This window comes from Rhinoraja longicauda, chromosome 4, assembly GCF_053455715.1.
Source record: "Rhinoraja longicauda isolate Sanriku21f chromosome 4, sRhiLon1.1, whole genome shotgun sequence".
Taxonomy (NCBI): Eukaryota; Metazoa; Chordata; class Chondrichthyes; order Rajiformes; family Arhynchobatidae; genus Rhinoraja; species Rhinoraja longicauda.
In genome coordinates, this window is record NC_135956.1 from 1,428,473 (window position 1) to 1,569,698 (window position 141,226).

The 141,226-nt window shown below is 42.6% G+C and overlaps 1 protein-coding gene across 1 annotated transcript; it reads left to right on the top strand.

The window, feature by feature from the left end:
• The first annotated feature begins 1,903 nt into the window (after positions 1-1,903).
• Positions 1,904-108,145, top strand: LOC144592549 (exostosin-1-like). The gene is made up of 11 exons (XM_078397128.1): positions 1,904-3,727; positions 51,821-51,914; positions 56,828-56,935; positions 63,379-63,498; positions 77,525-77,657; positions 78,235-78,353; positions 81,521-81,616; positions 90,643-90,732; positions 94,655-94,815; positions 98,042-98,213; positions 104,855-108,145. Exons 1-11 carry the CDS (start codon positions 2,751-2,753, stop codon positions 105,038-105,040), a joined length of 2,256 nt encoding a protein of 751 aa, XP_078253254.1. The 5' UTR covers positions 1,904-2,750; the 3' UTR covers positions 105,041-108,145.
• Positions 108,146-141,226: the final 33,081 nt, after the last annotated feature.

The following is a 141,226-nucleotide window of genomic DNA, read 5'->3' on the forward strand; positions in this document are numbered from 1 at the left end:
TCGTAACTTTTTTGCATATCTGTCATTCATTGTTCTTTATCTTTCCACATCACTGTCTATATCTCTTGTTTTTCTTATCCCTAACCAGACTGAAGAAGGGTCTGGACCCGAAACATCACCCATTCCTTCTGTCCAGAGATGCTGCCTGACCCGCTGAGTTACTCCAGCTCTTTGTGTCTATCTTCGGTTTAAACCAGCATCTGCAGTTCCTTCTTACACTTTACTTTCAATAGATTGTATAAGGAACTGTAAACATATGCATGTGTTACAATAGGATTTTTGGCATAAAGTATTAACAAATGGTTTAGGTTGCAGCGCTGGTGAGACCTGTGTGAGAGTCCTGTGTGTGTAAGTGCAGTGTGTGTGGGTCCTGTGTGTGTGAGTCCTGTATGTGGGTCCTGTGTGTGAGACATGTTTGTGAGGCCTGTGTGCTGTGTGTCCTGTGTGTGTGTGTCCTGTGTGTGTGAGACTTGTGTGTGTGTGGGTCCTGTGTGTGTGAGTCCTGCTTGTGTGAGTCCTGTGTGTGGGTTGTGTGTGTAAGACATGTTTGTGAGACCTGTGTGGTGTGTGAGTCCTGTGTGTGGGTCCTGTGTGAGACCTGTGTGTGTGAATCCTGTGTGTGTGGGTCATGTGTGTGAGACCTGTGTGTGAGTCCTGTGTGTGGGTCCCGTGTGTGTGAGTTCTGTGTGTGGGGGTCCTGTGTGTGAGTCCTATGTGTGAGCCCTGTGTGTGTGGGTCCTGTGTGTGAGTCCTGTGTGTGGGTCCTGTGTGTGAGACATGTTTGTGAGACCTGTGTGTGTGTCCTGTGTGTGAGATCTGTGTGTGTGAGACCTGTGTGTGTGGGTCCCGTGCGTGCGAGTCCTGTGTGTGTGGGCCCTATGTGTGTGAGTCCTGTGTGTGAGACATGTTTGTGAGACCTGTGTGTGTGAGACCTGTGTGTGGGGGTCCTGTGTGTGAGTCCCGTGTGTGTGAGACCTGTGGGTGTGAGTCCTGTGTGTGTGGGTCCTGTGTGTGAGTCCTGTGTGTGTGTCCTGTGTGCGAGACCTGTGTTTGTGGGTCCTGTGTGTGTGTTCTGGGTGTGGGTCCTGTGTGTGAGACGTGTGTGGGTCCTGTGTGTGTCCTTGGTGTGGGTCCTGTGTGTGAGACCTGTGTGCTGTGTGGGTCCTGTGTGTGAGACGTGTGTGGGTCCTGTGTGTGTCCTTGGTGTGGGTCCTGTGTGTGAGACCTGTGTGCCGTGTGGGTCCTGTGTGTGAGACCTGTGTGCTGTGTGGGTCCTGTGTGTGAGACGTGTGTGGGTCCTGTGTGTGAGACCTGTGTGCTGTGTGGGTCCTGTGTGTGAGACGTGTGTGGGTCCTGTGTGTGAGACCTGTGTGCTGTGTGGGTCCTGTGTGTGAGACCTGTGTGCTGTGTGGGTCCTGTGTGTGAGACCTGTGTGGGTCCTGGGTGTGTGTCCTTGGTGTGGGTCCTGTGTGTGAGACCTGTGTGCTGTGTGGGTCCTGTGTGTGAGACGTGTGTGGGTCCTGTGTGTGAGACCTGTGTGCTGTGTGGGTCCTGTGTGTGAGACCTGTGTGCTGTGTGGGTCCTGTGTGTGAGACCTGTGTGGGTCCTGGGTGTGTGTCCTTGGTGTGAGACCTGTGTGCTGTGTGGGTCCTGTGTGTGAGACCTGTGTGCTGTGTGGGTCCTATGTGTGAGACGTGTGTGAGAGTCCTGTGTGTGAGAGTCCTGTGTGTGTGAGGCGTGTGAGTCAGGCATGGGTGTCGCGACTTCCTCTCCCCGCACCAGTGCAAGCAGCGAGCCGGCGCTCGCCATGAATGGGCTTTCCCAGGGCTGCTGTGGTTGGAGTGGGCGGCCGAGGAAGTGACGCGGCGAGGGGCACGGCGATGAGTGAGGCGGTATATGTGGGGCTGAAGGTGAGGATGGGAGCGGGGGTGAGGCGCTGCAGCCGCCGCTACTCCAACTATTACTGCTGCTGTTCGTGCAGCTCACACGCAGCTTTCCGCGCCGTCGAAGGGAAGCAACCTTTGCAATAATCCCGGGGAGGAGGAAGAGGAGGAGGAGGAGGAGCGTTTGCATTATTTCCTCTGCTCTCTCTTTCCCTCCCGGTGCATCTGCAGCTCACGCCGGGACTGCGCGAGGTGCAAGAGAGGGAGGCGCGAGCGCCGGGACCGCGAGCGCCGGGACACTGAGGGAGGCGCGAGCGCCGGGACCGCGAGCGCCGGGACCGCGAGCGCCGGGACCGCGAGCGCCGGGACCGCGAGCGCCGGGACCGCGAGCGCCGGGACCGCGAGCGCCGGGACCGCGAGCGCCGGGACCGCGAGCGCCGGGCGGGCGGTTGGCGGTTGGCGGGAGAGCGAGCGGCTTCCATGGGCTGCGAGAAGGTGATGCCGGCCCCTCGTCGCTGAGAGCGCCGCCGGTGTCGGGCCGCTGCCCCCCTCCTCTCTCTCTCCCCCCTCTCTCTCTCTCTCTCTGTTAATGCCGCACAGGAGGGGTTAGCGGCGGCGGAGGTGCTGGAGAAAGCCGTTGCTGAGAGAGTCGCCCACATGCTCTGGCACAACAGGGTGTGGGGAAAGCCGAGAGTGCGGGTTTTCCCAGTCAGTGTGCGGCTGCTGTGTGGCGGGAGGAAGATGGCGGACTGGAGGTGATCACAGAGGGAGCCAGGGCACCGCACGTCTCCTCCTCTCCTCCTCCTCCTCCTCCTCCTCTTCTCCCGGTGGGTGCCGCTGGGCGACGAGCCTGCTGCCGTCGGACACATGCAGGCCAAGAAGCGCTACCTCCTGCTTGCGGCCGGCGCCTGTGTGCTGTTGCTCGGCTACCTGGCTGGGAGGCGATTCGGGCAGCTGCCCCCGAGTAGGACGCAGAGCCGGCGTGGGGCGACGGAGGGGTCGGGGTCGGAGTCGCCGGCGGCCCGGGGCGGCTGGCGGGAGAGGAGGGCCGACCCGTTACTGCAGACCTTCTGGGTGGGCGGCGAGCAGCAGGAGAACAGGGAGTTCGCACAGCGCGGCTCCCCCCCGCAGCACAAGAGGGAGATCAGCAGAAGCGTGTACAAGGGCAACAAATGCCGCATGCTCTCCTGCTTCGACTTCTCCCAGTGCCACAGGAACGGCTTCAAGGTCTACATCTACCCGCAGCAGAAAGGAGAGAAGATGTCCGAAAGTTATCAGAACATATTGGCAGCCATCGAGAGCTCCAAGTTTTACACCTCGGACCCGAGGCAGGCTTGTCTATTCGTTCTCAGTTTGGACACCTTAGACCGGGACCAGCTTTCGCCTCAGTACGTGCACAACCTGAAAAGCAAAGTTCAGAGTCAGCACTTGTGGAGCAATGGCAGGAACCATTTGATTTTTAATCTTTATTCCGGAACCTGGCCCGATTACACCGAGGACTTGGGCTTTGATATCGGCCAGGCGATGTTAGCCAAAGCCAGCATCAGTACTGACAATTTCAGGAGTAATTTTGATGTTTCTATACCGCTGTTTTCGAAAGATCACCCAAGGACCGGAGGAGAGAAGGGTTCCATGCTTTTCAAGAATATCCCTCCCCTGACAAAGTACCTGCTAGTATTTAAAGGGAAAAGGTATTTGACTGGGATAGGCTCTGATACCAGGAATGCCTTGCATCATGTCCATAATGCGGAAGACATTATCCTCTTAACCACTTGTAAGCATGGAAAAGACTGGCAGAAACATAAGGACGCCCGCTGTGACAAGGACAACGATGAGTATGAAAGGTAAATGTTGGCTTTGGACAATTATCATTTTGCCCGTGAGGGAGGTAAGCGTGGGAACTGAAACTGAGTAATGTGGAACAGTGACGAATCATTCAAAATGCGCTCTTTGGATATATGAATACTTTATTGCCACATGTGAGTAGTTACAGTGAGATTATTTGCTTGCATGCACAATGCATACAAATATGCATCACCTTTCTTTGGTTAGGGGAGGTGTTCCAATGTGATACTTTGGCAGTGAAAAGTACGAATCTAGACAAAAGTAGATTTAGATATAAACTGAAAACTTTTTTTTCTCAGCTGGGCAGCAAATTTAATGACGTAACGTGACTTTTATGTGCAGTTTGTAGTAGAGCATGTTGCTTTAACACTACATTGCCCAGCTTATTGCATGTCTGGATGAGAAGTCTTGGCATTTATTGGATGTTTCGTGGTATAAAACCTGAGATATGACAATATACTTCCATTTGGACAACATTATGTCAAATGGGACTTCAAACACTCAATGTATTTTACAATTCCAATTTATACCTTGTTTCATTTCTGCTTCGATCTAATTACTCCATCCGAAACATTTTTTTCCTTCCTCTTGGGGAATGAAAACAATTTTTCTATTTGAGTTGTGGATTGTCAGTTAAATATTAAATTGCACAATATTGCTACTTTTATAAATTACAATTGGGCAGGTTTTAATATTTCATTTAAAAGCTTTTAATTAAAAAAAATGCAAAGCTTTGATGTGCTACTGGCAAGTGATAACCCTGGTTTTTTTTCGTGACTCCAGTTGCTTCATATTTCCTGTAGTTGGAGTCCTTCTGTTGATTATAACATGAGACTAGTATTATGAATACCTCGATTTGCATTCTCGCTGGCATTGCAAATGGTGACCTTGATTCTCAGCATTTCTTTGACCATTTTTTTGTTCTAAATTTGAATGTCTCAACTAATTGCTCAAAAGATGTATTTTTGGCATGTCTGTCCAACATTTAAAATAGCTTTGTTATACCAGGCGGATTACCTTTTGGTATAAAGAGTTCCTAAATGATTTCTATAATTAGTAAGGGATGGGAGAAGAAATGCTTGATGTAACTTGGTGTAGGTCTAGTTTTAGTTATCTCTTGTGCAAAGTCTTGTTGCCATGGAAATGCTAACTCTTCCCACCCTAACCTCGAGCAATATGGCTTTCGATACTATAGTACTCTTTCAAATTAATAGTAGTTGATGAATGGCAAGGATCGAAAGGTTAAACATTTGGGTACTTGTACAATCAATGGTTAATGGGATGGGTCTACATTCCTTTTGACCGTTATATCCTTGTTTTAATTTTACATTTGAAGATGTTTGACTCCCATTACATAATTAGTGTGCAGCAATATATACACAGTCTGCTGAATTGCAAAAATGTAAAAGGGGTTTTGCTGACTCAGTTAAAATTTTGAATAGATGTCCATATGCTGACAAGTGAACAGCAGTGCATGCTGTCTCTTTATGTGATCCCTTTATAGGCTCGCGGGCCCATTAACAGATTAGATTCTGCTACAAATATTTCAGTGTGGCACTTTTTAAAATTAACCTGAGTGGTTAATGAATTTGCGTAGAAGCAAAGCTTTAGTAGTTTGACATCTCATTGTTCCAACTAGATTTATATGTAATTATTGGCTCTCCAGTAACCCCACTACCTAAGCCCTACTGTCTCAGCAGCTGAGGAAGAATGTTTTGCGTATTGAAATTAACAGAGCATTGTGTAGTGTGGTGTTCTGAACCTGATGTGCTATTATATCAACATTTTTAAACTTGCCCGTTGTGATTTTTTAAAGAATTGTTTTGGTCTTTGGGAGCAGACTCTAAGTCGGAATCACATTGTACTTTGTCTTAGCTCCCTTTGAATCAATCTTAACCTTGCAGACCATATCCAAATTGCCACTTCCTTGCAAAATGACTTATTGTGAAAATGGATATGCAATCCTACATTGCATGAAATAGCATTAGCTCTAGGGGAATCAACATGTAGTAGAACAAGCATTTGTTTTGCATTCATCGTTGTTAAATGTTCTAAGTTAACAAAATTGCCTAACTAAAATTTTAAGAAATCTTGTGCAGCCAACAGATGCATTAATTTAAAAACACAATTTAATTATTCTTCCTTATCTTGGCTTTGATTGCATATGATCAGGAAAACTACATCATCTTTATGCTGTAGTCAATATGGTAATGTTTGATCAGAATGGTACTAAACTGACATCACATTGTGAGGACAATTGAATTGAGTTAACCCCCAAAGGGGAAGAATTCACTTTTCATTTACTTAGCTAATATGACATTTTACTTGCATCATTTGTAATTGTTATGGATGACCACGACAATGACAGAATCCATATTTCTGACATTACTTCATTTGAAGTTGGAGTCAAGTTAGTGTTGTTAGATGTTATAGTGGTAGTAATTATGTTTCCAGCAGCACATCTGGCAGGCACTCACGCATTTATTTGCATGTAGATTACTGCGTAATTTGCACTTCAATTTCTCTATTTGCTTAGAGTAGCTGAGGCCCACATGTTAGCATAGTTCCAAATTTGGTCCATAGCACAGACCACACCAAGGAATAAGGGGGCTGGTGTCAGTCATATCTGATTGTCATCAATGGCCTGGACATGCTGGTTTGGGTTTTAATTACTGATTTGCTGCTTCAATGGTTAATGGATAAGCAACATATCTTTGAGAATGTTTAAAGAAGACAATATTGACCAAAGTGATTTTTTTAACAATGTTTTTCCACATTGCTGCTGTCACTTTGTTCACTGTTGAGCTCTTTTGTCTGTGCAGGTAACAGGTGCCTGTTACCTGTGCATTTCCTACCATGCCAGGGAGGAGAAATGAGGAATGTGTAGGAAGAAACTTCAAATGCTGGTTTAAACTGAAGACAGACACAAAAATGGACTCAGCGAGTCACACGGCATTTTTGGAGAAACGGAATACATGATGTTTCGGGTTCTACCGACCGACTCTGTCTGAGTTACTCCAGTTTTTTGTCTATCTTCAGAAGTTTTGTACTAGGATTAAAATTATTCAAATATCACTTTTTTTTTTAGGGTCTGTGGTGCATTCAGATCTGAAGATTGAGGTCAGGCCCCACTGCAGTGAAATAAATGCATAAGATGTTTAATACTGATGTGGTGTTTGGGGGGCATTTCTGATGTTAAAAGATGTAATCTTTCACAAGAAACAATAAACCTCAAGGCCTGGTTCCTTTATCATTGTTACTATTTTGCATACCTTTTATTCATTGTTCTTTATCTCTCTACATCATTGTCTATATCTCTCATTTCCCTTTCCCCTGACGTGTCTGAAGAAGGGTATGGACCCGAAACGTCAACCATTCCTACTCTCCAGAGATGCTGCCTGTCCCGCTGAGTTACTCCAGCAATTGTCTCTTTGGTTTAAGCCAGCATCTGCAGTTCCTTCCGACACAAGCTTAAGGATCAAGTCTCTTCTGCCAGATGGCCAATGAGGAGCTGTAAAATTATTTCAACATTGTTAGAAGTAGATAACTTGTCAATTTTATATTTTTTGTTTGTATAGCCTTGTGCATAATTAATTCCCTCCTTTGTAGAATTATTGTATATCAACTGCACTTTGGTATATATTCAGAACAAGGTGAGTCATTACGAGATACTGCAACCTGCAAGACTCTTGCTTATTTAATGTGCAGAAGTTTAGCAGGTGTCAACAATTTTGGAATCTGCTAGATGTAACATTTTGGAGATAAGAAACAGAAATTCAGATATGAATTAGTTGGTGTATGCCAAATAGCAAATTGGAGGAACAGCATCCCGTATTTCACTTGGGTAGCTTACAGCCCAGTGGTATGAATCTTGATTTCTCTCGCTTCAAGTAACCCCTGCACTCCCTCTCTCTCTCTATCCCTCCCCCACCCAAGTCACAGGTTCCCGTTATCTTTTTTTTTGCACATTTTTCATTCATTTGATCTATATCTCTCTACATCACTGACTGTATCTGTCATTACCCTTCTCCCCAGACTAGTCTGAAGAAGGGTTTTGACTCGAAACGTCACCCGTTCCTTCTCTCCATGCTGCCTGTTGTGCTGAGTTACTCCAGCATTTTGTGTCCATCTGCAAGTTCATATTGTTTGCCTTTTAATCACTTTCTGTACAACACGTTAACTTTGGATTTGTGTTCAAGGGTCTCCAGGTCCCTCCTTCAGTGGGATATGGACCAAACACAGGCAAGTGGGACTAATGCAGATGGGGCATGTTGCTCGGCGTGGGGTAGTTGGGCCGAAGGGCCTGTTTCTATGCTGTACGGCTCCATGACTCTTGCATATTTTCCATCTGTCAGGTACTCGTCTGTCTATATTCCCTGTTGATGGGAAAATGCAGAGGCACTTCGAACTTGTACTGCTATCGGTTGTGTACCATAATTATAGTTGCTGGGGTCCTCGCACCGACCCTGATGATTTCCTACTATTTGGACCTCCTTATCCATAAGATACTATTTTTTTGCATCTTTCTGTTAACCAATCCTTAATCCAGTAAATCTTCTTGCCTTCCCCAATGCACATCTCATTTCTGTAGTTGTTTAATTCTTGTATGACATCTGATTGTAAGCCTTAAAAAAAAATTAAAAAAATTAAAACAGATCTTTCCCTTCATCTACTATTTTTAGTTCCGATCTCAATAAAACCTGAAATTTGTCAAACATACCCATCATGAGTCCTTGCTGACTGCCCAATCCTTCGAGAAGATATAGAATATTTAATTTCTGTTAATTTTTCATTTTCCAATATAATTTCTCCAAATGTAGTGTCTAAAGAACCCACATTAACCTAGTCTTTTCCTTCTGTCTTTATCGTCTTTATATTACTCTTATATTTTGCTTTCCCCGACGATTTCTTATTCCGCCTTTTCTAAATTCTGAACTTTTTCTATCCAGAGCATACTGCTGTTTTGGCATGATTATAAATCCTTTCATTGACTTAATTACTAAAAGATAGAAACTTTTGCCACGCATGCGTGGAGCAAATCACTTTTTTGCCTTAAATGCAAACAGGAATGGCATCCAAGTCAGGAATATATTATGGCTTCTGCTTAAATTATTTTATGTTCTGAAGGTTAATTTATTGCAACTTGAAGTATTATTACATTTACAATCATTTTTAAAAATGAATATTTTCTTTCTGCATTTATAATGGAATCTGCTGATGTAGACTTGTCATGGAAAGATACAATATGGAATAAGGCCTATTGCCCAGTAATACCACAGGCTGTTGGTGTCTTCAGTTACTGGAGAGTATAAATACAAGCAGTAAATTTACACACAGCATCTACTGTTTTTTATGGTAGTAAATTCAGATGTAGTAAATGGACTTGAAAATAGTGGTAGAATTATGATTTTTGTCTTCATCCATTATTTCCTGTTCTTCAGTTGTGCTTCATTGGAGGAATGCACTTGGTACAATGTGTACATCAAATAATTTGGATTAATGCAATTTATATATACCAACACAGTTAAGTTTGGTTTCATGTTTTACTCAAAATTGAGCACTGTAATTTCATAAGTTTTATTTATACAGAAATTGTAATCCAGTATGGAATAGAGTCCTTTATTCTCAAAATAAAAGACAAATACTGTTTATTAGTGGTTTTCCCTGTCAAAAATGGGAAGCATTGAGGTTTTGCATACCATAATATATTTTGACTTCAGTTATATTTTGACATCAATCATTGTTTAATTGTCAGGTTTTACCTAATTTGCTGCTCTTATTTCCACTTACTACATTGAATTTTTGTACATGAGCAGCAGCTGGAATTTTTTTTAATTCTGAGCTTGTAGAGATTACTTTAATCATAATTTTAGAACTAACAATTTGTAGAATGGTAATGCTTCTAGTATTGTCTTTATAACTAAATATTAGTACTTTCTCATTACTATTGATCTTGCATTTGGGTTTTGAACCAGGAGAGATTTCAAAAGCTCGGGAACATCGGGAAAAACACAGCTTGACAATGAGAAAGTGGGTAGCTCCAAAGGCAACAGTTGTAGTACTATAGCAATTATTAAAATTATTTGCCCTTTGTTTAGCAGATTGAATAGTAACAGCTGCCTTAATTGAAAGTAATTGGCTGAATGTAATTAAATCCACTTAATGTAAATTTGACGTTTTATAAATCTGTGATGGATTGTAATGAAACGTGATTCAGTTCTGCTGGGTAAAGTTCAAATTATTCGCATGTTTTGGTGTCTTAATTCCTGTACATGTGTAGACTTGTTTTAATTAATGGCCCCTCTGATATTCCCCTACTTCCTCTTGCAATCCTAAGAATTGTGTTAAAAGACAATGAACTTATCTTGCTCTTCCTATGTTGCTGGCAGATCCTGTTTACTTGAAATTACTTTAAATGACGTATGTTTGTGTCAAAATTAAATTCTCGCCTTAATTCCTGGCTTCATTTATTATACTGGAATTCTTAAAGATCATCAATCCATTTTTGTTTGTACCATATACTGTTTTTACTCTGATTTGACAGTGGATTGCTCAGATGTGATTATTGAATGCTTAGATATTTTGAAATAGAAATCTCTGCTCTAACTTAACCATCTACACAATTCATAGCCAGGTTCACATGAACACAAATGCAACTGAGCCTTCTTTCCCTTGTGGGAGGGTTGCAATAACCTATTGCTACTGGAAGTACGCCTTTAGCTTCTATGGGTTAGAATGAACTATTACCATCCAAACAAATGCACATACTGGGAATATTTTTTTTACACTTTGCCACTGTTCAATGATTACATTGTTTCAGTTACCTCTTTCTGTTGACTGAAACAGCTGTGTAATATAAATAGAATATCAACCAATGCCGGTAAGCAGACAAAACACTTGACCATTTTAGAGAATGAAGGTGTTTGGCATAACGAAATCTTTCAATTGTGCTTGACAGATTGAAAATCAAAAGTCAGAAGTAGTTGTAGGTTCTATGCTTTTAATGATTACTCTGAGCTTGCCCAGATCTGAGGTTGCATTTAAGTTGTTTTCCCCACTATGTAGCGGAAGTGGCGGCGCCTAACGGCTGCGGCTCGCTAGCAGTCTGTTCGTCTTTTTTCCTTTTTTTTGTTGTTGTGTGTATCGGTGTTGGGATGGTTTTTGTATTTTTTTTGGTTGTGTATGTGTGGGGGGGTGGTGGGGGAAACTTTTCTCTTCCTCACGGCGCGGGGTGCGGCTCGGCTGCGGGCCCTAACATCGCCCGGCGCGGCTCGGCCGCTGGACTTTACATCGCCCGGTGCGTCTTGGCCGCTGGACTTAACAGTGCCCGGTGCGACTCGGCCGCGGGACTTTTCATTGCCCGGTGCGGCTTGGCCGCGGGACTTTACATCGTTGGTGCGGCTCGGCCGCTGGACTTAACAGTGCCCGGTGCAGCTCGGCTGCGGGGCCTAACATCGCCCGGTGCGGCTCGGCCGCGGGACTTTACATCGCCCGGTGCAGCTCGGCCGCGGGACTTTTCATCGCTGGTGTGGCTCGGCCGCGGGACTTAACATCGCCCGGTGCGGCTCAGCCACAGGACTTAGCTGCGCAAGGCTTGGTCGCGGGGCCTTTCATCGCCCGGTTCGGCCGCGAGACGTTTCAGCACCCGATGCGATTCGGCCGCGGGGACTGTGCTGGTCGGTCGGGGACGAGCTGTCTGTCCGTGGGCGTGGGGAAGAGAGTGGAAGTTTTGTTGCCTCCATCACAGTGAGGGGGTGTTTGGAGTCACTGTGATGGACGTTTGTGTTGGGGTTATGTGTCTTGTGTTCTTTTTTTGTATGACTGCTACGTAGTTTCGTTCGGTACCTTGGTACCGAATGACAAATAAAGCTCTGTTATACTGTTATACTGTTATATAGGGATATGGATCATGTGCAGGCAGAGGCGAGTTTAAATTGGCATATTCGGCATGGGCATTGGGGGCCCCCAAGGGTCTGTTCTTGTGCTGTGCTATTTTGTAATATGTTCCAAGTTTTCTTGATCTTGGGGACCTACGTAAAGTTATCTTTTACATAGCTTTCAAAATTTCAGTCATCAGCTGAACAGATTCCAAGCTTGAAAATCTCCTGTTGCAGTTGGTGCATAATCTTGAGTCAACTGAGATATCAGCTCTAAAAACCGTACTTCACTATCTGCGGAGCTGGCTGCCTTCGGAGGCTGTGGTGGCTCGGCGAGTGCGGCTGCGACTCGCCTTGGGAGGCTTCTTCGGCCGTAGGCCGTGTGGATATCGGAAGCTCGCAGGCCCCTGGGTGGGGCCGACATCGGGAGCTCCGGCAGCTTTCTTGCCCGCCCCGAAACGCGGGGCTTGGGTCGGCCCGTCGCGGACCTTTCACCGTCCGTTGCTGCCTGAAATAGGCCGCTGGATTTTCTCTGCCCGGCCGGGGCTTCAATGTCGTGAGCCACGACTGCCCCGATGTGCAGCGGCAGCGTCTTCGCCCGCCTCGAATCGCGGGGCTTGAGTTGGCCCGCTGCGGACCTTTCACCGTCCGGCGCGGCCTGGAACATGGCCACTTCAACAGCCTGACTGCGGGGGAAGACGGCAGGGGAAGAGAAAAGACATTCTGGCCTTCCATCACAGTGAGGAGGTGACTGGAGCAGACTCACTGTGATGGATGGTTCTTTTTTGATTGGTGTTGGTTTATGATTGTGGGTGTTATTGCTTATTTTTATTGCTCTTATTGTTGGACTGTGGGTAATCTTTCATTTCACTGCACATTTATGTATATGTGACAAATAAAATTGACTATATTGACTATTTTTGGGCTTCTACAAGAAGGGAAGTACATAGATCTATTTTCCTCCATGAAGGCATTGTTGAAGTGGAATATGTTTTAATATGGGAGAAGGTTGTCTATACTTGATTAAGTGGCACAATAAGGAGAATGTCCAGATGGAGTTTAAAATCCTCATTTGGAATTACACTGCCAAAAGAATCGGGATACATTATTTAAAAAAGGGTTAATTTATGTTTAAATTCGCAGTACAGATTTAACATGCTGCATTGAGTGAAGTTGGCATCCATAGTGGTCCATTTTTATGTGATGTATGCTATTGGGCTCTGTGAAACAAGTGGTATTTGCAATTCTTTTTGATCAAATCTTTGTCTATAGACATATCATTATCAATTTCATTAATTTATGATGCAGTTTGTGACTTTATACTATTGTGTTAAGAAAATTAGTGATTTTTGTGTGAATTTGTAGAATTTTTGAAAGCATGGTGGTAAATATATGTGCAAATGTCTCTATCAAACTTTATTAATTGGATATTTAGTAGGTTGCCCATTATACTTTGGAGGAATTTGTTGGACAGCACCTTTCAAGCATTCTAGCAGCAATGAAGAACAAGTGCAGCAGGTGTGAACCTTTGCAGATTCCCTCAAGTCCTACAATATCTACCAGGTTCCATTCCTCTATTTTGCACGCTATGTTTTTGAACTTCCTGAATTTCCTGTAAGCTTCCCATTCTTCTGCCAAGTTGGTTTAATCCCTGCTGAAATGTAATGTAAGTGTGCAGTATCTGCCTGACTCTGAAACTTAATGAAGTTCTGAATGTAAAACGCTCTTTCTTGCAACCGTCGGATATGCATCCCTCCTACTTTTGATACTTGTTAGCATGTGGGACTGGGCGTCATTCTTGGATGATGACCTATGTTATCTGACTTCTAATCTTTCAAAGCTCCCTAAAGTCTACTTGCAAAATCTTTTTCTACCAGTCATTGGCACTGATGTGAGCCACAGCCTCTGGTTCTACATCCTCCCCTATGCTGGGTGTTCTGAAATGGTTTGGTGGTTTCCTTGATCCTGGTAGGTACAATCTTTTCAAAAATGAATATTCCTTCTTCCCCCATTCTCTTTCTCTCCCCCCCCCCCCCCCCCAACATCAATACCTATTCCCTAAGCTGTAGCGTCCAAAACGTGCGTCCACAATGCTGATGCTTTTCCATTACTCGCAGTGCAGCTACTTCATCTGCAATCAGCAGCATTTTTGAATCCATATTGTAGTTAAGGAAGGATATGAAGGCAAGTGTGAGTGATTTTCTGCTTAAAGTATTTGTTAATGGTGGTTTTGTTAATTTATTCACAAAATGCTGGAGTAACTCAGCAGGTCAGGCAGCATCTCGGGAGAGAAAGAATGGGTGACGTTTCGGGTCGAGACCCTTCTTCAGATTAATGGTGGTTTGTAAGCAGTATTTACGTTTCATGAGTTTTTAAACCCTACTTTCACTGGTAGAGTATTGGGAATGGGTGAGCTTAAGAAAGGCTAAGGCATTGCATGGTTAGATTTGCTTATTCAAATTTACTTTTCTGTTCCCTTAAAACAATTTTTAATTGTTAAAAATAATTCAAAAATGTTAACGGTTGAACAATAATTAGTTTAACATTACTTGTTGGGGATCAAATTTGCTTTTTTTAAAAACACTATTTATGGAACATGGACAGTCAGGTACCAGATTTTCTCCTCCTCTTGGCCTGCTTGAGTCAACAGCGGCTGCTTGCTATGAATTTTTCATGTGCGCTCCCCTTATTTTTGTCTGTCACTGCTTGCCGTGTTGAATGTGAATAAGATACAAATGGTATCTTGTAGGGAGGAGAGGAGGAGGAATAGCTCTTCTGAATAGCCTGACCCTCCAATTCAATACTGATTTTCCCAAGTAGCAGTTTTGCTGTGAGAACATTTGTTAAAATGCCACTGTAGTTCTCAAGCTATGGTTTGGCTCAGTCCCGAGCTTTTTCAGTGGAACTTGTCTGGAACAGTCACTGTCAGAGCTTGCTTTTGAACTTCTCAAGCATATAAAGCCCATCCAGTTACTTTACTGGGCCTCATTTAGATGAATTCATGATACTTCATGGGTCATTGATGTTACTTTTAGAAAGTGAAATTTGAATATCTGGCTAAGAAAATGGCTCCTTTTGTGAATATTTAGGCACCACTTGGAATTCTTGGCCTTTAGTAACTTATGAACCGGCTGGCTGTGCAGTTTATCAGAAAAGTTTGTTTCGTTTTGACTTTTTTCCATTTATAAGCAGTGGATTTATGAAGTTGATTTGCCTTCTTAAATATTTTCTGCCCCGTGGAATGCTTTGCAATTAGTTTTTAAATGTGCCGGAGTACATGCAAAAATGTAAACTTGTTTCAGCTTGCAGCCTGTCGCTGACCCATCTGTTAAATACTTTTTTTTACTGCTAGGAAATAGTGTGCCAACCTTAGTTACAGCTAAAGTGAAGATTTCACAAACTGTTGGAGGTTAAAAATAAATGCTGTATTTATGTGAGCAATGAAAACATTTACCTTGTAATTCATATTTTCTTTATAGTTGAAGGTAGTGAATTGTTAAACTTTAATTGCTTTTCTATTTGCTTCCGATTTCTGTCCTTAATGTTTCCGAAATGGTGCCTAGGTGTATGCTAATCATTTGTGTTAGAATTGGGTATTTATTTTGAAACATTCAAATATTGCTGCCATTAAGATTCCATTGGGTGATTGATACAGAATCTGACATGTGCATTATATCCATTGAAAATATTGTAGTTCGTTGTATGAGTTGTAAATTAAAGCACAATGACAAATTGACCAGCTCCTTTGCCTCTAAGCTTAACTATTTTTGTAGATCTGTGTTCTTCAAAAGTTCAGTTTCTGTGGATTTCAAAATATTCACTTTTTAAAGTTTGTACAAATCTGTTCATATGATGCACTTATTGATTGGTTCAATGTAAAATATTTTAAATGGCAGCTTTTCCTGGTTTGCTGTCAAAGACTTCCTCCAGTCAGCTTGGTATCACTGCTGCTGATGTCACGGACCCTCTACGGAAGGTATCTGACAGTAGCTCGCATCAGGAATTGGAAATCCATACCATAAGGCCCACTGAACCTTGTGGGCAGGCTTCCTCGAACCAGCAATGATCGCTGTTCCTTTAACTGTCCAGAAAATTTGGCCATTGTCTGAATAACTGGATGACCAAAGGGCCTGCCACTGCTTTTGAGTATTTTATCCAGTCTGTGAAATTGTAATTTCTATGGTTCACTGCCCTCTATGTAAGAGCAATTAAGTAGGCCTTGCATCCTGCAATTAGATCAGGCCAGGATGCTGGGATTTTACGAGCTTGTTCATGCAAATTATATTGCTGCCGCACAGAATAAAGTTAAACCAACAAAAAGGAACATTCTATGTTTACGATTCTGCTGTATTTGGACTTCAGCGAATAGTCCATTTTGCATTTTGTGACATTTAATGTGAGATTTGAGCTGCTGAATTTTTAAAAATAAACAAAATACAGATCAAAATTATTCTTTGGTTCCCTTCCTGTTTATTGACTTGGTTTCTGTTTTAATTACCTGTACATTTACTCTTAAATGTTGGGGTGGGGGAGGACATTTGCATTCAATACCATTTCTCTACATTGATTCCTATATAAAAAGTTTCACTGGATTCCGTGGAATAATGTGAACTGTCGAGTAGTCAATACAGGTCAAATGTATTTTGACCAAATGGTAATAAAAAATCAAGAAGGGAAAAGCATTTGAGTGTACAGTAAATTGAAAATATCTTTATACTGAGCCAAAGCTCTGCACCCTGTAACTTATCAAACATCTTGCACCTCATTGGCATGCATTTTCTTTTGGTACCCACGTGAGGCAACTTTAAAATTCATGCACAATCCATAGCTGTTCAATGGTATTGAAACATCATTGTCAGCCTCCTAACCTTGATCCCTCACATTGGACAGTTTGTAGTTGATTGCATTAGGTATGCCATCCAGACTCTAACTGGAGAGAGGTAATGGCTTTTCCTTTGAAAGAGTGGGTCTGGGAATTTGCTTGCCAACATACACATAGTGCAGGCAATAGACACAACACTACCTGGGAGACCTTGCCAGATGCACTGATTAAAAGGATTCTCAAGGCCTCCTTGCGCAAAGATAGTGTCATCATTGGAATGTGCCAAACCTTCTGCCATCCATTCATTCAGTAACACACTCCAGTAGCAGGAGGTATGTTATTTCCATTGCAACATATCCCTTTTAAGAGTGGGCTGCAGAAAATGCAACTGGGCTAAATGGCAATGGGTGTTAGAACTTCCAACAAATAGACATTTAGTTTCATTGTAAAGTAATGTATACATCTCTGATCTCTAGTAGTAAGACAATTGGGTACAATGGGACAATTGAAGCTTTTAGATTAAATATGAGGGCATATAGTCAAATAATGTTAGTTAAAAAGTTATGGTTCATTTGTAATCTACTTATGGTGGGGCAGTCTCAGGAGCTAATTGGCCATTTGTGTTCCCATGCTCCCTAATAGTCTTATTGAAGAATCTTCTAAATATCCTAAATATCAGGCTCTAAGTATCAAAATCCCATACTCTGTATCTGCATTTTAGCTTTTATGTCTTGAGGGTAGAGAGCTTGGAAGAAAGATGCATTCCATTTTTTGAAATTATTTCAAGAATTAACACTAGTGCAGCAGTCTCAACTTTTGTTTCTTGAATTTGTACATGGCATATTTTGGGCTTGAATAGAATTCTGTTGAGATACATTTTTAATGCAAAATCAGTTTTGCATCACCCAAGCCCCTCTGCCATGGAGTTTGTCAGCGCTGAGATGAGTACTGGAGCTTTATTTTCCATTACAGATATGATAAAAAGAAGAAAATGAAAATGCAGCTTTTTAGTGTTAGGTTTATTTGGCAACAGCTTCAATGTTCCAGGCTAGTCATGTTTAGCAGCTGTATGCGGGAATCCTTTTAATTTTTCATGGGTTTGTTAATTATCAAGGCAACTTGGTCACCTTACTAAAGAACTGTACTCCAAGAGCAGAGAACTTTAGAACTGCAATCACCTTCAAAAAAACCTCATGGATTTTTCATTTATGTAAAAACAGTAAACTTAAGCACGAGGAGAATCCTACTTATCACTAGTAATATTATCTGAAGAAAAAAATGTATTCCCCCCCCTTGCTGTTGCAGATTGAGCCTTCTCCTGGAACTCCCCTGTTTCCCACAGTTCTGTTCTCACATCAGACGAGTGATCTCCCTCCGAAACTTTACCCATTCCTTGTTACCCATAAATTGACCAAAAATTGTGTCATCGGCAAATCTAGACATAAAGTTGGAACTGTGTCTGATGGTTATTGAGAAGGACATTTTTGTTCATACTGATTGTGTTCTGTTGATGAGCAAGTTGAGGATCTAGTTCTCTGAGCTTGGTAACAAGTTTGGACTGGATGATGGTGTTGAATGTTAAGCTGTAGTCTATGAACAATGGCCTGACACATGTGCTTTGATTGTCCACGTGGTCCATAGAGAGGCAGTGAGATATCGCCTCCCGTTGATCTATCTTGGCAGTAAGCAAATTGTGGTGGGTCGAGGTTATCACTGAGGTAAGAGTTGATGTGGCTACAACAAACCCCTCAAAACACTTAATCACTATGGATGTTAATGCCATTGGTCAGTTGTGATTAAGGCATGTCACCTTGCTCTTGTGCATGGCTGCTATTGATGCACTTTTAAAATGGGTGGGAACGTCAGACCACAGTAATGAGTGGTATCTGCAAACTATATCTGCAAAATCTCCAGCCAGTTGGTCCACATGGGTCTTGAGACCACGACCAGGTACACTATATTATGTCCAGATGCTTTGAGGGTTCACCCTCCCGAAGAATCTTCTGACGTCAGCCTTGGTGACTGAGATTACAATTCCATCGTGGACTATGGGAGTCCGAGAAGGCACACCCGTGTTCCCCCTATTGAAGCGCATGTAGAATACATTGAGGTCGCCCGGAAGTGATGCCTTGATGTTGCTTGAGTTACCACTTGGTTTCGCCTTGTAGGGAATGAGGACGTGCAAGCCGTCATAGCCGCCGAACATGTTTTGTTCTCTAGTTTAGAGCAAAAATCCCTTTTAACCTTTTTGATGGACCTGGCCCAAAATGTTGTTTGTCCATTTCACTCCACAGATTCAGCCTGACCTGCTCCATGTGTCTTTATTCATTGAAGCACAGTGAAGTTAGTGGACTTTCGCTGTCTTGAAACTCCAGCAACCCTTTTGTAATCCTGACCTCTAGTCCCTTATGTGCAGTTTACACATTTGCCCTGTGACTGGGTTTTCCTTGGGTCAGTTTCCAGTCACAAAATTATTCAAGTTGGTTAGTAATTAACTACTGTAAATTGTTAATTTGAAATCGGATGCATTGATCCGAATGGGGCGAGAATAAAATGGGATTAATCTATGGATAGACACAAAGCTGGAGTAACAGTGGGTCAGACAGCATCTGGAGAAAAGGAATAGATGATGTTTTGGTTGAGACCATCCTTCAGACATAAGAGGATATACATTATGGAACATGTATATGGGAGCATTTGACATAGATTCAGCCACAGACCTTTGGATGGGCTAGTGTAAAAGCATTGACCAGAAAAATATATTTTAAATATTGTAATTGTAAACACCTAACTTCTGCCAGTTCATTCCATATACTGTCCACCCTTAGCATGGAAAAAGCTGCCTTTCGGGTCCCCTTTTTAAAGTTTTTCCTTCTCGTGTTTAATCTATACCCAAGAGCTTTTGACTCCCCTACTCTGGGGGGATAAAGACTGTCCATTATCTATACCCCTCGTGATTTTGCATGCACTGTAAGGTTACTCCTTGGCCTCCCATAGATCCAGCCTCTCTTTATAATGGGAGGCATCTAGTAACAGCTTTAAGAATCTTTTCTGCACCTTTTTTAGCCTAATGACATCCTTCTTGTAGCTTGGCAGCCAAAACACTGCACAATACTTCAATTGTGGTCTTACTGGTATTTTGTATAGTTGTAACACAATGTCCCACTCTCTTATTAATTGCCCTCTCTGATGAAGGTGATTCTAATTGTCACTTGACATGCATGTTCTCAATAATATAACTTCAGGTTTTCATGCAGTCCCAAATACTACCTCCACTCCTTCCTCTATTTTGAATAATCTAAGGTTAATGCTTCAGATGAATTGGTGTATGTTTTTGTTTTATCCAAGGAAGCTTTGTAAATTAAGCCTAACTATGTCAGCTGTTCATGAGAGCCAGCTTAGTGTAATTAGAGCCTCTGTTATTTGTGCAGGGTGCTAGCGGCAGTTTGCTCATTTTTGCCAGTGGATTTGGATAATTTTTAGGAATGCATGTGATACTTTGCCAGTGTTGAAGTGCCTGTTGATGATTCTTTATATCTTCATATTCATTATATTCTTAATATTCATCAGGGGCAGAGCTCCATTTTGCATAGCAGCCAAAAAGCATTGTGCCATTTTTGAGATCAGGACTTATTGAAGGTAGATCTGTAGTCTATGCCTGTTCGAAGTAATGCTTTGAAGAACTCAATTGTGAACCTGTCCTTGGATCCAGCCCACAACAATCTAATAGGGCTAATTTGCTGCTGCTCTGATCAAGAAGGCCATACCCCAACTTAAATTAACAAGGCCTCGGAAGCAGATAGTGTCCCCTTATTCTTAGAACCAGTGGAAGAGCTCCAGTCACAAATCTGCAGTCTTAACATCTGTATCTTGGAAGAGAAAGATATATCAGTGATGCTGTAATCGAGATTATCTTTTTAAAAAGGCTAATCCATCCAGGGTAAAGCCAGTAGGGTAGAGGGGAGAGTCTTGTTATCTGCTACAGGGAAATTCTTCATCCGGGTGGGTCCTAAGTTGCCTCGCAGTGGCTGAATAGTAGTTCCCTGAATCTGTATTCCATCCATCACAAGATGCAGTGGACAAATACGTGTTCTGTCCATCAAAGTGTGCTGAGCTCCTATTGGTTGCTAACCATTTTAGCGCCCTTTCCCAATCCCATACTTGGCTATTTTGTCCTTGGCCACCTCCATTGTCAGAATGAAACCACAGGCAAACTAGAAGAACAGCACTTAATATTCTTCTTGGGTAGCATATAGCCCAACAGTATTAAAGTTGAATTTTCCAATTTCGAGTAGTGCCTCCCCCCACCACTCCCTATCGCCCTGCTTCTTTATACACACTCTTTATACACACCCTCTCCCCCACACTCCTCCTCTCACATACTCTGTTCCCATTATTTCCTTTTGTCCCCCTTTCCCTTCTCCAATGTCCCCTTCCACTTGTATTCCTGCCTTCGACCACATTTCACTCCTTCTTTACTTATCTGACAGTCTTTTGTCTTTTCACCTCTATCCTTTGTTGCTATCTCCACCCATCTGGCAATCACACCTCCTCCTTTCTTTCCCAACTTTCTCCCCTCCAATCCTTTAGTCTGAAGAAGGATCCGGACCCAAATAGTTGCCTGTCCATCAAAGTGTGCTGAGCTCTTGACCCGAAACGTCACCCATTCCTTCTCTCCCGAGATGCTGCCTGACCTGCTGAGTTACTCCAGCATTTTGTGAATAAATCGATTTGTACCAGCATCTGCAGTTATTTTCTTATACTACTAGTTGCCTGTCCATTCCATCACAGATGCCTTCCAGCACCTTGTGTTTTGCTCACGATCCAGCATCTGCAGTTTCTTGTGTCTCTCTGATTATGAATTAGCTGGGTATGGGGTCAATTTAGCATGGGGAACTTGCAGTTTGATTACATATTTACAAAAGGAAGATAGATACAAAATGCTGGTATAGTGGCCAGCTTCTCGTCTATCAATTAGCTCCCAAGCTGCCGCTTACATAGATCGGGTGAAACGATAAGCTTAATGACGCAAGCAATAACAATAGCAGAGACCTTCTCGACGTTTGAATTAGTTAGTTGTCTTTTATTTGAAGTCGCAATATAACATATTGGCATATCTCTTGTTATTGTTATTGATTCGATTGGTAAAATTCCATATCTTACCACAATCTATGCAGTTGATGCGAACTGCCAGGTCTATCTTCGGCGGAGATCTGTACTAACCTTGTCAGTAAGATCTACAACCGATTACATCTTGGCTGATGAATCTTTTGGCTGAACCTGTGTCAGCACCTTCTCGGCTCCCGCTGCCCACGTCCAAAAAGCGCCGTAACTCTAGCTCTGCCCAGCCCACACGCAAGCATAGCATTAACCCTATAGTGTCCAAACAAAAAAATATGCAAAAATAACTAATAAATGCAAAATGGCTCCTACAGTTGGAATAACTCAGTGGGAGAGGCAACATCTCTGGAGAGAAGGTATGGGTGGGGCTGAGACCCTTCTTCAAACTCAAGGGGAAAGGGAAACGAGAGATATAGAACAAATTAATGAATGATATGCAAAAAAGTAACAATGACAAAAGAAACATGCTATTGTTAACTGCTAGGTGAAAACGGGAACCTGGTGCGACTTGGGTGGGGGATGGAGAGAGAGAGAGAGGGAGTGCAGGGGTTACTTGAAGTTAGAGAAATCAATATTCATACCACTGGGTTTTAAGCTGCCCGTGAAATATAAGATGCTGTTCCTCCAATTTGTGATTGGCCTCACTCTGACAATGGAGGAGGCTTAGGTCAAAGGTCAGTGTGGGAAGGGGAATTAAAGTGTTTGGCAACTGGGAGATCTGGTAGGTCCAGGCAGACTGAGCGAAGGTGTTCAGTGATGCGATCGCTCAGTCTAGTTTGGTATAGCCGATGTATAAGAGGCCACATCTTGAACACGGATACAGTAGATGAGGTTGGAGGAGGGGCAAGTGAACCTTTGACTAAACTGAAGGGACTATGGGTCCCTGGACAGAGTTGAGGGAGGAGATATTGGGACAGGTGTTGCATCACCTGCAGTTGCAGGGGAAGGTACTTGGGGAGGGGGTGGTTTGGGTGGGAAAGGATGAGTTAATCAAGGAGTTGCGGTGGGAATGGTCTCGCCAGAAAGGGGTGGAGATTGGAAGATGGGACTCGTGGTGGGTTCCCGTTGGAGTTGGCGAACATGTGTTGTATGGGATGGCTGATGGGGTGAAAGGTAAGGGCTGGGGGCTTCGGTCCCCGTTGCGAAAAAGATGGAGTAGGTGCAAGGGTAGAGCTACAGGGTACCAAGGAGGCACATGTAAAGGCCTCATCTATAATGGAAGAGGGCGCAGATGCGGTGTAGACGGAGGAATTGGGAGTAGCAAAAGGAAGGCTGCTTTGTCAGAATTAATTGGTAATTATGCTAAATCCATAAATTGTTCAACTTTTCCTTGAACTTGCATTTCTGTTTACCATAACTCACTTGTGGAGGAATTGGAAGCAGTCCTGATTTTTAAAAAAATCTTGGGTGCGCAGACTGATATTCAGATTTACTGCAGGTTTTTTATTCAGTTATTCTTTTAAAAGATTCTCAAGATATATTTAGATTTGAATGTACTGCGGGTTTGTAAATCATCTATAAATCATTTGCCACGTTTTGAGTTGCATGCGCTTTCCGACCAAAAGACTGAAATTTGATATTCTAATTTAAAACGGACAGAGAACCAATGGAAATGCTTTTGTCTCTGAAAATTCATTCAGAAAAATGAGAATTATGGATGAATCCTCAGTTTAGTAAACACACTCTTGGAAGATGTGATAACACCTTTGACTGTTTCATCTTTATCATATCATATCATATATATACAGCCGGAAACAGGCCTTTTCGGCCCACCAAGTCCGTGCCGCCCAGTGATCCCCGTACATTAACACTATCCTACACCCACTAGGGACAATTTTTACATTTACCCAGCCAATTAACCTACATACCTGTACGTCTTTGGAGTGTGGGAGGAAACCGAAGATCTCGGAGAAAACCCACGCAGGTCACGGGGAGAACGTACAAACTCCTTACAGTGCAGCACCCGTAGTCAGGATCGCACCTGCGTCTCCGGCGCTGCATTCGCTGTAAAGCAGCAACTCTACCGCTGCGCTACCGTGCCGCCCTTTGTATTGGTTTGAGGTTATTTTCATACTAATTTACGCAGATCAATTAACAAAATAAGGGTAAAATACAGTGCTGGAGTAACTGAGGATGTGGATAGGTGACTTTCCAGTTCAGGACCCTAATTTGGGCTAATTGTAGTGGGGGGGGGGGGATTTTAGAAAGGATATGGGGGAGGGGCAGAACTAGTGATATGTAGCTTCTGGTAACGAAGGTTTGAGTGGCAGACAGGTGGGCAAAAGCTAGAAATGAAAAGGAGACAAAAAGGTGTCTGGTATGGAGAGTGGAGTGAGATGTTAAGTCGGGGAGGAATATATGTGGGGGAGTGGAAGTAAGGGGGTGGAACGGAAGAAATAGTTGTTAGGCATGTGAATTTTCCACTTTACTGCGGATTTCCATGTTTTTAAAATCCATTTTCCACGCTTTTTGCATGATTTCCACGTTTTACACTGTGCTAAAATCGTGTTTACCAATGGAGAAATCGGATTGGGGAAAAAAAGGAAAATAAACTATGTATAGACTTGTAATGAACACTAGGGTTCCGCTAGAGGTCGCTAGGGGTTCCGCAAGAAATCCCCCCCCCCCCCCCCGCGCGCCCTGGAAGTCTCCTCGAAAATATGGCACCTAGGCTGGGCAAGGCAGCCAATCTCGACCTCATCGGGACTTCCATGGCCAATTTGTTAATTCGGTCGCTAGGGGTTCCGTGGGAAATCCCCCGGCGCCCTGGAAGTCTCCCTGAAATTGTGGCATCTAGGCTGGGCAAGGCAGCCAATCTCGACCTCATCGGGGCTTCCATGGCCGATTGGTGGGTTGAATTTGCAACCTGTGGCCGGGGCTCGGGAACTCCAGCCCAGCTGGAGCCAGCACATCTATCCCCATAGCCGACTTCCTTGGCCGGCTGGATAAACCAGCAAAGACCTGGAACCAAGAGTGCCAGAAAATCAGTGGTGGAACTGTAATGAGTAAATATTAAAATTAAGTGCAAGATTATATAACTAAATTAATTAAGATGGGGTTAAAATATAAAACACAGCAGAAAAGCCAATTACTACCTTTTTGGGCTGATTATCAGTTAATGTGCAAATTTACTTCAATGTTATTAGTATACAGTGACATATTTACATTATTTCGTAATGTCTGTTTTTACTTTGAAATGCATGAAAAGAGACTTGAAACTGGTAGTTTTGTGTACATTTTCAAAAATATTCCTATTTTTTGACCCCCAGTGTATGTCTCGTGTAAGTGCTCGGCTCTTTTCCTTTTTCTCTTTACCTCACATGCCTGAGTTGTGTACTGGGGCGTGGAACTGGACATAGGAAATGGGAGGGGGGTCTCATTTTGGATGTGACCGTAAACCGCCTTGGAGGAAGCCCAGGCCAGAAAAAACTGAATGGGAAGGGAAGTTAAAATGATTTAAAAATCGATGGCACGGTCAAATTGGGCTGAAGGCCTTGTTTCCACGCTGTATCACTCTGACTCTAAATGGGAAATCCAGCACACCTTGGTGCACTGACCGCAAGTGTTTGGTGAAACAGCTGCCTGTTTGATGTTGATGTCTGTTTTCTCATTGATGTAAATCAGGCCACATTGGGAGGACTAAACACAGTGGATGATGTTGAAGGAAGTACATTTGAATCCATTTCATCTGGGGGCTGTTGGGATCCCTGGATGGAGGCGATGGTACATTATAACAATTTGTGTGGAGTGTTCGATAGGCAGATTTAGAAAAACCCTTGCTATGCTCACCTATTACTGACCATGCTCAATCCTGCCCCTCCTCTCTTCGTTTTCTTCCCTCCCCTTTTACAATCAATCTGAAGACGGGTCCTGACCCAAAACGTCACCTATCCACATTCTCCAGAGATGTGAGATGCTTCCTGACCTGCTGAGTTCCTCCAGCATTTTGTCAACATGCAACAACAGCAATTCAATAGGTTGTGAAACACCAACTAATTTAAAGTGAACACATGCGGCATACACATCAGGTGGCAAACTGGAACCAGAGCTGCTTGTCACACATTCAGTAAACAGGAATTGGAAAGAAAGATGGATTGATTTAATGAGAATCCTCTCATTTTCATGATTCGTTCTGAAGCTTTGCGTGTTATTCTTTAGTTTGCAGATAATACATAGGAGGACAATACAGTGAAAAGAAGCAGCCCAAAATCTATACAATGAGCTAAATTAAATATTTCAGTCCCATTTATGAACTATACATGTTTTCCTATTTTCTTTTCTACCCATAATAATACTTAATACCATCAGTTTAGATGCAATACACTGGTGGTATAAAGTATTGTGGATAGAAAACATGCATGAATGGGGAACCTTGGAATCTTTGTCGTATCATTCTCAACATGAACAGCAGCACACTTTTGACTACTGTCCCAATTGGAATGTTGACAAACCAAGGGAAACAGTTGTGATTATTCACAAAATGCTGGAGAAGGGTCTCGACCCGAAACGTCACCCATTCCTTCTCTCCCGAGATGCTGCCTGACCTGCTGAGTTACTCCAGCATTTTGTGAATAAATACCTTCGATTTGTACCAGCATCTGCAGTTATCTTCTTATGGAAACAGTTGTGAGCTGGGTGTGGTATAGAGAAGAGCTACAATCCAAAGCCATAGTGTCGGAGAGGCGGCAAGATAAGAATAGGAATTCACCATGTGCTTTTCAGGTTGAGAAAAATGATGGAGTAGTGAGTTTACAGTTGCAAATATATTGAATTAAAACATGGGTGTCGATCCCAGAGTGGGAGAATTGCTTAAATCAGTAAAAGCTAACTGGTGTCCTTATTCGCTGAATGATCTTTTGTGTGAACAGAGCAGTGGATTAACTTTGGGAAATAGGTCAGATGAACAGGTGGGAAGATGTGCACTGTGGCGGGTGGAATTTGAGAAGTGAAGGGAATGTTCGGAATAAATAATTTTAAGTTTGGGTTTGTATTTAAAATGAGAGCTTATTAGCAACAAGGAATTGGTTTTTTTTAACTGCTGGTGTTAGCAGAAGAAAGTGTTTAGTTCTAGAAGTATGAATGAATTCTAGAAGTGGATGCATTTAAAAATAAATTGATTTACTTGATAGTGACCTAAGCATTCGCCTGATCGGCGAAACCAAACGCAGGCTCAGCGATCGCTTCGCTCAACACCTGCGCTCAGTCCGCCTTAACCAATCTGACTGGTGATACCAAACGCAGGCTCGGCGATCGCTTCGCTCAACACCTGCGCTCAGTCCGCCTTAACCAATCTGACCGGCGAAACCAAACGCAGGCTCGGCGATCGCTTCGCTCAACACCTGCGCTCAGTCCGCCTTAACCAATCTGACCGGCGAAACCAAACGCAGGCTCGGCGATCGCTTCGCTCAACACCTGCGCTCAGTCCGCCTTAACCAATCTGATCTCCCGGTAGCTGAGCACTTCAACTCCCCCTCCCATTCCCAGTCTGACCTTTCTGTCATGGGCCTCCTCCAGTGCCATAGTGAGGCCCACCGGAAATTGGAGGACAGCACCTCATATTTCGCTTGGGCCGCTTGCAGCCCAGTGGTATGAACATTGACTTCTCCAACTTTAGATTGTTCCTCTGTCCCTCTCTTCCCCTCCCCCTTCCCAGGTCTCCCACTGTCTTCCTGTCTCCACCTATATCCTTCCTTTGTCCCGCCCCCCCTGACATCAGTCTGAAGAAGGGTCTCGACCCGAAAAGTCACCCATTCCTTCTCTCCTGAGATGCTGCCTGACCTGCTGAGTTACTCCAGCATTTTGTGAATAAATACCTTCGATTTGTACCAGCATCTACAGTTATTTTATTACACTAAGCATTCTAAAAGGTGTAGGAAGGAACTGCAAATACTGGTTTACACCTTGTTTTCATACCCTCTGGCATTTTGATAAGGTTGGTGATTCATTGTAAACTAATGATATCAAAACCTGTTTTAACACTGAAGCAATGTGAGCTATATTGACTTAAAACGTTTCTCTAGTACTCAAAAATACAGAGTCAGTGACTTAAGTCTGAACTGCCAAAAGTCTGAACTGAGGATATTTGCTCATGCTTGCATAAAAATCAGTTTCTCAGATGAATCTGTCCATTCTATGTGCAGCAAGACTGAGGCATGTCTTGTATGGTGAATGGTAATAGTCACACAAGATGCCAGGTCATGACTATCACCCATGAGGAAATCTGGTTACCTAAAAATTACTGTGGGCACAAGCAGGTCAGTGGCTACTCATCCAGCCTCAAGTCCCTCAGTTCGAAGAATGCCAAGAATGTGATGAAATGCTTTCCACTGCCTTTGAGTCCAACACCAACAACACTTAAATTGAACACCACCGCGGCAAAAAGGTGTGCATCAATTGACACCCTCTTAACCAACCTAAAGATGGATAATCTTCTATAGCGGCCACTTGTGTACTACATTTACTTAACTCCTTCAAAAGCACCTCCCAAATGCATGATCTCCAAGATGTAAGGGAATAGCAATACTTGCAGGTTTGCCTCCAAGTTGTAGGTCGTCCTGATTGGAAGTACTTTATTTTTGCTAGACCTTTGTCCAATGAGAAGGTATTGATTAAAGGCTCTCAGATTAAAATTTCTCTTTATCAACTTGTTCAACAGCAAACCTTTGTAAAGGTGGTTGTGGTCTAGATTTATCTGCCCTTGTTTTCTGGGTTTTCCCTTATCTGCAGCACAGGTTACACTTCTTAATCTATTCCCTTCCCAGGGGCAGTGAATGGGAATTTCAATGTCCACAATCCACTGTTCCATTTTACATGAGCAACAGCAGAATCTATTTATATTAAATCTGGTATCTTTATTATATTTCATTCATAATGTTAGAAGGCATTCAAAACTACTTGATTGTTTATTAAATTTTGTTTAAGTTCTTGTGATACAGATATTGGAGTGATACTTCATTTCATCAATCTATACTTTATGGAATATAAAGTGAAGGAAACGTCTACGTTTTTTTTTTTAAATGCTCACCCTTAAATAGACACTGCTATTTATCAAAAAATGAATTCAGAAGATTGATTTTCATTCTGATCTGGACTATTTCACAGCATAAAACTTCTCGTCCAAATAAATAGCACCCGTGAGAGTATTTATTTAATGCTCATCATTGTAAAATAATTATCACCTTCTTACTTCATCCCCATCCCACCCATATGTGAATCTGCCTTGGAAGGACTATTTGGATTCCTCGATGGTGATGATGGAGGTGGTGGAGGAACAAGTGCAGGGCAAATGCTAGGGGTCAAAGAGTTGTGGAGAGGAATGAGCAGAACAGGAGTCACTGAGACAGGTGGGGAAGGGAAGATATGACAAGTAGTGGGAGCCCATTGCAACTGGCAGAAATTAAGGTTGATGTGCTGAATGGAGAGGCTAGTAGGATGAAAGTTGAGGATGGGGAATTTTTTTTATTTTTCCTTTGGGGAGGTGAAAGTAGAAATCTGGGGAAGAGGAAATGTGAGAGGGGGCTTCATCAAACACAGCAGAAGGGAAGCCACATTTCGTGAAAAAGGAGAAATTTCCTGGAATGTAAAACCTCTTTGAAAGCAGATGCACGAGAGATGAAGGAACTGGTAGAAAAGAAAGATATAGCTCCATGTGAAGAAAGGAGGGAATTGCAAGTTTTTGGCATGACTTTGTAATGGAGCATAGAAACATGGAAAATAGGAGCAAGAGGAGGTCATTCGGCCCTTCGAGCCAGCACCGCCATTCATTGTGATCATGGCTGATCATCTACAATCAGTAAACTGCCCAACTTCTCCCCATATCCCTTGATTCCACTAGGCCCCAGAGCTCTATCTAACTCTCTCTTAAATTCATCCAGTGCCCTCTGTGGCAGAGAATTCCACAACTTCACAACTCTCTGGGTGAAAAAGTTCCTTCACATCAGTTTTAAATTGCCTCCCCTTTATTCGAAAGCTGTGGCCCCTGGTTCTGGACTTGCCCAACATTGGGAACATTTTTCCTGCATTTAGCTTGTCCAGTCCTTTTATAATTTTATATGTCTATAAGATCCCCTCTCATCCTTTTAAACTTCAGTGAATCCAAGCCTAGTCTTTTCAATCTTTCCTCATATGATAGTCCCGCCATCCCAGGGATCAATCTCGTGAACCTACGCTGCACTGCCTCAATTACAAGGATGTCCTTCCTCGAATTAGGAGACCAAAACTGTACACAATACTCCAGATGTGGTCTTACCAGGGCCCTATACAACTGCAGAAGAACCTCTTTACTCCTATACTGAAATCCTCTCGTTATGAAAGCCAACATGCCATTTCTTCGCTGCCTGCTGTATCTGCACGCCAACCTTTAGTGACTGGTGTACAAGAACACCCAGGTCTGGCTGCACTTCCCCCTTACCTACCCTGACACAATTGAGATAATAATCTGCCTCCTTGTTTTTGCCGCCAAAGTGGATAATGTCACATTTATCTATATTATACTACATCTGCCCACTCACTCAACCTGTCCAGGTCACCCTGCAACCTCCTAACATCCTCTTCGCAGTTCACACTGCCACCCAGCTTTGTGTCATCCGCAAACTTGCTAGTGTTACTTCTAATTCCTTCGCCCAAATCATTAATATTTATGGTAAACAGTTGCGGTCCCAACCCCGAGCCTTGCGGCACTCCATTCGCCACTGCCTCCCATTCTGAAAAGGACCCATTTACTCCTACTATTTTGCTTCCTGTCTGCCAACCAATTCTCTATCCATGTCAACACCCTGCCACGAAAGGCACTGGAGGCCAATTCACAGGATGGTTTCAAGAGAGAGTTAGATTCAGCTCTTTAGATTTGGCTAAAGGAAACCAGGGATATGGGGGAAAAAGCAGGAACGGGGGTACTGATTTTAGATGATCAACCATGATCATATTGAATGGCGGAGTTGGCTCGAATGGCCGACTCCTGCACCTATTTTTCTATGTTTCTAATGCAGTTGTCAATGGAGCTTGAAATGAAATTAGTTTTGTAAGAGGAATAGTAGCTAGTTTGCACGCTAAAGAAGCTAACGGTGATCAATGTGAAATGCATAAATCATATATTTCACGTATAGTGATTATGATATTGCTAATTGGTTGGGATGCATAGCAGAACATGCTGCTTTTCTTTAAAATAGACATACATATTAAAATGGATTTATTTTTGAATAATTCTGGATTATTTTCTAGTTGAATGCTAAGGACTTAAAATTGCCCATCTGATGTCCACTTGTTACTGTTGCAATTGGCCATATTTGCTTTAGCCTATCATATTCTCAAATTACTTTTGATTTTTATATTGTGCCAACTTGTACTGCTTAATGTTCATTGCAGGATCATATATGCAGTGCTCAAGATGCAGTTGACTAAGATTTTCATGTCAGTTGGATAATTTCTAACCAAGTGTGCCTTTTACAGTTGAAACATCTTGGCTTCCGACAAAATCTCCACCATTATGTTAATTCACTGTAAGACAGTGTTTCTCAACCGTTTTACCCTTGCGGAACCTTTGAAATAAAGGGGGGGTGGGTGCAGGGCGGGGCGGCGGGGGCGCTGGTGGGGGGGGTGGCGGCGGTCAAGGATGTTGGCTATGGGGATAGATGTGCTGGCCACAGGTTGCAAATTCAACCCACTGATTGGCCTTGGAAGTCCCGATGAGGTCGAGATTGGCTGCATTGCCTAGGTGCCACATTTTCGGGGAGACTTCCAGGGCGGGGGGATTTCTCATGGAACCCCTAGCGGCCGAATTGACAAATTGGCCATGGAAGTCCCAATGAAGTCGAGATTGGCTGCCTTGCCCAGCCTCGGTACCACATTTTTGGGGAGACTTCCAGGGCGTGGGGGATTTCTCGCAACATCAGAAGTGTACTGCAGAAAACTTTGCTTGTACAATTAGGTATGCCTCCAGCTGTCCATACTATCCCAGAACAGGTACAGCACGAATGCTTCACAATTTAGAAAATTGCCCAGTTATGTCTTGTTTACAAAAGGGTATATGCAATCTAGATAGTTACAACTCAAGCAGCCTACACTGAGTCATTGACAAAGTGTTTGGTATTGTTAACAGTGTCATCAAGCTGTTTTCAGTAATCTGCACATCGATGCCTGATTTGGATGTTGGCATGACCAGTCATTTTCAACATGCACACTTTCATCGGGACTTTGATGGATCTTAATTCAAATATGGACTAAAGTACTGATTTGCAGAGGTATACTGACAGTGACTGTCACTGGTATGTTACTGACCCCCATCCCTTATGTCCTAATTTTGTTTAATAATTGCCTGTGTAGCACATCAAGGTGTTCTGAATATCCAATGCACCACATCACTTTTTTTACACTTGTCTTTTCTGCTAATTGCACCATCAAACATGGTTTCCCTTTTATATCTCCATATTGATTCTGCCCATTCCTCTATATTATTGTTTGATTACTGTTTCCTTAATCATGGATTCCAGCACTTCCCCATTGCTAAAGTCAGGCTGAAAGGTGTAATTTTAATTATTACATTCCCTCCTCAAGCAGTCGGCTGTATGCTGCCCTACAATCAGTGGAAAACTTTCCAGAACTGATCAAATTATGCACAATGCCATTAGTGCATTCCCTATCTCCAGAGACTGCATTCTAAACCTTGGGTGAGAGATCATGTGGATACAATCCATCCCCAAAGTATCTAGAAGTAATCATCAGTTGCAAAGGCTTCCACTCCAAATTTGCAACCATTAAAATGACCTTACTGCAGGTGTGCAGCATGCACTGGGCTGTTATGTCTTCAGCAGAAGACCAGGTTTATTGACTGGTAGCTTGGAACACTCTTTAAAAGTCATTGATTATATCCATGAGGTTCACATTTCAGGTAGACACAATGCTGGAGTAACTTAGTTGGACAGGCAGCATCTCTGGGTGACGTTTCAGGTCGAGACCCTTCTTCAGGTTCACATTTCAGTTCAAGCTATCTGACAACGACATACATTATTGAGCAAGTTATTAATTTATACATCAATTATTGACTTGCTGTAATTGCAATGCAGGTGTTCAAGTCCTAAAACTACCTTTGTGGGTGAATCAGCTACGATCTCCAGAGAATACGATGCTTGTCAAGCTTCTTGTTCTGAGGCATGGTGTTGATGTTTATTGATGATTTATGCGAGGATGGGGACCTCCCATACATCCACTGCAAGTGTGCCATTTTCATGTTGAATCAGGGAAGCGTTCATGGAAATACCTCATTTACATTATGAAAATATACTTCATCCATTTCCAAAGTAAATATCGTAAACACCCAATGAGTCTTCAGATTTGTTTGTGCTCTGCTTGGGTGAAAGGTTGAGTTTTAGTTACACTTGTAGATCCCCATGTACTTCTAATCTTACTGTTAACCTAATTGTAAAGTCAATGGATTAAATCAAGTAAATGTGACCTGTAGGTTTTCAATACTCGGGTTTATGGAGTGTCTTTAATAAGAGAGAACAGTATGCACAATATAACAGAAATAATCTTTAAAAGTTGAAACTTTTCAATGGCTTTTAATGAAATATTAAACAAAATTGTGCTTTTAATGATAAGCGAATTGAGTAACTAAAAAAGTGTAAAATGGTAAAGCCTTGTTATAGCAGAGCATAGCAGGAGGAATAGTGTCTGTTATTACCGATTGTACGTTATAACTAAGTAAGGTATTATCATTGTAAGTAATTCAAACAAAGAACTGCAAACGATGTTTAATACACAGAGGCACAAATGTGCTGGAATAACGCAGTGGGTCAGACAGCATCGCTGGAAAACATGGATAGGTGATGTCGGGACCCTTCTTCAGACTGATTCTTTCTGCTGAGTTACTCCAGCACTTGTGTCATTTCACCTTAAAACTAGGTGCCAATGCCACTAATTTGCACCAGCAAGCTCTTCGTCACTGGTTGTTGTAATTCACGCTGTATCCCTGGGGAACGCGCTTCCTTCAGGCTGCTGCCAACGACAGAATGTGGGGCTCCCTCCCCTCACAAAGAGGGAAAGTGCCGATAGGAGGCAGCAGCAGGGGAGGGATTTCCACGGTGACCAAGCATGTCCTGTTGGTTGCAAAGGGCTGAAGAAAGCATTGATCCCAAGGACTACAATGTGAGCCGTAACAACGGCCGTGTAACCGAAACATGTGGTGGCTGAATAAGGGCTCGCTGGAGCACCTTGTGAGACGGGTGGGGTTGGAAGCCATGGCTCTAAATGGCCTGGGGTGCATCGGCAGGTTCATCCGCTATACCCAAAATCCATTGTAAAGGGGGCCATTAAAACGAGGTTTACTGTATCAAGCTTATCACAAAATGCTGGAGTAACTCAGCAGGCCAGGCAGCATCTAGGAGAGAGGGAATGGGTAGGAGAAAGTCTTCAAAGTAGACGTATCTTGAGGAGAAATCGCAGTGGAGCGCAAGTTGTGTAGGAAAAAACTGCAGATGCTGGTACAAGTCGAAGGTATCACAAAATGCTGGAGTAACTCAGCAGGTCAGGCAACATCTAGGAGAGAGGGAATGGGTAGGACCTCTCTCCTAGATGCTGCCTGACCTGCTGAGTTACTCCAGCATTTTGTGATACCTTCGATTTTTACTGTATCAAGCTGTAGTGAAGGAGGGAAATTTGCATTGCATTAATAAGTAAAGCTAAACTTGCAAAACGTTGTTTTCTCAATTGAAAAGCAAAATGTTCTTGAGCCTTCGGGACATAAATAGTAAGCAAACTTTAGCTTTTATGCTGTCAAATTCACAAACCACGAGAACATTCCCTGCATTTTAAATAAAGAAACTATTATTAGTTTGGTAGAAATATGAGCAGAAACTAGGCTGTTAATAAATGTTAACATTTATCTTTGTATACAAATATTGGTATTTGTCTATGCGTGGCTGAACTGAGATGTTTTATGCAAGTAGTCTGCAAACGATTTAGTGTGTAGGAAGGAACTGCAGATGCTGGTTTAAACCAAAGATAGACTCAAAAAGCTGGAATAACTCAGTGGGACAGGCAGCATCTCTGGAGAGAAGGAATGGGCGACGTTTCGGGTCAAGACCCTTCTGACTGGTTAGGGATAAGGGAAACGAGAGATATAGACGATGATGTGGAGAGATAAAGAACAATGAATAAAAGATATGCAAGTGATTTAGATTGTGAATCTGGACTTTTATCTAAAAAGCTGTGCGCCACTGATTTAGATTCCAATAATCCAGCCATCTGAATGCTAAATCACCCCATCCCCTCAAACATCTTGTCTCAAAGGACACCAGCCTGCAATAGCCTCAAATGCCTTTCACAGCTGCTCATTGCTCAAGCAGCAGTTCAAGTTTTCTTTTTCCATGCAAGTTAAAGCATCATTTTCCGACCAAATTTCTGAACTTATAAAAGCAGATCAATGCAAAAGTGTAACTGTCATTCAGTTGGCATTCAATACAGAATAAACCTTGATGTTAATTTTCAGTTTAGATTCTTCATTGAGAAGATTGTACCATAATTGATTAGACCCAATATTGGAACTTTAATAAAATGTATTTTAGTAGTTAGAAGTCATGACGACTGGAACCTGAACCATTGTTTTTTTTCTTTAGTATCTAAAGCTATCTTTGTGAAAGGCTGAAACTGATGTAGAATCTCACTTGCTTTAATTTTAGGAGCACACCATGGACTTATAATATCAGTAATTATTTAAGTTGAATTTAAAGTCTATTTGGTAAAACATTTTAAGAGTATTCTGCTTGTCTAATATGGGTTTCTTAATACTTGTGGCCTCACCAGTGTATTGTACAACTGTAATGTAACCTCCCAACTTCTGTACTCAACACTCTGACTGATGAAAGCCAATGTGCTCAAAACCTTCTTGACCACCCTGTCTATCTAAATATATTATGTACCTGCACTCCAAGATCCCCTGCTCTACAACACTCTCCAGAGCCCTGCTTTTCAATGTGTAGGTCCTGCCCTGGATAGACTTTCCAAAATGTAACCCCTCACATTTATATGCATTAAACTCCATTAACCATTCGTCAGCCCACCTGTCCAACCAATCAAGATCCTACTGTAATTTTGATAATCATCTTCGCTATCTACAATACCACCCACTTTAGTATCATATGCAAACTTACTAAACCTGCCTTGTACATTTTCATCCAAATCATTGATATAGATGGGTCCAGCACCAAACCTTGAAGCACACCACTAGTCACAGGCTTCCAGTCCAAAAAACAAACTCCACCATCACCCTCTCCTTCCTTCCATGAAGCCAATTTTCTATCCAGTCGGTTAGCTCTCCTTGGATCCCATGCGCTCTAACCTGCCTACCATGCAGTACCTTGTCAATGCCTTGCTGAAATCCACGTAGACTTCGTCTGCAGCTCTGTCATCATCGTCCTTTTTGGTTACATCTTCAAAAAAAACTTGTCCTCACCTTCCACGCCATCAGCCGTCGCATACAATATATACTCCAACATTTCCGCCACCTCCAGCGGGATCTCACTACTGGCCACATCTTACCATCTCCACCCCTTTCTGCTTTCCGCAGAGACCGTTCCCTCTGAAACTCCCTGGTCCACTCGTCCCTTCCCACCCAAACCACCCCCTCCTCAGGTACTTTCCCCAGCAACTGCAGGAGATGCAACACCTGTCTCTTTACCTCCCCCTCGACTCCATCTAAGGACCCAGACAGTCTTTCCAGGTGAGGCAGAGGTTCACCTGCACCTCCTCCAACCTCATCTAATGTATCCGCTATTCCAGGTGTCAAATTCTCTACATCGGCGAGACCAAGCGCAGGCTCGGTGAACGTTTCGTTGAACACCTCCGCTCAGTCCGTCTTAACCAACCTGATCTCCCGGTGGCTGAGCACTTCAACTCCCCCTCCCATTCCAAATCTGACCTCATATTTCGCTTGGGCCGCTTGCAGCCCAGTGGTATGAACATTGACTTCTCCAACTTTAGATAGTTCCTCTGTCCCTCTCTTCCCCTCCCCCTTCCCAGGTCTCCCACTGTCTTCCTGTCTCCACCTATATCCTTCCTTTGTCCCGCCCCCCCTGACATCAGTCTGAAGAAGGGTCTCGACCCGAAACATCACCCGTTCCTTCTCTCCAGAGATGCGGCCTGACCCGCTGAGTTACTCCAGCATTTTATGTCTACCTGGGATGAATATTGACTTCTCTAACTTCACGTAACCCTTGCTTTCCCTCTCGCTCCATAGTTCCCATCCTAGTTCTTTAACCAGTTTTACTGTCTTCCTGATTAAACTTTACTGATATGTGCCTCGGCACTTTCCCTTCAGCTAAAAATGATCCATTCTACATTTTCCCTGATAGCATCCCCTTTGATCTCTTAATTTCACACCTTGCCTTTCCTTATCTCTGTCTTCCTTAACTCTCAGTCTGGTCTCGACCCAAACTGTCACCCATTCCTTCTATCCAGAGATACTGCATGGCCTGCTGAGTTACACCAGCATTTAGCGCCTATATTTTGTGTAAACCGGCATCTGCAGTTCCTACATATGCTAAATTATTACTTTTAAAGAAGATTTTTGCCTTACTTGCTTGCTGACACCAACCAAAGAGGTCAAGGAATATGGTGAAACTGATGGACTGACATGTGTATATTTCAACACGAAGTATCGTGGGTAAAACATGTGAACTTAGAGACAGGATCAATGCTTGGAACTATGTTTTGACCGCACCAAGACTTGGTGTCCTTTTGGTGGGTGAAGAAGGGCTCTCTGGTGCACCATGCAAGTGGGGAGTGGAGTAGGAAACCAAGTATCTAAATGCCCGTGAAGATACCTCGAGCCAGGGACAGGTCAGCAGGTCATTCAATTCACATTCAATTTACTTTTTATAGTTGTTCCTAGCACTCCATGTTGCTTTAGGGACACTGGAGGGGTGTCATTAGTGGGCATTAGTGTAATGTTGTTTCATTATCACGTGTCCTCTTGGTCCAGAAAAAAAGATAATCCAGAAAGGCTCTGGAACCAAAGGTGGTGGAAAATCAGTGTTCAACCTGTATATAAAATTGAGACATGGATAGGATTGACAGTCAGAACTTTTTTCCCCAGCGTGGAAATGTCAAAGATTAGAGGGCATGGCTTTAAGGTGAGAGAGACAAATTTTAATGTTGAGGTGCGGGGCAAATTATTTTTTAGACAGTGTGGTGGGTGTCTGGAATGCACTGCAAGAGGTGGTAGTGGAGGTAGATATGATGGTGGCATTTTAGAGGCTTTTGCATAGGCACATGTCTATGGATGGATGTGGATCACATTTAGACACAGGAGATTAGTTTAACTGGCATGTTTATCACAGACATTGTGGGCTGAAGCTGTTCCTGTGCTGTACTATGCTATGTTGTTCTATGTAAACCTGTAGTCTTAAAATGTCATGTTCTTGTGCTAATTAGAAACCATTTATCTCCATGGAAAGTTTTTCTATGCTCCTCACTCAATTCCACTGAAAATGTAGTTGGCACATAGGGGATTGCAGGTTTTCTTAAGAACTGAAAAAGAAAGCACACTGGTATCTCCATGGAAAGTTTTTCTATGCTCCTCACTCAATTCCACTGAAAATGTAGTTGGCACATAGGGGATTGCAGGTTTTCTTAGGAACTGAAAAAGAAAGCACACTGGTTCTGGATGGAGTGTTGGAGGTTTTGGTGAAAGAGAGATCCTGTACCTGCAGTGTCCACATGTCCCCTTGCTTTAAGAACCTGCTGCTATCTTGCTTGCTCACTTCCATTTCAGATCTAGCAAGATTCTCACAACCAAGCAACTTTTCATTTACTAGCTCATAAAGTGGAGCAAAACAGTTCATCCTGAAAGAATTGCAGATTCAAATATCAAATATTGAAATGTTTCAACAATATTCTAGCAAATAATCATAAAAAGGTGGCTATCCTTTAAAATGTAAGTTAAAAATCATAATAACACTGCTCTCAATGAGTGAATGCTATCTGGAGTAGGTATTAGGACACACATATATATATATAGATATATGTGTATATGTACACACCTATCTATATCTATATATATATAATATACACACACCTATCTATATCTATATATAGATATATATATATATATACACCTTTCTATCTCTCTATATATTATATATATATACATACACGTCTATCTATCTGTATATATATATATGTGTAATTTTTAACTTTGCCCTCAATTGTAGATGGCTTTTCCTAATCGCAGACATCATGCGATGTGTTGTGTTAACACAGGTTAAGATTCAAGATATCTTTATTTGTCATCCAAAAAACAAGTTTTTTAGACGTAATTTAGTCACCCACAGTCCAACAATAAAAGCAATAAAATAAGCAAATTACACAACCCCAACCAACACACAAAAAAAAAAAGAAACATCCATCACAGTGAGTCTCCTCCAGTCCCCTCCTCACTGTGATGGAAGGCCAGAATGTCTTTTCCCTTCCACTGCTGTCCTCTCCCGCGGTCAGGCTGGTGTCGTTGCCACGTTCCAGGCCACGCCGGACGGTGAAAGGTCCGCGGCGGGCCGACCCAAGCCCCGCGATCCGGGGCGGACGAACACGCTGCCACTGCCGGAGCTCCTGATGTCGGCATCCATGCGGCCCGAGCCTAAGGGGAGTCGCAGCCGCTTCCGCAGCCTCCGAGGACGGCCGGCTCCGCTGATGGTGAGTCCGGTCCGTGGGCTCTGCGAACCGGAGCCCTGGAGGCTGCCAGCTCCAGGAGTTTGGCCGGTGGTAGGCCGCAGCAGGAACGGAGACCCGACCCAGAAAACAAAGGTCGGGTCTCCGTTCAGATCATCTGTTTCTCTTATTTTTACCAATGTTAGACCTATCTTTTCTTTAGTTGTCCTTTATTATTCCCTGATTAACCCATCCTTGTTATAGATGTTATTCTTGCTGATTTCCACTTCCCCTCCCCTCTGTACTTAAAACGATTATCAGGCTTTTTTTTAATGAATTTGGCCTAAAATTTTAACTTTTCTCTCTTCACAATGCTGCCAAAACTGCTGCACCTATTCAGCATTTCTATTTTGATATCTGAAGTACACCATTTATTGCATTTTGTTTAATTTCAAAGAAAATGAGCCAACCCTGATCTTACTGACTAGCAAGGTGGGTGTATGGGTTCTAATTCTCTTAGCTATTGCATTCTAAATGGAAATAAGGGAATTAATTTTGTTCAGAAGACATGGAATAACTATTAGCAAAATGAATAGTTTTTAAGATTGACCTTTGAGATTTAAATTTTAAGTCTTCTCAACCATTTGGCTGCTGTGTAAATAATATAGTAGTCTTTCAGATCCAGGCATACGTGCAGATCACCCTTTTCAACATCGGAATGAATTCAGCTAATACCAAGCTTTCCTGTTACTATCCTAGTCTGTTTTATTGTTTTACTGTGGCACTCGCACATCCTTTGAACTCGTGAAAACATAACGAACATTCAAGTGCTTCCATTTTAACATCTGCTAAAACTTAATATAATAACGAGAAGCAAACCATTGGCATTGCTTTTCTTCGGTGCCAGGATTACTGAATGCAATTGCTACCATTTTGAAAAATGTTGCTTAGTTACTGCAGACTACCATGACCTTTTGCATAGCTGAGATGCCTTCCATTCTGATACATTTAATTCCATGTGAAGTGAGAATTGAGATTTGCTCTTTGTGGCAAGGTTTTCCATTCACTGCCCAAAATGGTGATTTGTATTTTTATTTTTAAGTCTTGCGTGCACCAATGTTTTAAAAGCAAAGGAGACGGACAACATGGGGCCTTTTATAGCAAGATTAACAATGTATTACCTCAGCAATCTGGATTATTGCTCTCATTTGTTGAGTGGTAATGATGAACAGATTCTGCAAATAAAGTTTATACAGTAAATCCTTATTATAATGGAACCTTTTATAATGGATTTCGGATATAGTGGATGGACCTGCCGATGAACCCATGGTTAGCACCATCTCTCTGGCCAGTTAGAGCCCTGGGTTAAAACCCTACCGCTGACTTGCAAGGTGCACCAGCGAGCCTTTCAGGGTCCGGTGACAAATTGTTGTTGAAGCTCATAATGTAGCCTCTGCGGACAATGCTTTCTTCAGGCCGCTGCCATCGACATGGCACCTTGGGACCCCCTCCCCTCACCTGTGCTTCAAACTGAAGAAGGGTCTCAATCCAAAACATCACCTATCCATTTCTCCAAAGATGCTGCCTGGCCCGCTGAGTTACTCCAGCACTTTGTGTCTATCTTTGGTATAAACCAGCATCTGCAGTAGCTTCCTACACTCCTCGGGTCCTACCCTGATTTGACCTTTCAAAGTGCAACACCTCACACTTATCTGAATTTAACGCGATCTGTCATTCCTCAGCCCACTTATCCAGCTGATCAAGATCCCCTTGTAAATCAATCTGTCTCCGCTTTTATTCCCCCCTCCAATTCCCATACTGACCTTTCTGTCCTGGGCTGCTTCCACAAACTGGAGGAACATCCTTGTGTTCTGCTTGGGCAGCTTACAATCTAACAGTATGAACATTGAATTTTCCAATTTTGGGTTAGTGATAAATAAGAACAGAGGAGAGAGTGGGGGAATAAAATAAAACTGAAACTGAGAAACACAGCACCCTGCTTGCTGGATATTTGGAATTTCATCAGACCAAGCTGCAGCTGTGGACCATAGGAATGGAGTCACTTGCAAGTTTCCTTGCACATCACCCTATTTTGAATTTTTTTAAATCATTGGTAAGAATCGTGGAATGTCATCCCTATAAGTACAATAGTGATAATTCTGCAGCCATACAAAAGGGAGCTCTCAACCACCTTCTTAGGTGCCTTTATAAACAGCTAATTAATTCCGACTTTGTAATTTAATTAAAATCAAAATAATTGAAATTAAAACAAACCAAAAAATGCTGGAAAAACTCAGCAGTTCAGACAGCATCTGTGAAAATGAAATAGTTTTGACATTTCAGACTGGAGACCCTTTACCAGAACCTTTCTCTCTTAACTCTCTTTTCACAGATCCTGCCTGAGGCTTTTTGCCTTTTTAGTTTTTATTTCAGATTTCCAGCATCTGCAGTCTTTTGTTTTTGAGCCTTATCTCCCAGTACAACTAAAATCTTGCTTTCTTCAATAGTGTTGGAGCGATGTTTAATGTAGTTCAGTATAGAATATGTACAGTGTAAGAAATTAGCGGCACTTGGAATTGGTGGAAGATTATTTTGGAAGCGAAGATTTATTAACTTTGTTTCTGTCTGCATTATAAGGCTATTCCCATCTGTGCTGCTGTGAGGCTGCTGACACTGTTGGTAATATTTTGTTGAAGAGCTAATAGTATTTTTCCAAAGAGATGTGAATGGCTCAATCATGATGTTGAGATATATCTATTCAAAGTTGTGAAAGCTTTTCTCTAGTAAACTGATTTGATGGTCTGCTATGTTGAATAGCGTACTGCGTTGGGAATTTATAGTATGTGTTTAAGCAAAAATACAGCTTATTCATAATATTTGCTAATGGTGTGCACTTATTTGTCACCATTCATTGTACAAGTCAAATCTCATTTATCTGTAGGATTGAAATTCTGCATGTAGCGTTAAACCGTGGCCTTTCCTCATTTAGGCAAAAGCTGCATAGAAACATCATTATGTAGTTCTAAAGTGTATCAGTTGCAAAATTTGGGATTGCTCTTTACATTTGAAGACCAGGTTATAGGCAGGCCAAAGTGCATCTATCACCTGGTTGATAATTTTCCAGAGTAGTTGATGTTGCTTTGGTGTGTGTCCATGTGAGCATTTTGTAGAGTCCTATTTGTGTGAATTTTGACACAGGCTACTGCATCCTAAAGCCTTTCCAGGCATCATTACAGATATGGTGAAAGACTCTCTTGGTTCATTCCTCACTCCAGACACCTTAGGGGCATTGTAGCGTGGCACTGATACTCCATCTGGTTTTTGAAGGATTTGACAGAAAAGGCATTCTTCAGCTACAGCCGGGCAAAAATCTTGGAAAAATAGTTGGAACTTCTGGTGATGAGGCATTCTGGCAAATGTCATTAGTAGTCTGTCAGGGGAACTACCTGACAGAATCCACAATGATTCACAATGCCTTGAAGATGTTCCTGCAGATTGCTACATGATTTACAGCATATAATCTGTCCAGTAATTACTATAATTTTCCAAAAATACTACTGTTGACTGTTTTCCTGTTTGTATTACCTTGAATAATATGGTGGATGGCAGTAGAGAAAAATGATTAAGAACATCTTGTTTGTAAGATTGCTCTAGAAGCTTGCCACTTGATTTTTATCTTTTAGTGAAGTAACTGACTGTATTACATGTTAAGATCAACACAAAATGCTGGAGTAACTCAGCAGGACAGGCAGCATCTCTGGAGAGGAATGGGTGAGATTTCAGGTCGAGACCCTTCTCGACCCAAAACATTGGTGCAAACCAACATCTGCAGTTCTTTCCTACACATTACATGTTAACTTCTGAGTGGTGAGAGCTATTTCCTTTGTGCTGTATAAATCCGTTTGAAATATCTGAGAGAGATCAATATATAAATGCTTTATATAAATATTTTACTTGAAAGTTATCATAGAAGATCTTTCTTTGAAAGTCTAAATGCATATACAGTCGAACCCGAGTTTTGCTCTTTCCAATAGCTGATAATCACCCACACTGAATTCACAAATCGCCAGCCAAGAACTTAAAATATGGAATAAATGTGGCTCTTACAGAAGTCCCTCCTTTTCCATATAATGTCTGTTCATGTCGGAAAACATGCAGTACCACTGTTCTCATCATCTACAAGGCATTCTCTATGACATTGCATTTTGGGGAGCCTCAGTAGCCATGGTCAGCTCTTGCACCAGCTCCTTAAAGTAATTCCTCTGCTTTCACTTCTGCTAAATCACTGCATTTTAATCCATTATCCATCTTTCTTCCATAATCTCCGATCTTCGAATCCCATCCCTGTCTCTGATGTCCCCACTTTCTAAATCGTTTCCTAATCCAAAAGCCGTGCACGTCAGAGAAAATGTGCAGATGAAGAGCTCTGCTCTCTGAGAGATCTGTTCATGTGCCCCCTGGAGAGTGCGTGCCAAGGGAGGGACTCATCTGTGAGTACAGACCCAATCGACATGATGACTCGTATACAAATCTTGCTGCCCCACAGTATTGAATGACTAAACAATTTCCTTCTTTCGCACGAGTCTTATTGATCCCTGGAATCTAATGTTAGCCCCAGCTGTTAAATGTTGGCAGTGGGTCACTTTGTCATCGTCAATAAAATGGCTTGGAGAGAAAAAGCAGCTGTAGGAACACCGACACTTATAATATAGAATTTAATAGGAAAAGAGGTTTCATGTTGCCAAGAATCGTGATACAGACCATTTGATAAGACCGCAACTCCTCCATAATGTGCAAGTCACCTGTCACTTCATATTTAATATAGTAAGAAACACAAGGAACTCCAGATGCTGGTTTACAAAAATGGACACAAAGTGATGACCCGCAGAGTTACTCTAGCGACTTGTCTTTTTTAAATACAGGTAAATGGTTTCTCGTCTGATTCCACCAGCTGTGCTTCAATTAAGAATAAATTATTTAAATTCACTATTCTGCACATAACAAATGATTATCCATGAAGAACAGGTGAATAATATTTGCAAGAAAGAACTGCAGATGCTGGTTTAAATCGAAGGTAGACACAAAATGCTGGAGTAACTCAGCGAGACAGGCAACTGAAACTTTCTAACCTGGGCGACATTGTACAATAACTATTAAATAATTGCTCTGCAACATCCATGTCTGGTTTTTAAGGTAAAAATATTTTGTCTGCCTTCACACTGCGTAACAAAAATAACCTACACAACTGCAAACATTGAGTCTGACCCTTCTTCAGACTGATATCGGGTCGAGACCTTCAGACTGATGTCAGGGGAGTGGGTGGGACAGAGATAGATGTCGTCGGACAGTAAGACTGGTGGGAGAACTGGGAAGGGGGAGGGGATGGAGAGGGAAAACAAGGGCTATTTGCTTCCCAGTTCTCCCACCAGTCTTACTGTCCCCGACTACATTCTATCTCTGTCCCATCCATTCCCCTGAGGGTCTCGACCCAAAACGTCGCCCATTGCATCTCTCCAGAGATGCTGCCTGTCCGCTGAGTTACTCCAACATTTTGTGTCTACCTATGTGAATAATATTGACAGCAATACCCTCATCTTGAATATGACTCCAATATTCAACAAAGTTTGTTATATTTGACTCAATGTTTGCATAGGGTTGTGTAGGTTATTTTTGTTACGCAGTGTGAAGGCAAACAAAATACTTTTACCTTAAAAGCCTGACATGGATGTTGCAGAGCAATTATTTAATAGTTATCGTAAAATGTCGCCCAGGTTAGAAAGTTTTAGTTATTGGCACAAGACAACTCAGTTTAAATTCACAAAGGCTAGTGCTATATTACCTGATTGACCACCTCCCTCGACGTAATTTAAGTTAAATAATGTTGCATTTCTGGGGGTTTTTACATGATGGTATCTAGGTTCTATTTCTTGGCATTGCATGGTTCTTGTTGAATTTTGAATGCTTTTGGACCTTGTTTGATTTTTTTCCCTCATGAATCAAAAGGGTTATGGCATCTGTGAGCTAATTGGATTTTATGAAGTGATTAAAACAAACTTGGCTGTTAATTTTGGAGAGGAATGCATGCCATTGCAGATTACTAACTTCACTTGCAATGTAGGCTGCCTTCGCTAAAACCTTTCTCAGCGTAACGGAATGCTGAGAATGAATTCAACCAATGGTTGGGAATGGGGGAGGGTAGAGGGTGACTGAAGGAACCATGAATCTGCTTGGAACAGTTAATGGCATTACAGCCAGAATATATGTTGGGAAGCACTCCTGATTGTTGGTAGATGATTCTGACTTGTGACTGTTTTTTAAAAAACCACAACTTTAAAGATACCAGATCCTGAATTAAGTAGTGTCTAATTTTATTTTGTGTACCAGGTAATGTAAGTTTAAAGGCTTCTTGTTCTCACTTTTTAAAATTGGTCATAAATCAAATGGCCAGAGTTGTGGATGAATCCAAGTGTTCATTTTCTCAACACATTCCCTTCCCTTCCCCGGCAACACCACCTGACATATGATTGAGGTGGGAAGTTCATATGAGATTGTGTAGGAAGGAGTTGCAGATGCTGGTTTACAACAAAGATAGATACAAAATGCTGGAGTAACTCAGCGGGTCTGGGAGCATTTCTGGAGAAAAGGAATAGATGACGTTTCAGGTCTAAACTCTCTGAAGGGTGCCGACTCGAGACGTCATCTATTCCTTCTCTCCATAGATCTGTCTGACCCACTGAGTTACTCCAGCATTTTGTATCTATCATATGAGTGTTGGTTGGTTGACCTAAGGTGTTTTACATTTATTTGCAATTTTTTTATATTTTCTGTGTTTGGTGATTTACCTTAAAACAGGTATATATAGTGGTGAATAGGAAACATTTTTTATACTATTACGTTGATTTCAGCATTATATGTTTCTACGGAAGACACAAAATGCTGGAGTAACTCAGCGGGTCAGGCAGCATCTCAGGAGAGAAGGAATGGGTGACGTTTGGGTCGAGACCCTTCTTCAGACTGATGTCAGGGGAGGGGGCGGGACAAAGATAGGATGTAGTAGGACAGGAAGACAGTAGGAGAACTGGGAAGGGGAGGGGAAAGAGAAGGACAGAGGAACTATCTGATAGTGTAAGAAAATAACTGCAGATGCTGGTACAAATCGATGGTATTTATTTCACAAAATGGAGTAACTCAGCAGGTCAGGCAGCATCTCAGGAGAGAAGGAATGGGTGACGTTTCGGATTGAAACCCTTCAGACTGAACTATCTGAAGTTAGAGAAGTCATTGTTGGGGTGTAAACTGCCCGAGCGAAATATGAGATGCTGTTCCTCCAATTTGCGCTGGGCCTCACTATGACAATGGAGGAGGCCCATGACAGAAAGGGCAGACTGGGAGGGGGAGTTAAAGTGGTGAGCCACTGGGAAACGAGGTTGGTTAAGGCGGACTGAGCGAAGGTGTTGAGCGAAATGATCACCAGGCCTGCGTTTGGTCTCGGCGATGTAGAGAAGTTGACATCTGGAACAGTGGATACAATAGATGAGGTTGGAGGAGGTACAGGGGAACCTCTGCCTCACCTGGAAAGACTGTTTGGGTCCTTGGATGGAGTCGAGGGGGGAGGTAAAGGGACAGGTGTGCATCCCCTGCGGTTGCAGGGGAAAGTACCTGGGGATGGGGTGGTTTAGGTGGGAAGGGATGAGTGGACCAGGGAGTTACGGAGGGAACGGTCTCTGCAGAAAGCGGAAAGGATGAAGATGGGAAGATGTGGCCAGCAATGGGATCACATTGGAGGTGACGGAAATTTTGGGGGATAATTTGTTGTATACGACTGCTGAAGGGGTGGAAGGTGAGGACAAGGGGGACTCTATCCGTATTACAAATGGGGAGAGGGGGAGCAAGAGCGGAGCTGTGGGATATAGAGGAGACCCTAGTGAGAGCCTCATCTATAATGGAAGAGGGGAACCCCCGTTTCCTAAAGAATGAGGACATCTCTGATGCCCGAGTATGAAACACCTCTTCCTGGGCGTGGATGCGGCGTAGACGGAGGAATTGGGAGTAGGGAATAAGGTTTTTACAGGAGACAGGGTGGGAAGAAGTGTAGTCAGGATAGCTATGGGAGTCTGTAGGTTTGTAGTAGATGTCGGTCACTAGTCTGTCTCCTGTGATGGAGATGGTGAGATCCAGAAACAGTAGGGAGATGTCGGAGATAGTCCAAGTATATTTAAGAGCAGGATGGAAATTAGTGGTGAAATTTATGAAGTCAGTGAGTTCTGCATGGGTACAAGAGGCAGTCGTCAGTGTAGCGGAGGTAGAGTTCGGGGATGGGGCCAGTATACGCCTGGAACAGGGATTGTATGACGTACCCTACAAAGAGGCAGGCATAGCTAGGGCCCATGCGAGTGCCCATAGCTATGCCTTGGATTTGGAGGAAGTGGGAGGAGTCAAAGGAGAAGGAGTGGTTCATCTTGCTCCTCTAGTATCTTTAGTTTCCATTGACCACAAAGACTTTTCAAGTAAAGAGCAGAGCATTTTTAACAGGCTCCTATTAGTTTATACATCTCAACTTGCTAATGTTAACATTGATGTTACCTTCTCATGCACACAGCACTATAAAATGCTTTCCTGCCACTCAATACAATGAAATTCCCTTTGATTTCCTTTTCTTCAAACTGTCTTCAATTTGCATGTGTCTCACTTTTGGCTAAATGAAGAAACCATTTTCAAGTCAAGTCAAATTTAGTTGTCACATACACATACACGATGTGCAGTGAAATGAAAGTGGCAATGCCTGCGGATTGTGCACAAAAAAGAATTACAGTTACAGCATATAAATAAAGTTAATAAGTTACTATATACTATATATAGTATATATACTAAAATTTAGTCTCTGGGGTTATAAAAGTTGACAGTCCTGATGGCCTGTGGGAAGAAACTCCGTCTCATCCTCTCCGTTTTCACAGCGTGACAGCGGAGGCGTTTGCCTGATCGTAGCATCTGGAACAGTCCGTTACTGGGTGGCAGGGGTCCCTCATGATCTTGCTTGCTTTGGATCTGCTCCTCCTGATGTATAGGTCCTGCAGGGGGACGAGTGTAGTTCCCATGGTGCGTTCTGCCGAACGCACTACTCTCTGCAGGGCCATCCTGTCCTGGGCAGAGCTGTTCCCAAACCAGACTGTAATGTTGCCGGACAGGATGCTCTCTACAGCCCCAGAGTAGAAGCAATGAAGGATCCTCCGAGACACTCTGAATTTCCTCAGTTGTCTAAGGTGGTAAAGGCGCTGCTTTGCCTTACCCACCAGTGCGGCAATGTGCGTTGCCCACGTCAGATCCTCTGTGATGCGGACTCCCAAGTATTTAAAACTGTTCACCCTATCCACAGTAGACCCATTTATCTCCAGTGGCGTGTACGTCCTTGGATGTTTAGCCCTTCTGAAGTCCACAATCAGCTCCTTCGTTTTAGTGACATTCAAGAGGAGGCTATTGTCCTGACACCAGAGTGCCAGATCAGCCACCTCCTCTCGGTAGGCCTTCTCATCGTTGTTGGAGATCCGGCCCACCACCACGGTGTCATCAGCAAACTTGATGATGGAGTTTGAGCTGAACCTGGCCCCACAGTCATGTGTGTACATGGAGTACAGTAGGGGGCTAAGGACGCAGCCCTGGGGGATCCTATGTTCAGGGTGAGGGAGCTGGATGTGTGTTCCCCCATCCTGACCACTTGGGGCCTGGCGGTGAGAAAGTCCAGGACCCAGGCACACAGAGGGGTGCTAAGCCCCAGTTCCAGCAGCTTCTCAACCAGTCTGCTGGGGACTATTGTATTGAATGCTGAACTAAAGTCAATGAACAGCATCATCACATAGCCCCCCTGGTTGTCCAGATGAGAGAGAGCGGTGTATAGAACCTGGGAGCCCGCATCATCCGTGGACCTGTTCGGACAGTATGCGAACTGTAGTGGGTCCATGTTGCGAGGAAGGAGGGCGCAGATGTGCTTCTTGACTAGCCTCTCACATTTCAAAGCATTTTATAGCTGTTAAGAACGTACATAGCACACTATCTTTCCACCTCAATTTACCTTAGTTAATACAATCACCCATGTCGAGTAGTATGTGTGATTTCCTGAAGCATCAGTGTATTTATCCTTGCCAACAAGAGTGAATCATTACGACTTTGCCCTTGTTTGCCCTCCTTCCACCACAAAGTTCTCGATTCCCTTCTTTCTGCTCCCCCTCGTTCTTTTTCTGCTCCCCTCGTTCTTTCTGCTTCCCCCCCAGTTCTTTCTGCTCCCCCCCACCAGTTCTTTTTGCTCCCCCCCCCACCACCAGTTCTTTCTGCTCCCCCCCACCAGTTCTTTCTGCTCCCCCCCCACCAGTTCTTTCTGCTCCCCCCCCCACCAGTTCTTTCTGTCCCCCCCCCCACACCAGTTCTTTCTGCTCCCCACCCCCCCAGTTCTTTCTGCCCCCCTTATTCTGTCTAGTTTTATGGAACTCCACCTGTCACGTCCTCTACAATGGATATTTATGGATGACAATGACAGATGATATTATCTGAATGGTGGCCGATTAGGAGAAGGGGATATGCAACGAGACCTGGGTGTCGTGGTACACCAGTCATTGAAAGTAGGCATGCAGGTGCAGCAGGCAGTGAAGAAAGCGAATGGTATGTTGGCATTCATAGCGAGGGGATTTGAGTATAGGAGCAGGGAGGTTCTGCTGCAGTTGTACAGGGCATTGGTGAGACCACACCTGGAGTATTGCGTACAGTTTTGGTCTCCTAATCTGAGGAAAGACATTCTTGCCATAGAGGGAGTACAGAGAAGGTTCACCAGATTGATTCCTGGGATGGCAGGACTTTCATATGAAGAAAGACTGGATAGACTCGGCTTGTACTCGCTGGAATTTAGAAGATTGAGGGGGGATCTTATAGAAACTTACAAAATTCTTAAGGTGTTGGAATGCAGGAAAATTGTTCCCGATGTTGGGGAAGTCCAGAACAAGGGGTCACAGTTTAAGGATAAGGGGGAAGTCTTTTAGGACCGAGATGAGAACGTTTTTTTTCACACAGAGAGTGGTGAATCTGTGGAATTCTCTGCCACAGAAGGTAGTTGAGGCCAGTTCATTGGCTATATTTAAGAGGGAGTTAGATGTGGCCCTTGTGGCTAAAGGGATCAGGGGGTATGGAGAGAAGGCAGGTACGGGATACTGAGTTGGATGATCAGCCATGATCATATTGAATGGCGGTGCAGGCTCGAAGGGCCGAATGGCCTACTCCTGCACCTATTTTCTATGTTTCTATGTTACAAGACTGATTATCTTGGTTCTATTCTCCTGTTACAAAACGTAAAAATGTTGCCTCTTTTTACTGCGCAAAATACCAGAACATGAACAGTTTACTGATCCTTTACCTTGATGAAGTGCTACATAACTGGTAGTTGAGCTCGATTTTGAAATATATCTGTTAGTCTGTGAAATGCCTGCTTCTACATGTAAGTCTCATGTACTTGTACTTCAAGAATTGTACTTTTAATTCTTAGATCCATTTCTTCAAGGCACTCTTTCTACTTTGAGGTCTCCGGTTGCATTAATAATGTGTGGTTTCATTTATATTTATCTCTGCAGAGGTGCCCTTGTCAGTGATATTTTCTTGTGTAATTTAGTTGTGTGATTGCTTCAATATTTTTTTTTGTACAGTACAATCACACTAACGATGGAATATTCCAAGTCAAAATTTGGCTTACTCTAATTTTCATGTGTGTACCCATAACATACTATAGATTGTTTTTCCTCCCTTTTGGTTAGAATTGGCTTGGTGCTGGGAAGATTAGAACTGCTAGAGACAGACAGAAAATGCTGGAATAAATCAGCGAGTCAGGCAGCATCTCTGGAGAGAAGGGATGGGTGACGTTTTGGGTAGGGAAGAGAACATAAAGGAAAGTTGACCCAAACGTTGTGAGAGGAACTCAGAAATTTGCAGCATTTCAACATGCATTTGAGGATCGTGCAGTTCATGCGCCATGATTTATCTTAATGAAAGGCAAATCTGACTTAATTATCCAACTAAATATCACAACCCTACCACTCCTTTAGCTCTCGGTTAACTTAACACTGATCAAAGATTGTACTGGCAACTTCCTGTTCAGTTTTCTGTGATTATTCATTGGGTAGGCTCACTGACCAAATTCTGGAGGCTCTAGCATTGCCCAATTCAAGGATCCATTATTAAGGATCCGAAGTTTAGTGATTATTAGTGACCTGGAGCCTGAAGTAATTTGAGAAAATGAATTTCCAATTTCACCATGGCAGTTTTTGCATTTGAATTCATTTTTATCGACAAAATCTGGCAATAAACTGATGCTAGTAAGTGAATAAGAAGCTGCTATAATGTCACTTTAAAAACTTAACTGATTTGATCATTTTTGGTGGAAAATATTCCTATACATGCTTGCAGATATTCAGTCAGTCTCGGACCTAAATAATTGACACTTTACATGCTGGAATTACCTAGCAAAGAAAGATACTTGGGGAAGCTGGCCTTGAATCCTGGCCTTGAAACGCCCAAAAAATGAATTTTGAAAAGGTTGAAACTTGTTTGAGTTGAGTTCAAATGGATGAGTTTCTATAAACCTCTTAATTATTCCTTCCTAGGTATGATTATCGTGAACTATTGCACAATTCCACCTTCTGTTTGGTTCCCAGGGGTCGTAGACTGGGATCTTTCCGATTTCTGGAGGCTTTGCAGGTAATTGATGTGTAATGAATACAGCTGCTGCTGTGCTTTCTAAAAATAAAATTGAAAATCCGGAGCATGCTTAGCATCTATTTTGTATATATTTATATTGTTTCTACCAAGTAGAGTTGCTGATACATATTTAGTGCACACAAAAGAATAATATCATTGATTATAATTCAAGCATTTTTAAATTGTGCCCCTTCCTCTCAGCAATCTAGACATTAAATCCCAGTAGTTCACATCCCATCATTGACCCTATTATTAACACTACTTTTTCTTGCACAGAGACTGATCTGCAGAGAATCTCCAGTATTTTTTATAATATAGGTTTCAACCATGTAACCTTTAAAATTTCATTAAACGCATGAACCTCTGAAATCTTGGTGTTCTTTGTATTTTCATCCCCGTTTTTTATTCTCTAGATTATTGTCAACATTTTATGGAGCAAAAGGAAAATTGCTGGTAATGTTTTGTCACTAATGGATTGATTGTATACTTAACACACCTAATTTTTACATAAAGTAATAGAAGAATAGCTGGATGGATTTAAGCATTCTGTGGCCTCCAACTTTGCATTACTCACAAACCACAGGCTAAAAAAATGAACATTTTCCATAATGCAAATTGACGCGTCTGGGTATCAATTTAAGAGATCAAGTGTTTATTTGTCATACGCCCCAGATATCAATCAGACAAAAAAAAAACTTACTTGCTGCAGCTTAACAGGCATATTAGACACAACTAAAACAAATCTACAATAAATTGTTATTTTAAGTAAATCAGACCATGGCAGTGCAAAATTCAAAGGACGTTAAGCGGACATAGTAGTGCAAAGTTTGTAGTAGTTTGGGGCTAGGGTACAGTTATGGTTAGGATTGTGCAAGGTAGTTCAACAACCTGATGGTTGATGGGATGAAGCTGTTCTTGAATTTGGAAGTAAGTTTTCAGGTTCCAGCACCACCTTGCCAATCGTAGCAGTGCAAAGGGAGTGTGGCCAGGCTAATGTATAGATTCAACAACTGAGCCTCCGTAACCCACTTAATGAGTGGATTCCAAATCCTATTCAAATCCTCTTGCAAAAAGTCCTTCTTAATTACTTAACCTGCATATTAGGCAATTTATATGCAAGGACACTTTGGTCTAATTGGATACTCCTTGATCTCTCCATTTTAAAATGTACTCCATGGTTTATTTTCATGTCAAAGTAGATGATCTCACATTTCTTTTACATTATATTCCATTTTGCCTATTCATCTAATCTTTCTAAATTCCCCAGAAGCCCATGTCTCCAATTTCACAGTCACCTGTCTTTGAATCATCAACAAACTTGGATGTATTGCACTTGATCCCCTCCTCCAAATCACTGATATAGATTGTGAAGACTTGTTTGCTGATTGCTGCTGCATCCCACTCATCAAAATCAACAACCTGAAAATGACTTGCTTCCTGTTGTCTATTTCTGTTTATTAACTAAACTGCAATCCAAACCATTATATTACTTGATACTATACACTCTTTGTTTAATAATTTCCTGTGTGGCATCTTTTTGAAAGTAGTTGAAATACACCACATCATTTGGTTTACCTATATCTATTCTTTCAAAAAGTACTAAAGATTTTTCAGACTTGATTTTCCTTTCAAAAGGTACCAATTACCAATGTGTCAATCCTATCTTGTTTAGTAAAAACTCCTTGCCTCATTTCCCTGCTTCTTAAGCATGGATAGCTGATTTATAGTGTTTGATTTCTCTCTCTGCCCCCTTTCTTAAATATTTAATTCTTTAATATTATATTTTCAACCTTGCAACCTGCAGAAAACATTCTGCAATCTGATGTTTTGAAAGATGACATCTGATGTGTCCACTATCTCCATCAATGAAACTCAAAGCCTTGACATCTAATGCATCCACCATCTCCTTAATACAATACAAAACAATACAATATATCTTTATTGTCATTGTACCCAGGGGTACAATGAGATTGGGAATGCGCCTCCCATACGATGCAATAATTTAAGTAATTAACAGCAACCCAACGAAACGAAACAATTGTAACAGTTTTTAGACAGGGTAAAGTGCAAATGAGACTCTGCTTCAAATTTTAGGTTGTGGAACATCAGTTTCTTGGTATCCATTAGCTTTGAGTCTTATTAATTGCGCAAGTATTAGTTTTTGCTAACATTAAGTGGTTCAAGCTCATTTATTTCAGAGTTGTCCTCCACTATTTCTAGGTAATGTCCTTTCTCTTGTAAGGCAAAAATAAATTGGTTAATATTTCTTTAAATTAGTAGTATCATGGAAATTCTGCCTGACATATTAAAATGAATATTAGAGGCAAATACAGCCCAAAAAAAGCAACTTTAACTTTAGATCATTTTAAACCTCATTATTTTCTCATCGTGCACTCCTATCTCCTGTCTATCTAATCACCTCTTTCTATATCTATATCTCTTTCTATATCTAATAAATGGAAAGAGCAATCCTACATATGGCATTGTTACAGGTTTTAGTTTTGGAGATACAGAGCGGAAACAGGCCCTTTGGCCCACCAAGTACGTGCCAACCAGTGAACCTCGCACATTAACATTACCATACACACACTAGGGACAATTTACATTTCTACCATGCCAATTAACCTACAAACCTGTACGTCTTTGGAACGTGGAAGGAAACTGAAGATCTCAGAGAAAACCCAAGTGGTCACGGGAGAATGTACAAACTCCATACAGACAGCACCCGTAGTTGGGATCGAACTTGGGTCTCTGGTGCTGTAAGGCTGCAACTCCGTGCTGCCTCAAGGTATATGGTACCAAGTAATAGAATTTTAAAAAAATTCAGGTATGTCTCAGAATTAGTGGGAAATGATAGACACATCTATCAGAAGGCAGATATTCAAAGAATCAGTCTTTACTTCTTTCACCTGCACCTATATTGGTCACTGATCTAAAATTGTTTAACCGCTTTATTGTTGCATTTACTATCATTAGGTCTTAATTCTGCTGAATTATTCCATTAAACAAGGAATTATACTTTAAAATCAAGTCTTTGTGAGAAGTTGCAATGTTTTTCTTAAACATTGCTAAATATTTTCAGCACAATAAGTGCAATAAATGATAACAATGAAAAGCATACTCAGCAAATGATGCTAAGTCTGCAGTTTGAAAGTAGGATGTCCTATGTCACTGCAGAAATGTATATCTGGTGAAGCAGGAACCCAAATACTTTTCCTGGATATGTGTTTCAAAGCAGAAGGCTGATGCAAGAGTCCATTGGATAATGCATGAGACTAATTATATTTACTTCATCTTTTCCTTAATCATAGTGTTCAGTTAGGTGTATAATAAAGTATAGTTTAAGCTGAGCTATATTCCAAATAATGAGATGCTGATAGCAACAATAATAGCAGGTTTTATAATTGTGTGCAATTTAGGATCAGAATGTGTAAGGTGCAATGTTGAATTGAGTATGGAATTTAAATTACTGACTTGTTTTGGTGGCTTTTTGTACCACATCAGCTGTTACCAAATTATTAAAAATGTTCACATTTTCTACATTGTGTGTCAGATTTCTTTCTCTTTTGCTATTAAGTCCTGGAATTAAATTCTAGTTTTTTTCAATAAAGTCAAGGTTGATTAATTAAATATCTTAACTGTAACTGGGTGTTGGTTTGTCTTACATTGCACTTTCATTAAATAAAATAACACAAGTAATTCCATTCTGAGGTAAGTTTAGCACTGGGGTTGACCAACTGAGTTAGAAGTAAAACACTATATTAAAGAATACTTCAAGTTGGCAAATTTTTTTAAATAGTTGTTTTTTTTTAGTTATACTGGAAGACCTATATAAAATTCAAGAGCGAATAAGATAATGCATAATATGAATAAGACTACACTATGTTCCACAAAGAAGAATTTGGTTTTGAAAGGGTACAAGACAGGTTCATAAGAAATTGAGAATTGATTTGTTGAATGTGTTTACATTTCTGAAAGATAACTTTAGATAAGCTTGTTTACAGTATTTAGGATTTTAAGTGAGGTGCCTTTGCATGAAGAGGGCAGAAGCTTTCTCCTTGCTTATGGTTAGCATTTCGGAAAGTATGAAAGAATTCTAAATCAGACTGCATAAGTGAATAAACAAACATGATTAAAAAAAATGTCGAACAAGTTTATTGACTGGTTCAGAAAAAACAATTCAATGATATTATTGCTGGTTATTATTATTGCTGGTTACTATTATTGCTGGTTGGACTAATTAATCTGTTTCCAAATTGTCATTGTGATGTGTTTGTTTCTAAGTAGTGTAGTGGTCATGTTAGTAACTTAACCATCCAGATCTCCAGACTGATAACATGTAGAACTTAAGTCCCACAACAGCTTGGTTAATGCAAAACCATTGGGCAGTGTGCCTAACAAGTTTTTCTAAACTGCTGGAGTTTAATGGACTGGTCCAGCACCAACTGAGGAGAGTTGACAATGTGAAAAGTAGATGGGATTAATACAAGCTGATGCTGTCAGAGGGAGTGGAAAATCCTGTTTCTGGGCGATATGCCTCAGGAAAATCTAATAGTATGCAATGAATGTGGTGGTTGGAGCCTGAGAATATTAAAATAAACAGTAGTGTATTTTAATAATTTAACATAAATCTTTCTCTGCTGAGGGATATGGAAAAGAAAGGTGGAGGGGGGAAAGTGACAGTTGCAACAGTATTATGTAAAGAAAATCACAGTTCTAAACCAAAGGTAGACACAAAAATGCTGGAGTAACTCAGCGGGTCAGGCAGCATCTTGGGCGAGAAGGAATGGGTGACGTTTAAAAGCATGTCACTCTTACTAAAGAATATAATTTTAATTCTTCTATCATTTTTAACTTTGAAACATCTACATTTTTCATTTTAACTATTAATAGTTTTCATATTTATTTTGCAGGCTGCATGTATTCCAGTGATGTTAAGTAATGGCTGGGAACTACCATTTTCAGAAGTTATTGACTGGAACCAAGCTGTTGTCATTGGAGATGAAAGGTTGCTGCTGCAGGTAGGGTGGGGCTGGAGGGTAGGGTGGTGTTGCAATTCTTTCTCACCATTCCTAATCTATTAGAAAGTTGCACTCAGTTTCAATGGGCTGGGAAAGGGAGATGGTTGATGATTTCCATAAAATCTCCTTGCTTTTATCTCAAATAAAGAAACAGAAAATGCTTTGACATGAAATATTAAATCTGTTTCTCTTGCCGCATAATTATTTTCAACATTTTCTGGTTTTATTTTGAATTTCCTGAAACTGCAGTTTTATTGTTCATTTACTGGTTTTTATTTCCATTGTCTGTATTGGTTGGTGTAGATCATTCTGTTATCGGCATAAAGACATTGTGTGCAATTTTACCCAACACACTTTATGGATGTTGTAGGAAGGAACTGCAGATGCTGGTTTACACTGAAGATAGACACAAAATGCTGGATTAACTCAGCGGGTCAGACAGCATCTCTGGAGAGAAGGAATGGGTGATGTTTTGGGTCGAGGCCCTTCTTCAGGCAGTCCGACAGAGTGCCACCTGCCCCACCAGTCTCTAGTGTGCCTGTTACAGTTGTAAGATCGGCTTTCCTGAGAGTAAATGCATGGAAAGCAACTAGTCGGAATGGAGTTGCTGGTCAAGTCCTCGGGAACTGTGCGGAACAGATGGCATAAGAACTCATAGTTATCTTTAACCTCTCGCAACTCCATTCTGAGGTCCCCACCTGCTTCAAAAAAGACCACTGTCATCCTGGTGCCAAAGATGAGTACGGTAGCGTGCTGTAGTAACCACCATCCAGTGGCTCGGACAGCCATCACATGGAGTGCTTTGAGATACTGCGTGAAGGTTCACATCAATTCCAGCTTCCAGTCAGCCTTGTTCCACTGTAGTTTGCTTGCCATTGCAACTGACTTGTCGTCTTGATCAGTAAGGGTGTCAGAGGTTATGAGGAGAAGGCAGAAGAATGGGATTGAGAGGGAAATATAGATCAGCAATGATCAAATGGTGGAATAGTCTTAATGGTCTGAAAGGTCTAAGTCTGCTCCTATGTCTTATGCTCTAATTGCAACAGCTCCACAGCAGATGCCATCTCCCTGATCCTAAACATTCCTCTGGAACATGTAGATGACAAGGACGTTTAAGTTACATTCCTGTTTCAACTATAATCCCATCCAACATCATCTCCAAATTTCTGGACCTAGGACTCAGTACCTCCCTCTGCCACTGAATCCTCAACTTTCTGACCACAGACCACAATCCGTCAGGATAGGTGACAACAGCTCATTCACAATAATTCTCAACACCGGCGCCCCACAAGAATGTGCTCTCTGTCCCCTACAATTGTAGATGACACCACTGTGGAGGGCTGATTCACAAACAGATGATGAAACGTACAGGAAGGAGAACTTAGTCGCATTGTGTCAGGTCAATAATCTCTCTCGATGTCAGCAAGATGGAGCTAGTTATCAACTGCGTGAAGCATGGTGGAGTGTATGCCCCAATCAGCATTAATGGTGCAGTAGTGGAATGGTTGAGAGCTTCAAGTTCCTTGAGGTTAATATTACTAATTACCTGTCATGGACAGACCACGTTGATGGAGTAGCCAAGAAGGCACACCAATGCCTCTGCTTCCTAAAATGACGAAGGAAATTCACACTGGTCATTCCTGCTGCTCCTGTCCTGCAGAAGGTGCAGAAACATGAAAGTGCATACCACCAAACTCGGGAATTGGTTCTTCCCCCTGTTATTCAACTCCTGAAGGTCCTCATATGAGCTAGAAAACTGTCCAATTCACCTCCACCGCAGTACGGACATTCGACTTTGTCCATAGAACTGATGCACTACAATGCTGAAGACTATTATGCCCTCTGCATCATTCCCTTTGCTTTATATATTGTACTTGAAATGTCGTGATCATATTTATCTATGGTTTTATCTTGAGATAGTTAGTCGATATTGGGTGTACAATCATGTGTCTAGACTGGCTGGAGTTTTTACAGATATCTTCAACCTCTCAGTATTGCAGTTTAGTTTGGAGACACAGCGTGGAAACAGGCCATTCGGCCCATCGAGTCCACGCTGATCATCAATTTATGAGCGAGAATTTACAGAAGCCAATGAATCTACAACCCTGCACGTCTTTGGAATGTGGAAGGAAAGCGGAGCGCCAGGAGAAAACCCACCCGGTGGGAGAATGTACAAACTGCACAGACAGCACCCGAGGTCAGGATCGGACCCATGTATCTGGCACTACGAGACAGCACCTCAACTGCTAAGCCACTGTGCCACCAATGCAGATCCTGCTTTAAAAGAGCATCAATAGAACCAATGCCCAAGAAAAATAAGGTGACATGCTTCAATGACTACTATCCAGTGGTATTAGCATCCGTGGTGAAGTGCTTTCAAAGGTTGGTTATGACGCATGTTTACTTCTACGTCAGCAAGAACCTGGATCTATTATAATTTGCCTACTGCTACAATAGATCGACAGTGGATGTGATCTCGCTGGTTCTCCACTATGCACTGGACCACTTAAACAATAAAAACACATACATGAGGCTGTTGTTCATGGATTATGAACAACTCAGCATTCAACACCATCTCCCTCCAAACTGGTTTCCAAGCTCAGTGATCTGGGTCTCTGCGCATCTTTTTGCAGTGTGGAGTCATGCATTTTGGTAGTTGAAATAAAGGCTTTGACTATTTTCTAAATGGGGTGAGAATTCAGAAATCAGAGGTGCAAAGGGACTTGGGAGTGCTTGTGCAGAATTCCAAAAATAGAATATAAAAACAGATGTAATCCTGAGGTTCTATAAGATGGTCAGACCGCATTTGGAGTATTGTGAGTAGTTTTAGGCCCCATATCTGAGGAAGGATGTGCTGATGTTGGAGAGGGGCCAGAGAGGTTTACGAGGCTGAACCCAGGGATTATTGGGTTAATGTGTAGGAATGAACTGCAGATGCTGGTTTAAACCGAAGGTAGACACAAAAAGCAGCAGTAACTCAGCGGGACAGGCAGCATCTCTGGAGAGAAAGAATGGGTGCCCCATTCCTCCAGTATGAATTTCATTGTTACATTTTCTCGACAAACTTTTCACTCTTGACAAAGCTAAAATGTATTAAACTCTGGTACATGACGATATAAATAAGAATTTTGATTATGAGAATATATTTGGAGAAGTTTACAATTCTTGGGGCTAACCCTGATGATGCATTGCTTTAATTCTTTAACTAAGATACGTTCATGTCTCACGGTATCTGTATTTATGTTACATGGTCCGATGTTAATGGTGTCATTAGATGCTGCTATATTTGGAAGCCAGTTTTTCCCCGTTACACTTGCATCACTTGAGTTTAGCATGTTTATTCACTGCTTGGGACTGCATTAACATTAGACTTTAGAAAACAAATGTCATGAAGTTAGGTTAAATAGTTAAGATTTAATATTGTTTAAAATAACCATGTATCTCTAAATTTATTTAATGCATTGAAGTGTGGACATTGTAATTGTCTCTGGAATTTACAATGCACATCATTATTAGGAAAATTGATTTTCCCAAGTTTATTCTTTCCCAGTAATTATGTTCTGTACAAGTTGCACACAGATATTTCCACAGTGCATTGTAGTACGTGTGATGAATTCTCCAGCTGTGATTATTATTTCCTTTCATTTTCCATTCTGGTTTGGAATTGCATTTTAACTTTCACATAGCAGCATATTACTGCAGGAGGCCAATTACAGTTTTTTTTAGATCGATGGCATGCTTTTTAATAAGAACAGTGATTAAAGTATTAAACAACTTAACATTCCAGATAATTATATATTCATTATTACATAGTAGTCAACCCATCAAGAAGGATTCAAAATAGCCTGCATTTTGTTGCCAGGCTTGCCAGATATTTTGTTAATTAAATGCAGAAGGCTTGGGTTTGCTGCATAAGTTACACTGTCAGTTTCCTGTTTCTAAAATTCAATGATTGAGCAGCAGCTTGCTTGAATTCCCAAATATTTTTACAAGGGGATCTACCCTCTGATCCATCACCAGAGCCCTTTCTGTTGAAAGGCAAATTGTAATTTTATAAAATTACACCTACTGTAATATTTTTGAATAAATTAATGTGTTATGTTTTTGGGCTAACTAATTGAGCGTTTGATTTTTTTAAAGTTATGTTTTAATTGATGTATTCAAAAAGATTAAAACTTAACCAATGTATAGCGAAACATTGAAATGTCTTGACAGCTTTGAAGGACAGCAAAGGAAACATAGCCTTGCCACCCGTCAAATGTCTTTCTCGACAGTTAATATGCAGAATCTTGTTCTGACTTACAATGACCCAAACATATTGAAAGAGGTCCTGGCTCCTCTCGCCCTCATTGATTGGTCCAGTTTGCTCTCAGTAACATTCTTCAGAGCTACATATGGGGTTTTTAAACTCGCTCTTGGCTTCCTATAATCCAGATGTTATCCACCCCTCTGCTGATAGCATTGACCCCACATTAGCAATAACCTCTGACGATCCAGCATTGCCACAGAAATACCTGTCTCCCCACCCCCTCACCTCCAATTATTGAAACCCCAGTCTTTTGATAGTTTTATTTCCATCCAAACTCCACGTAATTAACTGTGGGGAGCTCTTGCCTGTTCTCCCCGAGGACCTAGCACCTTTTCCAGTGTTTGGGAGTAAATATGGGTTAGAGAGCATGACACATGGGACTCCTGCACTATCTGTTTGTTTGATTTGATCTGCCTAACAGTGTGCCTGTGGAGCCTTAAGTTCCACAGTGACCACATCCTGAAACATGTAATGGCGACACGGTGGCGCAGCGGTAGAGTTGCTGCCTTACAGCGAATGCAGCGCCGGAGACTCGGGTTCGATCCTGACTACGGGTGCTGTCTGTACGGAGTTTGTACGTTCTCCCCGTGACCTGCGTGGGATTTCTCCGAGATCTTCGGTTTCCTCCCACACTCCAAAGACGTACAGGTATGTAGGTTAATTGACTGGGTAAATGTAAAAATTGTCCCTAGTGTGTGTAGGATAGTGTTAATGTGCAGGGATCGCTGGGCGGCTTGGACTCGGTGGGCCGAAGGGCCTGTTTCTGCGCTGTATCTCTAAAAAAAAAATCTAATACTTGGCCTTTTAACTCCACTCCAGTAATGCTAGTTGCTGCTCAAGTCTAAAGGTCTACAGAAGGGTCTCGACCTGAAATGTAACCTATCTATTCCTTTTCTCCGGAGATGCTGCCTGACCCTCTGAGTTACTCCAGCATTTTGTGTCTATCTTCGGTGTAAATTCACATCTACAGTTCCTTCCTATACTTTATGTGCTTTCCCAACTAATGATATTCTATGCACACTTTTCCAGCTTACTGGAAACATCCTGGATTTCCAACATGGTGCAGGATGTGCATGAAGCAGGATTAAAAAGCAATACCTAAGAATAATTTGTGTCATTTCCACAGAAATACCTGTCTGCTACACCCCCACCCCCACAGTCTCCCCACCCCCACATCCCCGAATGCTCAGAAAAGTTCAAAATGTCAGTTGGAGGGACCACACCACCAACGCCCAGCTCTACGGGGAGATTCCACCTCTGACTGAGAAGATCAGGTGGGGAAGGATGAGGCTCGCTGGTCATTGCCACCACCACCCAGAAACACCAGCAAACAAGGTTGTGCTGTGGGAACCCACCCATGGAAGACGGAACCCGGGACCACCAAACAAGACCATGCTGAAGACGTTGATGGAAGACGCATATGTAGAGACAACAGAGGAGCTGGCCAGCTGTATGGAGGACAGAGATGTGTGGGGCGTCCGTCACCGTGCCCGTCGCAAACCAGCATCTTTGCGCCACTAATGTTCTCAACGATTTAAAAAATAAAAAATAAGAATAAAAAAATAAAATGCAACTACCAGGGTGGAATAGGCTGTGATATTCTCCACGTCATTTTGATCTTTTTTCTCTCTCAAATTCTGGAGTTTGTTCCTGTTGCTTCCTTCAAATGGATTGTTTGAACTAACCAAGGGAACCACATTCCCTTATGTCCTTGAAAGAAACATCAACTATTAAAGGAATTGTTTTTAATGCAGTAATTGCTGAAAGTAGCATGTGAAATTAATATAAAGCATGAAATTTAAGTTTTCAACTTGAGCATTTTTTGTTTTTTAAATTTAATGACTGAAGTGATTCACCAGTGGAAATGGTAATGGTTTGTTTTACTTTTGGGCAGTTGAAACTACGCACATCAAAGATATTCCTCACTGGGAAAAAACAGCTATTCTGTTGATCTTATTAGTTGCAAGTCTGTTTCACGTGTGCTCTAGCACGAGTGCCTTGCAAATTCATTGTCATACTGAAGAATAAATTGTCATGTGTTCTCAATTAAGGATGTGATGTATTCATCAATTAGGAAATTTATTTTGGTGTATATTATGTACTATTGCTTATTGTACATTTCCTTGTCCTACAGATTCCTTCTACTGTAAGATCTATTAATCAGAACAAAATCTTAGCACTTAGGCAGCAGACACAGTTCCTATGGGATGCTTATTTTTCTTCAGTCGAGAGGATAGTGTTGACTGCATTAGAAGTGAGTATGACCTTTAGTCCAATAATAAATACTAACCTGTTCCTAGAGTAATAGTTTAGAAATGTTTTCTGCACCAGTACTAAAAGATTGAAGTTTTTAAGCACATTTACAAATTACTCAAATCTTGTACTGAGTATGTGGACTAATTATGTCCACAATTAAATTTTTTACTTGCCTTTCAGCAAGTAAAACAGCAGATTTAATCATGTATATGGAAACCTTAAATAATGCATAAAACATATTTGTTACTTGGAAATCGACAAATTAACTCATTATTTAGCGAATAATAATATTTTGTGGGGTGGCACAGTGGCGCAGCGGTTGAATTGCTGCCTTGCAGTGCCATAAACCCAGGTTCAATCCTGACTTGGATGCTGTCTATATGGAGTTTGTACATCTCCCTACGAATGCATGGGTTTTCTCTGGGTGCTCCACTTTCCTCCTACACTCCAAAGATGTACAGGATTGTAGGTTAATTAGCTTTGGTAAAATTGTACATTGTCCCTAGTGTGTAGGATCATGATAGTGTACGGGGAACATTGGTCAGCGCAGACGCTGGGCCGAAGGGCCTGTTTCCACGCTGCATCTCCAAAGTAAAGTCTAAAGTCTATCTTTGCCTAATATAAAACATGGAAAGGCACTAACAGTTAGATCCCAAGAGATTGCCAACTGATTAAATTGTCTGATATGCCATACTGCTTGTATTTGATAAGCTAGTTGAATGGAAGAAAACTTTGTATATTTTAACTTCTCGTTCTTTGGGAATTTTATGTAAATTACATTATATTATTTAGATGTCCTTCAGACTATGATGATCTAATTAACATTTAATTACAATGTGAAGCACCAGCATCACATAACCATTCATTTTGGTTGATTGATTTTATAAAATTTGGGTTGGTGAGAATTACATTTTATACAGAACATTGAAAACTGTGTAAAGGTGGGACCAATTTTCTGAAGTACTTTTAACGTTAATAAACTATTTGTGTTGCTGTTTGTTAGCAACTTTCTTTTTTGCTGCTAAATTTGCAGGGTACACATACAGATCTGAACATTCCTTCAGAACTATGCTCAATTGCTATTTAATGCACCACGCAGCAAGTATCGACCATTTATTCATCAATGAGGTTATGTGACAAAAAAAATCTGCCTTTTGCCATTGAAATTCACTTCAAAGCCTCAATTCTTAAAAGCTAGAATCGTAAGGAGTTAAAATTCTAGACATGCTCTATGTTTTCCAACAGGAATACTTAATTATCTCAGTATCAAGTAGTTTAGATATGGAAACATTTATATCATTGCTTATGATGTAGTGGAGTAGTTAGTGTATAAAGGGTGGCACAGCTGGTAGAGCTGCTGCCTAAAATCAACAGAGACCAGGCTTCAATCCTGACCTTGAGTGCTGTCTGCATAGAGCTTGCACGTTTTCCTTGTGACCACGTGGGTTTTCTCCAGTTTCATCCCACATCCCAAAGACATGCAAGTTTGTAGGTTTATTAGCCACTAATTTACCCCTAGTGTGTGCAAAGTGGGAGTGGATGCGAAAAAGAGATAACAGAGAACTGGTGTGAATGGGTGATTGATGGTCAGCATGGACTCAGTGGGCCGATGGGGCTGTTTCAATGCTGTATCTTTAAATTAAACTAAAGCAAACGTTGCATTGGAATCTGTATCTCATTAAAATTTACCTAGCTGTTGCAATTATTAAAACTTTCTCCCAATTATAGTGAACATTGCATCTGCGTATAGGAAGGAGGAGATGGATGGTAGAAGTGCATGAGGCCTCAAGGTTGTGGAGAGTGGGGCAGACGGGTGGTAGGGATAAATTAAGGGCCTGTCCCACTTAGGCGATTTTTTTTTTTTAGGCGACTGCTGCCGGCTGTTAAAGTCGTAGCAGATCGCCAAAATTTTCTTTTACCCAACGACAATGACCACGACAATGCCGAGTCAGGTCGATACAAGTTACTTTTTTTGTGAAACTAATACATGGCTAAGAGATTACACCGTCTTCGGAAACATCGTGAAATTCCCATGCTTACCTGACCATCAAACTGTCGCCTCCAATCTACCTGTCAAATGTCCTGACGGTAAATAAATTGGTTAAACAAAACTATCTTCTGGCATCTTCAAATGCCTTTTCTTAATTTAATATTACTTGCTTCTAAATGCATCTGCGACAACCTAGCAAACCTGGGGACAGCATGCGACAGCGCCCGCAATAAGCTACGATACCTGGCGACAAGCCAGCTGTCGCCGAGAAATTTCTATCTGAAATTTTTTTCCGCGACGCGCCGAGATCCGCTACGATTCATTGAAGACCCCTCACGATCATGCCCGCGGCACCCCGTCGAATGTTCGGCGACAGTCTAGTCGCCAGCAGTCGCCTTAAAATCGCCTGTGGGACGGGCCCTTTAAGAATATATCAACCAAGATTCTAAATGCTGATTTATCAAGAGTACAAGCCCAGTCAGCTTTTTAAAAATAACCACATTCTGAATCATTATCCAAAATTTTCAGCAAATCTTGAGTATCTCAATTAACCATGAGAAGCAAGCTTGGTCATTTCCGTTGCCTTCCACCATTCAGTCTAAATTCAAATTGTTACAGCCAAATTTGTTGCTATGACTGTGAAAAGCAAATTTCACTGGGATTTGAGTAACAGTTCTGTGTGACTTCTAAAAGTAGTAACATTCGCCACATTACTACATATACTCAATTTACAATGAACAATTTAAAGACACTATCCTTGATTTACAGAACTTTTTTCATTGTAATAAACAGTCCTTAATGTTAGTGCATAGATTGGTGTAGTCAGTAGTTTCTAGTTACAGCCAAACCCCCTGCATTATTGGTGGGATGGGGATGGTGATGGTGGTTTGCATTACTAGAAAATGGTGTATGTCACAATTTTCCATAATGCAAAGCCACGTGGTGTGTATGTAAAGAAAAATTAGGTGTTCATTTACTCCCCACCCCAATGTAAATACAGTCCGAGCTCATTTTATTCATAACTCAAACGTTTGGGTAGAGATTAATGAATTCTGCTGGGCTGTACTTCAATTACTGGATGGCTGTAGCACAGGTTTTACCTATAATAGGAACTATTAATTATACATGAGCATCAGTTTTCAATTCTATTAGATCCTGCATGGACATTGTAAGACCTTCCTGTCAGCCTTTTAGTCTCATACGTTATAAATGGCATTTGAAATCACACGTGGAGCCATGCCATTAAATTGACAGTTGCACCAGATTGACTCCGATGCCTTGAGACTCCAGGCAGCAGACCCTTGATTTATTGGGCATAGTTGGTCCTTCAAACTTACCACAGTACACATCATGTTAGAAATCGGCTATGGAAATAAATCCCTTTAGGATACATTTGGGGAAATCTCAATTTTTGGTTTATATTTCTTCAGTACTGTATCGAAGATGGATGCTTTGGATGTAGCAGAGTATTGCCCTTACCAAGTGCAGAGGTGATAAATTTATAGAGAATAAAAAAGAGGGTTAAGCAAATATTACAACTTTAGCATCAATGGTTTATGTCCCCAAAATTAACCTAGAAAAATGTGAGATCCTTGTGACAAGACTTAAAAGAATGTGAAGGAAGTGATAAATCTTCGGAAAGTTCCAATAAGTTCAAGGCAGTCGTGGCTTTTTCACACTTTTCAGTAATGTACAAGCTTGTGTGATATTTATCTGTGGGGGAGGCAACAAGTGTAGGTGCCATGGTGATGAAAGGTTTTCCGCAGAAGTTAAAGTTAAAATAAATCTGCAAGGAAGGTGGCTCTCTTGAATAAACATCATGAGTCAAGATTGTTTAATTGTCATATTTACCACCTCCAGACCAATGAAATTCTTACTTGTTACAACTTTACAGGCCTGTTTACACAATAATGCACAGATAAATATATAATCAATAATACAATAAATTGATGACTGTAATACTGGCTAATTAAAATAACAGTGCAAAACTGAAGTTTGTAATGCAACCAAAGACATAGTCCATAGAAGATCATAGACGCTGTAGTAGGATTAGTGTTCAATAGCCTGACGGTTGTTGGGAAGAAGCTTTTCTTGGTTTTCAGTCTGAGTTTCAGGTTCCTGTACCACCATCTCAATAGTAATAGCGAAATGAGAGCGTAACCAGGGTGGTGTGGGTCTTTGATGATATTGGTTGCCTTTTTCAGGCAGCTCCTCTGATAGATCCCTTCGATGGTGGGGAGGTCAGTACCTGTGATGGAAAGGGCAATGTCCACCACTCAATGTAGGTCTTTGTTCCCGACCATTCAAGATGCCAAATCAAGACGTGATGTAACTAGTTAGTATACTCTATCATATTGAAGTCGATAAAGTGTTCTTCGACATACCCAATCTCCCCATTCTTCTAAGGAAGTAGAGGCTTTGATGAGCTTTATTTGTTGTGCTGGACCCAGGACAGGTATTCAGAGATAAACGCGCTCAGGAACTTGAATCGGTTGATTTCACTGTCTTCATGTTAATGAAGACAGGTTTGTGGATCTCTGATTTTCCCTTCCTGTAGTGAACAATCAGATCCTTGGTCTTGCTAGCTTTGAAAGTAAGTTTGTTGTTCTGCCACCACTCAATAAGATTGTCAATCTCCCTCCTGTATTCTGGCCTATTGTAACCTGTTATGTGTTCAATAATTGTATCGCTGGTGAATTTAAAATTTGCATTGGAGGTGTATGGCTGCAGAGTCATGATGATAGAGAGCTCAGCAGGTGACTGTGTTGATGGTTACCAAGGAGGAAGTGTTGTTGAGAAAATTGAGACATGTCACCTTGTCAAACTTGGGCATCAGTATAATTGATGTCCAGTTAAATTGGGTGACGTTTCAGGTCGAGACCCTTCTTCAGACTTAAGAAAGATCTCAACCCGAAACGTAACCCATTCCTTCTCTCCTGAGATGCTGCCTGACCTGCTGAGTTACTCCAGCATTTTGTGAATAAATACCTTCGATTTGTGCCAGCATCTGCAGTTATTTTCTTACACTATAGTAAGCATTGAGGTCATCCAAGAGTGATAACTCACTTGAATTACCACGGTTCAGTATTGCAGAAAGTGAAGTGTGCCACGCTGCCGATGTCAGATTCAACCTCCAGAATAGACCAAAAATGTCACTTCGCTTTACTGATTGCCTGAACTTCCTAAATGACCCTTCATCACCAATTTGAATGCCGGAGATCTGGTCCTCAGTAACATAAAAAGTAGGTGCAGGAGTAAGCCATTCGGCCCTTTGAGTCAGCTGATCGTCCAGCTGATCATCCAGAGTTGGTACCCTGTTCCTACTTTTTCCCCCATATTCCTTCATTCCGTTAGCCCTCATGGCTACATCTAACTTTCTCTTGACTACATCCAGTCAATTGGCTTTCAGTGCCCTCCGTGGCAGAGAATTCCACAGATTCACAACTCTGGCTGAAAAGATTTTTCCTCATCTCAATCCTAAATGGCCTACCCCTTATTCTTAAACTGTGACCACTGGTTCTGGACTCCTCCAACATAGAGAACATTTTTCCTGCAGCTAGCCTGTCCAATCCCTTAAGAATTTTATATATTTTTATAAGATCCCCTCTCATCCTTCTAAATTCCAGTGAATATAAGCCTAGTCGATCCATTCTTTCATCATATGTCAGTCCCGCCATCCTGGGAATTAGCCTCGTGAACCTACACTGCACTTCCTCAATAGCAAGAATGTCCTTCCTCAAATTAGGAGACCAAAACTGCATACAATACTCCAGGTGTGGTCTCACCAAGGCCCTGTACAACTGCAGTAGGACCTCCTTGCTCCTATACTCAAATCGTCTTGCTATGAAGGCCATTTGCTTTCTTCACTGCCTGCTGTACCTGCACGCTTACTTTCAATAGATTGCTGACTTAGTTCATCCAATTCTTCTGGTGAGGGAACACTCCACTGGTCTTGTGGAAATACATTTCTCCACACATTTGATAAATAATGGTGTCGGGGGCTATGGGGCAAAGACGGGAGAATGCGGCTGAGAGGGAAAGATAGAGCAGCTATGATTGAATGGCAGTGGAATTGATGTGGGCTAAATTGCCTTATTCTGCTCCTAGAACTTATGAACAAGAACATTTCCTTATGAAGTCAGAGACAACCATGGCATATTAGCTCGGGTCCATTGCCGATTCTTGAGCATCACCCAGTCTACCGATGCTAATCAGTCAGTCATTCATCTGCTTCCCTTTGACAGCTCTGCAGAATCCTCGCTACTGGAGCTGCACTCCCCAGTCGCTGCCTATAGCCAGGTGGTCCATTTTTTCCCAAAGTGAAGGCAAAGGATAGAGCGACAGGCATCTTGGTGGAGCACAAATGGTCAAGAGTATTTAATCTTCTGGTGCTGCAGGAAGCATGCTGTGGCAGTTGGAACATTACTGCATCAAACTAACCTTGTTGAATTATGGCTTGCAGCTCCTCCATTGCTAGCCAAACATCTGCCTGGGGTGGGATATTAACTGCAGTCATGATATAGGTGAATTCCCGAGTGAGGTGGAAGGGATGACACTTCACTGCTAGAAAAGTACTGAATGTGGATGTCATCTGGACCGGATGGACTGCACCCTAGTTTTCCGAAAGAGGTGGCTTTAGAGACTGGAGGCATTTGACGTCGATTACGTCATCACAATAACGCACACGAGCGCGCCCCCTGTCCGCAAACCCTGGCTAAATCACCCGTGTCCATCCACACCACACAAAGCAACATGAAGCTCACTCTGTTCAATATCCGGTCCCTCAACAATAAAAGCCACATTCTGAATGACTTCATCCTGGAAAATAAACTGGACTTCCTCTGTCTGACTGAAACCTGGCAACAACCTCTGGACTACCTCCCACTCAACCTCACTACACCCAACGGATACTCCTACATCAATAAACCACGCTCGGAGGGCCGAGGTGGTGGGATTGCCGTAATTCACCGACAGGACTTCAAGATCAGCCTCATCTCCATCTCATCTGCTCCTTCATTTGAACACCTGGCTTTCAAACTCTCTGGCCACACACAATTAGTCATGGCAGTTGTCTACCGCCCTCCCAAACCACACCCATCATTCCTTTCTGACTTTCTGACCCAGTTCTGTTCTCTCTCCCCCTCAATCCTCCTCCTCGGTGATTTCAACATCCATATGGACTCCACTGACTCCACAATAACCGCTGACTTCACTGAAATACTCAACTGCTTTAACCTCACTCAACACGTCAATTTTCCCACCCATAACCGTGGGCACATTCTGGACCTTGTCTGCTCCACTGGACTAAATCTACATCACCTCTCTGGCTCCGACCCCACCCTCTCTGATCACTTAGCCATCACCATGTCCGTCAACATTCCCACCCCAGCTCCAAGGCAAAAACGCAAAATCAACTTCCGTAAGCTGAACTCTGTTTCACCTACCTCGCTCTCATCCTCCCTCTCTGAAATAATGTCCGCCTCTCCCTTCGTTGACCTCCACAGCCCCTCTGACCTCACTGACTACTACAACCACACTCTCTCCTCCTGCCTCCACCAGCTTGCACCTATAAAAACCAAAACAGTTTCCTTCACCCACTCTGCTCCCTGGTTTACCCCCGAACTCCGCATGATGAAAACTCATGCCCGCCAACTTGAAAGACTCCGCAACAAAACAGGTCTCACAATTCACTCCCAAGCCTACAAAGACCACCTGCAGCACTACAAAGATGCCCTCTCCCGCGCCCACTCCACCTACTACTCTCAAATAATTCACTCTGGCTCTGGAAAAGCACTCTTCTCTACAATAAACAAATTCCTCAGCCCCCTGGACACCATCTCCCAATCATTCACAGTTGACAAATGCACCACTTTCCTTTCATTCTTCCAAAGCAAAATAGACAACATCTACAACACCTTAACCACCAACGCACCTGCTCCCCCTCAAACCACCTGGCCCCCCTTATCCTGTCAACCCCTGCCTCAGTTCTCCCCAGTCTCCACCACCGACCTCTCTGACCTCTTCACAGGAATAAAAACTGCCACCTGCTCTCTGGACCCCATCCCCTCCAGCTTTGTCAAGGCCTGCCTTCCTGCTCTCTCTCCACTTATCACTGCAACAATAAACTCCTCCCTGTCCACTGGCATCGTCCCGCCATCCCTCAAAATCGCTGCTGTCACCCCCATTCTGAAAAAACCTGGTCTCAACCCTGACACCCCAAACAACTTCAGACCAATCTCCAACCTACCCTTTCTGTCCAAAGTTTTGGAACGTGCTGTAGCTTCCCAACTCAAATACCACCTCTCTACCAATAACCTGTATGAAACTTTCCAATCCGGATTCCGCTCCAACCACTGTACTGAAACTGCGCTCCTCAAAATCACAAACAACCTTTTCCTCTCCTCCGACGCTGGCAACCTCAACATCCTCATCCTACTTGACCTCAGCGCCGCCTTTGACACCATAAATCACTCCATTCTCCTCACCCGACTTCAAACCTCCTTTAACATCACCGGCACAGCCCTATCCTGGTTCAAATCTTACACAGGCACCAGTTCATCTCCATTAACAACTGTAAATCCCCCACCGCTCCCCTCCCCCAAGGTGTCCCCCAAGGCTCAGTCCTTGGCCCCCTCCTCTTCATCCTCCACCTGTTCCCCCTTGGTCAATTAATCCGCCGTTATGGTCTCAACTTCCACTGCTTCGCCGATGATATCCAGCTCCTCATCTCCACCAAGTCAATCTCCACCACCACACACTCTACACTGACAAACTGCATCACTGAAATAAAATCTTGGCTTCAATCAAATTTCCTCAAACTCAACTGCAACAAATCTGAAATCATCATCATTGGTCCAAAAACGCTCACCAAATCCACCCAAAACTTCATCCTCAATATTGATGGTCTCCCAGTATCCACCTCCCCTCACATCCGGAATCTTGGAATCATCTTTGATCAAACCCTCTCCTTCGACAAACACATCACAAAGACAGCCTTCTTCCACCTCAAAAACATTGCCCGTCTCCGTCCATCCCTCCTCCACAGCTGCAGAAACCCTCATCCACGCCTTCATCACCTCCCGTCTGGACTACTGCAACAGCCTCCTCTATGGCTCACCCTCAAAAATCATCAGTAAACTTCAATACATTCAAAACTCCGCTGCCCGTCTACTCACCCACTCCCCGATCCGTGACCATATCACCCCCGTCCTTTACAAACTCCACTGGCTCCCCATCCCCCAGAGAATCCAGTACAAAATCCTCCTCATGACCTACAAAGCCCTCCATAACCTGGCCCCATCCTACCTGACTGACCTCCTCCACAGGCACACTCCCACCTGCACCCTCCGCTCTGCTGCTGCCAATCTCCTGTCCCCCCCCCATCCGGACCAAACTCAGATCCTGGGGGGACAGGGCTTTCTCCATCGCTGCGCCCACCCTCTGGAACTCACTACCCCAAACTGTCAGAGACTCCTCCTCACTCACCACATTCAAAACATCACTGAAGTCTCACCTGTTCAGCACTGCCTTCAACCACTGAAGGTCACCTCACCTTCTGTCTCCTTTTTCTGTTTGTTTACTTATTTATCTATTTATTCACTTCTCTATGTTCTAGAAATCCCTGTAAAGCGTCTTTGAGTGTTTGAAAAAGCGCTATATAAATGTAATGCATTATTATTATTATTATTATTTGTTATGATCTTTCAAGAATCACTGTAGTCAGGAATGGTTCCAAACCTTTGGAAAATTGCAACTATTACTCCACTGTTCAAGAAGGGAGTGAAGCAGAAGAGTGGAAACAATAGGCCAGTTATTCTGATTTCAGTGGTTGGTAAGATTTTAGTGTCTGTTATAAAGGAACAGGTTTCTGAGTACTTAGAAGCACACAATAAAATTGGCCAAAGGCAGCATGGTTTTGTGAAAGGGAGATCTTGCCTGACGAACCTGTTGAAATTCTTTAAAGGAATAAATAGCAGGATAGACAAAGGAGCCGGTGACGTTGTTTACCTGGATTTTCCGAAGGCCTATGATAATGTTCTGCAGGTGAGGGTTCTAAAGAACATGAGAGCCCATGGTATCAGAGGGAAGATACTAGCATGGATAACAGGTTGGCTGAATGGCAGAAGACAGTGGGAATAAAGGGGGCTTTTTCTGGTTGTCTGCCAGTGACTAACGGTATTCCGCAAGGGTCAGCTCTGGGGTCACTACTCTTCACTATGTATATCAATGATTTGGATGAGGGTATTGAAGACTTTGTGGCAAAGTTTGCTGATGATACGAAACGGTGGGGGGCAGGTAGTGTCGCGAAAGCAGGGACTCTGCAGAAGGACATGGACAGGTTGGGATAATTGGCTAAGTGGCAGATGGAATACAATGTTACAAAGTGTGGAGTCATGCATTTATGGTAGGAATAAAGGCATAGACTATTTTCTAAATGGGGAGAGAATGCAGAAATTGGAGATGCAAAGGGACTTTGGAGTGCTGGTGCAGGATTCCCAAAAAGTTAATTTGCAATTCAAATCAGTAATAAGGAAGGCAAATGCAATGCTAACATTTATTTCACGAGGGCTAGAATATAAAAACAGGGATGTAATGCAGGGGCTTTATAAAGCACTGGTCAGACTGCACTTGGAGTATTATGAGCAGTTTTGAGCCCCATATCTGAAGAAAGATGTGCTGGCATTGGAGAGGGTTGAAAGACTGGAGCGACTAGGCTTGTATACACTGGAATTTAGGATGAGAGGGATCTAATCAAAACATAAGATTATTAAGGGGTTGGACACGTTAGAGGCAGGAAACATATTCCTAATGTTGGGGGAGTCCAGAACCAGGGGACACAGTTTCAGAATAAGGGGTAGGCCATTTAGAACGGAGATGAGGAAAAACTTTTTCAGTTAGAGTTGTAAATCTGTGGAATTCTCTGCCTCGGAAGGCAGTGGAGGCCAGTTCTCTGAATGCATTCAAGAGAGAGCTAGATCGAGCTCTTAAGGATAGCGGAGTCTGGGGGTATGGGGAGAAGGCAGGAACGGGGTACTGATTGAGGATGATCAGCCATGATCACATTGAATGGTGGTGCTGGCTCGAAGGGCCGAATGGCCTACTCCTGCACCTACTGAACCTTGGTATTATCTGCAATACCTCTGAATATTAGTTAACCTTAAGTACATGATTTAATACATATAAGTGACATTTTTACCTTGCACTTTGATAAAACCCATGAACCAGGTGCTATCACTACATTCAAGCTTGTTGCTTGCAACATATAATGAGCCAGTTAATTTCAGAGTTGAGCACAATGACATATCCACATTTGAGTAAATTTGAAAGTGCCATTAAAGGCCATGACCGAATGCTATTGGTGCAGTATTAAGTTAGCCATCGATAATATCAATGCTTCTTGAGATATCATCCATCATATCATATCATATCATATATATACAGCCGGAAACAGGCCTTTTCGGCCCACCAAGTCCGTGCCGCCCAGCAATCCCCGTACATTAACACTATCCTACACCCACTAGGGACAATTTTTACATTTACCCAGCCAATTAACCTACATACCCGTACGTCTTTGGAGTAATCATGTAACAATAATGTAACAATAAATAAATGTAACAATAAATAGTTTATGTAACAATAAATAGTTTATGCAGGAAATGTAACAATAAATAGTTTATGCAGGAAATTATGGTCAGAATATGTGGCTGACATCCATGGGCATTTGATAAGAAGTTGCCTGCTGATAAACAAAACTGGATTTGAGAAAATAGACTGGGGTCACATGGAAGAGTTAGTGGAATTGCGTGGTGAAGAGCTAACAAATCAGGACCTGGTGGAGCTTGAGGAACAAAGGGCGCAAAGGAACAAGAAGCCACTAACATGGCAACGTTACTACCAAGACCTTGCTTTGAGCAATCAGGTCACCATTTTTTACAATGCATACATTGGCCAAGGAGCAAGTACAGCATAGATTTGACCACAATGAAACCTGGACTCCAAGAGAAAAGCTACAAGGAACAACTAACTGAATTTAGTTCCAGGATGATTTTAGAATCCTTATTCTTCTCTACGCTGCACAGGCCACCCATCTGTTGGTTCCTCCAGAGGTAAAGATGAATTACCTTATGACTTCGCTCCTTAGATGTTTTAATAAAACATTTTGCTATAATTTTCACATTCTGAATTAAAGACATTTTGGATGTTTTTGTAGATATAACATAGAAAATTTTCTGAGCAATATTTGTTTTTATCTTAAACTGACAGGGTGCTTTTTTTATTTAATGGTTTTTATTGTGGGTAGGGAATATACTTGAGCAATAGCACAGTGACACAACGGTAGAGTTATTGCTTTACAGCACCAGAGACCTGGGTTCAATCCTGACTACGAGTGCTGTTTGTGCGGAGTTTGTATGTTCTCCCTGTGACTGCATAGGATTTCTCCGGGTGCTCCGGTTTCTTCCCACACTCCAAAGACATACAGGTTTGTAGGTTAATTGGCTTCAGTAAAATTGTAAATTGTCCCTAGTGTGGAGGATAGTGCTGGTGTACAGGTGATTGCTGGTCGGCGGAGGCTCGGTGGGCCGAAGGGCCTGTTTCTGCTCTGTATCTCTGAGGTGTGAAGTCAATAACCTTTTTCTCTGCAGCGTTTGCTCCAGAGTCAGATTAAGATTGATTCTCTTGAAATAAAAGAGTAAATATAAAACAGGAGACATTGGCTCAGGAAAAAGTATCTCCCACTGATGCCATACTCGATTAAACACTGCTTTGATGTCACGGGCAGTTACTCTCATGGAAGTTCCTGAGGAATCTGATCCTCCCAACGTTCAGTTCAGTTAATTTCATTTAAAAAGTTCTCGTTTCCCTCTTGTTCTTAAAATTATTTAAACTGTGACTTCCAGGTTATTGATCTACTTCCATACTATGCATCTTTAGATCTCTCTTTATTCTTCTCCTTGCTTCCTTTATTTTGAGAAAAATACGTTCAACTTCTTCAGGCTAAAATCTATCGTCCCTGGAATTGTCCTGATAAACATGTTTTACAAAGATTTAGACGTTCTTCTGGAATTTTGATGCGGTACATTGTACTCCATCTGAAGCCTGGGATGGTTAAAAAGACGTTATCATGGGCGGCACGGTAGCGCAGCGGTAGAGTTGCTGCTTTACAGCGAATGCAGCGCCGGAGACTCAGGTTCGATCCTGACTACGGGTGCTGCACTGTAAGGAGTTTGTACGTTCTCCCCGTGACCTGCGTGGGTTTTCTCCGAGATCTTCGGTTTCCTCCCACACTCCAAAGACGTACAGGTATGTAGGTTAATTGGCTGGGTAAATGTAAAAATTGTCCCTAGTGGGTGTAGGATAGTGTTAATGTGCGGGGATCGCTGGGCGGCACGGACTTGGAGGGCCGAAAAAGGCCTGTTTCCGGCTGTATATATATGATATGATATGATGATAAAAGAAATGAGTAGAGTCGATCGAAACTATTTGCTATTTTTGTTGAGCCAAGAATAAGAGGTTCCCCGACTAATATAGATGCTCCCCGACTTACGATGCTTCGAATTACGAAATTTCGACTTTGCAAAGTTACAAACGGCAGCGACCTGTAGCGAGCTGCAGCTCGCTTCCGGCCACGTGATCAGGTGTATTCAATGCATTTCCACTTACGATATTTCCGGTTTCCGATGGGTTTCTCGGAACGTAACCTCATCGTAAGTTGAGGAGCACCTGTATTTAGAACCTGGGCTTTTGGGAGTGAACTGAGGAAGAGATTTGTACAATAATTTCACATGTAATAACTAATGCTAGATCAGTTCTCGAATTTTAAAACTTGTATTGAGAAACTTTGTTGACCAGTTTTTGGGAGAACTTTTGGCACTGAGTTCTCAGAACAGTCAAATCTTGTTGAAAATAAAACAGGCTGTAGGTTAAGCAGCCTACCCCTTTTCTTACATTAAGTTCCCCTGTATATGAATTGTATATTCCACAGGCAGTGCTTTACAGTAGAAAGTCACTGATATTGCTAACTTTTTTTTAATAGATAATTCAAGACAGAATTTTTAACCACATATCTCGCAATGGCTTAATGTGGAATAAACCTCCAGGAGCATTATTCAGTCAGCCACAGTATTCAGCACATTTAGGAGATTTTCCTTTTTATTATTCTTATTTAGGTAAGTAATAATTTAAATTGGTACATCGTGATATTCTAATCTCATTGATAGTAGTAATATATGTTAATCTTTTCCATATTCAATACTTGTATAAAAATAATTCTAAGGTGGACACAAAATGCTGGAGTAACTCAGCGGGACAAGCAGCATCTCTGGAGAGAAGGAATGGGTGACGTTTCGGGTCCAGACCCTTCTTTAGACTCTAAAAATAATTCCAGCTTTCTTTCTAATATCGATGCAGCCCTAATTTCTTTGATTTTCATTTCTGACCTTGCTTTATTCTAAACCTTAAATCTTAGTTGTTAAGGTATAGCATATATATATATATATATATATAACATATATCTCATTATCAAATCACAATAACAGCAATTTGGAGTGCCAAGATGTGTTAAGACAAATGTTGAAAAGAATGGAAAACCAATGGAACAAATGTAAACTGCGCCACAATAGCAAATTCCAGTTTTTTTTGGATTTCTTAACATGGAATGCTTTAGCTTAAAGGTTTAATGAGTATTAAACATTCTGCTTGGTTTTAGATTCTGTTTTTAATCTTCTGCTCTGATTATTGTTTCAGGTACATCGCCTTCAACCAAGTTTACTGCTGTTATCCATGCAGTGACTCCGCTGGTTTCGCAGTCACAGCCAATATTAAAACTTCTGCTGGCAGTAGCTAAGAGTCAATATTGTGCACAGGTAGACTGACCATTTATTATTGCATTTAGAAAATACTAGAAAAGAGTAGACCCATTGGGCTCAAACCTGTCCTGCATTGGTCTAGCACCCTCCCCTTCCCGCCTTCCCCCCTCCTTCCCTTCCCCACTCACCCACTGCATCTTCCCTCAACCCCCCTGATCACCCACTCCATCCTCCCCTCAATCAGTTAAGGCGGACAGAGCGAAGGTGTTGAGTGAAACGATTGTCGAGCCTGCGTTTGGTCTCGCCGATGTAGAGAAGTTGACATCTGGAACAGCGGATCGGCGATCGTTTCGCTCAACACCTTCGCTCAGTCCGCCTTAACTAACCTGCTCTCCCGGTGGATCAGCACTTCAACTCCCCCTCCCACTCCCAATCTGACCTTTCTGTCATGGGCCTCCTCCATTGTCATAGTGAGACCCAGCGTAAATTGGAGGAACAGCATCTCATATTTCGCTTGGGCAGTTTACACCCCAGCGGCATGAACATTGACTTCTCTAACTTCAGATAGTTCCTCTGTCCCTCTCTTTCCCCTCCTTCTTCCCAGTTCTCCCACTGTCTTCCTGTCTCCTACAACATCCTATCTTTATCCCGCCCCCTCCCCTGACATCAGTCTGAAGAAGGGTCTCGTCCCGGAACGTCATCCATTCCTTCTCTCCTGAGATGTTACCTGATCCACTGAGTGACTCCAGCATTTTGTGTCTACCTTCGATTTAAACCAGCATCTGCAGTTATTTTCCTACAGTAATACAAGTATTAGTAGTCTACTGAGACCTTATCTTTTAGGTCATTACCAATGTTAATTTTGATTGTGGCGGTAGCAACCTATTTTAGTGGCACTGCAGTTGATCTTTGTATCTTCTCTGAATTTGCATCCTTTTCCAGAGTGCAGTTGGATAACTATTAGAAGTTGAAATGTGTACAAACTTCTCTTCTCCTTCCCCCTTACAAACTAATGGCACTAAGAAAAAAGCTGAAATCACTAACTGAGCACAGTTTTGGAATCAAACCTAGAGACACAAGAAATGCAAATGCTGGTGTCTGGATTTAGCGACGTCTGGATTGAAAAGCAAACTACTGGGAGGAACTCAGCAGATCAGATTGAAGAAATGCCTAGACCCGAGATGTCATCTGTCCATTTCCCTCCACAAATGCTGCCTGACCTAATGAGTTCCTCCAGCAGTTTCTTTTAATTCTGGAATCAAATCTGGATGATTTTGTTTTTTGCTTTAGCTGCTCATTGAATAGAAGCAGGGTCTCTTTGTGTTACGTAAATGAATGATAAATTAAGAACCATTACTACAATAATGTAATAATACATCTCTCAGCGTCTGTGAAATTGAAAAGCTAGCAGAAAATCTTATTTCTTGCATGGTGTTTGCAGGCTTAAAATATATTTTTGTTTGGTCTTCCCCTTTTGAATTGGAATTATCATATTTCTATTAAACATGAACTTAACCCTTAGAGTGATGAAACTTGTCAAGAACTATTTTATACAAAATACAGAATTATTGAATTCCAAGAGTTCAATGTATGATATTATTTTGCAATAAGTAATAGCACCCCTCCCAACCCTTCCGAATTTGGCGGAAAGTTTCTGCTTTCTTATTTCATTTCCGCCATTCCGATTATGCCTAACGTTTTTCCGCAAAACAGTTGGTAATTGCAATTTGTCAATTCGGACACTAGAGGTCGCTAGCGGTTCCGCGAGAAATCCCCCGCGCCCTGGGAGGCTCCCCAAAAATGTGGCACCAAAGCTGGGCAAGGCAGCCAATCTCTACCTCATCGGGACCAGTGCCCGATCGGTGGGTTGAATTTGCAACCTGCAGCCGGGGCTCTGGAACTCCAGCCCAGCTGGAGCCAGCACATCTATCCCCATAGTCGACTTCCTTGGCTGGCTGGATAAACCAGCAAAGCACTGGAACCAAGAGTGCCAGAAAATCAGTGGTGGAACTGTAATGAGTAAATATTACATTTAAGTGCAAGATTATGTAACTATATTAATTAATTAAGAAGGGGTTAAAATATAAAACACAGCAGAAAAGCCAATTACCACCTTTTTGGGCTGATTATCAATTAATGTGTGAATTTACTTCAAGTACTTCAATGTGTACTTCAATAAGCAAGATGACATTATACTCTAAATTACTGCAATTAGTGGTCATATGTGGGTTTGTTTTCCCTAGGACTAGAACCAATGTAGAGCAGAAATGACGTCCTTGCTAATCATATGTAAATACATTTTTGAGTCATTTTTGTGTTTAATTTCATATTTGTAATTTTATTATTCACGTACGGCATATTCTTGGAAATTCTTGGGTATTATAATAAAGTCTTCAACCTGTTGTATCATTTAAAAATATAATAATCTTAGAGAATATATTTAGCGACGTCTATATGACGCCAGTGTGAAACGTCCTTTAGTGGTCAGTGGACAGGAGCTGAACGTGACAGATTTTTTATGTAGGAGTTCCCTGAGACATGAAAACTATTTCAAGGGTTCTGCAAGGGTAAAAAGGTTGAGAACCGCTGTGCCAGATGGTAAAGGAGTGATCGAAATTACCAATTGTTTTCAGATGTTCAATATCGATGCGTTGCGATGCGATCCTTGTCAGCACGGTCACAGACTCGCGCTATGAAATCCTTCCGTATGCTTAGTCAAGTCGCATATATCAACTGTTCATAACTTAGTCATACATTTTATGCCCATTGTTCTTTTATTCAATACCAAGAAAATTGGGATGTGTGAGGAAAAAGCAAAATAGAAAAAACAAAACAAAATAAAATTTTCTTTGTTGTAAAAAGTATCTCTGTGCAATAACCTTTCTATAAATACCAGAATATACTCATGATAGGCCTGACATTGTACATGTAGTCAAAGAACTACAGACTGTTGGAAATAATAGTAATTTTTCACACGTGAATGTAGCGCAACGCGTATGTGCATTTGGTGTGCATATTTTTTTTTTGCTGAAAAGTTGCATTACGCGACATATTATGGATTTTGATGTAAAATTCTGAATTTTGGATATCAATATTATAAATTTGTAAAATCAAATGTTGGTATGTATGTAATAGTATAATTCATGAATCAGCATTTTTTTTGTCATGAGATTATTTCCGATGTAAATTCTGTAACTGTTGACTGTATGCTTGATTGTTTATAGGTTATTGTGTTATGGAACTGTGACAAACCTTTACCAGCCAAACACCGTTGGCCCTCCACTGCTGTACCTGTACTGGTAATTGAAGGAGAAAATAAAGTAAGTGTTTCTGTGGGTTCATGATAAACACTTGTCTTCAATTGACATTCCACTATGAATATTCAAAGTGGAAGATTATACAACTTGCCATCAGGTTTGATTTGGGTCGGGATGAAAGATGCATCTAGCGTCAGAATGTTTGAACAGTTTTAAGTTTGGGTGTAATTGGTGTCCATAGTAATGGAATTATCAACCATATGACCAAAAGTTATATTCTGCCATTTAATGCTGGACATTTTCAAAAAGAATGAGGCAATGCAGTTTATTTGTTATCTGTGTTTGCAGATTGCAGAACAGATTGTAATTTGTGACTTTGGTTTAGTGCCCAAACTTAACTGGCAGCTTTTATAGTGGATATACAATGATAATGGTTTTCTGAAAATAAACTATCAATGACCTTTGAGCAAATTCTATATAGTTTGTGGTCTGCATTCTGAGTATTAAAAAAAAAAAATAGAAGCTTCAATTGAAGTTCAAGGTTTTTTTAAAGGAAACTTTGGTATCATTTTTGTCCATGGGTGGATCAATGTTTTGGTAATTACAGAGCCCTCCACAATGTTTGGGACAAAGACCCATCATTTATTTATTTGCCTCTGTACACAATTTGAGATTTCGAATAGAAAAAAATCACGTGTGGGTAAAGTTCACATTGTCAGATTTTATTAATGAATATTTTTATACATTTTGGTTTCACCATGTAGAAATTACAGCAGTGTTTTGTACATAGTCCCCCCATTTCAGGGCACCATAATGTTTGGGACACAGCAATGTCATGTAAATGAATGTAGTCATGTTTAGTATTTTGTTGCATATCCTTTGCATGCTATGACTGCTTGAAGTCTGCGATTCATGGATATCACTAGTTGCTGGTGTCTTCTCTGGTGATGCTCTGCCAGGCCTGTATTGCAGCCATCTTTAGCTTATGCTTGTTTTGGGGGCTAGTCCCCTTCAGTTTTCTCTTCAGCATATAAAAGGCATGCTCAATAGGGTTCAGATCTGGTGATTGACTTGGCCACTCAAGAATTGACCATTTTTTAGCTTTGAAAAACTCTTTTGTTGCTTTGTTTGGGATCATTGTCTTGCTGTAGAATGAACCACCGGCCAATGAGTTTTGAGGCATTTGTTTGAACTTGAGCAGATAGGATGTGTCTATACATTTCAGAATTCACTATGCTACTACCATCAGCAGTTGTATCATCAATGAAGATAAGTGAGCCAGTACCTTCAGCAGCCATACATGCCCAGGCTATAACACCCCCACCACCGTATTTCACAGATGAGGTGGTTTGCTTTGGATCTTGGGCAGTTCTTTCTCTCCTCCATATTTTGCTCTTGCCATCACTCTGATATAAGTTAATCTTCGTCTCATCTGTCCACAAGACCTATTTTTCCAGAACTGTGGTTGCTCTTTTAAGTACTTCTTGGCAAACTAACCTGGCCATCCTGTTTTTGCAGCTAACCAGTGGTTTGCATCTTGCAGTGTAGCCTCTGTATTTCTGTTCATGAAGTCATCTGGGGACAGCGGTCATTGACAAATTCACACCTGACTCCGGAAGAGTGTTTCTGATCTGTCGGACAGGTGTTTAGGGTTTTTTCTTTATTATAGAGAGAACTCTTCTGTCATCAGCTGTGGAGGTCTTCTTTGGCCTGCCAGTCCCTTTGCGATTAGTAAGCTCCCTTTCTTCTTAGAACAAGGGGCCACAGGTTAAGAATAAGGGGTAGGCCATTTAGAACGGAGATGAGGAAGAACTTTTTCAGTCAGAGAATGGTGAAGGTGTGGAATTCTCTGCCTCAGAAGGCAGTGGAGGCCAGTTTGTTGGATGCTTTCAAGAGAGAGCTGGATAGAGCTCTTAAGAATAGCGGAGTGAGGGGGTATGGGGAGAAGGCAGGAACGGGGTACTGATTGAGAGTGATCAGCCATGATCGCATTGAATGGCGGTGCTGGCTCGAAGGGCTGAATGGCCTACTCCTGCACCTATTGTCTATTGTCTATTGTTAATGATGTTCCAAACAGTTGATTTTGGTAAGCCTAAGGTTTGGCTGATGTCTCTAACAGTTTTAGTCTTGTTTCTCAGTCTCATAATGGCTACTTTGACTTTCATTGGCACAACTTTGGTCCTCGTGTTGATAAACACCAATAAAAGTTTTGAAAGGTGATGGAAAAACTGGAGGAAAGACTAGGTGCTGAGAACTCTCTTATACCTGCATTAAGGAGGCATTTAATCACACCTGGGCAATTACAAACACCTGTGAAGCCATGTGTCCCAAACATTATGGTCCCCTAAAATGGGGGGACAATGTATAAACACAGCTGTAGTTTCTACATGGTGAAACCAAAATGTATAAAAATGGCTAAAAATAAAATTTGACAATGTGCACTTTAACCACATGTGATTTTTTAATATTACAAATCTCAAATTGTGGAGTACAGGCAAATAAATAAATGATGGGTCTTTGTCCCAAACATTATGGAGGGCACTGTATGTAATGGCCAAATGAGAATAACTTGCTGAGAACTTTAATTGATAACTGGACCAAGTGAACCCGTTGAGTGCAAACCTCTCCTACATTGGTGCAGCACCCTCTCCTCCCCCACTCTCCGCTCTCCTCCCCTCCTCTACCCACCCCTTCCTATCCCCCTCCCCATCCTCTCCCCTCCGTCTCCTCTCCCCTCCGTCTCCTCTCCCCTCCGTCTCCTCTCCCCTCCGTCTCCTCTCCCCTCCGTCTCCTCTCCCCTCCGTCTCCTCTCCCCTCCTCTCCTCTCCCCCCCTCTCCTCTCCCCTCCCTCTCATCTCCCCTCCCTCTCCCTCCGTCTCCTCTCCCCTCCGTCTCCTCTCCCCTCCGTCTCCCTCTCCCCTCCGTCTCCCTCTCCCCTCCGTCTCCTCTCCCCTACGTCTCCTCTCCCCTCCGTCTCCCATCCCTCCCTCCGTCTCCTCTCCCCTCCCCTCCCTCCGTCTCCTCTCCCCTCCCCTCCCTCCGTCTCCTCTCCCCTCCCTCCGTCTCCTCTCCCCTCCGTCTCCTCTCCCCTCCGTCTCGTCTCCCCTCCCTCCGTCTCGTCTCCCCTCCCTCCGTCTCGTCTCCCCTCCCTCCGTCTCGTCTCCCCTCCCTCCGTCTACTCTCCCCTCCCTCCGTCCCTCTCCTCCCTCCGTCTCCCCTCCCTCCGTCTCCTCTCCCCTCCCTCCGTCTCCTCTCCCCTCCCCTCCCTCCGTCTCCTCTCCCCTCCCCTCCCTCCGTCTCCTCTCCCCTCCCCTCCCTCCGTCTCCTCTCCCCTCCCCTCCCTCCGTCTGCTCTCCCCTCCCTCCTCTCCCCTCCCCTCCTCTCCCCTCCCCTCCCTCCGTCTCGTCTCCCTCCGTCTCGTCTCGTCTCCCCTCCCTCCGTCTCCCATGCCCTCCCTCCTCTCCCCTCCCTCCTCCTCTCCCCTCCCCTCCCTCTGTCTCCCCTCCCCTCCCTCCGTCTCCCCTCCCCTCCCTCCGTCTCCCCTCCCCTCCCCTCCCTCCGTCTCCCCTCCCCTCCCTCCGTCTCCCCTCCGTCTCGTCTCGTCTCCCCTCCCTCCGTCTCCTCTCCCCTCCCTCCGTCTCCCCTCCCTCCGTCTCCCCTCCCCTCCCTCCGTCTCCCCTCCCCTCCCTCCGTTTCCCCTCCCCTCCCTCCGTCTCCCCTCCCTCCGTCTCCCCTCCCTCCGTCTCCCCTCCCTCCGTCTCCCCTCCCTCCGTCTCCCCTCCCCTCCCTCCGTCTCCCCTCCCTCCGTCTCCCCTCCCCTCCCTCCGTCTCCCCTCCCTTCCCTCCGTCTCCCCTCCCCTCCATCCGTCTCCCCTCCCCTCCCTCCGCCTCCCCTCCCTCCGTCTCCCCTCCCTCCGTCTCCCCTCCCCTCCCTCCGTCTCCCCTCCCCTCCCTCCGTCTCCTGTCCCCTCCCTCCGTCTCCTCTCCCCTCCCTCCGTCTCCCCTCCCCTCCCTCCGTCTCCCCTCCCTCCGTCTCCTCTCCCCTCCCTCCGCCTCCTCTCCCCTCCCTCCGTCTCCTCTCCCCTCCCTCCGTCTCCTCTCCCCTCCCTCCGTCTCCTCTCCCCTCCCTCCGTCTCCTCTCCCCTCCCTCCGTCTCCTCTCCCCTCCCTCCGTCTCCTCTCCCCTCCCTCCGTCTCCTCTCCCCTCCCTCCGTCTCCTCTCCCCTCCCTCCGTCTCCTCTCCCCTCCCTCCGTCTCCTCTCCCCTCCCTCCGTCTCCTCTCCCCTCCCTCCGTCTCCTCTCCCCTCCCTCCGTCTCCTCTCCCCTCCCTCCGTCTCCTCTCCCCTCCCTCCGTCTCCTCTCCCCTCCCTCCGTCTCCTCTCCCCTCCCTCCGTCTCCTCTCACCTCCCTCCGTCTCCTCTCCCCTCCCTCCGTCTCCTCTCCCCTCTCCCCCTCCCCTCTCCCCCTCCCCTCTCCCCCTCCTCTCTCCCCCTCCTCTCTCCCCCTCCTCTCTCCCCCTCCTCTCTCCCCCTCCTCTCTCCCCCTCCTCTCTCCCCCTCCTCTCTCCCCCTCCTCTCTCCCCCTCCTCTCTCCCCCTCCTCTCTCTCCCCCTCCTCTCTCTCCCCCTCCTCTCTCTCCCCCTCCTCTCTCTCCCCCTCCTCTCTCTCCCCCTCCTCTCTCTCCCCCTCCTCTCTCTCCCCCTCCTCTCTCTCCCCCTCCTCTCTCTCCCCCTCCTCTCTCTCCCCCTCCTCTCTCTCCCCCTCCTCTCTCTCCCCCTCCTCTCTCCCCCTCCTCTCTCCCCCTCCTCTCTCCCCCTCCTCTCTCTCCCCCTCCTCTCTCTCCCCCTCCCCTCTCCCCTTTCTCCCCCTCCTCTCCCCTTTCTCCCCCTCCTCTCCCCTTTCTCCCCCTCCTCTCCCCTTTCTCTTCCCTCCCCTCCTCCTCTCCCTTCCTCTCCCCCTCCCCTCCCCACCTCTCCTCTCCCCACCCCTCCCCTCCCCATCTCTCCTCTCCCCTCCCCACCTCTCCCCCTCCCGCTCCCCCTCACTCCGTCCCCCTCAACCCCCCTTATCCCCCCTCCTCCCCACCCCCTCCCTCCCTCCCTTGGAGATAGATTTCAACTTTAAAATTCAAATAACTAAAAATATAACAATTAAACTTATTCCATCAGCACCAAAGGGACAACGGTTAGTAAGGTGGGCCTAAAATTGCCACGCTATCATGTACCATTCTGGCTGTAGTTCAGGAACAAACAAAGAAACAAATGAGAATTTTAGTATATAGATTATTGGAAACTGGCTCACTGAAATTATACATTAGTGTGGAGTGGATTAGTATCAATCAAGTAGAGTTATAAACCATTATCTGAATCTTATTTATATTCAAATACAAGTTCTGATTCCTAGGCTGACCTTATTATTCACTTATTCATTTTTCAGTATCTTGGCTTTGCTAGTAAGACAAGTATTTAATACCCATCCTTCATTGTCCTTGGGGGAAAATAATGAGCTGCTGCCTTGAATTACGAAATCCTTCTGGTGAATATTCCATCATAATGATATTGAGTAGGGGGTTTGAGGGTAAGATGCAATGATGATGAAGAAATTGAGATATATTTCCATGTGCAAGTACGATATGATGTGGAACACAGCCCCAATAAGCACACCTCGTTGCTTGGCCTTTTCCATCTGCTCAATGGTTATCTGCTGAGAATTGTAGGGAGCCAAAAACTCCGGCAAGGCAAGTTTATTTATATCACACATTTCAGTAACAGGACAATTCAAAGTGCTTTGCATAAAACATTACAGGGTGGTTAAAAGCAATTAAAAACAGTAATTAAAGAGAAAATAAAATAAAAACAAGCTAAAATAGAATAAGACGGGTATAAAATACAAGAATAAAAGTTACAGTGAAGTTACATTTCCTACAAGAAATGAATAATTATTTGATTTAATAAAAGGCAGTGTCAAACAGAAAAGTGTTCAGCCTCGATTTAAAAGAACTGAGAGTTGCAGCTTTCTGGGAGTTTGTTCCATATTTGTGGTACATAAAAATTAAACACTGCTTCTCCATGTTTAGTTCTGACTCTGGGGACAGAAGAAAGCAGACCTGTCCCAGATGACCTGAGAGGTCTGGATGGTTCATAATGTAGCAGAAAGAGGTCACCTGTTCCGATACATGCAATGTGGCTTGTGCTATTTTATTTTGTGATCTTGCCCATAACACTACCCAAGACACCATATTACAGAAGATATTTTTGATGAAGGGCAAAATTAACTTGAAAACACAGAACACATTTCTTTCAAAGTATAAGAATTATGGTGGGTGGATCACTTAGTGATAAATCTTTTCGCTACAAAAATGTTTGATTAGTGTCTGGATGATCAAAGTCGTTTTGGACAGAATGTATTATAAACTCTGGAAATTAAAATACTGAGCTCTGTTAATAGCATAGCTGACAAATGGGCTGCTTCATTGATCTAAGCATCATATCATATCATCATATCATATATATACAGCCGGAAACAGGCCTTTTCGGCCCTCCAAGTCCGTGCCGCCCAGTGATCCCCGTACATTAACACTATCCTACACCCACTAGGGACAATTTTTACATTTACCCAGCCAATTAACCTACATACCTGTACGTCACTTGGATAAAGATTTGGAAAATGAGTCGGGTTCACTGTAATATCTACAGACAAGTGGCTCATTTATACATCCAAAATTACTAAATCATTGAACCAGAGAACTCTTGGAAACCCACTGCCAAGAATCAATGGCTACATAATTTGCATTATAATACCTGTCTTTTGATGCCAAATCAGCTATGATGTGCATCTAATTTTAATTTATTTGTTGCTCAACTAATGCTGGCCACCATAACTGAGAGGATGTTGACACAACTGCAGATGCTGGGTTATAAATCAGTGAGGATGTTAGTGCAACAAATGCCTGCTGGAAATGGGGAGACCATTTCCACTGGATCAATCTCCACTGCTGGCGATATTTAAAGGGATCAATTGCCAGCAATAGAGTTGCTAATTTAATTCTATTTGCTGTTGCTTCAATTTGGCAGATGATAGGTGTCTTCTAGGTTGCTATAGCATACAAAAGAGTGGTCTTGCTAAAGGACCTTGGATTTCTCCAATGGTTTTGCATAAACCTGTTGTTAACAGGCACAGATGCATTCCCTCGAGTGCAGGATAACGAGAAAATGAGGAGAAGACATATAGCTGGGTGAACTATTATGTGAGAAAGATGAGGAGAAAAAAAACTCAACAAAATATCCAGAGTGATCAAGAAATATGTTATGTGAACCTCAAGATGGAATAGTGTTGGAGGTGCCTTTGCTTCTATAGGTTGTCCTCACTGAAATATCTCTTTTACTCGGCTGCTTTTGCAACTCAGTGCCCCTGCTACCTCTTCTGGAAACTTGTTCCACAGAAGTTTGTGTATGAAAAACAAATTAATCTCAATAATTGTAACCAGGAAAATGAGATTATTGTAAAGACCCACCTTGTTCAAGTCCTTCACACAATTAAATCTAGCCTGATTTGAGCTATATGCTTCAGCAATTAAGGGTGGACAATAAATATTGGTATTGACAGCAGTGTCTATGTAGCATGGACAAATAAGTCGAAGTAGTATCCTTGCTGGTGATTGATTAGATTTCTGTGTATTTTATCATTGTATACCTTTCACGCTCAAAGCTCTTGATTGAAAGGAGAAAAGCATACAGCTGATAGATACAAAATGCTGGAGTAACGTAGCGGGACAGGCAACATCTCTGGAGAGAAGGAATGGGTGACGTTTTGGGTCGAGACCCTTCTTCAGACATACAAAAGCATAGAGCTGGATGGGCATGTAGTCATGAAAATAAGTGATAGTCTTGTATCATCTGGAGTAGGGGACTGCGGTGAAGATGGAGGATAACTTATTTTTGATAGTGTGTCTGCTCTAGTGCATTTCTAGCTCGTCTTTCCATGAGATAAAATACTCCTGAATAAATTGCCATCTTGGACTAAAGGAGAGAATGTGATTCTTTAATGAGTATTGTCCCAGGATTGGAATATTATATTTGAAGGTTTTGTTAAGCTTTTTGAGGCACAGCATTTGTGTTCTGCCACGTTGGACACTAAGCAAATGTTGAAACCTAAATATAGCTATCCTCTAAGAAGTACAGACTGACTGTAAATGATGCAAGCCACACTCAAAACTGGACTTATAGTTGAAGCATGCAATTAACCAATGCAGCAATAAGCACTGGCTGCAAACTGCAAATTATATGTGAGCAGCCACACAAAGTTGAGCACTATTAACATCAGAAGAAACTTGGCACAAGTTAAAGATACATCCATTTTGAAGCCCCATATATTCCAGCCCCCAGTTTATTGAACAAAATTGAGAAAATGGGGGAAAAATATCTGGCAAAGTATATATTTTTGGGGAATTGTATGCACTTGTTCATGAGGAATTATTTCCCAGTTTGTAATTGAAACAATCTGGTACCAATGCTAAATTAACCAATTAACAGCGCACTGGATATCCCAGACCATTAACTAGAAAGTGATATTTGCATGTATGTAATTTTAAAGTTTGATTTTTTAAAAAGTCAATTATTTTAAGGTTTCCAAAAATTGATCAGGAGAGACGGAAATAGTATTTCAGAATGAGATGGGTACTTTCATGGAGAATAAGGAAGGGGAGAATACCTCTTTTTATATATAATTTCCAATGATTGCAGACTTTATTAAATGCTATGTGACTAAACCAAGTGACATTGTAAACTTTATTAAATGCTATGTGACTAAACCGTGACATTGTATAGTATCCCTTGTTTGGAATATTTTGCCAATGATTTGCAGCATCTTTCTCTGTAGTTAGTTTGAAGAACATAGCTTGCACAGAGGAAGAACACACAACTAGGTTTAAATTGCCACAATGAGTGTCAAAGTTTGGATATATTTTCAGCAGTGACATCCAATGTACGTAACAAATAAATATTGGGCAGACATTAGAGGCATTTTTATAAGCCATCTTGTCTTGGATTTGCCTCCTGTTAAAATGCACTTTTGTTTCTCTGGACATGTACAGGTTATGAGCAGCCGTTTTCTTCCATATGATGCAATTCATACACATGCAGTTCTTAGCCTTGATGAAGATACTGTTCTTTCTACGACGGAGGTAAGACGATTTAATTTGATGTGATTCCCCTATTAATTTGCAAATGCATTGTCTATTTTGGAAAGCTCAAGGTTTGATCCCTGTTTGTAACAATTAAGTGGGTCTCTGATAAGGTGCAGAAAAAGCCACTGCAATTAGATTTTGTTCTCTGGGGTTCAGGAAAGAACAAAGTAATTTAGGTTGCTACTCCTGTTTCCTGTTGTTAAAAAATGTGTGATCTTGAATGGTTATTGTTATGCCCAGCTATATTTCAAGAATGTCTAATATTTATCAACTGCCGCTTTGAATGATAGATGGTCTCTGACCAACACACAATTATATCTTCTATACCACTTGAGAAGTTTCAGTAATATCACCACTGTAATGGCAGCTTCTATACCTTCTCAAAGTCCAACTTTGATAGCCATTACTTCTCGGGGAAGGGATGGAGGTATAGATTACACACACACTGCACTCTCAGATAACAAAAAACGAATCTTCCAAACGCTGTTTCTTGATTAATTGGTCTTTATTAAAGTAGCACAAATCAAAAGAGTAATTCATAACTTTTCGTTCTTATCAACTGTCTCTTCTTCAAACAATACAGTAAAGATCGTGTAGTCGTTACCGTGTGGTCGTGGTCGGCGTGGTTGTGACTGGCGCGGTTGTGTTTGTGGCTGGCGTGGTTGTGGTCGAAAACTGTATTCTCGCCATCCTCCGAGACAAAACTGACCCACAATCTCTGTGGCTACGCTAGCCTCCTCAGATGTAGTCACTCCCATTACGTATCAAATCACACCCACAAGCATGCAAAAAAGACTGAAACTAGAAATATTAAACATAGCCATAATACAATGACAATAACTAATTTAAGCGTAAAAAGCTCTTACAACCACGTTTAATAAAGTTAGCAGATCTAGTTCTGTAAATTTGTATGTAAAAATAATAGATCAAGTATTTAAAAGAAGTATCTCTTGATTTGAATCAAGCTCGCCCAGGGTGAACAATTACCAAGCAAGTAATCATAATGGAGATACAAGAGTACAGATGCTGGAATCTTGAGCAAAAACAAGCTGCTGAAGGAACTCTGGGTCAGGCAGCATCTGTGGAGGAAAATGGACAGACGAAGGATCCAAACGCAAGACAATGTCTGTTCATTTCCCTCCGTTGATGCTGTCAACTTACTGGATGTTACACATATCAGTTGTTTATAGGTGTTTACTGGGGTGGAGGAGAATGGGTTAATGTTGGGGTGGTTTGGATCAGCATAGTCGGATCGGGTGATTGGTTCAGAGAGACTAGATTTTTATTCGATGGAAATCAGGGGCAGAAAGGATGATTTAAGTGATTTAATATAACAATTAGTTATGCAATTAGAAAAGATGTGTTTTTTAATGGTATAAAAAAAATCATGTAATTTGGAATGGGCCATTAGAAATGTATTTTCGTTAATGAACTCTAATAAATAAATCTCGCATTCAGATCTGTGCAGGAATTTACCCCTTTCTCTGTAACCTTCACTTATACGATAAGCCCAAGACCTCTACATTCTTCTAATTCTATCCTCTTGGGCAACCTCAAAGGTAGGAGTATCCGATCACAGAGGCGGGTGTACAAGACCCTCATGGCTCACGGAAGTCAATGTTGATTTTCTTAAAATCTCCAATAGCATGCCGTCAATTTGCTTTCAAAAACTAACACAGAAATTTGCTATTAAATCAGCCATATTTCTTAATCTTTATAGAGTTTTATATACTAAAACTCTCGTTTATTTGTTTGTTTGTTTGTTTGTTCCTGAACTACAGCCAAAACGGTACACGATAGCGCAACAATTTTAGGCCCACCTTACTCGCCGTTGTCCCTTTGGTGCTAATGGAAGAAGTTTCATCGAAATCGGTGTTATTTTTGTTACGTTATTCACATTTTAAAGTTTAAATCTATCTCTGAGGGAGGGGGGGGATGGAGGATAAGGGAGATGGAGAGGGGAGGGTACTGCACCAATGCAGGAGAAGTTTGGGCCCAATGGGTCCATTTGGTCTAGTAACAATTAAGTAAGTCCTGTATGTTATCGTATGTCTAAAGATTTAGGGACTTATGAGAAATTCTAATAATTTAAACATGAGTAGTTTTGCAAATGTTAATTAGGAAAAACAATTTTTATTGGCTCATTGAAATTTAAAGACAAAAGAAATAGTACCTTGTAACATTTTCTAATTGCGTAAATGTGATTTTTTCAAAAGAAATCTATCCAGGGCTCTGTAAATGTCCTTCAGGCATATACCCTGCTTTTTCTGGCCTTCCAATGAAAATATTTTTGTTTATAGTGCAAAAAATATTTTTAACATTCCAAAACTCATTCATAATACAGACACACTTGCGAAGGAAAACAGATGACATTTTGAAGAGTGTGCACAATTGGCGTTGTTCTTTTACCTGCTAGGGACAAGGATATTTTTCTGTAATGCTGAGGTACAAATTTGATGGCTTTGACAGTTTAGAAAGTGGAATGAAGAGGTTATGATTTTCAGGAGGGAAGATATTTGGTTAACAGTAGTTTCTATATATGTGCTATACATCCATGTCACCCTTCCATAGATTCTGGCATAGTTTTTACTTTGAGGTTATGAAGGCTAGCTCAAGACGAGTGCAAAACAAAAGCTGAGTGAGGTTGGGAGTGGATGAGATGATGAACTGTTATGAAAGCACTTTAGTCAATCATTGTGGATCATGAAAGAAGGATCAAGTCAGCCATCCTCCTTCCACCTGATGCAATGGAAGGTGCCAGGCCACTTTGATTTCTGCACAAGTTTCAGATGTGCACAAGGCACAGTCTGACAATTGCGTGCCTGCATTGTTGTATCTGGTGTATTTCCATATCTGATTTATGCTGTTGAAGTCATCAGTGTAGATAATTCAGTGTGCTAAAAGGTGTAATATGATACTATGCCACGGGTCAATAATGACATAGGTTGTTTATTTTGACAGAATGGTGTTTGTCTTAAGTTTTAATGTACAGCTTTAAGGCTTTCCTGGATGTTCATTCCTTGGCCATCTCCCCATACTTTCAATGAATTGATACACAAGAATGTGGCTCAACACTTGGAATAGTCCAAGAGGCAAGTTTTTTGCAGGGTTCCTACATCACGCTCCCATGGGAGTTCTTTTACTTCTCAGTGAGATCAGGGCATTGATTTTAGAAGTTTGGACATAATACGTTAGTTTCACAAGACGTTGGTGAGGTTGCATTTTGGGTACTGTGTTCTGTTTTGGTTACCCTGCTATAAGAAGGATGTCATTAAGCTGGAAAGAGTGCAGAGAAGATTTATGAGAATGTTGCCAAGTTTTGAGGGCCTGAGCTATCGGGAAAGATTGGGCAGGATAGGACTTTATTCCTTGGAGCATGAGAGGCTGGGGGTGAAATCATGGAGTTGTATCAAATCATGAGGGGAGCAGAAAGGATGAATGCAGAGTCTTTTGCCAAGGCTAATTAAATGTTACTGTAATTAAAGGAAACTTCATAAATATTCATGCTTTATGCTGATGCATAAATTTATATATAGAAATATGGCTTGGTGAACTTGATATTTACAATCAATCTTGAAAATATTAACAAGCAAATGCCCTCTAATCCCTTCATCCTTTGAAAACTGATTTACAAAAATAGATTTGTATGGAATTCAGCTCAGCCTTAGAAAAGGTGTGTTACTTGGATTTAAGAATAAATATTATAGCTACAATCTCAAATGTATTGTACAGATTTATAGCCTAGGATTGAGTATTAAATGGCCATTACACTGAAAATCATCTTCGCTTTTAAAAATGATCAGAATAATAAATGTCTCTACCCTCATAATCATTTAACATTTTGTCTTTCATAGTTTTTTGAACGTTGTGTGTACATAATTTTGCCACTAAGTGGACTCTGGTTTTATTAATATTTTAGGTAGATTTTGCCTTCACTGTATGGCAAAGTTTCCCTGAGAGAATTGTGGGATACCCAGCTCGCAGCCATTTCTGGGACAACACAAAGGAAAGATGGGGTTACACATCTAAATGGACGAATGATTACTCCATGGTCTTAACAGGTGCTGCAATTTATCACAGGTATGAATGCAGGCATGCAATAAAACATCTGAATCCATTCATAAAGCAATTTTCACAAAGGCAAAAATTTCAGTCAGGAATCTATCAATTTATTTTCCACTATCATATGGAGTTTTGTACCTTTCGAGTGTTTTGTTTAATTTCTCTAAGATTTTAGCAAAGAAGATTGAAGAAACTTATTGAAGTGAATGGGATATATACAGGCATTGATTATAGAAAAACAAACTAACTAAACTTTTCTAATTTCAGTCTCAGCAGAGCAAAACATTTTTAATAAGGATCTTATATTTCTGTAGAAGGTATCATTTACCAGAATGACAGTGGTTTTAAGCAATTTCAATGATGTGATTGTACTCCTTAAAACAATCAAAATTAAGGGGAGATTCTATAGCCACATTCAGTGTAATGAGGGGCTTCGATAGAGCAAATATATATATATATATATTTATCTATATATATTTATAGAGTCGAATAGAGAGTTTTAATATCTAGATTCTATTGAAACCCTTCTCATTTCTCTGCTATGAATCAGAAATTATTAGAGCAGCAGGGCAATATATTTAAACTGGTCTTTTTATCAACAATAATGTCATTTGCAAACAAGTACTGAAGTTGCTCCGTGGTGCAACAAAAGTGTTACTGCTGCACAAGTCGTGATACAGATTTGATTCTATTCTCAGGTGCTGCCTGTGTGGAGTTTGCATAGGCTTCCCTAGGTGCTCTGGTTTCCTCTCACAATCCAAAGGCATCCTAATGGGTTAATTAGCTTCTGTAAATTTTCCATACTTGTGGCAGGAGAATTGAGGAAGATTTGAAGTGATGTGTTTTTGAGAAGAAATAAGTTAGAGGGAAGTATTGAACTGAATTAAAAGAGATGGCATGGGAACAGGCCTTTCAGCCCACCAAGCCCATGGCAACCATCAATCACCTGTTTACACTAGTTCATTGTTATCCCACTTTCTCAAGCACTCCCAACACACTAAAGACAATTTACAGAGGCCAATTAACCTACAAACCTGCACATTTTTGGAATGTGAATGGAAACCATAAGAAATACTCATGGCCCCAGGGAGAACATGTAAATTCTACAAAGACAGCACCCAAGGTCAGGATTGAACCCTATCAACTGCACTACTGTGCCGTCCTAGGTGGAGGAATGAGACAGAACTGGTGTGGAGTCAATGGGATTATGCAGTAAAAGAAAAATATTGAGAATTTTCTATCTGGTTTTGCTGATTGTAGTGTATGTGTTTCTTAACAATCCAGATCATCCCATTGTCTGTGTAGGAAGGAACTGCAGATGCTAGTTTAAACCGAAGACAGACACAAAAAGCTGGAGTAGCTCAGCGGGACAGGCAGCATCTCTGGAGAGAAGGAATGGGTAACGTTTCGGGTCAAGACCCTTCAGACTGAAGTCTGTCTTATGTCTGAAGAAGGGTCTCGACCCGAAATGTCACCCATTCCTTCTCTCCAGAGATACTGCCTGCCCTACTGAGTTACTCCAGGTTTTTGTGTCTATCCCATTGTCTGTACTCAGCCAGCCCATTCAACCTGTGGCAACGCTGATCTGTAGGACACACAGTATAGGTGCCACTGTATGCTGAATGAAGCCATACCTTAATGATAACTCTCAGACATAAAAGGTATATTCACTGTTTTCAAATGTCTGATATATAGAAATGTTTAAAATTAGTTTAAATAGTTTTAAGTTCTTTGAAACTCAAGTATTTGAAGTAATTAAATGCGAATTTAGTTAAGTAAATGACTAAATTAAAACATGAATGTAACATAAAATAAAAATAACAAACTTTTCAAATTCAAAAATTAGTGCTTATGGTCAATGTTAAGATCCTTAAAGAACTGCTGCCCTCAAACTAACCTTGTGCCATAAACCTAAATGTAAATGCAACTGGCAAGAGTAGTTAATGATTATCAGTTATGCAAGCATTGCAAATTTCCATGTCTGGAGTATTGGGATACAAATTTGCAGAAATTGTATTTATTCTAGTGGTGCTGCAACCTTTATGAATTTAGGTGGCCTTGAGGCACTGAAACATTGTCATTGTCAGTTTGTTTATCAATGAAAGTTACGCTAGGGATAAATATCAAGACAAATAATGTTAAATGTAACTGTAAAATATTTGTAGGCATTTTTAAGACTGTCCATGACAAGAAAACATTTAAAAACAAATACCAGAGCAGTTTTTAATCAACTAAAACCAAAAGTTTGAAAAAGTGAAATTCAACTTTGGCACTTAATGGTTTTTTTTCTACATTTGATTATTCCATTTATATTGCACAAATAGATCTTTGTTTTGCATTTTTTTAAGTGAAAGATTTTAATTTTTCATCGTTCATTCCATCTTTGTTCCGACCTGTCCTTGGATAAACATTTATTCTATCATGTGTTTACTATATGGAGTTGCATTTCGTAGACTTTTCCACTCTAGTATCATTAGGACAATTTTGTCAATGAAGGGCAAGACAGGTAGGTAAGAAGTCTGGATGATGAGAAATTGGAGACATGCCGAATGTTCTCAGTCTCAAGGAAGTACAGCTGATGGTGTACCTTTGTTGCTGTCTCATCAATGTAGTTGGCCCATGACAGATCGTTGAAACATGAAGTTCCCAAACATTTCCACTCAATGCTGATTGAGCATAGATAGAATGAATATACACATTGATGCTTATTGGGAGTAGATAGGGTGAATGCACGGTCTTGTTCCCCACAGTTGCGGAAATCAAGAATGGGGGAGCATAGGTTTAAGGTGAGAGGTAAAAGATTAAATGGGAACCTGGGGGGCAACTTTTTCATACAGAAGATGGTGGGTATATGGAATGAGTTGACAGATGTAGTAGTGGGGCAGGTGCAATAACATTTTAAATATGTTTTATAAGACGTTTGGATAGGTGCATGAACAGGAACGGTTTAATAGGATATAGGACAAAAGTAGGCTATACGAGTTTAGATGGGGCATCTTGGTCATTATGGATGAGTTGGGCAGAAGGACCTTTTTCTGTGCTGTATGATTCGAAGATTCAGTTTTCCTTTTTCATTTTTAAATTAATTATTCACTCCAATTACGTTATTGACGAGTTCTTGAATGAAATCCACAAATTTTGAGATATTTTATTCCTTAAGTAGATAAAGAAAACAACCAGACAATTTTAATACAAAAATTACTTTGTGATTAATTCTATGGTTGTGCTTTTCCTGTTGACTCAGGTACTATCATTATCTGTACACGCATTACTTGCCTGCCAGTTTAAAGAACATGGTGGACCAAATGGCCAACTGTGAAGATATTCTGATGAACTTCTTGGTGTCAGCAGTCAGCAAGCTGCCACCTGTTAAAGTAACTCAGAAAAAACAGTACAAAGAGACAATGATGCAGCAGGTAAGTTTGTTGTGTAAAAAGTGGAAAGATCCAAACAACATAGGTTTTATGGCATTTGTTGAATTTTGAGCCTAATGCAGATTTAGGCATTGGGGATGAGATGAGTTAATTCCTGGTTTGCTGCCTCATCTTTCTGTCCCTGTGCTGAGCTAGCAATAGTCCTTATCTCTATGTGAGCTGCAATAGTAAGGTGTGTACTTTTTCAAGAGATTTGCAAAGGCAAAAACAAATACAATAGATTCTGAAAATGTGAAAAATGAATGCTTGAATATTCAGAAAAGCCAGCAAATATCTATAGAGAGAGAAATTGAGTTAATTTTCCGAGTTGCTAATATTTCATCAGAAAATTAGGAAACGGACTTGTTTAAAATTAGTGCAGAGAGTGCAGCTGAATAACACAAACAGTCTTGGTGTTGGCTAAGAGAGAACGGTGTAGCTGAACTGTTTGTAGGACGTGTAGACGGAGATGAATGCGCAGAAGAAAGAAAATATTGGAACCATAATATACAGAACAGTACTTTAGACTTAGAAATACAGCACGGAAAGAGGCTCTTCGGCCCACAGAGTCCGCATCGACCAGCAATTTCACCCCCCCAGTACACGAGCACCATTAGGGACAATTTTTACCGAAGCCAATTAACCTACCAACCTGTACATCTTTGGAATGTGGGAGGAACCCAGAGCACCCTGAAAAATCCCATACGGTCACAAGGAGAACATACAAATGGAAAATACCCCACTAATTCATGTTGCATGGGAGGTCATGTTGCAGTTATATAAGATGTTGATGAGGCCGCAGATAGAGTATTGTGTTCAGTTCTAGGCACCATGTCAGAGAAAAGATGTTGTCAAGCTGGAAAGGGGAAGAGATGATTTAAGAGGATGACCTGGGGGGCTGAACTATAGGAACAGGTTGAGCACGCTAAGACTCTATTTCTTGGAGTGCAGAAAGATGAGGGGTGATCTTATAGAGATGTACAAAATCATGAGAGGAATTGATAGGATAAACGCAGAGCCTTTTGCGCATAGCAGGGGGAATCAAGAACCAGAGGACATGGGTTTAAGGTGAGGGGGAAACTGAATAGGAAACTGAGGAGTAACTTCTTCACACTCAGGGTGGTGGGTATATGGAACAAGCTGCTGAGGGAGGTAATTTGAGGCAGATGCTATTGCAACATTTGAGAAACATTTAGACAAGTATGTGGATAGGATAGTTTTAGAGGGATATGGACCAAGTGCAGGCAGGTGGGACGAGTGTAGATGGGACACTGGGTTGGTGTAGGCAAGTTGGGCCGAAGGTCCTGTTTCCACACTATTAGGCAGCATTTGTGAAGAGCGTAAAGCATTTCAAGTTACAGCATGATGACCTTGCATGAGATGTTCCTCAAGCTCTCATTGGGTTTGGTTGGAACGGTATCAGAGGCCAAGGATGCAGTCACAATGGGATGCAGAATTAAAGTAATTAAGGGGTGTTCATGCTACTTGGCACTTCTCCAATTATTGTTCTCAGCACATTTTGAGATTCATGTTTAATACTATGTTCTACTGCATGCACGCTCTTGAATTTCTCTACAGTTTCACTGACACACTCTATCTCAAAGCTGTTCTGGTCAGCAATTCCACATTATCATTCGATGCTTCAACTATAGACTCTTGCTTGCAAGCATCAAAGATTGCAAATTTGAAATACTCTTGGATCTTTCTCCTCTTTCACTTCTCCCTTGCTATCACTGTCATCTTCTGATATTTCTTTCCCTGATCCCAAATAAACTCTCCCCATTGGAGATTTCAACTTTAACACCCAGTATCACTGGCCAAATGAAATGAAAGCCAGCAGGATATGAATATCATCTTCTGCATTCCTTGCTTCCATGCTTATTTCTTCATAAAGGAACTTTCATGCCAAACTGTGAATCCTTTCTCTTCCCTTAGAATTCCTGACCCACCTAAACCCCCTCCCTCTGGTATCTAACATGCATTGCTGATTGTTGATGTGATGTCCATAAGTCTTAGGAGCAGAATTAAACCATTGGGCCCATCGTGTCCACTCTGCTATTCAATCATGGCTGATCTTTCCCTCTCGACTCCATTCTCCTGCCTTCCCCACGTAACCCTTGACACCCGTACTAATCAAGAATCTGTCAATCTCTGCCTTGAAAATACCCAATGACTTGGCCTCCACGGCTGTTTGTGGCAATGAATTTCACAGATTCACCACCCTCTGACCAAAGAAATTGCTCCCCAACTTTCTAAAGGTACATCCTTTTATTCTGAGCCCTCTGGTCCTAGACTCTCCCGCTAGTGGAAACATCCTCTCCACATCCACTCCATCCAGGTCTTTCACTATTCGGTAAGCTTCAGTGAGGTCCCCCTCATTCTTCTAAACTCAAGCGAGTACTGGTCCAGTGCCGTCAAACACTTAACCCAATCATCACCGGGATCATTCTAGATAACCTCCTCTGGACACTCAACAACACATCCTTCTTCAGACATGGTGCCCAAAAACTGTTTGCAATACTCCAAATGCAGTCTGACCAATGCCATATAAAGCTTCAGCATGACATCCATGTTTTTTTTACATTCTAGTCCTCTTGCAATAGATCCTAACATTGTATTTGCCTTCCTTAATAATCATATAACTCGCAAATTAACCTCCTAGGAATCCTGCACCTATACTCCCTTTTCACCTCTGATTTTTAAATCCTCTCCCCATTTAGAAAACCGTCTACACTTTTATTCTTACTAAGAAAATGCACGACTGCACATTTTGCTATGCTGTATCCCTTCTGCAAAGTCCCTGCTTTCACTTCACTACTTGCCCCTCCAGCGTTCTTTCCATCATCTGCAAACGTGGTCATAAAGCCTTCAATTCCGTCATGCAAATCATTCACATACAACATGAAGAGTAGTGGCCCCTGTATTGACCCCTGTGGAGTACCATTAGTCACTGGTGGCCAACCAGAAAAAGCTCCCTTAATTCCCACTGTTTCCCGTCTGCCAATCAGCCAACCTATCTATTTCAGTCATTTCTCCAGCAGCCTCCCTTATGGCACCTTATCAAAGACCTTCTGAAAATCCTGGTAAATATCCACTGACTCTCCTTTGTCTATCCTGTTTACTTCCTCAAAGATTTCCACCACGTTCGTCAGGCAAGATCTCCCTTTCACAAAACATTGCTGACTTTTCCTATTTTATCATGTGGTTCTAAGTACTCAGAAACTCATCCTTTATAATAATGGACTGTAAAATCTTACCAACCCCTGAAGTCAGGCGAATAGTTTCCCCTCTTGCTTCGCTCCCTTCTTGAACAGCGGAGTATAATTTGCAATTTTCCAATCGTCTGGAGCCATTCCTGACTTTTCTGATTCTTGAAAGATTACAACTAATACCTCTACAATCTCTAAAGTCACCTCTTTCAGAACCCTGGGGTGCAGTCCATCCAGTCCAGGTGACTTATCCACCTTCAGACCTTTCAGCTTCTTCATCTTGTACTGTGAAGACTGATGCAAAAAAGTTATTAAATTCCTCTGCCATTTCTTGATTTCCTGATTATCACTTCAGCAGCATTTTCCAGCAGCTAGTAGTGCCTTTTCAGTTACTTTCTTTTGTTTTTAAAGGCTTCCCAATACAGTTTGCAATATTATTTGCCCCTCTTTTAGTTTTATGCTGTCTTTGACTTCTCTTGTCAGCCACTGTCACCTCATTCCCCTTAGAATCTTTTTCCTCTTTGGGATGAAAAGATCGGCATCTTCTGAGTTATTCCCAGAAATTCCGCCATTACTGTTCCACTGTCATTCCTGCTGGGGTTCCTTACCAATCAACTTTAACTAGCTTCTCCTCATGCCTCTATAGTTACCTTTACTCAACAGTAATTCCAAAACTTGTGATTTCACCTTCTCCCTCTCAAGCTGCAGGTTGAATTTTATCGTATTATGGTCACTACCACCATGGATTTCATTTACCTTCAGCTCCCTAATGAAAATTGGTTTATTACACAATACCAAATCCAGAATTGCCTTTTCCCTAGTAGGCTTGAGTACAAACTGTTCTATGAAGCCATCTCGCAGGCACTCTACAAATTCCTTCTCTTGGGATTTATTCACAATATGCTGGAGTAACTCAGCAGGTCAGGCAACATCTCGGGAGAGAAGGAATGGGTGACGTTTTGGGTCGAGACCCTTCTTCAGACTGAATCCTTCTCTTGGGATCCAGTACCAACTTGATTTTCCCATTTTACGTGCATATTGAAATCCTCCATGGCCATTGTAACATTGCCTTTCTTATATGCTGTTTGTATTTCAGATGTAATTTGTACATCCTGGCTACTTTTCCGAAGCCTGTATATAACTCCCATTGGGGTTTTTTTACCCTTGCAGTTGCTTAGCTCTACACACAAGGATTCTACATTTCAGATCCTACATCATCCCGTGCCAAGGACTGAATTTCATTCCTTACCAGCAGAGCTACTCCACACTCTCTGCCGACCTGTCTGCCTTTTTGACAGGATGTGTAAACCCTGGACATTCAGTTCCCAGCTCTGATCCTCTTTCAGCCACTTCTCCCTAATGTCCACAATGTGATATTGATAGTCTCATCTTTTCCACTGCTCTTACTAACCAATCTTGGCCTCCTGAACTCGGAGCGCTCTGCCGACAAAGAATCAAGCACAGCATTGTCACTACACACCCTTGAAACTTGGTCCCTCATCTCATTACCCTTTCTATTAATGACAATGGTTGTTCCTGCTCAGCCAAAATTTTAAGTCTTCATCTTTCTCGCTGCCAATTTACATTTGATTTTCTGTGGTTCATTACTCACTCAACCCTTTCCTTTCTGGGCTTCTCTATTTCCATCTTGGTGGATAGATTAGCAAACAGTATCCACTACAAGCTCTCAGGTTATGAAGTAGGGTCCTAATCCAAAACATCACCAATTCAAGTTCTCCAGAGATGCTGCCTGACCCACTGAGTTACTCCACCACTTTGTCTCTTTTTCCATAGTTATCTTGACTGCACATCTTTCCCCCCCACCCCCTCTCTCTGTATGGACTCCATTCTCCCAATGTTTCCTTCTCTATTGTATATATTTCCACATCAGTGCTTCTGAGATGTCTTCCTTTATTAAGTCTGTGCAAAGAATCCGTATCTGACTTTGCCAATTCAATTACTCTTGATCTGCCATCGCATTTCTTCATTACTTCAATGCTTGCCTAAATCCATGTAAATTTGAGATCATCCATATCTTTGCTGCCAAATATTAACTCGCACCAATTCCTTTTCACTGAGTACCTTTGTGCTTTCTGATTGTGCTCCAAAATCAGCAGTGCTTTGATTTTATTGGTTCCTTGGTTTTCTTTAAAGCTTCCTGCATAATCATACCAATTACCTCCAGCTGTATAACATTTATAAGATATATGTAGCAATGCTTTTCTGAGATTTCCTGAAATTATGCTGACTGGCTGCTATCCCTTTAACCTCTAACCTCTAACCTCCATAATTATTTCTGTAAACCACTGTTTCTCTATTGGTCTCTTGTCTTTGACTTTGACCAAGTCTTTGGTAATCTGCCTTGATATCGCCTTGTTTGATTGACAACCAATTTTACTCTGAAATCTCAGTGTGTAAAAGGTATAATATCAATGGAAGCTTTTTTTTAAATTGCCACTAAATTGTGTTGAGATATATTAAGACAGGTTTTTAAAAAATGGGTTTAAAGGAGGAGGGGGAATTGGATGCTAAAATTTAAGAGCTTCGAGTCCAAACAGCCAAAGGCTCAACTGCCAGTGGTATGATGATTCAAAATCTGGGTTGTGCAAAAGACCAGAATCTGAGGGATAAGTTTCAGCAGGGAAAAAAGCTGAGATCAGGACAGAGAATAACAATGTCCAATGAAGCAGATATGTGGTCAGAGGTTCATCCGAATGTACTGTGTACCAATGTACTGTAGAACATTGATCTGATGATCTGGTTTAGCTTTAGGCAATTACCAGGGAGCCAAGGAACAAATCTTCATAAGCTTTCTCCCCTAATATTTGAGACTATTCTGCTCTCGATATTGGGAAGATTACTTTGATGTTTAAAATATTTAGTTCGAAGAAATGTTCTCGAACCAGGACCACTGCTTTTTCAAGCACCATGATAGTTCGGAGAAAGTAGCAGCGTTGAGAGAAGTGGAAATTATCAAATCACCTATGGTGTCTTATGTTTACTTATGTTAACGTTAAATCATGTGGCACCAGGCATCACTTAAAATAGAAATAGCAGGTGAACCAAGACTGAAGGTTGAAGATAATTTTCAACGGTGAGGATAAAAAGACGTAGGTGATTATCTGTCAGAAAGCATACAGCTCCTTTAGTTGGGAAACTAAATAAGCACGTTCATCAACGGGGAGCAATATATTTCTGCATCTACCAGTTCAAGAAGAAAAGGAGTAGTGAATCAAGAAATAAAAATGTAAAGAGTAGACTAACAAAATGTTTGCATCTAAAGCCTCTTAACAGTTATTGCTGGGCCACTTTTTCCAATATTTACTATTGTTTTATCAAGATTACATGTCGCGTATTGTTATATTTTGGTATCTTGTATAAGACTTCCTCCACTTTTGAGTTCCTAAAAATCAAAGATGATTTTTTTTCTTCCAGTCATCCAGAGCTTCCAGATGGGCTGATCCTGACCACTTTGCTCAACGGCAAACATGCATGAATACTTTTGCAAGTTGGTTTGGATTTATGCCTTTGATCCACTCCCAGATGAGACTAGACCCAGTTCTCTTCAAAGATCAGGTGTCCATATTGCGAAAAAAGTATCGGGAAATTGAGCGACTCTGAGAAGCACAAAGCCATTTCTTGTTGGACTGCGTTGGGATTAAAGCCATCCTCGGCTCAACAGGTAGCAATCTGCACAAGGTAACTCTTGACTGTTGCCCTTCGATGAATCTGACGTACTCTTCTGACCCACATATTGACTAAGTATGATCTGTGCAACAATTAGAATATAACTCTATCATTTTATCAATCTGAGAGATGAGATTGATATCCTGTCATGAGGAGTATATATCAAAAGAATCATGAACATATAATGAAGATCAATGATTTTTTTTCATCAGCACTGTGAAGAACAAAGTGAAACACAAATACTATTCAATTGTTCAGAATAGTGTCTTAAATTTTGGCCTGGACATGACTTAAGGCCAACTAAATACCACTTAAGCCAAGTATGTATTAGGAAAAGCAAACAATGTTTGGAATGGATGGCCATCAGGCTTGTATAGGAATGGACACCAGGGCATTCATGACTAATGAGCATGTAATTGGGTTTCACCAATAATGACTGCCATGTTAACTATTAGCATGCAAAAGAATTTATTTCAAAAATTATGCATATACACTATCCACTACAGGATACCCGTTACTGTGTATGTAGGAGATCAGAGCTCCTCAGCAGTTCAGGGTGATCTGCCATACAAATACAGATTGCTGGTTGAAATGTGTGCAAATGCCTGCATGTTAACATGCCTTACAGGTGATCTGCTGTATGGCTTTTATAAGGTCAATAGGTTGACCTCTGGAATTAAAACATTGGCTTTGTGTATTTGAAAATGAATGGCACATATGGTGCTCAAGCAAGGGATACCCCCTTGTTTCTATATAAAGTTCTATTTTTTAAATGGCAAGGCTATGTTAGCCTTTGCTCACAGGTACTTGAATGTCTGAAGACTTGAAGGAGTGTTGAGCGTGTGGCCTTTTAATCACTTTATTTTGGTTAATAATGGTTCAACCTAGTTTTTATATATGTAAATCACTTATTTTAAATAGAAATTCCAGTTCATCTTGTGTGCTCCGATCAACATTGTCACTTCATAATTAAGGGTGTGAAAATGGGCCTTGTTACAATGTACGTAATCTTGTATATTTATTTTGACAATTGTGTATAGTGTACGGTTACAAACTGACAAAGCAATGTGGGAATAATTAGATGGATAACTGTAAAGCAAAACAAAACATATTTTGTATAAGATGTACATTTCCAAGGTTTTCTAACATTTCCAATGTTTTCGTAGTGTATCATTGCTTTATATATTTAAAAAAAATTCCCAACTGGTTGGAATGACATGACTACACACAATTAATGGGATTAAACCTACAAAGGAGTGGAAAGAATACAAAGCCATATATGTGATTTACTGAATTAGCTTGCATAACATGGTAGCTCCATTAAAGATAGCCGTTGTATAGATAGTATCGCCAAAGACTTGTCTATTTGTTGTGCAGGTGCTTTCATTAATTTAATTGTATTTTTAGAGCCATTTGTAAGTATGTTTGTACCATCGAGCATATCTTCAAATGGATTTTTGTTTTATCACTACATTTCTGCTGCTTCCGTTAGTGTACCTTGGAAGCATTTGCACACTTCTTACTAGCTGCCATTCTTTGTCTAAATTTACCAGTGTACACTGGGTGTAATGTCACAATTGTTACTGGTTCTGGTGAGAATTCACATGTTGAACTGCTGTCACTCCAGAGCCACCACATTTGTAATTTTATTTTCCCTACGTGATCTCCTCATCAGTTGATCCATGGAATTACTGTGCTGTCTTTTTTAAAAAACTTTTGGGACTGATTTAGAAGCGAGGTGCTAGCTAAAGGGGTTACTGCAATAAAATTTATAAACAGAGCAGAGTTTAAAGTTGCTAAAGAAAAGTTTAGTCAAAAATTGAGAGAAAATAAATCAGCTTTAGATGTTGAGCCCCAGGATCAATGTACTTGTTACCTTTTAGCTGTCAAAGTTTTCAAATTATTTACTGTGCATTTTCTCCAAATTTTCAATTATGAGTGACTGCGGTATAAAGTCATACACAGTTGAAGAAATTCCAGAAAATTAATAACGCAGTTGAAGAACGCAGTTCCAGAAAAAGAATAATTTAAAAAACTAGCGCTGAAACTAATTTTTATTTGAAAGGTGTAGATTAAATTACTCAAATCTTAAACTTAGGTTTAGAATATGTTTAAACTGCATTTAAGGAGTGAATGTTCATCAGCATACCTGTTAAAGTGGGTTGATGTTGCAGTGACTAAGTTTTGAATAAATTGTTCGTGAGAAAAGATTCAAATATTAAAACAAAATACCTGCATTTACGTAGGGTTTACTCATCACTTTTTGGATATCCTAAAGGTACTTTTAAAGTACCTTTGAAATGTAATCAATTTGCACACATCAAGCTTCCAAAAACAGCTTTGTGTTCATGACCAGATAATCTGTTTTTATAATTAGGAGTGAGGAAAAAATAAGTGCCATGGATTTTTTATCCTTTTAAATCAGTTACAATATGAACAAATAAATGACTTCCTACGGTCATTAGAGAAGGGCTAAATTTTAAGCTCTGGTGATGGGCTGTGATTTTTTTTTAAATGATTGCTTAATTTTGCTCTGAATTGCAGACAAACGTTCAGGCTTGCACATGAACCATTAAAGAATGTGCACAGAAAGCTGAAATTGTATTTATCTGAAGCCACTCCAGTTACATGAAAGATCTTTGAAATTTACATAGGACAGACAGAAAACGTTTCTGTAAACCTTGGGTCCAATCCTGTCCTGTTTTCACGTCTAACCTGGAGACAGAATTGGTTGTATCAGGGAGATTCAGAATGTTATGTATTTAGTTTCTCTTCCCTAAGATGCCCCATTTGCTTTGGGACACTGGAATCATGATTAAGTGATTGACATTCCTGGATAGTTTTCCATACAGTCTCAAGGGTACAGGCTCTAAAACTGCATTTTTATTTGTTTATTAATTTTGCCTCTCGATGAGTTTGCACCACACTTGACCTATTCCATTATCCCTGGAAACCCATCATGCCCCATGTTTCCAGCTCTGTAATTAGTATTATGTTGGTTCATTTTATAGACATAAATGATTTTTTTTTAAACTTAGATAAATGGAAATTTTGTAAGATTTTTTGTTAAAAATAAATGATATTTGATAATACTCTGACTTATTATTTTAATTTCTTTCTCAACTCATTGAGAATTTCATTGCTTCAAGTGATACTTGTTTGGTGTACAGTTTACCAATGGTCAAATCTGTAGCCTGCAACTGATATGTTTATTCCTTGGGAACTCGGCTCCTTGGGTTTTAAAACAGGTGTTCACTGAAGACTTTCTAGATTTGAGGCAAATCCCCCAGAAATTAAGAACTTGCCCATTAAGTTTGGACTTCTGTATTCACGTGGGTGTGCCAAAACTTGAACTTGAGCTTCAAAGACTCAACAAAATCCAGGCAGGTGTATCTGAAGGCCAGTATTGAAAAAGCTAGTTTATCTTTATCTAGTCTTTTATCTTGTCATCTTGGACAGCAGAACCTTTTCACTGCCTCTTACTTATGAAAGAGTCATACTCCAGTTAACCTCACTTGTGGCCCCTTGTATAAAACTTTAAATATACTTTCTTCGAAGACTGTTAACCGATAAAGAATCAGAATTTTGGTCGTTTGAAATAAAAAACAATGCAGGAAATAAACAGCAAATCAGGCAGCATCTGTGGAGCATCCTCAAACGCTGCCTCACCCGAGGATTTCCGGTCGTCTATTGGTGTGGGAAGTGGGGCGGGAGGCATGATTTCCAACATGTTCAGTTTATTTGTTTTCAGAGTGTTTTGCATACTTGCAACCGGCAAGACTGGGCAATAATTTCGCTGAACACCTTCGCTCAGTCAGCCTTGGCCTACGTGATCTCACGGTTGCCAAACACTTTAACTTCCCATTCCCACACTGACCTTTCTGTCCTGGGACGACTCCATTGTCAGAGTGAGGCCATGGGTAAATTGGAGGAACCGCACCTCATATTATGCTTGGGCAGCTTACAACCCAACGGTATGAATATTAATTTTTCTAACTTCAAAGTAACCCTTGCATCTCCTCTCCGTCCTTCCCCCACCCTCGTCACCATACTCGTTTCACTGTCTAACTCATTATCCTCTATCACCTAGCCCACAGCCAACAATGAACTATTGTGGGCTCCACCTTTCCTTGATCATCGTCACGTTTTGCATATCTTTCATTCATTAGTTCTACATCTCTATATCACCATCTATATCTGTCGTTCCCCATTCCCCTGATTGGATCTGAAGAAGGTTCTCGACTCGAAACGTCACCTATTCCTTTTCTCCAGAGATGTTCCTTGACCTACTGAGTTACTCCAGCATTTTGTTTATCTTCGCTTTAAACCAGCATCTGCAGTTCCTTCCTACAAACATGTTTTGCTTATTTGTCAGACATTCCAATTGATTGCAGAAGATTCTGTGGAAATTAATCCACTAGATTAGAATGGTACATGATTGGGGTAACATGAGGGGTAACTTCTTTACTCAGAGGGTGGTGGCTGTATGGAATGAGCTTCCAGTGGAAGTGGTGGAGGCAGGCTCGATTTTATTATTTAAGAGTACATTGGATAGGTATATGGATGGGAGGAGATTGGAGGTAGCAGGTCTGAGAGCAGGTAGATGAGACTAGGTCAGAGAAAGTGGTCGGCATGGACTGGTAGGGCCGAACGGGCCTGTTTCCGTGCTGTAATTGTTATATGGTTATATGGCACAGCACAGAAGAGGACATTCCAACTATTGATTTGTGCCAGTTATTACAAAAAGCAGTTCGGTTGCATACTTACCCTGCTTTTTCCTCCGTATCCCTGCAATTGTTAAAAAGTGTTAGATTTGAAAGCCACTAATGAATCTAAGGTAGATACAAAATGCTGGAGTAACTCCGCGGGGTCAGGCAGCATCTCGGGAGAGAAGGATGGGTGACGTTTCGGGTCCAGGCCCTTCTTCAAACTAATTAATTCATGAATCTGTTCCTCTCACCACTGTCAGTGGACTTGAATTATTAACCATGTGTTGTTTAATGAGCCTTTTCATATCAGTTGTATCACTTGTACTCTCTTCACTTTCCAGAACACTACATTCTGGTTCTTGGATCCACTGGCATTGAAAATAGTTTTTTTTAACTTCTCTAAACCCTTCATAATTTTAAGCAGTTTTTTTGTTTTGGGGTTTAAACAGCATTTAGCTTCCTCTTTTACACTGCCCCATTCCATTTATTCTCCATGAATGCTGCCTGACCTGGTGAGGGTTTCCAACGAATCATTTTATTTTGCTTTGGAAGTTGCTGAGACTGCCATTTCGTCTCTTAACAAAAGGCTAGGGCCAACGTACATTCCAGGTAAAAGTGGTATCACAAAAAGCTTGAGTAACTCAGCGGGTCAGGCAGCATCTCAGGAGAGAAGGGATGGGTGATGTTTCGGGTCGAGACCCTTCTTCAGACATGTCAGGGGCGGCGGCGGGACAAAGAAAGGATGTAGTTGGAGATAGGATGACAGTGGGAGAACGGGGGAGGGGAAAGAGAGGGGCAGAGGAGCTATCTAAAGTTGGAGAAATCAATGTTCATACCGCTGGGGTGTAAGCTGCCCAAGCGAAATATGAGGTGCTGTTCCTCCAATTTGCAGTGGGCCTCACTATGACAATGGAGGAGGCCCATGACAGAAAGGTCAGACTGGGAGTGGCAGGGGGAGTTGAAGTGCTGAGCCACCGGGAGATCAGGTTGGTCAATTTCTATTTAACCTGTAAGCATGGCATTCAGCTTCCACTTGTTTCAGAAATCCATCATCTTTGTATTTATATTTCCAGCATTTTTTTTTAATCTCTTGAAATTTCAGATTTCATTTGTCTCCTTTTGGCATCTCCTCGGGTGTATACTTTGTTCATCAGTATTTTTTACTATCTTTCAGCTGCATTGCCACCACTTGGGACCATATCACAGACCTTTTGATCTCTCTGCATCCGCTTAAAACCTGTTTATAACATTTTTCCAGTTATTATGAAATATTGATTTGAAACTTTCTCCACAGATGCTGCCTGACCGTTAGACTTTAGAGATACAGCGTGGAAACAGGCCCCTCGGCCAAACGAGTCCACCCTGACCAATGATCGCCCTGTACACTACACATCAGGAACAATTTTACAATTTACCAAAGCCAATTAACTTACAAACCTGAATGTCTTTAGAGCATGGGAGGAAACCGGAGCACCCGGAGGAAAACCATGCAGCCATGGGGAGAACGTACAAACATTGTACAGACAGCACCAGTAGTCGGGATCGAAGCAGGGTCTCTAGCACTGTAAGGCAGCAACTCTACTGCTGCTCCACTCTGCTGCCCTACTGTACAGACCTCATGAATATTATCAGAGTTCTGTTTTAAATTTGCGGCTTTTTACTTAATGTACGTATTGCCCAATTTTGATTAGATTGCGTGATGGAACAGATTACTTAGTGAAGCCATGTGACCTCACAAAGATTGTATTTGAGTTCCAAGCAATATTCCATTTTGCAAGAAGGTTATCTAATTGGGCCAAATTACATCATTCATAAAATTTTCATGTATCTTCATTCTTTGATTTCATAACATCATTTCTGTGTAGTAGTCAATCAGTAGGTAAATAAATATGTATTCTGTAAAATCACCATGCTCCCATTTTTACCTCGTTGTTAGAGAGTAAAATGAGCCAATTGACATCAAAAATAAAGAAGATCAGATGATGGTTAGTACCATATCTCTGGTCATGACTGTACCTTCTCTCCATGATCTAGAACTATTGACAATATCTTAAGATATTGTTTCTACTGCAGTTACATTCAGACAACTCATAAATGTTTGTTCCCTCCACCACGTGTGTGTGTGTGTACCATCCACAGCATTTACGTGCCGAGCCAATACAGCCCAAACCCGGATGTGGCAGTGGGTGTGTGGAAATGCCACCTCCTGCATGTACCCCTCCACGTCACAAGCCATCCTCTGACATCTTTTGCCATTTCTTCACCACTGTCTCTAAATCTTGAAATTCAGTACCTTATATTACAGTAGGAGTATTTACACTGGAAGAACTGCAGCAATTCAACAAGGCAGCATTCCACTGTTTTTGAGAAAAATTTGGAATGGGCAATACATGCTGGCCTTGTTTAATTTAGAAATACAGCATGAAAACAGGTCCTTCGGTCCACTGAGACCAGCAATCACCTGTACATTATTAGTTCTATTCTAAACACTCGGGCCAATTTACACAAGCCAATTAATCTACAAACCTGCACATCTTTGGGATGTCATAGGAAACTGAAGCACCCAGAGAAAATCCACATGGTCACAGGGAGAACAGGCAAACTCCATACAGACAGCACCCGAGATCAGGATCAAACCCTAGTCTCTGGTAATGTAAGGCACTGCTGTGCCAGTGTGTCTTTGTGACAAACAGATGCCATAAATCATTTAATAAATATGTAACTTAATCTGGCCCTGTCACTAATGCTATTAGCAAATGTTGGAAAATATTCCTAGCTCTGGATATCCAATATAGATAATGTGTAACAATATTGTGACATGAAATGGACATTTCAGATAACTGAAGGAAGGTAAATTGAGTGATTGTGAATACGCCACACTGTTATAAACATGAAGTAGAATTAGTACATTTTATCTCCGTTATTTTACTTGATAGACCATCGAATTTAAATATTTGCCTTACAGCAAAACCTATTAACCCCACTGAACTTTGTTTTTCGAATTCTATCTTGTAAAACCAGATGATTAAAAATGGGTATTTTCTATTATCTTCTTAAACATTCCTTCCTAAGGGACCAAAAATCACTTAAATATTCAAGCAACAAAGTGTTTATTTTAAATTGCTTACCATAAGTACATGAGGAACTAACTTATTTTTTACCCACTGTTTTCTTTCCAAAATAAGTCTACGAACAGCTGTTACTTTGATAGTAGTCTTTTATTTTAAACCCTTACAGGAAATAATTATTTATGCTTGAGAGTTAAGGCCTTTCTTATTTTGTGGAAATTACCTATGATGCAATTTTGGGCCTCTACTGCAAATATTTGGCCTGGGCAATCTGGCCTGGGCAATATGTGCCTCCTCTCACTTTCACCAAATTGCACTGTTTCAGGCATAAACCTATGGGAATTATGTGGAGGGATTTGGATGCGTGAGTTGATGACTGAGAGCAGGATGATGCTGAGCTTGGCAGAGTGTTGTGGAGCCTCTGTCATTTGCAAACAGCAGCTGGCAGGCTGATGGGACCCACTCGCATGGTTGTATTGGACTGAACGTTGTGGGCCACACCTTCTCCAGCCTTAACTATCCCAGGAATGAGTGGGTTAACAAATGATTTCACAAAATGCTGGAGTAACTCAGCAGGTCAGGCAGCATCTCGGGAGAGAAGGAATGGGTGACGTTTAGGGTCGAGACCCTTCTTCAGACTGATGTCAGGGGAGGAGGTGGGACAAAGATAGGATGTAGATGGAGACAGGAAGACTGGTGGGGGAAGAGGGAGGGGATAGAGAGGGAAAGCAGGGACTATTTGAATAATTTGCTACTGAGACAAGAGCAGGTATTAGGATCGATGTACAAAGCCTTGGTCAAATATAACATCCAGGGTCATTTTAATGAAGGATAGAGAGGATAACGAGTATGGAGATTTAGAGAAAGCATTCTGGAACTAAGCACCTTCATAGATGTAAGCGTGGTAACGAATTGTGCACCAATTAAAATTAGGAATTCACAAGAGATGGGAAAGAGAGGAGTAATGTTACCTCTGAGTTGTTAGACTAGGACAATTACAGTGTTGAAATCATAGAGAAGTTTGAAATCAAGGATGGTTTTTTTTTTAACAACAGAATTATAGGACGTTCTTTTAGGAAGGAGATGAGGAGGAATTTCTTTAGTCAGAGGGTGGTGACTGGTATTAATTCCCACAGACGGCTGTGGAGGCCAAATCAGTGGATATTTTTAAGGCAGAGATAGATAGATTCTTGATTAGTGCGGGTGTCAGGGGTTATGGGGAGAAGGCAGGAGAATGGGGTTGGGAGGGAGAGATAGATCAGCCATGATTGAATGGCGGAGCAGACTTGAGTCTAATTCTGCTCCTATCGCTTAAGAATGGGAAAGCGCTGGAAGAACCCAGTGGGTCAAACAACATCTGTGGAGGCAAAAGACGTTTCAAGTAGAGACCTGCATCAGGATTGTTATGAAAGATTGACAGTGCAGAGCATTACGTTAGGCGGTGGGATACAGGCTGATATGTGATGGTGTGTGGAGTAGATGATGGGCTGATGGAAGCAATTGTTTGAGGTGGGAGGGGAAGTGGCTTTATGTGGACAGGTGTGTTGGTGAAGAATACTGGAAGTGTGGGTTACCTGAAAATAGGGAATTCAATGTTCATACAGGTTCATTCAAGGTTCACCAGATTGATCCCTGGGATGGCAGGACTTTCATATGAAGAAAGACTGGATAGACTAGGCTTATACTCGCTGGAATTTAGAAGACTGAGGGGGGAATCTTATAGAAACATATAAAATTCTTAAGGGGTTGGAGAGGCTAGATGCGGGAAGATTGTTCCTGATGTTTTGGGAAATCCAGAACAAGGGGTCACAGCTTAAGGATAAGGGGGAAGTCTTTTAGGACCGAGATGAGAAAACATTTCTTCACACAGAGAGTGGTGAGTCTGTGGAATTCTCTGCCACAGAAGGTAGTTGAGGCCAGTTCATTGGCTATATTTAAGAGGGAGTTAGATGTGGCCCTTGTGGCTAAAGGGATCAGGGGGTATGGAGAGAAGGCAGACAATAGACAATAGACAATAGACAATAGGTGCAGGAGTAGGCCATTCAGCAGGTACAGGTTACTGAGCTGGATGATCAGCCATTATCATATTGAATGGCTCGAAGGGCCGAATGGCCTACTCCTGCACCTATTTTCTATGTTTCTATACCATTAGGCTGCAGATACCTAAGATATGTTATTTTATTCCAGTTTGCTTTATGCCTCTCCATAGCAATGGAGAAGTCGGAGGCCAGTGATTAGTTTGAGAGAACTAAAATCTCATGCAACTCCCAGCGCTCTCCTCCCTCACAGAAGGGTCTCGACCCAAAACGTCACCCACTCCTCTCCAGAGATGCTGCCTGTACTGCTGAGTTATTCCAGCATTTTGTGTCTATCTTTAGTGCAAACCAGCATCTGCAGTTCCTTGCTACACACTCGCATGTTCACCCAGTTCCCTTTCTCTAAAGTCCTCAGAAATGGAGTGGAGGCAAGTCATCCTAACAATAAAAAGAACAGATAATCACATCCTTTATATGTCATCTCCTTTAAAAAAACAACTAATATACCTGAGCTCAGCTTTTGATAGTCCCGCAGATAAGAAATTGCCACTGAAAGAAAGTAGCTGGAGTGAAAAGTCCCTCTGAGATGTTAACCATCTCACTCTGAACAATTATCTTCATGTCTAGTTAATTCCCAAAATACACCAAAAAGTACTCTCGTACGGCCAATTGAAAATAGTTTTAATGTCAGGAATGTTAATTTTGTCAAAAGCTTATATGGTCTGAAAAGTAATTAGATTATAAAGTATTTTTACAAAGGTTATCGGAGTTATCTCAGTAAAACTGATTTTTGTAAACTGATATCACCGAGTCCCTGCCCTCGAGCACTCTACCTCTATCCCAGTCCTCTACCTCCATCTCCCAGCTCAAACTTGCTGTCAACTCTCCTTGCCTCCATGAACCAAAGTGACTCTGCATCACCCCCATCCTCTGGCCTTTCAAACTACTACCTACCTTCTAACGTTCTCTTTCTTTCCAAAGACTGTGGGCATACTGTATCCTCCTTCTAACTATAACATGTAATGTAGAACTTCTTACAAGAACTTATTTTTAAGTTTACCCTTCAAATATGATTACAGGAGCAAGGAGGTCCTTCTGCAGTTGTTTTGGGCCCTGGTAAGACCACATCTGGAGTATTGTGTGCAGTTTTGGTCTCCTAATTTGAGGAAGGACGTTCTTGCTATTGAGGCAGTGCAGCATAGGTTCACGAGGTTAATCCCTGGAATGGTGGGACTGTCATATGAGGAAAGACTGGGCTTGTATTCACTGGAGTTTAGAAGGATGAGAGGGGATCTTATAGAGAGGTATAAAATTATAAAAGGACTGGACAAGCTAGATGCAAGAAAAATGGTCCCGATGTTGGGGGAGTCCAGAACCAGGGGCCACAGTCTTAGAATAAAGGGGAGGCCATTTAAAACTGAGGTGAGAAGGAACATTTACTCCCAGAGAGTTGTGAATTTGTGGAATTCTCGGCCACAGAGGGCAGTGGAGGCCAATTCACTGGATGAATTTAAGAGAGAGTTGGATAGAGCTCTAGGGGCTACTGGAATCAAGGGATATGGGGAGAAGGCAGGCACGGATTACTGATTGTGGATGATCAGCGTGATCACAATGAATGGTGGTGCTGGCTCGAAGGGCCAAATGGCCTCCTCCTGCACCTATTTTCTAAATAGATTTTTGTCCCTGTCACAATACTGAAACACTCCTCTACAAAGTTACTGAAGACGGCCTTGCTATTGTGCAGAAAGTGCCTCATTTTCTCCACTTTCAACAGTCTTTAACATGTCAGACCACACTATGGCAGACCAGACCACATGGCAGTCCAGACCATGGCAGACCACACTATTTTGCTCCAATGTCTCTCCACTTTTATTTTCCTTTTGTATGGGATCTTTCTTGACTGGTTCCATTCGTAGCGATCCAGTTATAATCTGAGAATAGGGGTGCCAACTATCTTACTCCCAAATACGGGACAAGGTGACGTCACCGCCCCGCGCCCCACGTGACCTCACCCAGCCAGCCGCCACGTGCTCCCACTCCACCAATGGCGGCCGCCCAGACCGGAAGGTGGGTAGCTATGCAACCTCCGTTAGGCGGTGCCCGGGCCTCTGGACCTAGACTGTCTGGAGCTAAAATGTCGGAAACCTAGAGTGTCGGCACTTAAACTACCTAAACTACAGCGTCCGGACCTACAGCGTCCTCCGAGCCTAATATAGGACAAAGGCAGTCCTGTACGGGACAAACTAATTTAGCCCAAAATACGGTATGTCCTGGCTAATACGGGACAGTTGGCAACCGTAGCTGAGAATCACCTGCAGTGGCCTCCCTACCCATCTTCCCACCACACCTCTGGTGCCCCCAGGGATCCAGACCTCGAAACACACTCATTTTCTGGATTTGCATGTTGCCTCTTGGCAGCATCTCCCAGAGATTGTCAGTTTGCACATTTATACTGGCTACATTCACCCCACATAGAGCTGCTCATTTTGATTCCTCCATTTTTTTCTAAATTGTCTGACATCCATGAACAAATAAAGGAAATTTTCTCCAACTAAATGCTTGCGAAGCTGAAACCATTATAATTATTGTCCTTGTCACACCCTGAAGTGAATTTTGGATGACGTATTTGACTCTAGAATTGATGTCAAGCCACAAATCGATATTCAGGCCATCACCCGTGAAGTGTGCATGGAATCGGAACCGTGCCAAAGCTTGCCATACGTCCTCATCTGTAAGGAATGACAGTGTGAATTTTGTGCAAAGCTTTTGAAACCCACAGAACCACATCATGTGAGTCATCACCTCCAAGAGAGAAAAGCGAGCTTTGGAAAAATGTACATTGCACAGACCATAAAAAGAGCTCAACTTTTTTTTCCTGACAGAAAATGTATTTTCTAAATGATAACAGCAAGACCCTTGTGTCCGAAACATTACTCATGTTTTCTGAAATATAATTCTTGGCACAGTAAGTGGCAGCATTAAATATGACCTTGAATCTTTTGTCCGCGTCCAATTTTAAAATGAATCTTGATAATTGTCAAAGTTTGCAGACTGCCCTCTGTAGCTGCCTGACCTAAGAAGCATTGCACTTCTGATCATCCAAAGCCACTGAAGAAAATAATTTATTCATTTAAAATTCAGTACCAAGGCATGTCAACAAATGCACATTGTCATGGGTGTTATTAAGGGCCTGTCCCAAAGGCGATTTTATAGGCAACTGCCGGCGACTGTCATAGTCGTAGCAGGTCGCCGAAAAAACGGCGACTGGACCCCCCCTACGACAATTTCTACGACAAGCTACCACCTAGTCGACGTCAAGCTACGGCAAGCTACCGACAACCGGTGACCCAATTGTCGCGAGTAGGACGTCCACCAACGACCGCGCCTACGACAACCTACACCAACCGAAGTCAACCTCCGCCTACCCGCGACAAGCTACGACCCCGTCGGCGACAACTGAAGACAATTCACGTCATTTTGGCCTCCGGTTTTGACGCCGGTACCTGTCGCCAGTTGACGTAGGGAGTCGCCAATGGAATTCACCGAAGTCACACCGGCGACAACCTACGACAGCACCTACGTCAGGAGACGTCAAGCTAAGCTCATTGGCGTCAAACCCACTTTCGCCGAAAATGTTTCAACATTCTGAAAATCCAGCGGTGACCAGAAAGACGCTACGACTCTTTGGAGACGACTCACGACCGTACAGGTGACACCCCGACGACCGTGTGGAGACAGCCTAGTCACCTGTAGTCACCTAAAAAATCACCTAAGTGGGACAGGGTTTTAAGCTTCATGAAATGTAATTAAGTGGCAGACTGAATTTAGGCAGCTAATTTGATGATTCCCTCAGGTCATGTGTCTACAGCACCTGTTGCCCTGGGTATCACAAAATGCTGGAGTAACTCAGCAAGTCAGGCAGCATCTAGGAGAAAGGGAATGGGTGATGTTTCGGGTCAAGACCCATCCTCAGACTGGGTAGAATAGAATTGCCTTCATTGTCATCCAAAAACATGCTTTTGGACGAAATTACATTACCGACAGTCAACAATGAGAGGCAATAAAGAGAAAACAATAAAACACACATTCGTAAAAACCAACATAAAACAAAAAACATCCATCACAGTGAGTCTCCTCCAGTCACCGCTTCACTGTGATGGAAGGCCTCTTCCTGTAGAATCCCTTCCTAGTACTGATCTTCCTAGTACTGATCTGACCCGAGACTGTTAGGCTCAGAACCTAATCTTAACAAGAACACTAATCCATTGGACCCTACAGCCCAGTGACTTGCAATCAATCTGTGGAATACAGCCAACATGCCTGATGCATTTATGAGTTATGTGTTTCCTTGCTCTTTGACTAGCTATTTTCCATAATCTGTCACTTGCTCATACATATCCTCCAGGTATTTATGGATTTCTGAAATATATCACGAGGGTCCAGATGACTGAGGCAAGAATTTGGTATCGATCTGATTCATTTGAACTGTAGTGCCTGGGAAAACCTTCAGTGAATGTCAGTGCAGAAAAGAAAATGTTATTTGAAACATTTGAGACAATTTGAGCAACGATAAGATCAAATTAGTAGCACATCTGGATAAAGTTCACACTTGTGGTTTCATGCCTGTTAGCTAATTTCATCATCCTTTGGTCACCATATCTGAAATCAAATTTACTATGATAGTTTTTCATTGGGATTGGATAACCAAAACTGATAGACAAAGTAAAAAAAAGGGCATGATCTAACTCATGATTGAACAAACTCAAAGAGATGACTGACTCTTGTGCACTCTATTTCATCCTTTTAGTTTAGAGATACAGCATGGAAACAGGCCCTTTTGGCTGACCAGTGATCCCCGCACATTAACTCTATCCTATACTCACTAAGGACAATTTTTACATTTACCAAGCCAATTAACCTACAAACCTGTACGTCTTTGGAGTGTGGGAGGAAACCGAAGATCTCGGAGAAAACCCACGCAGGTCACGGGGAGAACGTACAAACTCCGTACAGACAGCACCCATAGTCGGGATCGAACCCGGGTCTCCGACGCTGCATTTGCTGTGAGGCAGCAATTCTACTGCTGCGCCACCGTGCCGCCCTATCCAGATACCATAGTCATTAAAAGGTTAGAGAATGTTGAGAGACTACCATCCAAATCATACCTCTGAGTGTTTCAGTACCCTGCCCTTGCAGGTAATTAAATTCAGATTGTAACAGATAAGATTGCAGTAGCAATTATCATATCATATCATATCATATATATACAGCCGGAAACAGGCCTTTTCGGCCCTCCAAGTCCGTGCCGCCAAGTGATCCCCGTACATTAACACTATCCTACACCCACTAGGGACAATTTTTTTTACATTTACCCAGCCAATCAACCTACATATTCTTTGCTTGTTTGTCCCTGCAACATAGAGCATTAAGACTCGCACAAAAAACAGGTGTAGATGGGGGTGAAACATGAGGTAAAATGAAATACACTGATGAGCCAAAACCTGCCTAATATGCTGTTAATCCTCCGTGTGCCGCCAAAACAGCGCCGACCCGCTGAGGTATGGATTCTACAAGACCCCTGAAGGTGTCCTGTGGTGTCTGGCACCAAAACATTAGCAGCAGATCCTATGGCAGTACCCCACAAGCCTGGCCGTTTCAGAGATGCTCTGACCCAGTCGTCTGGTCATAACAATTTGGCCCTTGTCAAAGTCGCTCCTGCCCATTTCTCCTGCAACCAACACATCAACTTCAAGAACTAATTGTTCACTTGCTGCCTAATATATCCGACCCCTTAACAGGTGCTATTATAACAAGATAATCAATGTTATTCACTTCACCTGTCAGTGGTCATAATGTTTTGGCTCATGGGTGTATATTTACCATGGCCACCTGATGTCAGGTATTGCATCCAAGCCCTCAGATGCTTACAGAAGCTGCCTGTGCTTAGTCACTAATAAGATGGGGGTTAGAGAAATGTAAAGACCTCCTTGTCTAATGTGGGTACCCTTGATGATAGGAGTGGAAAGGTGAAAATCCACATGTAATTTGTGTAACAAAGTTGAGCAAATAAATTGGGAATAGCTGCTATAATTGGCAACAAACTCCTGATCAAGACAGTGGATGCTTTAGACAGGGTTCTACCTACTCTCCTGGTCACTTGCTAAGAAGGGTGCATGTGTGTGTGTGACTACTTGACAACTTAGAACAGAACAAAGTGCAGGATTAACAGGTCTCATCATTGATCAGTCTACTGAAGTCCGAGATCCATACTCATGCATGAAGAATGATGATTTCAGGCAGAGTCCTGAAGTTGTACAGGAACTGGCCTTTCAGCCCAACCTCTCCATACTGACCAAGATGTCTCTCTGAGCTAGTCCCGTTTGAATGCATTTGGTCCATATCCCTTTAAACCTTTTCTATCCATGGACCTGAACAAAGGCCTTTTAAACATTGTAACTGTATCCATCTCTACAGCTTCCTCTGGCTGCTCAAACCATATGCCCACTACACTCTGTGTGAAAAAAGGTGTGCCGAGGGTTCCTTTTAAATCTTTCTCTCTCACCCTAAATTCTATTCCTGTACTTCTTGGGGAAAAAGACAGTGACCATCTATGTTATCTGTGCCTCTTATGATTGTATATGATTTTATAAAGGTCACCCCTCAATCTTCTGCACTCCAGGAACAAAAACCCGACCAAACCAACCTCTCCTCATAACTCAAATCCTCCAGTCCTTGTAAATCTTTTTTGCATCCATTTCAGCTTAATAACATTCTTCCTATAATGAGCAACCAGAACTGTGCACAATTCTCCAAATGTGGTCTCGCCAATGACTGGTACAGTTGCAATATAACATTCCAATTCCTGTACTCGATGATAGACACAAAATGCTGGAGTAACTCAGCGGGACAGGCAGCATCTCTGCAGAAGGAATGGGTGATGTTTCTGATCAAGACTGTTCTTCATCAGTCTGAAGAAGGGTCACGATCCGAAACATCACCCATTCCTTCTCTCCAGAGATGCTGTCTGTCCCGCTGAGTTACTCCAGCATTTTGTGTCTATCTTTGGTTTAAACCAGCATCTGCCGTTCCTTCCTACACATTTCGTCCTGTACTCAGTGCTCTGACTGTTGAAAGCAAGCATACCAACTGCCTTGGTTACCGCCCTGCCAACATGTGTCACCATTTATATAGAACAACTAGACCAAGTGGACCCATTGGGCCCAAACCTTTCCTGAATTGGTGCAGCACCCTCTCCTCCCCCACTCCCCATCTTCTCAGCGCCCCCTCCCCACTCCCCATCCTCTCAGCGCCCCCTCCCCACTCCTCCCTCCCCCCTCCCCACTCCTCCCTCCCCCCCTCCCCCACTCCCCATCCTCTCAGCGCCCCCTCCCCACTCCTCCCTTCCCCACTCCTCCCTTCCCCACTCCTCCCTCCCCACTCCTCCCTCCCCACTCCTCCCTCCCCACTCCTCCCTCCCCCCTCCCCACTCCTCCCTCCTCCCTCCCCCCTCCCCCACTCCCCATCCTCTCAGCGCCCCCTCCCCACTCCTCCCTCCCCCCTCCCCACTCCTCCCTCCTCCCTCCCCCCTCCCCCACTCCCCATCCCCTCAGCGCCCCCTCCCCACTCCTCCCTCCCCACTCCTCCCTCCCCACTCCCCATCCCCTCAGCGCCCCCTCCCCACTCCTCCCTTCCCCACTCCTCCCTCCCCACTCCTCCCTCCCCCCTCCCCACTCCTCCCTCCCCCCTCCCCATCCTCTCAGCGCCCCCTCCCCACTCCTCCCTCCTATTGAAACATATAAGATAATTAGGGGATTGGACATATTAGAGGCAGGAAACATGTTCCCAATGTTGGGGGAGTCCAGAACAAGGGGCCACAGTTTAAGAATAAGCGGTAGGCCATTTAGAACGGAGATGAGGAAGAACTTTTTCAGTCAGAGAGTGGTAAAGGTGTGGAATTCTCTGCCTCAGAAGGCAGTGGAGGCCAGTTCGTTGGATGCTTTCAAGAGAGAGCTGGATAGAGCTCTTAAGGATAGCGTAGTGAGGGGGTATGGGGAGAAGGCAGGAACGGGGTACTGATTGAGAGTGATCAGCCATGATCGCATTGAATGGCGGTGCTGGCTCGAAGGGCTGAATGGCCTACTCCTGCATCTATTGTCTATTGTCCTCTCCCCTCCCTCTCCCCTCTTCCCCCTCCCCTTTACCCCCCCTCCTCCCCCCTCCCCCCTACCCCCACCCCCCCTCTACCCCCACCCCCCCTCCTCCCCCCTCCCCCTCACTCTGTCCTCCCCTCCCCCAAACCCCCACTCCATCCACCTCAACCCCCATTATCCTCCCTCTTCCCCGCTCCCTTCATCCCCCCCTCCCTCCCTCCCCCCTCCCTCCCTAGGAGATAGATTTAAACTTTAAAATGTGAATAACTTTAAAATATAACACCGATTTCAATGAAACCTTTTCCATTAGCACCAAAGGGACGACGGTGTGTAAGGTGGGCCTAAAATTGTCGCGCTAGCGTGTACTGTTCTGGCTGCAGTTCAGGAACAAACAAACAAACAAACGAGAGTTTTAGTATATAGATGTACCTGCACCCTAGGTCTCTCTGTTCTACAACATTCCAGGGCCCTACTATTTACTGTGAAAATTCATAATCCAATACCTTAGGGTTGTCAACCTCACTCCCAAATAAGGGACAAGGTGACGTCACCGCCCCGCGCCCCACGTGACCTCACCCAGCCAGCGGCCATGTGCTCCCGCTCCACCAATGGCGGCCGCCCGGGCCGGGAGGTGGGTTGCTATGTAACCTCCGTCAGGTGAACACACTCGGCCCCGCTCCTCGAACACATACCGTTAGCCTGCACTGTCCGGGCCTACAGCGGCCCCCGGGCCTACAGTGTTGGGGCCGGCAGTGTCCGGGCCTACAGTGTCGGGGCCTGCAGTGTCCGGGCCTACAGCGGCCCCCAGGCCTACAGTGTCGGGGCCTGCAGTGTCTGGGTCTACAGCGGCCCCCAGGCCTAATACGGGACAAGGGTGGTCCTGTACGAGACAAACAAATTTAGCCGAATATATGGGATGTCCCGGCTAATAGGCAACCCTAACCCTAGGTCTCTCTGTTTTACAACATTCCAGGCCCCTACCATTTACAGTGAAAATTCATAATCCAATACCATGCACTTGTCTGAGTTAAATTCCATCTATCACCTCTTTGTCCACTTCTCCAATTCATTGAGATCATTTTGTAATCTTGGATAACCTTGTCCACTACACCTCCAATTTGGTATCATCCACAAACATACTAACTATGAAATCACATTGTCATCCCAGTCAACAATATATATATGACTAACAGTGGACCTATCCCCGGTCCCTGCGGTCCACCTCATGTGTGAGAAGCTCTAAGTGGAGGAGAAAATCAGAGGTTGTGGCAGTGCTGTCCCTTTAATAGATTCAGTCCTTTATAAATCGCTCATTGATCTGCTTCGTACAAAAGCAACAGTCATGGCCTTCACATGTGTCTTATTATTGACACAGGAAGGATTCCAAGCTTCTTGCCGCTTCTCCCTCCACCCCCTCCCAACAACTGACTGATTCAGCATCTCCAGTGCATGGAGGCACCTGCTTTGTTGTTGATCTCCGTCTGGGCACGCGGCCCTCTCCAAAGGCATGAATCCGTTCATCGTTGTGATTGTTAACACTGGCTCAAAAACAAAATCTCTCCAGCACAGAGGGCAGACGGGTGCTGACATTTAGGAGATTGTGACGTGTGGTCTGGCTTCAGTAACAGCTGAGTAAGTCATTTCCTGATGTCAGCCCGTTTACTGTATATCTGGAACTGGGCACAGGTTGGTGCAGGTGCTGGGAACTATGTTTACATAACCTTTTGAAGGTTTGACTTATTGCTCCATAAAACATCAGGACTGGAACATTCTCTCATCTCTTAAATACCTTTAACCATAAATTATACATGTAAAATGGAATAGGGAAACATTGGATCTTGACCCAGTAATTTTTATATAACATAATGCATTTAAGAAATATTTTTAATCAGTAGATGGTTCATACAAACCGGTAAGAATATCTTGAAAATGGCCTGGTGTTGCTTTCTGGAGATACTGGGCATAGTGATTAGAAGTGGAAGGTCCTGTGGTGAAGTCTTAGAAATGATTTGTGAGGCAGTCTTGGCAATGTTTCCAACTGCAGAGCTGTGACTGGGGGACACGGGCGGTCTCTTGGTGCAGACAGCAGATAGAAACTCCAAGTGTTTTGCAACATCTTGGGCTGTTGACATTTATTTAGTGGTCACTAGTCTGAGACCATTGCCTGCACCACATGATGGTTTTTGTTCAGTGGGAATGTGTGTGGATCAGTGGGTTTTCACACCACAGTCTGTGTGCTGAACCCACCAACACTACAATCAATGGTCGCATGTTCAGGAGGTCAGGAATTCCCAGGATAGATTGGTGATGGTGCATTTTTTCGGGATATTTTAAGAACGTCCTTGGATTTCCTAGAAGCAGATAGAAATCGATCTATTAAAATGAAGGCACCCTTCGTGTAGATGAGTTCTGAGTTGTCCCTTTGCTATTTGTGGTGGCTTGCTAGGCATGAATTGAGATCTTGTCCGGTTGTCTAATTGGATCGACAGTGATTGCTTTCACCAGTTCTGTGGGTTGTGAGGTGACTGCTGGGAGAGGGTGGGGCATGCAGACTCTGCCGCAGTAGGGACAGTCAGTGTCTGGCGGAATGGGTGGAAGGTTAGACATGTAATGCTGCCCTTTCACCATCGGCACTGGCCTTCATGGACTGGAGCTTCTTTGTTCCCGAATGCTTTCTCTATACTTCGAGCGGCCATATGTACATCTTTATGGAGGCTTTGAACACCACCAGCTGGTGGCGTCACCACCACTGGCTGCCTCGCCAACAGTCTGTCTGTCCTTTCTTCTGTTTTTGTTATTTTAAGTATGTGTTAAAGTATGTTTTAGTGGTTCTTGGTTTGTTTTATGTGTGGGGGGTGGGGGAGGAGAATTGGGGGAAACTTTTTTTCAATCTTTTACCTCCACGGAGATGTGATTTGTCTCCGTATTGTATCTCCGTCCCCACTGCGGCCTAACGTCGAGGAGTTGGCGGCCTTTCCTGGAGACCGGCCCGGCGCTTCATGCCGCGGGCGCAGCGTGGACTTTGACATCGCGGAGCTGCGATCCTTTGCTGAGGATCGACTGTGGAGAGCTCCACCCGCGGGGCCTGTGGACTTTAACACCGTGAAGCCCGCGGTCTCTGGTAAGAAGAGGCCGACTCGGAAGCTCCATGCCGCGGAGAGAGTTTAACCGTCCCGACGCGGGAGTTTAGATCATCCCGACGCGAGGGCCTCGGACAGTCGGCAGCGGCGACTGCGGACGGTTCAACAGCCCCGACCGCGGGTGAACAAAGAGGAAGTTGATTGAACTTTATTACCTTCCATCACAGTGAGGAATGTGGAATCCACTGTGGTGGATGTTTATGTTCAATTTTATTTTATACGGCTGTGGGTCTTGTTGCTTTTCACTTAGTATGGCTGTATGGTAACTCAAATTTCACTGTACCTTAATTGGTACATGTAACAATAAATTGATCTTAGACAATAGACAATAGGTGCAGGAGGCCATTCGGCCCTTCGTGCCATTCAATGTGATCATGGCTGATCACTCTGAATCAGTACCCCGTTCCTGCCTTCTCCCCATACCCTCTGACTCCGCTATCCTTAAGAGCTCTATCTAGCTCTCTCTTGAATGCATTCAGAAAATTGGCCTCCACTGCCTTCTGAGGCAGAGAATTCCACAGATTTACAACTCTCTGACTGAAAAAGTTTTTCCTCATCTCAGTTCTAAATGGCCTACCCCTTATTCTTAAACTGTGGCCCCTGGTTCTGGACTCCTCCCACACTCCAAAGACGTACAGGTATGTAGGTTAATTGGCTGGGTAAATGTAAAAATTGTCCCTAGTGGGTGTAGGATAGTGTTAATGTACGGGGATCACTGGGCGGCACGGACTTGGAGGGCCGAAAAGGCCTGTTTCCGGCTGTAGATATATGATGATGATGATGATTGGGAACATGTTGATCTTGATCTTGAATTGAAAATGCCAAGATTTACAGCGCGAGTTATGTTAATGGCTCATGGACCATCTGGTAACTAAACATAAAATTATCAGATGACATTATTGTGCTTATTCGTTAATAAAAAAATAATGACTAGATGGTCATAAAAAGAACTGTTTACTGGACATAGTGATTAGAAGTGGAAGGTCCTGTGGTGAAGCCTTAGAAATGATTTGTGAGCAGTCTTGGCAATGTTTCCAACTGCAGAGCTGTGACTGGGGAACGCGGGCAGACAGCAGATAGAAACTCCAAGTGTTTTGCAACATCTTGGGCTGTTGACATTTATTTAGTGGTCACTAGTCTGAGGCCGTTGCCTGCACCACATGATGGTTTTTGTTCAGTGGGAATGTGTGTGGATCAGTGGGTTTCACACCACAGTCTGTGTGCTGAACCCACCAACACTACAATCAATGGTCGCGTGTTCAGGTCAGGAATTCCCAGGATAACTTGGTGATGGTGCATTTTTCGGGATATTTTAAGAACGTCCTTGGATTTCCTAGAAGCAGATAGAAATCGATCTATTAAAATGAAGCCACCCTTTGTGTAGATGAGTTCTGAGTTGTCCCTTTGCTATTTGTGGTGGCTTGCTAGACATGAATTGAGATCTTGTCCGGTTGTCTCATTGGATCGACAGTGATTGCTTTCACCAGTTCTGTGGGTTGTGAGGTGACTGCTGGGCGAGGGTGGGGCATGCAGACTCTGCCGCAGTAGGGACAGTCAGTGTCTGGTGGAATGGGTGGGAGGTTAGACATGTAATGCTGCCCTTTCACCATCGGCACTGGCCTTCATCGACTGGAGCTTCTTTGTTCCTGAATGCTTTCTCTATAGTTCGAGCGGCCATATGTACATCTTTATGGAGGCTTTGAACACCACCAGCTGGTGGCGCCACCATCACTGGCTGCCTTGCCAACAGACTGTCTGTCCTTTCTTCTGTTTTTGTTATTTTAAGTATGTGTTAAAGTATGTTTTAGTGGTTCTTGATTTGTTTTATGTGGGGGGTGGGATGGGGGGTTGGGGGAAACTTTTTTTCAATCTCTTACTTCGATGGAGATGCGATTTTTCTCCATATCGTATCTCCGTCCCCACTGCGGCCTAACATCGAGGAGTTGCAATAGACAATGGACAATAGATAATAGGTGCAGGAATAGGCCATTCGGCCCTTCAAGCCAGCACCACCATTCAATGTGGTCATGGCTGATCATTCTCAATCAGTACCCCGTTCCTGCCTTCTCCCCATACCCCCTGACTCCGCTATCCTTAAGAGCTCTATCTCGCTCGTTCTTGAATGCATTCAGAGAATTGGCCTCCACTGCCTTCTGAGGCAGAGAATTCCACAGATTTACAACTCTCTGACTGAAAAAGCTTTTCCTCATCTCCGTTCTAAATGGCCTATCCCTTATTCTTAAACTGTGGCCCCTGGTTCTGGACTCCCCCAACATTGGGAACATGTTTCCTGCCTCTAACGTGTCCAACCCCTTAATAATCTTATATATTTCGATAAGATCCCCTCTTATCCTTCGAAATTCCAGTGTATACAAGCCTAGTCGCTCCAGTCTTTCAACATATGACAGTCCCGCCATTCCGGGAATTAACCTAGTAAACCTACGCTGCACGCCCTCAATAGCAAGAATATCCTTCCTCAAATTTGGAAACCAAAACTGCACACAGTACTCCAGGTGCGGTCTCACTAGGGCCCTATACAACTGTAGAAGGACCTCTTTGCTCCTATACTCAACTCCTCTTGTTATGAAGGCCAACATTCCATTGGCTTTCTTCACTGCCTGCTGTACCTGCATGCTTCCTTTCAGTGACTGATGCACTAGGACACCCAGATCTCGTTGTACGTCCCCTTTTCCTAACTTGACACCATTCAGATAATAATCTGCCTTCTTATTCTTACCACCAAAGTGGATAACCTCACACTTATCCACATTAAACTGCATCTGCCATGCATCCGCCCACTCACACAACCTGTCCAAGTCACCCTGCAACCTCATAGCATCATAGTTGGCGGCCTTTCCTGGAGCTTCATGCCGCGGGCACGGCACAGACTTTGACATCGTGGAGCTGCGATCCTTTGCCGAGGATCGACTGTGGAGAGCTCCAACCGCGGGGCCTGTGGACTTTAACACCGTGAAGCCCGTGGTCTCTGGTAAGAAGAGGCCGACTCGGGAGCTCCATGCCGCGGAGAGAGTTTTAACCGTCCCGACGCTGGAGTTTCGATCATCCCGACGTAAGCGCCTCGGACAGTCGGCAGTGGCGACTGCGGACGGTTCAACAATTTCGTGAATTCATGAAAGGTGCAATAGAAATGCAAGTCGCTTTGTGACCGAACTGTTACATTTAAATATTAATCTCAAGTACAATTAAATTGACCTAAGGAGTAATTTATTTATATTAAGTTACACTTGTTACCTCCTTTAGGCTCTTTGATTTTGCAATTTGAACTCATTTTCATAAATATAATAATATAGTGATTGTTATAAATAGTTGAATTTAGATTGTTATAAATTGTTAAATGGTGGCCCCCCATTTAAGGTCCCTGGAGATGATGGTTCCAAGGAACTTAAATGACTCCACAGATGTGACTGTGGTGTTGTTGATGGTGAGTGGGGGAGGGGAGGGGGAGCTCTCCTAAAGTCTACAATCAATTCTATTGTCTTAAGAGCGAGCGGGCAAGATCATCTCTGACCCCTCTCACCCTGGCCACAAACTCTTTGAAGCACTTCCCTCTGGAAGGCGACTCCGGACTGTCAAAGCAGCCACAGCCAGACATAAAAACAGCTTTTTTTCACGAGCAGTAGCTCTACTCACCTCCAAAGGTCTGTAGCCTCCTTTTGCTCTGGTATTTTATTTCATTCTGCACATGTTTAAATTATAATGTTTTATTTTTAATTGTCTTCTGTATATCGTGTTGTTACTTGCGAGCAAAGCACCAAGGCAAATTCCTTGTATGTATAAAATTTATTCAATCCAATTCAATTCAACTCAATTCAATGTGTAAAACAATTTTTTTCTGAACAGAAGCGAACGAGAATGTATGCAAATAGTGTGTTGTAAATGAGTGGCTGAACCCTACCTTTGGAACACCTTTGTTCAGCCCGCCCAAACCTACCTAATCACTTTTGCTGGACACTTTAATTCTCCTTCCCATTCCCACACTGACCTTTCTGTCCTTGGTCTCCTCCATTGTCAGAGTGAGGCTAAACGCAAATTGGAGGAACAGCATCTCATATTTCGCGGGCAGCTTACAGCCCAGTGGTATGAATATTGATGGCGAGTCGGACTAGTCCTTAAATAGTATTTTCTTCTGAAACAAAATATTACCACAATGAAAATTCATAGGTATTGCCAAGCAACGTAACTGAAACTGAAAATTAACTTTTACTTTTCTAGGGTGGCATCCTTCAGATTTTAATTATTGTTGAAGACTTTTTTTTAAAGTATATTGTTTCCTGTTTCTGCTCTCGTTTAATCCCAATGTTTCTTTGTTTTGTTTTCTGTTCCTGATTTTGTAAATAATTACATATTCTGCAGGGTAATCCTAGGTTCAGAACTGCATGGCCTGTGAAGGTTTCTGGAGGAAGTGAAACAGTTTTGTTCCTGAACTACTGCTAGTTCTGAGGCAAATGCCTTCCTGAGTAATGAGGGCAAGCTGAGTCAATCATTTGCTGTTGACCGCATTATCAGGAGCAATGCCTTATATTGCCAATAATAAAAAAAGTGCGTACCAATTATTGATTGTGCATGGGGCCGCCAAACTTTTCAGCATGAGGGCCACATTATATATTTGGTACATTTTTGCGGGCCGTAGAAAAAATAAAGAAATGTCAGTTTTCTAAATTTAATCAGGTTTATATGGCAACAAACAAATAATATTCTATTTTTAAAAAGAGCTTGAAATATTGGATCCAATATATATACCGTAGGTATACAATTATTTATAAAACAGCAAATACAGTGACCACCAGTGGGCCTGCAGACAGTATGGAAATATCATCTATAATGGCGGACTGACCACATGTGTCTCACGGGTGGGCACTCCGCTAAGGAATCATTGAAATGTAAAATCATTATTAAGTCAGCAGCTGCATACAAGCCCTCAACTTGATAGCCTCCCTGACGTGTAAGTTTGGAAACTGCCGAGATCGGCCCTGAAGGCCGGCGACCCGAGGAGGAGGGAGCTGCTGGCGGTGACGGACACGGTGAGTGGGCCGGTCGGTAGGAGAGGGGTAATGCCTCCAGCCCCTGCAAGGTCGGCTGCAGAAAGCATTCCCTCCCGGGACACACAGGCGGTCGGACGGGCGAGGAGAGGGACCTCGATCGACGGGCCGAGCCAGTCGAGGGCGACGGAGGAGGCCCTGCAGCAGCCTGGGGCTCGCCTGGATTGGGAGCCGCTCCAGTACATCCAGCGCACGGACCCGACTTTGGACTTTTGTAAACGGCGCCAAAATATGGTGGTGACTCGTGCGCGTGTGATCAGCGCTAAAATAATTCCACCGTGCAGTGCACACGTGACAATAAACCACCATTCACATAGGCCGCTAAAAAAATCCCCTCGTTAAGAAGGCCAACGTGCTTTCTTCACTGTCTGCTGTACCTGCACGCTTACTTTTAAAATTACGATAACAGTCAAAGAAATATCATCTTTCTCATATTAAAAAGTCATGCATCATTAAGTTCAATCCATATTTGCATGCCGCCCCATTAATTTTTGATGTTAAACCCTCCATTCATGCTTCATGTAACCTCTAGATCAAAACAGCCAATGGTCGTCCCCGGTGATTTTGCACCATTTTGTACCTGTAATTATTCACATTAATCACTCATTATTTACCAAGAGGAAGACGCTGTGGAGCCAATATATAAATATCCTTCCTTAATATAGAAACTGCTTTGCCAAGGAATGGTATTGGAATATTGATGTCAATAGAAAACATCTGCTGTATCATTATTAATAACATTTCGAAAATAGTATGCAATTAAATAAAAATATAATTTCTGGCAGTGTTTTTGCAGGTAAAAAGGCAATAAGTATACATACAATAGGTATACATGCAATAGGTATACATGCAATAGGTATACATACAATAGGTATACATGCAATAGGTATACATACAATAGGTATACATGCAATAGGTATACATACAATAGGTATACATACAATAGGTATACATACAATAGGTATACATACAATAGGTATACATACAATAGGTATACATGCAATAAGTATACAACCACATGATCGAACCGCAAAATTATTACGTTTAACTTTTTAGAAATGCCGTACCATCACGCAAAGCATTGATTTGTAGATTTGACTGTTTCACATTGTAAACTGAAAAAGCTGTGATTACACCTGGTAGAAAATCACCATTACCCAATCATAAGGTCACAAGTGATAGGGACATAATGAGGCCATTCAGCCTATCAAGTCCACTCCGCCATTCAACCATGGCTGATCTATCTCTCCCTCCTAACCCCGTTCTCCTGTCTTCTCTCCATATAGCACAGGTCAATCTTTCTGACCCATCAGGCCCACACCATTCACGACGCACCCATTCACACTCATCCTGTTGCATTGTCCCCAGCTTCTCTTCAATCCTCACCCATGTTTTCCTACTCGTGCACCCACTAGGGGCAATGTGCATGTGGGCTGTCAACCTACCGAAGAGTCTCGACCCGAAATGTCCCCCATTCCTTCTCTCCAGCCTGGCCCGCTGACTTACTCCTGCATTTTGTTGTCTATCTACTGGTTCATACTTTGGGGAGTAGGAAGAAACCAGAGTACTCAGCAGAAATCCACAGTCAGAGGCAGATAATTTAAATTCCACATCCCTGAAGATGAACCCAGTTCCCTGGAGTTGAGAAGGAGCAGCTCGACTCGATGCGCACCCTGCTACCCATGTGCCACATCATTTCATTCCTCACACATTTCAAACACTTGAAATATTTGTTCCATTAGTTCCATTTATTTGGGGCACACTAACCCAATTCCACATAACAGTCTCACATGGATGTAAAACATATGACAAATCCTGTCAGATTTATTTACTCACATACTTTAAAAAATCTGCCCAGAGTATCTTTAATGCAGTATAATATCACAAGATCAAAAGACATAGGAGCAAAATTAGGCCATTCAGTCCATTGCTTCTCGATATTCAACTTTGAATGTCATTTAGAAATTAAATATGAACAATCAGCATCTACAGCTTTAGCTCGTAGCTGTCTAAGTGGCCAAAGAAACAGTGCAGGATGCCAGAGGAAAGTACCAAAAGGAGCAAGATTAAAATGTCAGCACAATGAAGTGCAGATGCTGGTTTGGAGTAACTCAGCAGGTCAGGCAGCATCTCTGGAGAACATGGATGGGTGACGTTTCACTGAGTGCTGGATTAACTCAGTGGAACAGGCAGCATATCTGGAGAACATGGATGGGTGACGTTTCACAGAGTGCTGGAGTAACTCAGTGGATCAGGCAGCATCTCTGGAGAACATGGATGGGTGATCTTTTGGGTCAGGAACTAGTTCTTCAGACTAATTGTGTGTGTGTGGGGTGGGGGGGGTGGGGGTTGGGGGTGAGGTGGAAGGAGCAAAGTGATAGATGGATACAGGTGAGGGGTGTTTTGGTTTAGTAAAGGGTTGGACAAAGTCCAGAGATGACAAGACAAAAGGTATGGGATAAGGAGATAAGGGTAGAAGAGGCACGGAGAGACTTGGGCCTTTTGGAAGGGTGGGCTGAAAGATGGCAGATGGAGTTTAATGCTGATAAGTGTGAGGTGCTGCATTTTGGTAGGACAAATCAAAATAGGACGTACAGGGTAAATGGTAGGGAATTGAGGAATGCAATGGAACAGAGGGATCTGGGAATAACTGTGCATTGTTCCCTGAAGGTGGAATCTCATGTGGATAGGGTGGTGAAGAAGGCGTTTGGTATGCTTGCCTTTATAAATCAGAGCATCGAGTATAGAAGTTGGGATGTAATGTTGAAATTGTACAGGGCATTGGTGAGGCCGAATCTGGAGTATGGTGTGCAGTTCTGGTCGCCAAATTATAGGAAGGATGTCGACAAAATGGAGAGGGTACAGAGGAGATTTACTAGAATGTTGCCTGGGTTTCAGCACTTAGGCTACAGAGAGAGGTTGAACAGGTTGGGTCTTTATTCTTTGGAGCGTAGAAGGTTGAGGGGGGACTTGATAGAGGTTTTTTAAATTTTGAGAGGGACGGACAGAGTTGACGTGGGTAGGCTTTTCCCTTTGAGAGTGGGGAAGATTCCAACAAGGGGACATAGCTTCAGAATTGAGGGACAAAGGTTTAGGGGTAACATGAGGGGGAACTTCTTTACTCAGAGGGTTGTGGCTGTATGGAATGGGCTTCCAGTGGAAGTGGTGGAGGCTGGCTCGATTTTATTATTTAAGAGTAAATTGGATAGGTATATGGATAGGAGGGGATTGGAGGGTTATGGTCTGAGTGCAGGTAGATGAGACTAGGTCAGGGAGAATGGTCGGCGTGGACTGGTAGGGCCGGACAGGCCTGTTTCCATGCTGTAGTTGTTATATGTTATAAGGAATGTGAAGCCAGGGGAAGGAATAAAGGTAGAAAGGGATGGAGGGGAGCGGGAAACTGAGAAATGGATGTGCATCCAGATGGGGCACAGGGAAGAGAGGGGGGGGGGGAGTTTCTAGGTTAGTTACCTAACATTGGAGAGTTCAATGTTCATACCATTGGGGGTGTAAGGATTAAAATGTACAAACTTTACACAAGCATACTTAGGTTTCCAAAAGGACGATGGAACAGACAATGCTCAACCCACAGCTACATGTTTTGAAGCAAAGAAACTGCACAAAAATATATGATTTTCTGATGACTTTTAATGCTGGTTGAGGTTTAGTGACATTCCCATAGAGTTTAAAGCAGTTTTACAATTGGTAGTGTGCATGAAGGAACTGCAGATGCTGGTTTACATCGAAAATAAACACAAAATGCTGGAGTAACTCAGCGGGACAGGCAGCATCTCTGGAGAGAAGGAATGGGTAAGCCAATTTAACATTGACTACCACAATGAAAATCTTATACACTATATACCTTCTTGCTAAACCATATGTTGGCGATCCACTGGGTTTTCATACTGATAATCCACCGTTGGAATCATCCAAATCAAGAGGCGATAACCACATTTTAAAATATTCTCGACGTCTTAAAAATAAACCAGTGAAGTCCGTCTTTTCCTTAAACAGTACATCGTCTCAATCCATTCAGATTCAACAAATTGCTAAATGTATTGCATTATTAAGGATCGGGAAACACTGTAATTTCGATACAATTAGACAATAGACATTAGGTGCAGGAGTAGGCCATTCGGCCCTTTGAGCCAGCACCGCCATTCAATGTGATCATGGCTGATCATCCACAATCAGTACCCCGTTCCTGCCTTCTCCCCATACCCCCTGACTCCGCTATCTTAAAGAGCTCTATCTAGCTCTCTCTTGAAAGCATCCAGAGAATTGCCCTCCACTGCCTTCTGAGGCAGAGAATTCCACAGATTTACAACTCTCTGACGGAAAAAGTTTTTCCTCATCTCAGTTCTAAATTGCCTACCCCTTATTCTTAAACTGTGCCCCTGGTTCTGGACTCCCCCAACATCGGGAACATGTTTCCTGCCTCCAACGTGTCCAACCCCTTAATAATCTTATACGTTTCAATAAGATCCCCTCTGATCCTTCTAAATTCCAGCATATACAAGCCTAGTCGCTCCAGTCTTTTTGAGCTAACAATATTTGTGCATTGTATTTCTGTGCAGCACCTCCCTCCAAAATGGTGTAGATGATCCCGGAGTCAGGATCAGTGGTTCTGATGCAAGTCTTCTGATTAAATTGTGGGATTGATTTTAAATGTCTGAGTATTACAGCATATTGATGCTTCAGTAATGTTTGTTGAATTGAGTGGGGCCACTTGTGCTTACTCCCCTCAATCACTCAATGTAAACATAAGGCTCAAATGAGTGTGGGCATGGGCGTGCTGGCAATCGTCACTTTACTGCCTCTCACTCGACACAACACATGCTCAATACCCAGAGTAAAGCAACTCAAGCAGTATACACCGATCAGACAAAACATTATGACCACCTGCCTAATATGCTGTTGGTCCTCCGTGTGCAGCCCCATACGCAGCAGGGTGCGATGCACTGTGTATTGTGACACATTCCTCCCGTGACCACCATTAACATTTTCTGTGACTTGTGCCACAGTCGACCTTCTGTCGGTTCGGACCAGACGGGATAGCCTTCGTTGCCCTCGCGCATCGATGAGCCTTGGGCGCCCAACTCCGTGTCTGTCGCCGGTTTGTGGTTTGTCCCTCCTCGGACCACTGTCGGTAGGTACTCACCACTGCTGACTGGGAGCACCCCACAAGCCTTGCCGTTTCAGAGATGCTCTGACCCAGTCGTCTGGCCATAACAATTTGGCCCTTGTCAAAGTCGCTCAGGTCTTTACTCCTGCCCATTTCTCCTGCATCCAACACATCAACTTCAAGAACTGACTGTTCACTTGCTGCCTAATATATCCCACCCCTTGACAGATGCCATTGTAACAAGATAATCAATGTTATTCACTTCGCCTGAGTGGTCATAATGTTTTGGGTGATCGGTGTATGTCATTAACAAGCAGTAGCCTGGGGCGGAAGTGACTAAAAAGCATCTGTGCAAAATTATTCAGTCTATGTCCTTCTTGCTCCAAGAAGTGTAACCCAAAGGCAAAAACCAAGTTCACAAACAGATAACTAGAATTCCTCCCTATCCTGGTTGAAATCTCGGTGACATCACCACGGATACGTTTAATTAAACCCTTTGCAATAAACCTCAGCTCCAATACATATTCAGTGACTGGGCGATCGTTTTGCTGAACACCTTCGCTCCAGAGATGCTGCCTGTCCCGCTGAGTTACTACCGCTTTTTGTGAGCATCTTCCATACATATTGAGGCAGGTTTTTGATTAACCTCTCAGTTGTGCGTTGCAAGGGTTTGACTTTCCCTGCTGCTCCATTTCACTCCAAGTCTCGGGGACTGCAGACAACTGGCACAGGCTGAGCAGCCAAACAGCGGCACTAAACCAGGAGCTCAACATCGCCAACTTGTAGGAAGGAACTGCAGATGCCGGTTTACTAAGATAGACACAAAGTGCTGGAGTAACTCAGCGGGACAGGCAGCATCTCTGGAGAGAAGGAATGGGTGACGTTTCGGGACAAGCCTGAAGATGAGTCTCGACCCGCAACGTCACCCATTCCTTCTCTCCAGAGATGCTGCCTGACCCGCTGAGTTACTCCAGCATTTTGTGTCTATGGTAACCAAGTTCTTAAACATTTTACAGAAAACACTTTTTTTTAAATTGGGTTTACACCTGAGATCAAGGTAGAAAATGAAATAACATGCGCATTAGACATCAATGTTTTCAATTGCTTTAAACTAAGACATTTTGAAATGGAGAGGAATTAGACCAAACACACAAAATAGATTTCAGGAGGGAAGAGTTTCACAATGATTTATTCAGAAGTTTTTAAATCGATATTATCTAATTCCATCTGCAGATGCCACAGACAAATCCTGGAACAGCAAGGCACTGGTGGCTTGTTTGGGATTTAGTTTGGGTGCAGATGCCGGGAGCTGAGTGTCCTAGGGCAGTGACTGCAGTGGCAGAGAATCCAGGCCAGTGGACTGAAAATACCCCTGAAACCAGCAAACATTGGAAGCACAATGAAGCAGCATGGTTCAATTTAGAATCAGCTGTCTTGTCATGAAACCCACCAGTGTCAAAATACATTTCAATCTGGATTTGGGATTGAAGTTCTTCTGCAGTAACATTTATCGAAACAAAAGCTCTGCAAAGTAGCAATCCTACAATGGGAAACAAATGTTTTGTCGGAGAAGTGTTAATTTTTTATTGCACCATTAACTCAAATGTGAAGCAGTATGGATGCTGTATGGATCAGAGACGTGGAAAACAACAACACACAACAAACAGGCTGCAAACATTCATTAACACCTGCCTCAGGAGAATACTAAACATCTGGTGGAGAGACAAAGTAAGCAATGTGGACCTGTGGAAAAGGACAAGCCAGGATAAGGAAAGACGTACAAATTTGAAGGAGTAAATGGAGTTGGATTGGACACACCCTCAGAAAACCTGCCACAAACATCAGCCGGCAAGCCCTGAAATGGAACCCCCAAGCAACAAGGAAAAGAGGTGGCCCCAGGAACAGCTGGAGAAGAGGTGTCCAGGCAGAAATGTCTGGGAGTGGCTCAACTGGGGAGATCTCGCAAGAACCGCCAACAACCGAGTGAGGTGGAGGACATTTGTCAACGGCCTATGCTCCCTAGAGGAGCAAAGGGCTTAAGAAGAAGAAACAAAACAAAATAATGTGCTGGAGTAATGCAGTGGGTCAGGCAGCATTCAAGATGGGTGACATTTTGGTTCTTCGCCCCTCTTCAGACTGATTGTAGGAGGGGGGGGGTGGGGGAGAAAGCTGGAAGATAGGTGGAGACGGGACTAGGTTTTGCAGGCGATAGGTTCATACAAGTGATATGGAAGGGGGGAGGGCGGAGGCTGGTGATAGGCAGATGACAAAGGCCAAAGATGAAAAGACAAAAAGTGTGAATAAGGAAAGAGGCGCCAAATGTGAAGTCAAAGGGAGGAATATAGATGGAAGGGGCAGGGAGAAATGGATGCACATCCAGATGGAGGATAAATGGTGTGGGGTGTGTGAGGGTCGTTGTAGATGAGCTACCTAAAATGGTGAGAATTCAATACCCATACTGTTGGGTTGTGAGCTAGCAAAGCTGAACGTGAGGTGGTGTTCCTCCGGTTTGCATGTGTCCTCACTTCGACAATGGAGGAGGTGCAGCACAGAAAGGTCAATGTGGAAATGGGAAGGTGAGTTAGCACAGCAACTGAGAGATCCCGTAGGCCGTGTCCGACTGAGCACGTGTTCAGAGAAACAGTGGCCTGGGCCACTCTTGGTCTCACCCATGTAAAGGTCACACCAGGAGCACTAAATGCAGTAGACGAGGTTAGAGGAGGTGCATGTCTTTTCATTTATTTCCTTTGTCCACCCATCTGCCTATCAAATCCCTCTCTACTGTACTCACCTATCACTTGCAAAGCTTTTTTCCACCCCACCTCTCTTCCAGATTTGTTTCCCTCCCCAGCCACTGCAGGCTGAAGCATCCCAACCTGAATCATCACCTATCTACGTTCCCCCAGACGCTGACTAACAAACTGACTTATTCCAGCATTTTGCATCATTTTTGTAAACCAACATCCTGTGTCTAAAATATTTTAATGTGCTATTCAGACACATACAAACCGAGAAGCAGCGTTCAATAGGAATGGTATGGGAACAATGATGAGCTAATAGAATGCTGGGAAAAAAGCTTCCATATTCATAATGCCGAGAGGACAAAATGTGACCAACAGCATCCGATGAAAAGCATTCAAAGATTGCAGCATAAACTCAGGTCACTTTCTGGTTTGAAGAAGCTCGGACTGCTACTATTAGTGTTCAGACACTGGCAACCAACACCGAGTGCTCAAACCACCCTTGGTCTCCTAATTTGAGGAAGGACATCCTTGTAATTGAGGCAGTGCAGCGTAGGTTCACGAGATTGATCCCTGGGATGGCGGGACTAACATATGAGGAAAGATTGAAAAAACTAGGCTTGTATTCACTGGAGTTTAGAAGGATGAGAGGGGATCTAATAGAAACATATAAAATTATAAAAGGGCAGGACAAGTTAGATGCAGGAAAAATATTACCAATGTTGGGGGAGTCCAGAACCAGGGGCCACAGTCTTAGAATAAAGGGGAGGCCATTTAAAACTGAGGTGAGAAAAAACGTTTGTGAATTTGTGGAATTCTCTGCCACAGAGGGCAGTGGAAGCCAAATCACTGGATGGATTTAAGAGAGAATTAGATAGAGCTTTAGGGGCTAGTGGAATCAAGGAATAAGGGGAGAAGGCAGGCACGGGTTATTGATTGGGGACAATCAGCCATGATCACAATGAATCAAAGGGCCAAATGGCCTCCTCCTGCACCTATTTTCTTTGTTTCAATGTTTCTATGATGGCTCTTGGCAAGAGCTCTTCTCCCCATCCTCCAGCAGTGTAACCCTGCTCAATCTTTCAGTCCTGTAGGACTATAAGGGGATGCTCTGCATCGTGCCCAGGAGAAAATTAGCATTTGACGGGCCTGAACTCACTGGAGTTTACAAGGATGAGCGGGGACCACACTGAAACTTACTGAAGAGTGAAAGGCCTGGATAGAGTGCATGTGGTTTCCATGAGTGGGGGAAGAGTCTAGGACCAGAGGCCGTAGCCTCAGAATAAAAGGATGCACCTTCAGAAAGGAGATGAGGGCTAATTTTGTTTATTCAGACAGTGGCAATCTGTGGAATTCATCGCCAGACTGCAGTGGAGGCCAAGTCAGTAGATATTTTTAAGGCGGAGATAGATAGATTCTTGATCAGTACAGGTGTCAGAGGTTATGGGGAGAAGGCAGGAGAATGGGGTTAAGAGGGAAAGATAGATCAGCCATGATTGAACAGGTATGATTGTATACTTGATGGACCGGATGGCCTAATTCTCCTCCTTGAAATTATGAACTTATGAAATCTTTGCAAATTATGGACCCAAGGGAATTGGGCACAAATCTTTGCACCCAATGCAAAGAAGTTCTGCAGCACCTCACCCAGTTCCCCTTAGCACCTTCAATGCCTGGAAAGCTTCAAATGCTTGTTGAATTATAACAACAGTTAGAAGATACTAATCAACACCTAAACCCAGGGACAATCAATGAAAAACCAACAGTTAAACTCCTTGTATGTTCAAGGTTAAAAGATGCCATCTGGAGTACTGAGCTCCAAATCTGCTATGCAGACATTAAAGTCAGTGTTGTCCATTCTTTAAGGTTTCTGGTTAAACTAATTACTCTGAAATGAGAATCCTGGGCATTCTTCTTACAGCACGGCATTAATGGGAGAATAATGGGCACACACAAATTGAGAAGCTGTTTACAGACAGAGGTGTCAAAGGAGAAGGGAAAAATTAAATATCCATTCCTAGTTGGGTGTTTTGGGTAGTAGTTCTCTTCAGTTTAGTTTACATAGAAACATAGAAAATAGGTGCAGGAGGA

What these genes read in the sequence shown, in the direction of transcription:
- LOC144592549 (XM_078397128.1), top strand. Translation starts at nt 2,751, where the DNA reads ATGCAGGCCAAGAAGCGCTACCTCCTGCTTGCGGCCGGCGCCTGTGTG. An exon ending in AGAGTCAATATTGTGCACAG is followed by an intron (nt 78,354 to 81,520) that starts GTAGACTGACCA and finishes GATTGTTTATAG; the next exon opens with GTTATTGTGTTATGGAACTG. An exon ending in GGTGCTGCAATTTATCACAG is followed by an intron (nt 94,816 to 98,041) that starts GTATGAATGCAG and finishes CTGTTGACTCAG; the next exon opens with GTACTATCATTATCTGTACA.